This window comes from Muscardinus avellanarius (genome assembly GCF_963383645.1).
Source record: "Muscardinus avellanarius genome assembly, chromosome: 1".
In the NCBI taxonomy this organism is placed as follows: Eukaryota; Metazoa; Chordata; class Mammalia; order Rodentia; family Gliridae; genus Muscardinus; species Muscardinus avellanarius.
In genome coordinates, this window is record NC_137786.1 from 125,576,747 (window position 1) to 125,720,581 (window position 143,835).

Sequence of the window (143,835 nt, forward strand, 5' to 3'; positions counted from 1 at the left end):
GTCACCGACTCACCAAATCACGAGAAGAAAAATTCTTCTTGTTTATTTCCCAGGTGAGGTAGAAGAGAAGCAACTCAGCCTCTGGACATCTTTCCCCAGGCAAGGCGAGCAGGTGGGCAGGTGCCCAGGAGGCCACGATAACCCCTCAGTTGTCGTTCTCTCACGTTGCCCCCTACCTACCTGGCTTTGTGACTTTGGGCAAGTCACTTGACTTTTCTAACCTCAGTGCTCCCTTTTAAAAGGAATAAAAGCCAGGTGTGGTGGTGTGCGCTGCAACCCCAATCCTTGGGAGGTTGAGATGGGAGAAGTGCAGGTTCAAGGCCAGCCTCAGCAACTTAGCAAGGCCTTTAGCAACTTAGCAAAACTCTATTTAAAAGAAAAAAAAAAAAAAAGAACAGGGCTGGGAGTGTAGTTCAGAGGTAGAATGTTCCTAGGTTCATTCCCCAGTTCAGTCCCCACCAACAAATAAAGTAGGACTAATAATAAGTACCTTATAGAGTTGTGAGAAGGACTAATACTAAACTGGATGATATAGTTCCTCGTAAAGGAACTGTGGTGTGTTGTGGATTCTGCGTGTCCTCTACTAAACATACACATTTATGTACCCTGTATCCAACAAGTATTTATTGGTCACCTAATATACACAAAATATATATATGGGAGGCTAGAAGGAGATACGGGTTTGAGGTTCTGTTTAGGATTATATGCTCCAGTGGGTAGACAGACTGTACACAGAAGATCGCAATTTGGTGGGATAAGTGCTAAGATAACCGTGCTCAGGATGCTCCAAGCTGCTAAAAGCATCGTGGGGCTGCCATGCACGGGATGGGGTAGGTTGCAGAGAGGCTGATTAGAAGCTACAACTGAGCCAAGGTGTGACAGTGGAAACGGAGAGAAGGGAAACAGCTCGCTGCAGCTGGGGTGAGGACAGAATCAGAGTTGTCAGGTGGCACCAAGATGCACAGACCTTTTCCTTCTTCTGGAGAAGGCTACCTCAGAGCCCAAGTCCATTTGGAGCCTGGCTGAGAGATTGGCGGGGCTGGCTGCTGTGGAAAGAAATGGCAGGGAAAAGTGGGAGGGGAGGGCAGCAGAGAGGGGTGGGGACAGGCAGGGCTCTGCAAGTTTTCAGTGTTGAAATCTTCTGCTGGGGTTGAAGGGTTCCCCAAGAAAGAAAATCCTGCTGAGCAAGTTAAGAGACTGCTTTAAAGCTGGGGTCTGGTTTGGACTGAGCTAAAAGGCACGTCGATGCCCAGTCACTATTCTCTCCCCTTAGCCTGTTTCTTCAGACAGAAAATTCATGTCTGGACAAATCTGGTCCGGTCTTTTGATGGCTCTTGGCATTCCCATTTGTCCATCATTCCCCCAGTTTACGAACACACATCGAGCCTAATGCGAGGCCAGAGATGGAAGCAAAGTGGAGAATACTGAGTCCTTGCCCTCTGGAAACTCGGAGCCTCATGGAAGGACATGTGGAGAAACAAATGGTAATAATTCAGACATACAGCTTGTAGTTCATGGCTACGAAGGGTGGACTTTACCTCCAAGGTATGGCCCCAGGTACTGTGGGAGCAGGAAGGAGGGAATGGCCAACTCTACATGGGAAGGGAGGCCTTGAGGGAAATCTTAATGAGTAGACGTTTACCCTGTAAAATCTAAATGCATAATTACTACCATCATTATCAGTCTTTAATGAAGATAGTCACTATTTACTAAAGGCTAGTCCATGTCACTGCAGAGCCCTTTACTGCCTGCTGCATGCTATAATATCATACACCACTAAGAAACATCCTGTGAGTTAGGAATTATTGTTTCCATTTTACAGAAATAGGGAAGCTGTTGCTGTAAGACTTATAGAGGTCACACAAGAAAGGAGAAGCAGAGCTGGCACTGGAACCCAAGCTTGACTGATACCACTTCCCCACACTGTCTCTCCAACATTCACCTAACAGTGGTGCAGGAAGCCCATGAAACCACCCATGGTTCAGTCCAAAGCCCTCACTACAGGGACACGTTGAAATACAGAGAATTGCAATGCCGTCGGCAATGAATAATAACTAAACGGGCAAACTCTCAACTCGACTGATTCAGCATTGATCTGAGTTAATATTTCCTAGTAATGGCTCCTCTCCATGAGACAAGACTGCCATTCTGGGTGATCTACGTGGGTACAGTACTAACCTAGATACGTAAGGGAGGAATAAGAGAAGTAAAGACACGGGCCTAAAAATTTATGGTGTCATTGAGGAGATGTAGTTTAACACAAAGAGCAGAAGATTATACAATAGAGTAAGATTAAGGGCGAGTCACAGGGGGTGGAGGTGAGAGGCAGCTGGTTCAGCTGCAGAGAGGCAGGTCGTGAGCTGGCTGGGGGAGCTGGGTGCAGAAGAGGAGCCCAAGGCCCTTCAGAAGGGGGACAGAGAGCTCACGTGTGACATGTTCTTGGTGTTGGGATGGTGGTAGATTGGCTGAGCTGGAGAAAATATTGAGATTCAAATGTTAGCAGGGAATTAGGTAAGAGAGGAAGGTCCAGGCTGATTATGAAGAAATGGAGGTCAGGAGATTTGTATTTTTATCTTCCTAGGCTCTGGCAAGCCATTGCAGACTACTGCAGAGAAACCATGTGAGTTTGTTTGCTTCTAAGGAGCATCTCCTCCCGGGGACTGGGGTCTGGCCTCCTGGAGGTTAGCCCGTTGCTCTCATGATGTTCTCGATTCTTCCTGGGATGGCAGTGGAGCTGAAGAGCTGATCAAGAGATGTCATGCTGTCTGGCCCATCTTCTTGTTTACAGATGACAATGAGGAAGGCCATTGACAGGGATGATGATGGAATGCAATTGGGACTGGCTGGTGGGGGATTCTGCTGAGGTCATGGAGCTCGCGGTGGCAGAGCTGGCCTTGACTTTGCTTCCTGTCCCCAGCAAGGGATGCAAGGAGGTTAAAGATAGTTACAGATGCCCACCATTGGGGAAAGCCTGCAGGGTCCTTCTAAGAAAACCACACCACCCAGTGCTGCACTTACAAACCAAGAGGCCCGAGGGCGGTCACCAGAGTGAGGATGGGCCAATCAGGACAAAGACCTGGGTGCTTTTTTCCCCTGGGATTGGAGGGGATAGGTATTGGGTACTAGGGATGGAACCCAAGGGCATTCTACCTCTGAGCTACGCCCCAAGCCCTTTTAAAAATTTTAATCTTTGTGTGTGTGTGTGTGTGTGTGTGTGTGTGTGTGTGTGTGTATGTGTGTGTGTGGGGGGGTACTGGGGTTCCTGGAAGCCCTTCTACCTCCAGGCTACACTCCCAGACCTATTTTGTACATTTTTATTTTTGGAAACAGGGTCTCTTAAGCCAGTGGGGCTGGCTTCAAACCAGGGCGATCCTCCTGTCTCCGCCTCCCAGGCACAGGGATTACAAGCGTGCACCACCACACCCGGCAAAATTTTAATCATTTTAAAACAGGATCTTGCTAAGTTGAAGTCTCGCTAAGTTGCTGAGGCTGACCTCAAACCTGTGATCTTCTTGTCTCAGCCTCCGAAATAGCATGTGCCTCCGTACCTGGTTGAAGCTCAGTCTTTCCAGCTATCTTACTCAGCTCCAAAACTTACTCTAAGAGCAAGTTGGCAAAATAGGCAAAGGAGTTCTCTGGGGGAAGCTGCCCATCCCCATGTGGACAGGCAGGGAGCGTCTTGCTGGGCTCCAGCCCAGTCTCCTGCATGCTGCCTCTTAGCCTTTCAGAGGAGAGGCTTTTTGTATGATGATGGACAGAATGGTGATGGGATCTTCCCCCCATCCATCTAACAGAGGTGCAACCAGGGCCCCTGTTCCTGGGCAAGGCAGGCTGGCTCCCGCAGCAGCAGCGGAGTTAGGCAGGATGGCTGCCGCCCACCGGCAGTGACTGTCTTTCATTCTACTTGCTGCTTTCTGACATGTGAGTTGCCCTCCTTATGCTCAGAGGAATTGCTGGCAGTGACAGAAAGGAGATTACAGGCGGTATTTCTGCCTTGAAGCGTTCTCCAGGCTGTAAGAAGACAAGTGGAACCAGCCAGTTGTCAGTTCTGGGAAAGGAGAAATCTTTGCGTGTTGTAGCCCCAAAGCAGCACCCGGCGCACGCCTGCGCCGCCTCCCATTGTCCTTCCTCTGGCTAATGTGTGTTTTATTACACCCTGAGCGGGAAGCGGGTTGGCTCCTCTGCCCCGTCACTAGTGTGATTCCTCAGAGGAGTCCAGGCTCATCCATACTGCCCGAGGCCAGCGGTCAGGTGATAAAGAGGAGAAGGTGTGGTGAGCAGGGCAACAGCGGGGAGCTTCCCTACCCCAGACCACAGAGGGCAGGAGAGAGCCGGAGGCTGAAGGACTTGGGGAGCAGGCAGCACTTCCTCAGTTCCCCAGCCTGGCCCCTGCCCTGGCCCCTGCCCTGCCCCCTGCCTGCCCCCTGCCTGCCACTCCAGGCTTTGGCACAGGAGGGGATGGTGAGGCCGACAGCCAGAAGGAGCATAATATGTGCATTGCAGTTGACAATGGTTTCCTTTCCATTCACCTTCCCACTTGATTGTGAGTACCTGGTAGACATGGAGAGAGAAAGAGAGAATTATATGTTTGTGTGTATGCAATATCTTTGGATGTTCCAGGCCCCGGTACCTAGTAGATTTTTTTTTTTTTTTTTGCTTTGTTTTGTTTTGAAACAGTTGCCAAGGGCCTCCCTAAATAGCTGAGGCTGGCCTTGAACCTGTGATCCTCCTGTTTCAGCTTTTCAAGTACTGGGATTGCAGGCATGCACCACCATGCCCAGCTACCTGGTAGATTTTCTTAATACATGGGAGTTAGCTAAGCTATTTCTATTTCCTAGGAAAAAGGAAGAGGGAAGAGTAAAAAGCTACCCAAACAGTCTCTCTTTTGCCATACTGGCCTCCGACACCTAGAAACCAGGTGGGGAGGCTGACGTTGGCAGAGCTTCTAGAATGGCCACCCCGCCACTCAGGCCACACTACCTCTGCCTTCTCCTTGGGGAGCCCAGCACTGATTTAGTTAGCAGCTACAACTGCAAACATTCTTTTTAGACTGGTGAGAAATGCAAGAACCAAGAGAAAGGGGGAAATGGGAGAAACAAAATCTCTAGACTTAGAAGATGTGCCGCCTTGCTGGCCGTCTTCCTGGGCAAGCCCTGTGCCTCACTTTCCTAAGCCCCGTCATCGACTTCTCTGAGATGGGCTCATATGCCTGGCAAGGAAGAAGGCATGTCACATAGGCAGCGGATAGGACATAAGTGGGTGTGACTTTCCTTCAAGTAATTTGTAAAAATTCTAAAATAACACACCTTTGGACTTGGCAAGTCACATCTAAAAGCTTACCCTAGAAAAATGATCAAGTCTGGAGCCGAAGTCAGCTGTGAGAATGGTCATTATTGGTTTATAATAGCAAAAATTGGAAATAATTAAAGCAACACATGATAAACAAACATTTGGCTGGGTAATTATAGTATGTCCAAAAATGCAGTGTTTGCAGCCATTAGAATTACAATATATATTTTCCTTACATGAAGAGTATTAATGATATGTTGTTGAATATAAAAGACTGGTTAGTGAATGGTATGCATAGTGTGGCACTATTTTTATTTTATTTTATTTTTCTGTACTGGGAATGGAACCTAGGGACATTCTACCTCTGAGCTACACCCCCAGCCCTATTTTTATTCTTTATTTTGAAACAGGGTCTTACTGAGTTGCAGAAGGCCTAAGTAGTTGAGGTTGTCCACGAACTATGATCCTCTAGTCTCAGCCTCACAAATGCTGGGTTTACTATTAAAAACAGTACTGGCTTGGTGCTATTATTAAAAAAGAAGGGCCAGGAGTGGTGGTGCATGCTGGTAATATTAGCATTTGGCAAACAGAGACAGGAGGATCGTGGTTCTCAGACAGCTTCAGCTACTTAGAAACCCTTCGCAACTCAGTGAGACTCTGTTTCAAAAATAGACTAAAATATAGGGCTGAAGGGCAGCTCAGAGGTACAGTGCCCCTGGGTTCCATTCCTGGTACTATTAAAAAAAAAAAAAAAAAGAAGCATTTTTACTCCAAATAGTAATTGTGGTCATCTTCATATTGTAGGATTAACTAAACTTTTCCCCTCTTCTTTATCAAGTGTCTACAATAAGTATGTGTTATTTTGTAAGGGTGATAAAATTATTATTATTATTAATTATTATTATTATTTATTATTGTTATTATTAGCTGGACATGGTGGCACATGCCTATAATCCCAGAATTTGGGAGGCTAAAATAGGAGGATCATAAATTCAAGACCGGCCTTAGCAACTTATTGAGAACCGCTACAACTTAGTAAGACCCTCCTTCAAATAAAATATGAAGCCAGGCATGGTGACACATGCTTGTAATCCCAGCATTACAAAAGAGAAGCTGAGACAGGAGGATCGTGGTTCTTGGACAGCCTCAGCTACTTAGTGAGGCCCTTTGCAACTCAGTGAGACCCTGTTTCAAAATGAAGAATAAAAAATAGGACTGGGGGTGTAACTCAGAGGTAGAATGCCCCTGGTTCCATTTCCCAGTACTAAAAAGAGAGAGAGGAGAGAGAGAGAGAGAGAGAGAGAGAGAGAGAGAGAGAGAGAGAGAGAGGAAGGTAGGTAACAGGGTTGGGGTTGTATCTCTTAGGTAAAATGACCCTGGGTTTAATTCCTAGTACTATACACACACACACACACACACACACACACACACGCACGCACGCACGCACGCACGCACGCACGCACACACACGTACAGCGGGAAAGCCGTGTCGCTTGGGCAGATGTCTCGTTTTCATTTCCCCACTGCAGCCCGGGCTAGAGCTTTGCTCCTCCTGTTGTCGCGTCACTAGTTAATTACATTCTTTACTGAGGTGCAAATGTGTTTTTACAGGGAGACTAAGATGGTGTTAACTAGGAAGGAACTGTTAATGTTGAAGATGTATTTACCCTGGTGCAGGGCTGGGGCTCCGGGCTGGAGATGCTGCCCAGAGCATTCCACTCCTATGACCCTGCCCTCGAGCTCCAAGCAAGACCCCCACCCCCAACCCTAAGTCAAATTAGCAACTGGTCTATGAGGAGAAGTTGATGGAACTTTTGGACAAGTGTTCTGCTAGACTTGTGACGGGCTGACTATCCTACCTCCATGTGCAGACAACTTGGTTTGTTTCAAATATCGAGAAACAAAATTAAATCACTTTAACCAATGTAGTCGCTCAGCCAAAGCCACCTTTAGGCTGCAGGTGGTCCTCCACCGTGTCTGGTTCATTCCAGTCCAGACTTTTCCTCTCTGCTGCCCTCAGGCACCCTCCCCATCCACCACCCAACCCATCAGCATCCCTCCAGACCCCCAGCCAAAGCCTGCCATCTATCATGTAGATCCACAGCTCGTCTGCAGGCCCGAAAGAGCTGCCCCTTACTCTGGGTTCCACTAGAGTCTCAGAAAGCGCTGTCGGCTCTTCTCAGGGCTGCCCACAGCACTAGGGCGAGAGCAGCAGGAACACCCGGGGCCAGATTGACAGCAGTAGGGCCCTGACAACTGTGACAAGGTTTGGGTCCCAAAATTGCTGGCAAGGTGGTGCTCAGCAATCAGGCTAAGAAGGAGTCGGATGGCAAACATGGTAGGGACGTCTATGACTTCTGGAATAGGACTTTCCCTGAGGAGGAGAGAGGAGCGAGCAGAGCCCTGGCCCCGTTTTCTGATGCCCCTGCTGAAAGCTGCTCTGTTTCCCCTCCTTCCTCGCAGGTGCCCTGGCTCAGGCTGACAGGAAGCATTTCTGGCCCCGCTGGAAGTGAGAGGAGAGGAGCCCAGTGAAGACCACCCCAGAGGCCACGGGGTCACCCAACAGTAAGAAATGCTTTTCTGTTCTCAAAAGCCCCAGGTGAACTTTTTTTCCTCCCGAAAGCCTCTAGGACCAGCCAGTCACCCGAGCTGACACCTGGCATGGACAGCCTTAGACAGCAAAGTGCCGCATTCTTTTTGTTCCGTCTTTGTGCCACCCCCTTAGATTCTTGAGGACGAGGGCCAGGCCTCCTCCCTGTGCACTCCGCTCTTCCGCGTGTTCCACAGTGAGTCACTAGTACAGGTGGGTGAGGGATCGTTATGTCCATACCGTGATCACATCCGTCCAGCTCTGGAGCAAGCATTGCCACCTGAGAATCACGTGGGCACATTAGTAAAAAAAATGCAGTTCTTGGGCCCCACAGCCAATGACTTCCATGAATCAGAGTGAAGATCCAGGGATCTGTACCCCAAGAAACACTGTGGAAACCACACCCCAAGCGTTTCTGACGAACCTGGAGAAACAGGTCTTTAGAATGTATTGAGCATTTTGAATGGAGACTCTCACCCAGTCCTCTCATGAGAGAGGCTGTTTTGTTGGTGGTGGTGGTTTTGGTTTTTTTTAGTCTCCTTCAGTAATTTCACGATCTCACAGACCTTATATGAGTGTATAGGCAGAGATTTAGAAACCCAGTTATCCAAAAACAACCTTTTTTTCCCCTTCCGGATCTGTTGTGGGGAGATTGGGCCCCAACTCCAAAGGACCCAGCTCAAGATTTTCTAAGCATCCCTGAGGTCGTAGGGCCACCACAACCTCATGGTTCATCAGCCTGCCTCCTAGAGGCAGTACTCATTGCCAGATTCCTCACAAATGCCGGTCTTTTGTGAGGAATCTGGTGAGCGAGAGCAAGAGAGACAGCTAGACACCAGCTTCCTAAGCAGGTGGTTAGCAAAGCCACGGATGTTCACAGAGGACCACAGCGGTGACCGTCCTGCTTCCTGTTGGAGATCCGTGCGTTTTAGGTGTACTGAGGGGGTCATCGTGCTCGGGCTCATGGCAGTTCTAGAGGGAAGGCCGTCTCCAGGAACTGACTGCACTACATGTCAGCTGGGCTCTCCCATTTGGGGAAAAGTTGGCAATCTTTCAATGTTTGGCATCTGAGTTCACAGTAATATTGTATGGAGTTGATTGTACACAGTGTCTGGGACCAGGGCTTGGGGAAGATGGAGGGCAAGAGAAAAAAGAAGGCCACACGACTGTTATGTGCCTGGTGAACCAGCACAGTGGTAACATTGCCAAGTCCAGTGGCTTTCTTTGGGACCAAAATGGGACCAAGGCTCTTCCTACGGAATCACTCTTTTCTCAGGCCCGAGGACTCAGGTTGCAGGGTCCAAATAGGCCAGCTCGTGCCTGGAGCCCCTAGCCATCATCTACGTGGGAAAATAAGGAGAAGAAGTGGGTGGACTGACTGCCAATCCTTGCCATGACTGTGGCTTTCTGGAGAATGGAGGCCCCCATGGCTGAGATGGAAGCAAAATCAGATATTACCCCTGACCACCCCAACACCCCCACACATCCACTGACCCCTGCACTCTCTTTCCAAGTGAGGGACAGTATGGCTTGTCCCGGAGACTAGACACAGTTGACACTATTGCTTGGAGGGGTGCAACCGACAAGGACGATTTTTGCAGCTAATGCTGGAAGTGTGGCAATCAGAGGAGCCGCCAGCTGTCTCACTTAAATTCTTAGCTCTCTCGCTCGCTTTTTTTAAAATCGTTTTGCTTACATAATCCACCCCCTTTTTTATTTTCTAATTCTCTCCTTGCAAAGCTGGCACCAGAGGGGAAGGGCTGGGGTGGAGGGGGTAGCAATTACACATCGGTTCGGGGAGCATTTACATTTTGCAATTACAATTTAAAAATAAGTCTCGTTAATGATCTCCACGTGTGAACGACAAACCTTAAGTGCCATACATACTCTCCTGGGCCTGCCTGCCTCCTAGACGCTCAGTGGAGGCTGAAGTTCCCCGGGAGGAACAGGAAGAGGCCGGGGCCAGCTCAACTGTGAGAGGCGGCCAGGGCTATTAATGTGCCTTTGAGGCTGGCAAGAGGGCAGAGATGTGGCTGAGGATGTGGAAACCAAGATCCTGCACCCCAACTTCTCTACTCCTGTCTGCCCTTGTGAGGCGGAGGACTAGAGAACTGTGTCTCTGTGTCCTCAGGGGGTGCCATCGGTGCTCAGAGCTGCGGAGAAAGGGAGCCCCAACTGCTAATCTTCTCCCCCAGGCAGGAATTTTCAGAGTCCCATTGGGCAAACGTGAATCCTGGTTCCCAAAGGCTGGTCAAGGTACCTGGATATTTACAGAATGCGTGAAGGAGCCTGGTTTCTAACTCAGGGTTGAGAGAGTGAACTGTATGTGTCGTATCCCCATTTGGCAAAGGGACTTCTCTTCGGATCAATGAGTTAGCACATGTTTATGGAGCCCTCTGATTCCTGCGTGAGCGAGGCCTCTGAATCTGGACCAAGCTGCCCGAGATCTCAGCTCTGCCCCGCTGCGTTGCTGGCTCCAGGGCTTGGCAAGGGACTGCCACAGAACAACTATAGTTATAACTGTCTTTATAGAAGTGGGATAATCACAGCTTCTTCATAGTTCCGTGGTGACAATGACCTTGCGCAATGTTTGGTGCATCAGAAATGCCCAGATGAGGCCCTCCCAGCATCCCCAAGGTGCTTCCTCTTGTGTGTGTTAAAAGCCAGCTGCCTTGGACACTAAGGATACTAAGTATATACTATACTTATTACATACTTATTATATACTATATAATAAATATGTACATTAAGATTATAAAGATTCATATTGTTATATAACTGTGCTTACCTCTGCATTCTAATTAGAAGCTAAGTAGAAGATGGAAATATATAGTAAGGTGTGGTGGGGCACAACTGTAATCCCAATACTTGTGAGGCTAAGACAGAAGAATCATAGTTCTCAGCAATTTAGGGAGGTGCTCAGGAACCTAGCAAGATCCTTTTCAAAACAAAAAATTTAAAAATGAACTTGGGGTATAGCTTAGAGATAGAATGTCTTCTGGGTTCAAACTTCAGTAACAACAACAAGATAGAAATATATTTAAAAACATTAAACCCACTTTGATGGAGAAATGTTATTCTATCATATAACCAAATAGTGAGGAGGGAGACAGATCCCTGCCTTCACAACCTGGCTGTTATCATAGAACTTTCCAAGCACTGTGATGTAAACACACCTCACCTTCCCTCTGGATGTTCCTGTCTATTGAGTCACATGAAGCTGCTGCTATTTCTTGTGTCTACGCTATCCTTGTCCTTGCATTTCTTTGTTTTTCTGGAAAACCACCTCACCTCTAGTTACTTTTTGTAATAATGAGTAGGAAATGAACTGAGCTCTTGCATGTCCAATACTGACTTTGTTTTGGTGGGTAATCTGTGTCAGAATCCTGGGACTGAATCAATCTCTCTCTCCCTCCTCCTCCTCCTCCTCCTCCTCCTCCTCCTCCTCCTCCTCCTCCTCCAATTAGGGATTGAATCCAGGCCTCTTCACTGGGCTGCACCCCCCAGCCTTGCTTCCCTATCTCATTTCCCATCTTGTTATGAGGATCCATGGAAACTTTCATTTTTCTCTCGAGAGTTGTGAAATCTCGCCACTATGTTCTGGGTCTGTAGGTTCACTTTCTTTTCTTAGTTCATTTTATTTCTCTTGCTCAGCCTTTATGATCTTAAATCTGAGGTCACCTGTCTGGTTTCAGCGCAGGGAAATTTTGGTTTTGATTCTTTTTGTGTGTGTGTGGTACTAGGGATTGAAGCCAGGGGTGCTTAACTACTGAGCTTCATCCCCAGCCCTCTTAATTTTTATTTTGAGACAAGTCTCGTTGAGTTCCTGAGGCTGGCCTCAGCCTCCCAGTAGCTGGGATTGCAGGCCGGAGCCATTGTGCCCCGGCTTCTCTCTTCTTGAACTTCTTTATTCATTTCCTCGGTCTTCCCTGTTTTCTCCTTCTGTGACTCCTACAGCCCAGCTCTGTGTGTGGCATACAGTACGCGATTACTGAGCTTCCCACTTGGGACCTGGATTCTAGTGAGGACCCAGGCTCCAGCTCGCTGCCTGAACTTGGGTAGGGTTCCTCATTTGTCTAAGGGAGCGGCCATACCTCCTCTAGTCAGGACTATTCCAGCTCTGCTGGCCTCTGACAATCACCGTAGAGCCTTGTGTCCCTACTGTTCTTACACAAGGAAGGAAAAGTGGGGACACACGAAGTCAGTTTCTGGGGAGCGAGGAGCAATCTGCAGTGGTGATGAGCTATGTGACTGCCGGCCTCCCACTGTGCACCTTCCAGAATCTTCCATCTCTCCAGCCTCCATGTCTTCTTCCTTGGTCTCCGCTCCCCTGACCTCTTCATCTCCCCCTGCCCCCCCAACCTCTGACTCCCCACACTTCTCAGCCCACAAACATACAGCTCCTGTTGGGAAAAACCCCACAAATTTCTCACCAAGTGAGATCCTGTTCTCCCTTTTATGAGCTCCTGAACAAAGAGATAACACTGACTGCTCTTCCAACTCAGGGCCCTGACTGGAGACAGCCGGGCCCTGGAAAGAGAAGGAAGCACACAGGGTCCTACAGGCAGCAGGGATCTGCCTGAGTGCTGGGAAGCGTGTGCCCTGGGTGGGGGGCGTCATCTCCCACCAAGCTCCCCTTGCCTGGAGCAACCTACTCCCGAGGGAACCTCTAATCTGGAAGTCAAGATTCTTCATCCCTTTTCCCTGGGCAGCTTGACCCCTGGAAGATTCAGAGTAACTCATGCTCAGATCCCAGGAGAGGCGGTTGTGTGCTGAGACATAGCATCCTGGTTAGCATTCTTGAGGGGCACTACACGAATTTTTTTTCTCTTCTTCTCCCACTTGCTGGCTCTTGCCCTGGTATGACAGGTGGGATCAATCTTATAGGAGAAAGAAGGGGGGGGGAGGCAGAGGTACAGTCTTGAACTTCAGGTCCACAAAGACCGTGCTAAAAACAGGCCTCTTTCTGCTCCACAGAAACCACAGTGATAGGAAATGAGTTGTCATTGCAGAAGGTGGGATAAAGATTCCAGACAAGTTATACTTCTCAGACGAGTTGCCAGTGTTCAAAGATTCTGCTACTAACATGAAACACTCCTCCTTTGTGTCTGAGTGCAGCTGAAAGGGCCAGCACGTGACGAAAGGTTTCCTTAGTAGAAGCCAGAATACTGCAGACCCTTTCCCAAGGCTGGGGGCTGAGGGATGGGGGCTGGTGGGAGCCAACCAAGGAGCCAGCGGAGGCTGAGCAGCTCTGGTGCTCCGTCCTTCAGCCTCATTACTGCCTGCTTTGGAGACTGTGAGTAATAACCCATGGCTGACCTGCAAAGCTCTCCATTGGCCTCTTACGCAGCTTGCAGCCTGGAATCTCACTGGGCTGAGAGAGGAAAGGTGTGCGGGAAGAGGCTCCAGCTAGAACTCAAGAAAACATGGCAAGGAGGGGACAAGTCAGAAGAATGGAGTGCCCCGACTTGAACAAGCTAATATTGCTCAACTGGCCAGGCTTTCCAAACAGAGAGCCAGGTGCCTCTTCACCTATGAGTCATGGGCAGATTTCATTCTAGAACAGGGACTTCTTTGCAGCTGTGGGTGGTCCCTGGAAAGCCAGGGGTGGAGTGGAGAAAGAAGGCTAACTGGAGACAGTTACAGAGAGCAGGCTGGCTGTACATGCCTCCCCACCCCACTCGGCCAGGGCCCCTGCAGGGCACCCGTGTTTGGGCTGTCCAGGAGACAGTGGCGATTGCCTGTCAGTGTGAGTCAAAGCCCTGGCCCTGAGCGGCTGGATGCAAGGTCAGGGACAGGCAGTCTGGTTTTTAGATTTATGGGATACCATCCCAGAATTCCCTTTCCAGATATCTAAAACAAGTGATCAGGCTCCCAATTACACACCACTTTGTGTGTGTGTGTGTGTGTGTGTGTGTGTGTGTGTGTGTGTATGTGTACTGCAGATTGAACCCAGGGGCATTTTACCTCCAAGCTCTACCCCAATCCTTTTTATTTTTTATATTAAAGCAAGGTCTTGCTAAATTGCTTAGGCTAGGCTTGAACCTGAAGCCCTCCTGTCCCAGTCTCCCAAGTACTGGGATTACAGGCACATACCACATGCCTTTGAAAAGCATTCTTCAACCAGACATCTCTGCCATTTCACGTTTATTCTTTAATTTTGTCCCTTTCTTCCTAATTGAACACACAGTCCAGTGCGTCTGAGATGGAGGCTCAAGATGCGCTGTGTTCAGCACACTCAATGCTTCTCGTCTTTGTCTTGGTTGTATATGTGTACAAGACCCCGACTTCTTATCGCTGGTATCAGCACTTTCATTTTCCCGTCATTTTTTTATAAAATAATAAGAGCAGAATGCAATAAAATATTTACATAAATTGGACCCACACCGCTGTGCTAGAATGACAGGGCAAAGAGAAATGGAAGCATTTCCATCATGAGGAGGCTCAGATACGTGTGCGTCAGCCACGTTCAAAAGCCACGTGTGACATGCAGAAGACACTTCGCGGTGGCCACATCACGTAATTCTTGGAAATCTGGGCCATGCGAAAGTCACGGGACCCTTGAGTTAAACGGCCACGTCAGAGTCAGCAGCTTGTTTTCATCACTGGCCTCACTGTCTGTGCTTCTCTAGGATTAGGGATCTCATTCCTCCTCTACTGTTTCCTTCCTTTACCTCCAAACCTCTAGATTCTGGGATCAGAGCGTGCCTAACATTTGGAAACCCGCTCGACCTCTCAAAGCCTCGGTTTTCTCATCCACGAACGAGAACGTTCGTAAGTTCAATTTTGTGTGGTTGTTGTCGTAGTTAGATTTTTTTATTTGGTTGCCATGACCAAAATGCCTGACAAGAACAGCTTAGAGGAGGAAAGATTAGTTTGGCTCATGGTTTCAGAGGTTCAGTCTATGGCCAGTGAGGTACAAACCTCACAGCAGCAGAGCATGGCGGAGGAAAGCTGTGCAGGACAGTCAGATGCAGAGAGAACAAACAAGCAAGAAAGAGACCAGGGACCTATATAGACCCAAGGCCATGCACCCAGTCGCCTGCCTCCTCCAGCCATCCCCAACCTCTGAACCTTGCTGTGTCACCAACACGTGAGTTTTTCTGGGAGACATTCCATATCTAAACCGTAATAGTTGTTGATAAAAGTGAACAAGGTCACCCATATCGGCTTAGTGTAATGCCTGGTGCAAGGCAAGGACTCCTTAAGTGGCAGTTGATATTAATTCTATATTATTTTCTCACTCCCATCAAAATTCGTTCCAGGCAAAGGGACTAACATAGTCAGTCATTCCCACTGAGGTCTACATGGCTGCTGGGATGTAAAGGGTTATCCTCTCCAGATTTGTTTGTTTTACATGTTAACAGGAAGCAAAAGGAATTGAATTCAAACTGTGCACGTTTATATTCAGGGTACATTGGGGGAGACCTCGAGAAGACATGTTTATTGCATAAGCTTTTTCCTCCATAGAAGGGGAATGCCGGGCAGGGCTGGGAGTTTAGGGGTCACTGGGAGAAATGAGACGTGTAGCTGAGACGATTTATATCACATAGAAAAGTGCACAGCGACCGATCCCGCTTTGGTGCCCTGCATCGCCTGTTGAGAGCTCTAGGTGACAGAATGCTCCTTAAGTGGAAGGTGAAGGAGGCCTTTGTGGAAAGGTACGACATGAGCAAAGTTTTGTTGGGGGAAATGGAATGGTCGTGTAGTGCAGATCATCTTACTTGGAGATAAGAACCACAGCAGAATGAGACAGTGACGATAACAGAAGGCATATCTGCCCAGCGGGGTATGAGTGTCGGGGTCCCTGGGACGGACCCACTGCCCCACACCACTTCCTCCCACATCACTTTGTCATCCCTCCCTCCCTGGGGGCTGATTTTCTCTCATTTTCTTTATGAGTTCCATCTGGGCTATCACAAAGGCCCCAGGGAAGGGCACCCACTGGCTGGGGACAAGTGGATTTTTAGTGATACCCTGAACCCAGTCCAAAAACTGCTTGCTTCCACACCCCTGACTCTTGATCTTTATATATATATATATATATATTTTTTTTTTTTTCCTGAAGGCAGATTTTAAAAATTGGGACCAAGCTTGGTACTTGGGAGGTTAAGACAAGAGGATCCTGGGTTCAAGGTTAGCCTTAGCAAACTATTGAGTCCCTCAGGAATTTAGCAATATCCTGCTTCAAAATAAAAAATAAAAAGAGCTGGGGGGTGTCACTCTGAGGTAGAACACCTCTGGGTTCAATCCCCAGTACCAAGTAAATAATAATGATAAATCAAATTTAAAACAAATAAAAAGGGCACCCCTAGGTTCAATCCCAGTACTATAAATAAAAAGAATAAAAATTGGGATGAGGTGTGGTCCAGCCAGAGGCTATGGTTCAGTCCTCAGAGAGGAAAGGGGCCTGGCTGACCTTCTTAGGATCCTCTGGTTCCCGGAGAATCTGAGATGGTCCCAGCAGGTGGACTATGAAGCTGGGTTTCAAGGTCCCTTGCTTCTGTGGACCCCGCTGCTCCAGCCCCTCCCTGTGGCACCTTCATGGCTCCCTCTTTCGAGCTCTCAGGGAATATGCTGCACCCTTCACACCTGCCAGAGAAGAGAGACATGAAGGCAGGCAGCTGGGGCAGCAGACGCCTGGCTCCTTTCACCCCAGGTCCCAAGTGTCTGAGCTACTGTCTCCACAGAGTTGTGGGCCTCTGGGGCAGGCCTGGGTTGTTTTCTCTGGTTGGTTCCTGAGCAGCGGCTGCTGTCAGCTCTCAACAAATAATAATAAACCTGGGAATCGGGCTGTCAAGGGGGACTTCAGTCTCTAGGTTCATTTTTAGATTTGTTTCTCTCCGTGTGTGTGTGTGTGTGTGTGTGTGTGTGTGTGTGTGTGTGTGTGTGTGTGTGTGTAGACAAGAAGGCACATGATGGTGTCTCAGGGGCCAAGCTGGGGCTCCCAGGTGCCCTTGCAATCCAACCTCACTGCTACCCATGGAAGGCCGGGAGGGCTCTCCCCAGTCCCTGATCACTGGAGCTGCCTGGATGTTTAAAAGAAAAGGAAAACAACTGAATCTAAGGCCTCCAGCGCTCTCCTCTTTCTGCATCTCCCACTCATGTTTGGATAGATGTGAAGAGGGCTGGAGATAAAAAGGAAGGCAGGATCCCCTCTCTAGGTTGCCTGAGTGATGGGCAACAGGCCCAAGGGAGGCCTTCTCCCAGGGCAGCAGCTGGGGCCCCCATCCTCTGTTCTGGGGGAAGGTCTCCTGGAAGAGAGAAATACTGGAAGTTGATCATCAGCAAAAGTAGAACCCAAGTTTGGGTGAGCATGAAAGTGCAGGTGCTAATCACACCTCCTGGGATAGAGAAGCACCTACCTTTCAACAGATAGAACCCACTGGAGGTCATTGCTGTCATCCCCCTACCTTTGGCCAGGAGCTCATGCAAACAGCCTCTCTCTGTGGGAAGAATGCAAGTGCCTGCTTCCCCTAGAGCCAACACGCATATATATATTTTTTCCTTTCTGTTTTTTTTTTGTTTTATTTTGTTTAAAGGAACCAAAGGGGGAAAAATTGCCAAGTTGTAAAGTGCTTAAAGAAGAGATAAGAATCTTCATCAAAATGCTAAAAGCTGGAGGGGGAGAGTAATGTGAAAACTCTTGCCTGCTATTTATGGGATTGATTCTCAGATCAAGAAGAAGCAAGCAGTTGGATGAAAGGAATTATTGTTAAGCTCCTCGGTAGGAAGATCTAATGGACAATTGCAGCTATCAGGGGGAATTAAATTGCTGTTTCAGTTTGTAAAATATATCAGCTGCTTTTTGGAGCCAGCAGAGGTGTGACAGCTAGGCAGGGAGAGAGGCGGGACTCTGCCACTCTCTGTCCTGGTGTGGGGGAGGAGCGCTCAGGCCCCTGGCCCATGCCATCATGACACAGAGAATAGCCGCATTGGAGGAGTCATGGAGGAGAGGAGGGAGCCCCCCAATTCTGGGCCTGATGCACTGGGTCCTCTGTGAGTCAGAGCTGAGTGTCAGTCAGCAACAGGGCCAGGTGGTGGGGTGCCTTTCTGGGAAATCTGGCCAGGCTGGAGTCCAAGGAATACAAGTTCTGTCCTTGGAGACATGAGGGCTAAGAACAGTGATGGGGTGGTCACAGCCCCGCCCACAGCCAGAGCCAGTGGCCTGTTCCCAACACTGTTTAGATGAATCCTCTGCTTTAGTGATGACTGAGCCTCTGCCCTACCCCCAATACACACTAAACTGTGCACACAGAAGAATCCAGAGTTGATAAGCACGCCACACATGCCCCAGAACTGGTTTCTGAAGCAAGCCTAGGGTCATCTCTAGGCTGGGTCATAAATAAGTGTGTATAAATGACCTGTTTGCTCAGCCACATGGAAATGTTATTCCAGATTTAAAAAAATAAATAGGAAAATAACTTTTTTTGTGTGTGTGGTACTGGGGGTGGAAACCAGGGGCTTTTTCTACCTCCGGGCTATACTCCCAGCCCTATTTTTTATACTTTATTTGGAAACAGGGTCTCACTATGTTCCCAAGAGCCTCACTCAGTAGCTGAGGCTGGCTTCGAACCTGTGCAATCCTCCTGTCTCAGCCTCCCAAGCGCTGGGATTACAAGCGTGAGCCACCATGCCTGGCAGGAAAATGGCTTTAATGTAAAGAAAGAAGAGGAAGTAGGGGCCCTGGAAGTGGGACATGGGCCACTCCTTGGATTGGGGGACAGGAAAGGGTTTGTATCACCCCTTCCAAAGCCCATTTGCTCCACGCGACAGTTGAGGGATGATGGAGGAGAGAGGGAGGAATGTTTCCACATCTCCTCAGGGAGTCGTGACTAAAGCTCATGCTGGCATCTTCTCTGTCCCCACCAGCTTTATGAATACTGGGGAGTGACCTGGTGCTACCACTCAAGTAGGCATCTCAGAGAAATACAGAAAATGACGGTACAGAGAGTTTGTTTGTTTGTTTGTTGTGGTAGTGGGGGTGGAACTCTGGGGCATTCTATCTCTGAGCTACACCCTCAGCCCTATTTTTTATTATTTATTTTGAAACAGGGTCTCACTGAGTTGCAAAGGACCTCACTAAGTAGTAGTTGAGGCCGACCGTGAACTCAGATCCTCCTATCTCAGCCTCCCAAATGCTGGGGTCACAAACGTGCGCCACATGCCCTGCTGGCACCTAGAGCTCTGGGTGGCCTGAGGGTGTACTGGTCCTGGTCATCCCTGCTGCTCTGGAGCTGGCTTCTGTTTAGTGTTCCAAGCTGGAGCCCGAGGGGTACCAGGGAAGTGGGCTTCCTGATCGCGACATTCTGCAAGGACTTGGGCCCTTGGGCTCGGTGCAGCGTTTCTTGGGACCTAGGTATTTGTGGGGTGCCAGCTTGTTTTTGACCTCTTAGGGTACAGTGAACCCAGAAAGAGACCTGAGTGCAAATCCTGCTCATTTACTTATCCACTCATCTTTCTTTTAGTAAGGGAGATACACAGGGAGGCTCCCAGGCCCCACTTTGAGCCTGGCCTGGCCAGACTGAAGGACTGCGATTTGTCCCCCAAAACCCTGAAATCAAAGAACGTGGTAGGAAGCGGCACCTGCCAGGGCCAGCGTTTGTGTCACCTGAATCTTCAGGCCCTTGAGCGCCTTGTCCCCACAGTACTAGGACAGCATGTGGGGAGCCATAGGTATGGCAGGTTCTCGGTGTGCCTGCCCTCCTTCCCGTCATTCCTAATGTCAAGGGCTCTTCACTTCTTTAGCCTTTTGAAATGTTTCAACCAGAAAAGCTGATTTGGGTATAAAATATAAAATCTCTGCTTGCTTGCTTGCTTGAGATTACACACACACACACACACACACACACACACACACACACACATTTTTCTTTTAAACTGGGAATTGAACCTAGGGGCATTCTGCTTTTGAACTATACCTCCGGCCCTTTTTAATTTTTATTTTGAAACAAGATCTTGCTAGGCTGCTGAGTCTTGCTAGGTTGCTGAGGCTGGCCTCAAACTTGTGATCCTCCTATCTCAGCTTTCCAAGTACTGGGGTTACAGGCATGTGCCATCACACTCTGCTTCCATTCAGAGCTTCCCAGCTGGCCAGTGCACCTTCTCTCCACTTCATTCTCCCTCCCCAATGGCGTATTCTTGGTCCCTTACTGACCCAGTTCTGGGTGTTAACTCCATGCACCCAGCCTTGGGGACCATGGGGGTTTTTGTATTCACTCAGCTTTCAGCCTGTGATTTCTGGCCTTTACAGGGTTTTGCAAAGAGATATGTGTGTGTGTGTGTGTGTGTGTGTGTGTGTGTGTGTGTTCGTGCATGCACCCACACACCCGTGTTTCTTTAGATAAATCCACAGAGTCACATGAAATCAGTGACAGGTTGACACCGTTATTTCAAGATTCATCGCTCCGAGTTGCCAGCAGAGGAGACCTAGCCAACTCCTTCCCACCACCAACACTTTTTTTTCCAGGCATAATTTATAGCACTGGGGTGAATTTGTTTCCAAAAGATGAATATCACACTATCAGCAACAGCTGCCTCTCATTTTTATTTGTTTTTAAATTTGACTCAAAGTCCAATTCTCCATACACATCCGAAGCTGTAAATCCTAAGGCGACTGATTACATGATTTAGTAAACAGGTTATATTATATAATGCAATTAAAGAGGGGCCCTGCGACGCCACCTACAGGCTGCTTCGGGGAAGTGAGCTGGGCCGGAGACGGTCATCTGGGACAAGGCTTGCCACTGAAGCAAAAGAAAGGGAACCAGGCCAGGGATGAGGCGGCCCTGGAAGGAGAAGTCAAGCCAGCCAGGTTACTAATGCAGCTTTTTGGCCCCTCCCGCTGAGTTCACTGTGTTATTTCAAACTCCTCCTGCAAATCTGTCTAGACGTCAGAATCTGGGCCTGGGCAGCTGTGCAGGGGGGGAGAGGCTTGGGGACAGGGGTGGAGGGGTAAGCTGGGGGCCTCTGGGCTGGGGGGGGATGGAGGAACCCCTCTCCCCCACTTTCAGTTGAGAGGGAGCTGGCTGTCCCTGGGAATGAAGCTACAGCCCAACTGTTTGCATTCGATTCAACAAGCATCTGTGGGTTGCTAACTGTGGGCAGAGACTTTCCGAATATTGGGGAAATCTTTTGGACTCTGCAGTCCAAAGAGGAAAGGGACTGTCCAAGCCACAGATAAGTGGCAGATTCCACTGGCTGTGGAATCCAGACAGTGGGACCCTAAACCCAGATTCTGATCCTGGGAACAGAGCTGAGGGTGACCCTGTGAATCCTCTTGTGCACCTGAGCTTTTAGAGGGGGAAATGGGGACCCAGACAAGGGGTGGGACTTCCTCAGCCTCTACTTGCACCATGCAAAGGAAAACCATGAAATATTGTGCATGTGCATGTGTGCGTGTGTGCGTGTGCGTGCGTGCGTGCGTGCGTGTGTGTGTGTGTGTGTGTGTGTGTGTGTGTGTGCTGGAGGGCAGAGAAGTGATCCTCGGGGATCTCAGGAGCACTGCTTAGCTGCTATGACTGAGAAAGAGGAAGGGAGGGAGGGAGGAAGGGAAAGTAGGGAGTGTGCTTAGTAGCCCTGTGCCCTGAACATCACTTAAGCAATTCCTGCGTCTCCAGAAAGTTTTTTTTTTTTTTAATAAGTGTGGGTAACATCACAGAAAATCAGTCCCTGGAATGCACAGGGGACTCACTTCCCAGGGGATAAGAAAGAAATGAGACCGGAAAGCAGCCTATGGGGGGAAGGGAGCTCAGCTGTGGGCTCTCAGAGTCTGAGAGAGTGGAACGTCCCCTCTCCTTGTTGTGGGACACAGGCCCCCTCTCCAGTTTGGAATCATTGGGTGGAACAGTTTTCTCTGGCCCCTTCCTCACCTCTCCTACTCCAGCACTAGATACAGTTTAGGCCCAGCTGGGGTCAGGGGCCAGCTGGCCAGACAGTTCCTAATTAGACTTTGTTTCTCATCCTTAAGGCCCTGAGCCCCCAACTCCTGGCTCTCTCGGCCCAATTACTGCCCGCAGCATTAACCCCTTGGTGCCCCAGGCCGTTAATGGAATGTTAATTGGTCTAATGGGTTTCATGTCAACAAGTCCTAATGAGCTCCTTCTAATGAGCTTGGCATTTTTTTTCCTAAGCCTATTTGTCAACACACTGGAGTTTGGGTTCCAGTGCCCAGCCATGTAGAGCTGGAGCTGAAGACACTTCCCAGTGTCCTTGGGCTGAAGTCCTGTTTCTTAAAGGGGTGTCCTTTCATGCCCCCCACGATTCCCCTGATTCCTGGGCTCTGTAGAATGGTATTTTCACTCCTTTTAATGATGTTGTCTGTGACATAAATAATTTCTTTTTGGGTATCACTGTGGGGCTGAGTGCTGCATCAGGTTTCTTCCCCTTCCTAGCTGTAGAACAAAGATTTTCAGAATTAAAAAAAAACAAAACAAAAAACAAGACTCAACATGAGCCTAGCCCAGATTTCTCCATGGTAAATATTCCTGTGTGCCCTGCATTTGCAGTCTTGGCTTTGCTCCCTTGAATGCCCTGGTGTCTGGTAACAGAAGCGCTAGGGCCTCTGGACTGGGAGGGCAGCCACTCATTGGCCCTGACCAAAGCTCAGGGCCCTGGGCTGCCTTCACTGGAACCCAGGCTCTGGTCCCTCCGCACTCCCAAAGAAAGCCCACAAAAGGAAGGTTTCCCCCAAAGGCATACTCTGAACCCCCAGCTCAGGCCGGCATCTGAGTCAAGGCCCTGACTCCTCTCCAGGCAGATGCACAGGGGCTCCTCAGGAGCACCTGGTGAGAGAGATGGGCATGTCCATGTGGGTGGCAGGCGTGAGGATACAGGGGGCTTCCGGAGCTGGGCAGCTGAGCTCCTCAGTGTCAAGTTGTGGGAGCTTCTCTGCCTGAGTGAGCAGAGAAACTTAAGCCCCTGTTGAAAAGGCCTCCTGTTCTCCTGTAGAAGCAGCCCCCAAAGGGCAATGGGGCAGTGGCCTAGTGGCCTGTGGTGACTGGGGGGAGGGCAGAGGCCATCTGTGCCCTCTGAAGATTGTTCCTGTGTCCGCCGCTCTGGCCCCTGCACCACAGTCCAGCAGGCTCAGGACTCCAAGAACTCAGCTTTGTGGGTGGTTGTTTCTGGGAGCAGACTGCTCTTAAAGTCCTTCCTTGCCCCCTATGGGGAAGCCCTAATAAGTCTAGAGACAGCACCTCTAAACCTGCCTCCATTCACTGGACAGCAAACAAAAGGGTGTGCATTAAAGACGCCTCTGTTTCGCCCAAAGCCTCCACACGGCGTTGCTTTTGCTTTGCCTTCACTAAGAATTTCTCTTTTATGGAACAAAGTCACCAAACGACCCAAACCCAGGGTTAAAGGGAACCAGTTGGCCCAGCAAGAGAAAGAAAAGAAAAAAAAAAAAAAACCTTCCACCAGCCCTGACTCTGCCCCCAGGCTCCCTCTTCTGGACGCTGCTGGCACTGCAGCCTTGCCACCTTCCCCGCTTCCCAGTTAAGGCGCATCTAGGATTGGTGCTCCTGGGAAGGAACCCCGCCATTCTGATCCTTAAGCCCCATCCAAAGTTGCCTTATCTGCCAGAGTTCCAGGAGAGTGTGCCTACATGCTCCTGAAATATTATTTCCCCATTTTCTTAGGATTCAAAAGATTGCAATTTCATGCCCGTTTTAATATCTCAAAAATCTTAATTCTGGAAGTTCTTTCCAGTGTCTCAAAGAATTTGTATCTGTGCTGGGGGTGTAGCTCAGTGGTAGATCACTTTCCCAGCATGCACGAAGCCCTGTATTCCATCCCCAGTGAAAGAGAGGGAGAGAGGATCTAACTCTAGTCTTTTGCCCCCCCTTGTCTGACCACACAAAGACCCAGACATGAAAACAGACAGTGATAACTTCCCTGCTGATAGAAAAGCCAGGGTCTCAGTGTGAAGTGTGTGTGTGTGTGTGTGTGTGTGTGTGTGTGAGAGAGAGAGAGAGAGAGAGAGAGAGAGAGAGAGAGAGAGAGAGAGAGATCAGACCCGCAAGCCTTTGTCACAAGGATAAGGAGTCAGGCAGTCAGGCGGGGTGGGGAGAGGTACAGGTCCTGATGCCAGCAGCATCACCCCTTACCTTTATCTTTCCTGCTAGATTATCACCTCCCTCCACCAGCCCTGTTCCCTGGAGAGAAGACCTGGCCTCATTCCCCATCCTGATTCACCCCCCAGCTCAGCTCCCTGTGCAGAGCTGATACTTGATAAACATCTGCTGAATGAAACATGAGGCCCTGCTGCTTTGCGTGTGTGTACTTAAGGTCAAAGCCTACCTGGTACTGCAGAGACTCGGGTCAGGCCAGGGTAGATCTTTCCTCCCCTTCTTGAAAAAGAACCAAAGGAACAAAACACACACACACACACACACACACACACACACACACACACACTGAGCCCTGGCAACCTGCCCCTTTAACTAATGGCAGCTCTAAAACACCATCAGCTATGCACATTTGGGAAGATCCGGGGCAAGGGTGGTTCAGATTGACTGGGTACAAGCCGCTGAGTGCCCTTGTGGAGGGTGAGGGAGATCTGAGCAGGGCTTACAAAGGCTTCCAGTACCCTCTACCCAGGATTCTCAGGAATCCCTCACATGCCCCAGGGTGAGCAGCCCTGTGCCAGCAACTAGCCTGTGGCTTCTGGCTCTAAGTATTTCAGGGCATCCACTGTAGCTCAGCAGCTCTCTGGGCATTCTGTTTCCTCGGGTAGCACTGCCAGGCTGTCTCCACTTACTTGATGTTCTAAATCAAGAGGAAATTTTGAGGCCCTGGGGGGCAGCTCACTTACTAGTGATAGAGGTGGGGGTGGGTGCAGGAGAACACACATACACACACATGTACACACACACACACCATTCCTACAAGAGGTCAGCCAACCACTTGGCCCCACATGACCATGACTCTATATTGAACCAAGGCTAAAGGAAATAAGTCACTGCATGTCCCTAAAACAACATCTAGAGGGACTGACGTTCCTTGGCCTCTTTCCCCTCCCCAGGTCCTCCAGGTGGCCACCCTTGAGCTGAGTCTGAGGAAGGGCCAGCATCACGTGTCCCTTGCCATGAGTTGGGGGAGATGGTGAATGCACTTGAGAGGGGGAACTGGTTTTTGGGGACCCCGGGGTGAGGAAGTTGGGGGCCTGAGGGCTTCCTGCCCCTGTGTGTGCTGCTGGTTACTCTGTCCTTATTTTGAGTTTTTGCAGGGCTGGGGATGGAACCCAGGTCCTCACGCATGCTGAACAAGTGCTCTATCCTGGAGCTATGCTCCCAGCCCTGGTGTTTGCTTCAGAATGCACAAAGTACCCTTGTCCTTCAAGTGGGGCTGAGGCTCTGGATGGGAAGGAAAGTATGTGCATGACTTCAGATCCTTCTGGGCTGCCACCAACCAAACTACCCTCCACTGCCCCACACCCAGCCCCCATGAGCACCCGGCCAGAGCTGATGCTGAACAAAGCAGCGCTGCGGGGTACAGGTTGTTTTACATATGATTTGAATATTGTTTCTTTCAAGTCAAAATAGCTCAGCAAGCCCCTCCCAATTGCAAGGCCTCCCCCCTCAGCTCTCATTTGTTCCCCTGAAGGACCTCCAGTCTTTGCTGGATCCCATCAGTTCAGGTGGCCCAGCCTGAGAGAATCGTGGGGCTGGTTGGTCCCTGGGACCTTCCCCGGGCTCGGCGGTATTAACAGTGTGGCCCCGTCTCTCCTGCCCACAGATCTTCCATGTGAATCAATCCCATGATGCAACATGCCTCCCCAGCCCCAGCTCTGACAATGATGGCCACGCAGAATGTCCCTCCCCCACCCTACCAGGACAGTCCACAGGTGAGTGTGTCAGGGAAGGGGGGTGGCCTGGGGCCCCCATGCGGGGCTGGGATATTACAGGGCTGGCGATCAGGGCCAGCTTTATCCTGAGGATACTGGGGTACCACCAGGTCCACAGTGACAAAACACCAGGTTCTTAGACCCTACTCGGGTAATTCATCATCAGCATCAGAACCCGTTCATAGACATGTTCCCCACCCCACCCTACAGACATCAGACAAGTACAGCCAAACCCCAATCCATACTCAAGATCCAGGTAGCAGGTGTAAACAGAGTCTGCCTTTAAGTGTTGGCAACTTCCTACTTTAAGGTTCCTCCAAACCAGATGTCCCTGTTCATGGTCACCTGAACCCCCTTTCTTTCATTTCTCTGCTGCCTATTGAATGAATCTCTGCTCCCATAGGGACTCTCTGCTGGGCTCCCACCTGGAAAGTCAGGGATTCCTTCTCTGTGCCCTCCAACTTCTTTCCCCTGGTCCCCAACTTCCGCCCCTCAGCTCAGTCCCCCAAGTTCTTTGGATTCTCCCTCCCCATTTGCAAGTCTTATAGCGGGCATGGGCACGTCCTTGGAACTGTCTTCTTAGTCATTCTTTGGTCTTCTCTGCTCTGAGGAGTTTGGAAGCCAGGCCTGGCTGTTGTGGGTCTGACCCCTGCAGCCTCTGAAAGCTCTCACCCCCTGCGGGTACCTTCCACCTGCCCCTGGATCTTGGAGAGGCCCTACTCTCTGACCTCTGCTCTCCTGTTCTCTCTACCCTGGTCTCTCGAGTCAATATTAATCTGGCAATTATCTATGGAGCATCTGTCCTGTGGGATACACCCACTAAATGTCCGTGCATTTTACCCTTGTGAAGAGTGTGCCTACTGTGTGCCAGGCTCCGTTCTCTAGCCAGCAGCCTTTGACCTTCCTTCCCCATAACCCTCACTCATTAGCATTTCAAAGACATCCCTGTAAACCAGGAGAGATCTGTGCAGCCTGAAAATTGGATCAAGATGCAGAGACTTACTTTCCGTCCTCTGCCCTGATGCTCCCAGCTTGGTGTGAGCATGGGGCAGCTGTGCAGTACACCTTGTCAGCCCCTGCAGAATTACCAGATGCAATGAGGCCATTTTGAAGGATATCCTATATGTACACCACCTCTGACTCCCCTCTTCCTGAAAATACAAACACCCTCACCCTTCACCCACCGTGGAATACATGGCCTTGCATACCCAGCCTTACTCCACACAGCAACCTCATGCTCCTGCCTGGCCCTCCCCACTGGAATCACATGCTTGGCGACCCCTCTGCCTGAATGGCTGCAGAGGTGGGCTTGGCATTGACAACAGCTCCTCTCTGTTCAAATGCTTCCAGGCATCCAGCACCGTCAGGGTCCTCCCCTATGGAGTCCCAGATCCCAGAGGGAGCCTCAACCGGTGAAGAGGAAAAGGTGACAAAGAGCCGGTCATGGAGGTGCACACCTGTAATCTCCATACTTGAGAGGCTGAGACAGGAGCATCACAGGCCTAAGGACAGCCTCAGCAAGTAGTGAGAATCTCATCAAACTAAAAAGACCCTGTTTCAAAATAAAAATTTAAATACAGAGCTAGGGGTATAGCTTGGTGGTAGAATGCCCCTGAGTTCAATTCCCAGGACCATAAAAAATGAGTAAATAAAAATTTTAAGGGCTGAGGGTGTAGCTCAGAGGTAGAATGCCCCTGGGTTTAATCCCCAGAAGAAGGAAAGAGAGAAAGAAAAAAAGAAAGAAAAAAAAGAACCCAGTTTTCCTCCATAGATAATAGACCATTCCATATCTCTCAGCCAATATTGGAGACCCCCCTGGCCTTTTAAGAGGGAGGAGCTTGGGCGCCATTTCTTTTGCAACTAGATACTGCTTTCTAAAGTCTACAATGGGCCTGCAGAACCAAGAGGGGGCCCCTTCCTGTATTTAGCAGGTGGTGGGTGCAAAGCCCACCCCTCCTGTCCCCAAGGCTCAGGCTAGACTAGGGCAGGGCCAAGAGGTCAGAGGGCACTAGAGTGGCACAGCTGGAGGCTGCTGCTCTGGCCCCTCCTTGCTCTGCTTGCCTGGGCAGCTGGGAGAAGTTGGGGCTGGGTGGGATTAGCAGGAAAGCTGCAGCAAGGATCATGTTGTTCAAGAATGCTGATCCAGGAGCCTAATTTAATTCACTTCATACAGCTGGATGAATAAGTCCCAGCTGCTTAGGAAGGGGGTGGAGGTGGGGCTGTAGCCCTAAGACTCTCAGACCCACAGAAGCCAGGTGCAGGGCGGCCCCCTTGGCCTGAAACGACCTTCCTCTGTGTGGAAAAGCCAGGATGTCACCCTTAAGAACACTCACACTTAGAGCACAGGGATAATTTGCCCTGGGGAACATAGCCCCAGAGACCCAGAAATGAAGTGTCTTTCAGGAAGTTCAGAAGCCATGGGGAGGTGACCAGACCAAGGTCTTGGGATCTTCATGGACTGGCTAAGCCACTTGGCTATGGTTAAATTGGCATTGGCCTTTCCTGAGCTGAGCTGGTCCCCAAGAAAATGTATCAGGATGGGGTGCTAAGGGAGAGGATTAGTAAGCGGGAAGGAGGGGTTGAGGTCCCCAGAACAAAAAGGAAAGGCTGTTTTCTCCAGAATACTGGCTTTTGAGGCCAACTTGGCTCTGGGGAACCCTCTCCCCATTCATGGGGCTAGGAGTGGCTAGGAGAGGTGAGATCTCCCTCCTCCCTCCTATGCTTGGCCACTGGGTTTTTTGTTTGTTTGTTTTGTTTGTTTGTTGGTACAGGGAATTGAACCCAGGGTATTCTACTTCCAAGCATTATCCCCAACCCCTTTTTAAAAATTTGAAATAGGTTCTCAGTAAGTGGTTGAGGCTGTTCTCGAACCTATGATCCTGCTATCTCAGTGTGTCAAGTACTGGGATTACAGGTGTGTACACCGCTCCCAGTTTGGGCTACTGGTGTTTGAGGCAGGGAATTTGCGCTGCTCTGACTGCCCTATTCTCTCAGCTTTCAAGGGCTGACCCCTGCTCCTCAGGGAAGACTCCGCTCCATTTCCCTCGTAATGTCATTAACCTAAAGAACCAGCTGCTCTCTGACACTCGATGTCTTCAGAAAAGTGGGGCCTGATAGGAACACGGTTGGGTACACGGGGGAATCGTGCCCTAGACGCATCGTGCCCTAGACGGGCTTTCAGGGAGGGAGACAGGGAGACCCACCCCCTTCTCATTCCTTCGCGTCTAATCCTTCTGGTCTGGCCCTACGGGACTTGTTTCCTGGAGGCTCGCATAGCTCTCCATATCACCTCTTCAGAAAAGCAGGATTTTTCCACAGGCAAGAAATGGACAGTCTCTGATATGAAGTCCCCAAAATGGAAAAGGAAGTGAGAAGCTGAACCCTTCCTCTGAGACCCGTGCAATCGTTTTAATAATGTTCCCGTTGTGCTAAGGGCTAGCAATACCGAGCATAATCTATTCAAATGCACAGGAGAATGTCACTTTGGAAAATTAGGAATCTGCATTAAAAAATTCCCAAGCCCCGGACCTTCTTTATAATAAATTAGAATTTTTTTTTCTGAGGCAAATTCTTAACTTGGCAATTTCATTTTTGAAGTTTGGGGAATAAAGTTATTAAAAATGAGGGAGATTTTTTTCTTCCCATTTTAGTAGAAAAGCATTAATGGTCATGGTCCCAGGTTATGTGGGCATCAGCCAAGTGGCTTCATGGCTAAGTGGCTTCTCGACCCCCAGTTCAGTTTCTGGCCATCCGGGGAGAGTGTGATTACATCACTCTGTGTTTATTCTGTATTGAAGACTGACTATACCATTAGAAAGGCAACCGCCTAGTGGAACCCTTCCTGTGGACTACTTCCTTCTTCTGGTGGCTTTCTGAAATTCTGTTAGGGTAGAAGCGCCCTCTACTGTTTAACTACAGTACCTCAACTCCAGCATGTTGTAGTTGAGTCCCTGATCCAGACCCTCGCTTTATGTCCTGAAAAGGTAGGATTGAGTCATTGGAGACTATGGAACTCTATAAGGATTGCTTAAGGGAAACATCACCTCCAGAGTGACCAGGACCTGAGCTAGGTGTGTAGTCCCTCAGTTCAATGTCCTGTGCTAATTCCTCGCCTCTCCCTTTCTGGTTCGCAACTCTGTCTGGCTGTCACCATCACCTGGGCTTTCTAGTGTGACTCTAATGCAACTCTCAAAGTTGCTGCTCTCCTTGTACATGTATAGAGTCCCAGCAAGTGGCCCTCCAGCCTCCCTCCTACAATTTCCTTGTTAACAAGCATTTCCCACTCCTTTTAGGCTTATGCTCTTCATTCCCATACTCTATCTCTCCACCCCCGAGAAATGCCTTAGAATCCTTCTGTTTTCTTTAACACTGTGTACACAGTGTCAAGCAAAACTCTCTCCTCTATTGCTCCACCAGCAAGTCCAGGAAACTACTGGGATTTAGCAAAGACAACAGCTTCTCTACCGTCATCTTACCTGCGCAAAACACACCATGACTAACAGCATCTCTTCCCACTCCTCAAACATAGACATATACCTGCCATTCCACAAATATCTTTGCCTTTGGCTGATAAGCAAGACACATATTTTATCTGCTCTCTTGCTGCAGGTTTTCAATGTTTAGTGTTCTTCTGTCTGCATGTCCCCAGAAAGTCAGATGCATTGAGCATTTGCCTAGAAATCAGAAATCCGAGTAGGTCCTCATTTGCCCCACTAGGCACAGCCCGTAGAGATGTAGGCTCTCAGTGGATAGTGGAGATTTAGGAACAAATTTGGTGAGTAGCTAGGTCCTTCCAAGTCACAGAAGTAGTATGACTTGACAAGGCTGATGTTGAAAGGGCGTTGGCAGTTCACTAAGAATGACCCTCATTATAGACCAGAGAGAGCAAGACAGGCAAAGTCAAAACTCAAACTGAGGACCAACATGAGAAGCTCAGTTTAGAAGGAAGTCAAGCGTTCTCCTGAGACCCTTTGACAAAAGCTGCATTCCCCAGCCTTCTCTATCCTTCAGCAACCAGGGTGAGGATGGCATCCAAAGCCCCAGCAGACTGCCCTTGCAGACCCAGGGTCAAAAGATACTATTGCACCTACCCTGCAAGGAGAAAGTTAAGTCTGGGGACAGTCAGGGTTGGGAGTGAGGGTGTAGACCAGTCTCTCCTGCCTGCCCTAGCCTTGCTCCTGCCCTGGGCAGAGCCAGGGGTGCAGCCATCCTGGGGAAGCTGGATGGACTTTGATCAGTCATTAGGATCCCCATGCTCATTTCATTAACTGGAGGCAGAAGGGGGTGGCTGGGGCCCCTGGCTGTGAATGGCCTCCATCCAGGCCATGCAGCTGTGATGGGCAGGAGGTTCAGATGTTTTCACACTCGTTTACATTCCTCTCATCTCTTTAAGGCCTGGAGCCCCCTGCCTTGCAGGGCCCTCTGCTCAGCTGCCTGTGAAACGCATTTGCTTTGCAGCAATAGAGTTAATTCAGCTGCTTTGAAAGTTCCCCTAAGCCTTTTCTGTAGCTGTGACTGACAGCTCCCTGTGCCCCTGGGGGCAACACCCCAGGGACCATCTGGAGGACCCATCTTCCCTTGCTTTGACTCATCAAAACACTCTTCTCTTTCTTTTCTATTTTCTGCTGGGCCTTTCTTCCCTTTGTGCACAGTGACCTCTCTCCCTGCCTGCTCTGGCCACCCATGTCTTTAAACTGGTCGGATCCCCTGACTCCAGCTCACTCCAGATCTGGATTCTTCATTGTGCAAAAGGCAAAGTCAACCTCCAGGTCCAGCCATGGGGCCTTTCTTCCCTCATTAGGAGATGGAGGACTGGTCCCATGACTTTGAAGCTTGTGAAAAACACACACACACACACACACACACACACACACACACACACACAGAGAGAGAGAGAGAGAGAGAGAGAAGAAAGAGAGAGAGAGAGAGAGAAGAAAGAGAGAGAGAGAGAAGAAAGAGAGAGAGAGAGAAGAAAGAGAGAGAGAAATGGCCCAGATTTGAACTTTCATGAACTTTTAACTACCTTCATTCTGATAGCGACCATAAACACAGAGCTCATATAGTCTATATTCTCATCTCCAAGCAGGACAAGTGCCCCAAACAGCTACCAAAATAGTTAATGGCCCAAGGATACAAAGCCTAAAATAAATCAGGGAACAGGTGATCCAAGTCAGCGGCTGGGCCGAGGCACACTTTGCATGCCTGGCCTCCCCTCCCCGTGCCATCTTTGAGAGGCTCTGGTGTCCTGGTGGCTTAGCAGGAGGGGCTGGGTAAGTTAGCGCCCCGGGATGTCTGCTGCCCCTGGATTTGGTGGGATGTCTGCTGCCCCTGGCTTTGGTGGTCGGGAGGGGAAGAGCAGAGTGAATCAACACTGCAGAAGTTCAGGAATCCTAGGCCTGGTCCCTGCCCAGCTGCTGCTGAGTTATTAAAACTTAGGCAAGAAATTTCAGGACTATATCTGCCATTCGCTCATCTACGCAGCACATACCAAGTGCTTCCTGTGGGTCTTGCAGACCTTGTGCTGTGTGCTAGTGATGCAAAATCAGAGTTCCAGCCCTAATAGGGCGGCACCGCACTGGGGAGATGGGGTGACTTCTGCTCCCTCCGCCTCACAGCATGATGGAGAGTGAGGGATGAAAGGGGAGTGGTGTTTCTCAGCCACTGAGCGCCCACAGCCTGGGCTGACTTTTCACTCTTTTTCCTGCATATCTCCAGCATCCCAGATCAGATTGAACTTTACTTTTTCTTATGAGCACAATTAGTGCATTGAATATGTTTGGATTGAAGCTGGGTATGGTGGCCCATGCCTGTGATCCCAGTACTTGGGAGGCTGAGACAAGAAGGATTGTAGGTCCCAGGCCAGGGGTCAGAAACTTAGCAAGATCCTGTTTCAAAATAAAATAAAAAGGGCTGGGGGTGTAGTTCAGAGCTAGAATGCACTGGGTTTAATCCACAGTACCTAAATAAGCAAATAAGTAAATAAAGGGCCTATTGGGCTGGTTTGGGATACAAGCGAGGGGCCCTCCGGAGATGGGCGAGAAGAGTGTTGAGCAGTCAGTTCCCGGGAACCTGCCCAAGGCTGGGAAGCAGGAGTCAGCGCCAGGCTCGCAGTGTGCCTCCGATTAGTTTTGTGTCAGTGATACCCTGGGACATGTGGTTACATCAGGGAATGTTTGACTCGTCTCCTTTTGTAAACCACTTCCTAAAAACCCTTCTACAACTGACCAGTTAATAGAGATCCACACTGTACACCACTAAGTGACTCTGTGGCCTGGCCTACCGAGCTGATCCTGAGTCCTGCTGGAGGGGACCTAGGCCTGCTGTCCCCGGAGCTGGCCCCAACTCTACTGTGGACCTTCCTCTCCCTAGGATGACTGGGTCAGGGATATTTTGAGGGTCCTTCTTTGGCCTGTCCCCTCCTCGAGCCCTTTAACTCCTCGTTCACTCATTCCCTCACTGGGTGCACCCTTCATTCATTTAACAAACACATTGAAGCCAGGTACAGGAGCTAGGAAATGCATTCACACCTGGAGACAGACAAATAAAAGGCCTTGAAGTATCAGAGGTCGGGGTTAGTCACAGACACAGATGAAGCAGAGGCTGAGGCTACTGGGTGTGGTGGAAAACTGGGAATGGCTTCATGGGAGAGTGGGGTTCCTGCTGGTTGGGAGGGGGCAAGAAGATGCTTTCTGCAGAGGCGGCCTAGATGTGAGCCATCGGGCATGTTCAGGAAGCCTGGCACAGTAGGGTCTGACAGGTGTGGGGGGAGGGAGGGGTGCTGTATCCCTTGCTGGCGCTCTGAGCAGGCCCGGGTCTGGAGCACCCTGGGTGCTGTTACCCACCCCCAACAGTGGCCATGTCCTCTGCTACCTCCCCTCCCCCTGTTTGGACTGAAACTAATGTTTACCAAGTGGCTCCAAGTCCTGACCTCCTCCCAGGTCCTTGGACTGTGTCCTGGAGCACAGAAACTGATCCTCTGCTGGTTTGCCCTGGTCTTAGTGGGAGTGCCAGCTGTTGGCCAGAGCCCCACCGCCCCCTAGAGGGCCAGGCCTTTGCAGCACCTCTGGGCTTCTGTGGAGTGGGCACTGGGCATCTGTCAGGCAGGGGGCTCTGAAGAGGGGATGTCCTTTTTGAAGGAGAGTCTCTGCTGAGAAGACACAAACTTAGGCTGTCCAGAGTTTGTGGGAAGGTGCCTGAGAAAGGTGCACAACTGTAGTAGTCACAAAAGCTAGACTGTATTGGGGGAGGGGTATGTGTAGGGGTCTTGAGGTGGGTGCGGGGTCTTGAGGGCTGGGTCCAATGGAGGTGTAGTTGGGATTCAGGGGGGAAAAGCTGGCAAAGAAAGTATTTAAAGTGATGAACAGCTCCGGGGTAGAGTACTCCTTAGTACACATGAGGCCTTGGCATTCAATCCCCAACAATGCATTAAAAAAAAAAAAAAAAAAGCCAGGGCAGTGTCCTCCTGTATGGTCTCATGGTCACCCAAGGAAGAGAGATTAGTAGCTCGGAGGCTCGGAGGACCTGCGTTGCATGCCCAAGGTGACAGCTGGTAATGGGTAACGTCTGTTTCCATGACCCCCACTCCTGCCCGAAGCCCACACCCACCCGGCTTCCCCAGGCGTTACTAGCGTGGGTTCCTTCTGCAGAGGCAGAGGCATGCTCCCCTCAGCAGGACCCCGGGGTGGCCCACACAGGAGAACCAAAGCTGCCCGCTCTCAGGGTGTGGATTTTATCAACAGTGCTGCCACTCACTGAGTAGCTAACATTAGCCACTTTGCCATACGCTATTTAATTCTAACCATGCCTACCTCAGATATAATTATTCCCATTATATAGATGAGAAGTCAGGATCAGGAAGGATACTCTGTTTCAGATACTGGGGCTTCAACAATAAACAGACAAGAGCCCCTGGGGGCCCTGAGGTCCTCCAGGCTCCAGAAGAGGGAAGTAAACGGACTGCAGGGAGCGGTTCCAGGAGGCAGGGAGGAAGGGCTTGTCCCTGGAGCTGCTCTGCCATACACAGGGTGGGAGGCAGGAAGCCAGGCTCCTTCCCCAGGGGAAGCCCCTAGACATCTGAGGCTGCCCAGTAGTCAGCAGCCAGGGCAGAAATCAAACTACTTTTAAGTCAAAATATCCAACATCGAAGTGGTTGTTTTTTAAGAAGGGAACTATTTCTCTAAACCCATTACTCCATCCAGAATGAGAAAACAAGCCAGGTGTGGTGGCACACACCTGTAATCTCAGTACTTGGGAGGCTGAGACAGCAAAATAACAGGTTTGAAGCCAGCCTCAGCAATTTAGCGAAACCCGGTTTCAAAATAAAAAGGGTTGACGACTGTGGCTCAGATTGGTTCAATCCCCAATACAAACAAAACTCCTTACTTTTTTCATATTTTATTATTTTTATATATATCATATGGTATATATACATATTTTTTCCATATTTTATTTTATTTTAAGTGGAACATATTGAAAATGGTGTACATTTCTATTGTGCTTCGTGCCATCTCCCCCCCCATTCCCTTTGCCCCCCCCCCTTACTTTAAAAATCTCTCTCTTTGCACTCCCCCATACAAACTACCTCCCTCAGGTGCTAGATAGACTTTGATGTCTTCATTCTGAGCCACCTGTGGAATTCAAAATACAAAATAGAGGCCGGCAGGACGCAGCAGATGACCCCAGGCAGACGCCCCTGTGGCCAGCTCTCTTCTTGGGCTCTTGGTGTCTAGGTTCCTGGATGGTCTCTGGGGAAAGTCAACACAGGTGTGAGTCACCTTCAATTTACAAACCCTCCGCGTCTTCCTACTTGGGTTCCACACTGACAAATACTAGCATAATCCTTGGGGAAACTGAACACACTTGAGCTGTGTGTGAGAGGTTTTTTGGGGCTGGCAGCAAGGACAGGGTGAACTAAATGCAGACTCACGAGCGTGTGCTAGGAAGGGATGTTTCATTCTGATCCTAGCCTCCCTTCTCCTTCTGCCTCTTTTTTCATAGGGGAGGGAAGAATGTATATTTCCATTCTCCTCTAGAAAGAAAAGTCATCAAATGCATTGGTTTATTAGTCGGGAAGCCCTGTGTTCTCCCTCCAACTTTGCAGGCGCTGACCATGGTTCCACGCCGTTCCGCCGCCTCTATGGGCCTCTGTTTTCTCTTCTGTAAAATGAGGATGCTGTTGACCTACTGAGCAGGGTTGTTAAGAATGAAAGCCTCTCGTGATGTTGTAGTAGCCGGTTTGAATCTAATTGGATGGAGAATGATGCTTAACAGAAAAGGGTGTGGTGAATAGGTCATTCGAGTGTCAGGGAGGCAACAGAGGGAGGCAGGTAGGGGCTCTCCCCTGCCCCTTAAGTCCACCCAGGGGTGTCTTCCCCTTGTCCGCAGGGAAAGACCAAGTTTTCAGAGCAGCTGGGTCTCTCAGCAGCCCCTCCCCTTGTGTTGCATTCCTGCTCCTATTTCTTGCAGCCTCTGACTCCTCCCCTTCCTTTATAAGATGGGGGGACAGGGACCTTCACCTCAAGGTGTCACAAACCAAGCAGCTGGGAAAGAGTCTTATAGCTCCAGGCTTCAGGCAGGACTGGTTCCAGTTAGATGACAGAGAGAAGCCCAGTGGTTATAGCATCCAAGGAAAGGAAGCAGCAGAGTTGTGAAACATTCCTCCTGCATTTTGCAGATTAGGAAACCCAAGAGGTGGAGGAACTTGCACATAGCTAAGAGGTGGCAGAGGAGCCTCAGCTTCTGGCCCAGCACCCAGCTCTGTCTGCTCTTAACTTCTCCTTCTGGAAAAGGAACAGTCCTGCATGTCTGTACTGATGCTGTACCCCACCCTGTCCCCAGTGAGCCACCAAGGCAGGTCTCCGGGGTGCTCTGAGTTCCCCTCACAGTATGCTCTGAGCCTGGAGTGGCCGGGCGTGGGACCGGCCAGGAACGGACCAGTGGCCTTGTGGACTGTGTAAAGCTAGCTTCTTCCCAGGTCAGACGGAGAAGGTGGAAGAAAGTTATTTGGAGAGAGCCCCTGAAGTCAGTGCTGTGCTAAAACAATTAGCGACTACTCTCCGGAAGTGAGATGGACAGGCCCTGGTTTGCGCCGTTTGCCCGTTTCCTTGGTATAAACGTTCCCTCCATGGCCAGTTCCAAAACACCCATGTAATGTCAACTGGCCTGCAGAATTCCTGAACCTTTTATGAACTGGCTTTCCCAGGCCAGGACAAGGCCGCTCTAGCAGCCGCCTAACAGGCCCGGTCCTTCCTGCTCCACTCAGAGTATTTGCACTACTCCCCTTCTGGAGACTGTGCCACCCCAAAACTTGCCTCAAGTGGCCCCCAATCCCTGCAGGGCCCCCAAACCTCCTGGACAGTTGCAGGTCCTGGTCCTTTGTACCCCAGTTCATGGGAAATGGAAGTCTCTGGCTAGAAAAAGAGAGTCTTATTTGGAGCTAAACATTCATCCTCCAAACCTGAAGGAAATGCAGACTTTGCTGAATTGGCCGCCATGAGCTACATAAATTTGAGTCATCCTCCCCCTCAGACCAGCTCTGTTCTTTTCTTCCCACCTTCCCCCCAAGTAACAGCCTCTGGCTGGGGCCCCTGGGGATGTGTGCAGGTGGCTGCCTTTGATTTATGTCTTTATTCCACGTGTTCCTCTTTCCCCCAGCGCCTTCCCCTCCTTTCCCCAAAGTCTTGTGGGGAAGGGGCAGGTGAGAGGCCAGGAAGAGCCTCCCTCAGCACTATCTGCTTTAGAAGCTCATCTTGATGGAAGCCCCGATGGATTCCTTCAAGGACACCAGGAGGTTCATTTAGTAGACGCAGCAGAGCACGCCAGTCCACATTTTACCCTCAAATGAGCTGTGCATACGTCACTGTCCTTTGCCTTATGAAAAGAGTACATTCCAGATATCTCATGTTTAATAGTAAAAACTTTCCCTCCATCTCTGAAGCTTGCTCCTTCCTTCCTTCCTTCCTTCCTTCCTTCCTTCCTTCCTTCCTTCCTTGGGATTGAACGCAGGGACATTCTACTAAGCTACACACTCAGCTCTTTTTACTTTTTTTAAATTTTGAAACAGTCTTGCTAAGTTGCTGAGATTGGCCTCAAACCTGTGATCCTCCTGTCTCAGCCTGCCAAGTACTGGGTTCAGGCACGTACCACTGCACCCAGATTCTATGAAGTATTTTGGAGTTTCCAAAGCCCTTTTACTATAAGCTACCACCCGAGCCTCCAGCCAGCCCTGTGTTAGGATTGGTGAGAGTTAAGGTGTCCTCATTTCTTCCAAGGCTGTCAGTGTTGGAGGAGACTTCAAGTGTCACCTAACCTGGCCACTGTGCTAAAGCTCCTATCCCCTCTATGGGGACACCTCCTGGAGCAGTCCATCCCAGCCTCGAAGAGTTAGGGGCTTGGACAGCTGTCCTGTAGCTTTCTCCTTACTATCAATTTAATGCAGATCGTAGTTTGTAGGCCCTTTGGAATATACAAAATAGAATCAAATGCATTGGTTTATTAGTTGATCTAATTCAATTTCCTCATTCAGGTGGGGCTCTTTTGTCTACTCATTTTCTATTCCCCAAGTCATATATATATATCACAAATTCCTTCAAATATTCCTCATATTGTGTATTTCTATTCCCCAAGTCTTATATATATACATTACAAATTCCTTCAAATATTCCTTATATCATGTACTACAGAGTCCCTTTAGTATTCTGGTCAACACTCCTTCAATATACTTATTTTATTTTATTTTATTTTTTGTACTAGAGATTGAACCTAGGGGAAGTCTACCTCCAACCTACACCCCAGCCCTTGTTATTTGGAAACAAGGTCTTGCTAGATTGCTGAGGCTAACCTTGAACCTGTGATCCTCTTGTCTCAGCTTCTCAAGTACTGGGATTTACAAATAGGCTTGGTTCATATATACTTCTTTAATCAGAATAGGGCAGAGCCAGATATTTTCTCATTCTATGATCTATGCTTCTGTTAATGCATCCTTAGACAACATTAGTTTAATGTTTTGAATTTTTATGGGGGCCAGACACATTCCATCATTGTACTTTGACTATATTGACCTGTAACTAAAACTGCTGCTAAGTCATGTCTCCCTTGTTCTGCACTTACATTTTAGATTTTTTGGCTCAAATGTTAGACGTGTTCAATCTTAACTTATTAGGTAAAATTAATCTTATTAGCTTTAGCCTGTTGTCAAAATCTATAATGATCCTTTGGGTCCTAGTTTCATGCCATCTATAAGTTTACTAAACATTTCTTCAGACATCCTCTAAATTGCTGATTTAAAAAATGTTGAAAAGCCGGGCGTGGCGGCGCACGCTTGTAATCCCCGCACTTGGGAGGCGGAGACAGGAGGATCGCACAGGTTCGAAGCCATCCGCACTGGTTTAAGAGACCCTGTTTCCAAATAAAAATATAAAAAAAAGGCCTGGGAGTGTAGCCCGGAGGTAGAAGGGCTTCCAGGAACCTCAGTACCACCAATAAATAAATAAATAAATTAATTAATTAATTAATAAAAAATGTTGAAAAAGAGGACTAAGGAGGACTTGTGTGATACTTTCTTAGAAACCTCCTCCAATCTGAGCTCTGTCCTTTAATTGTCATCTCTTGGGTGTCTGCCAACCCTTACAGTTGTTTATGGGTCACAGCTCTCCCGTGTTTTCCTCAAGGACATCATAGGGGATACCTTGCTGGGGTCAATTACACCATATTTTTCTCTCTGCCAGATTTGTAATCATGCCAAATCTATAACTCTGGCTCAGTGATTTCAGGGACTCACTTTGTGACCCCAGTGTCCAGCACAGTACTAGGTAAATGGCAGGGACTTGAGAAGTGATGGCCAGTTGCAAGCGGGGCCTGGTGGCACACACCTGCAATCCCAATACTTGGGAGAGGCTGAGTCAGGAGGATCATAGGTCAAGAACGGCCACAGCAATTTATGAGGCTCTCAGCAACCTAGTGACACCCTGTTTCCAAATAAATAAAATAGAGCTGGGCGTGTAGCTCAGATATAGAATGCCCCTGAGTTCAATCCCTAGCATAAGAGAAAAAGAAAAAGAAAGAAAGAAAGAAAGAAAGAAAGAAAGAAAGAAAGAAAGGAAGAAAGAAAGAAAGAAATTAAGTTGTAGTATTGAATGAATGAATGAATTAATTAATGTGGCCCAGGCCAATGTGAAGGTTATCAGGACTCCATTTTTTCTGAACTTAAATTCTTTCTCTATTTTTGAAAACAGGTACATTTGCTTCTGTCTTCCTTCTTAAAGCACCTCTTCAATACTCACGAATCTTGAAAGGTCACCAATTTTCTTACTGATGAGAAAATAGAAGTTTAGGAAAGTTAAGGTATTTGCCCAAGGTCAAAGTCTAGCAGAGGGAGACAGTAGGCAAGCAGCCGTCTGCTAGCTGCCAGGAACCACGAGGCTATGCTGAGTTTGGGGGTCCAAACCCAGTCCCACAGCTCAGCCAACAGTAACAGGGATATTTCTTCCTCAAAAACATGATACAGTTAACAAATACTGGCTTTTCTTTTATATTCTCAACCTCATTCACCATCTTTCATGAATTCATTGATTCAACAAATATTTATAGAATACCTACTAGTGCCAGACTATTCTGGAACACAACTGTTGTTTTAAGCCCTCCTGAAGCTTAAGTTTTAGGTGGGAGTGGGGAGAAAATAAATTAGCGGATAGACATACCGTATATGGTAATGATACGGGCTACGCAGAAAAAGAAAGCCAGGGGCAGAGGGGCTGGATTTTACCTCAAGGGGCGATGTCTGAGCAGGGATATAAAGGAAGATAAGAAAACATGCACATTTGCATGAATGTATGCGCCAGCAAGAACGTGCTTATATTCAGAGATGCTAGTATTTATTTAATTTATTTATTTATTTATTTATTTATTTATTTTATTTATTGGTACTGAGGATTGAACTCAGGGGAATTCTACCTCTGAGCTATACTCCCAACCTATTTTAAGTTTGTTTGTTTTATTATTTTGAAAGAGGGTCTCGCTACATTGCTGAGGGCCTTGCTAAATTGCTGAGGTTGGCCTTGAACCTGCAATCCTTCGGTCTTGGTACAAAGATTACAGGTGTGTGCTATCACACCCAGCAAAGATAAAATACTTTTTTTTTTAATTCAGAAAGCAGGGACCTAGATCCTATGATGAACTTTCCGTCTATAAAATATCTGATTCCTTCAAAAAATTGTTCATTCATTTCCTTATCCACTCATTTTATCAGCAAATCTATGTATCAAGCATCAGTCGCTTCTATTAAGCACGCCCAGTTGGGTGCTGAGGGTGAAGGAACAAAGATCAGGAGGCCTCGCAGCAGGATGAAGACCCGACACAGGAGACTCATGAGTATGTTTAGGTCAACAACAGTGTGGTAAGGGTGATCACGGTGCCAGGGACAGTTGATGTGTAAGAACGAGTGAACTGTGTCACCATTCACACTTCTAGGGATCATTTTTTTTTTTTTTGGTGGTACTGGGGTTCCTGGAAGCCCTTCTACTTCTGGACTACACTCCCAGACCTATTTTATACTTTTTTATTTGGAAACAGGGTCTCTTAAGCCAGCGCGGCTGACTTTGAACCTGCGCAATCCTCCTGTCTCCGCCTCCCAAGCACGGGGATTACGGGGATTACAAGCGTGCGCCACCACGCCCGGCTTCTAGGGATCATTTGACAAGAGGAAATCTAATGTAAATTTTGTAATGATGGCTTTCAAAAATTTAAAGCTACTGAACCATTTCTTTAAACTAAAGCTTAGAAAGTGCAATAGATAATATTAAAAGGAATTGCTCTGGTTGGCACAAAATTGGAGGCCTCAGGACACCTTCAAAAACCTATAACAGAGTATGAAAGCCACTTCTCTAAATATATATTGTGGCCAAGAACAAAAATCTTTCCGCTTCTCCAAGTGGCGAGGAAAACCAAATTTGGAGAGTTACTCTGTCATCAATAAAAATTGTTAAAAGAGGTACCTCTAGACTTACGTTAACAGAAATAAATAAACCTCTGCCCAAAGAGAACTGAGCCAGCTACTTTTTCTTGCTATTCAAAGTCATCAACCAAATTTATTATCATCCAAGAGACTCATTAATAGATAGATAGATAGATAGATAATACAAATAGATAATATAGTACAAATATATATATGTAGTGACTGTTGGACTCAGGGACACTTTACCACCAAGCTACATCCCTAGCCCTTTTTATTTTTTATTTTGAGGCAGGGTCTTGTTAAGGTGGCCAGGCCAGCCTCAAACTTGTGATCCTCCTCCCTCAGCCTCTCAAGTACTGAGATTATAGGCATGGCAGATGTCAGTATACCTGGCTTGTAAGTAAAATGGTCCATTTTTGTTTTGCTTTGTTTGTTTTGTTTTGTTTTGTTTACTTCTGGGCAAAAGTCATTTCATTTGCATTAAGAACTATCTCTTTCAAAGACAGTAGAGTAGACATCACCTGGTGTAGGATGGCCCCAAATTGTTTTCTAGAACATTCTCAGCTGAAGAAAGACTCACACACATACAAATGGATGCTTGACACACTTGCATAGCTCTCTGGCCCACATCCCCTTTTATAGGTACCCTGAAGGCCAGGGAAGACCTCATACTCCTGCTTGGAAACCTACTGAACTAACTTGCCACCTCCCTTTCTCCTCTGCAGATGACGGCAACCGCCCAGCCACCCTCCAAGGCTCAGGCTGTCCATATCTCTGCACCCTCAGCTGCCGCCAGCACACCTGTGCCCAGTGCCCCTATTGACCCCCAGGCTCAGCTGGAGGCTGACAAGCGAGCTGTGTACAGGTAGGAGACACTCCACCCGCTCTCAGAAGCCCCCAGGAATATCAGGCTCTGCTCAGCTGTGAGCGATGGCTGCAGGCCATAGAGTGGGTTTTCCAGCAGTAATGACCAGCCTCCCTCTCTCTACTCAGTCCAGAAATCCCCCAGCTGGATGCTGGAGGTACCTAGTGAGGTTATGAGACCTGGGAGAATAGTGGACATCGCTTGGTAAAGGATGTAGGATCTCCAGAGGACCCCTTCCCATCTCAACTAGGGCCCCATGAGCTTTGGAAACCCTCAGCAGGTCAGCAGGCCATTGCCTCAGGACTTTCTCTCCTTGCCCTGCCCCACTGTTACCTTCCCAACCAAGCATCTGGTTGCACCATCCAGGACTTGGTAGCACACATGTGTGCAGGTCACAGTGGGAGCTTGTCAAAATTCATGGTCCCGGGCTTCATGCACAGAGACCTTGGTGAGACCTTGTTTCAAAATAAAAATAAATAAAAAGGGCTGGAGGTGTAGCTCAGAAGTTAAACCCCTCTGGGTTCAATGCCTAAGTACTGCATAAGTATTTCACGTGAATCTGATACTGCGGATCCCTGGACCACTCTTTGATTCATGGTAGTCTTTATGTTTTAGCAATAGATATTATGTGTGACATCTACGTCCTGGAACCCTTCCCTAAGATGGGGAGCTCGCTGAGAGCTTTCTTCATTCTGGGCTGAGTCCTTAATGTTGTAGAGGGGTGGGTGAAGTGTAGGGAGATGCCTGACTGTCTTGATAAACTGTAGCTCTTGTGTGTGTGTGAGATTGGGAAATAAGATAGGGTCACCTGTGAACAGGCCTGAATGAGGTTCCAGCAGGGATTTTAGTCAACTTTTACTTATGAGAGCCCACACTTCTGAGATGCCCACATCTGTGCTCAGTATTAGGTCTGACCCTGGCTCGTACTTGTATGAGCTCATACATGCCCAAACATCATCAGCAAGCCCAGCTCACCCTGGCTGGGTGGGCACTGCAGCCAGTAACCAGAGAAATGATGCACCCAACACAAATGAAAGGGAAGACAAATAAACTGAGATGGAAGATTAGGTTCCTTTCTTACTCCTCCTCCAACCCCCAAATGACAATGCCTTTATGGTAATGGTGGTAATTAGTGCTGTTATTATCATTATCATTGGAATTATTTTTTCTTACTCACATGAGCTGAATGCCTCTAATGCTAATGACTGGGAGTCAGGAATAGTGGTCTGGTCCATGAATCCTGGTACCAGGGGCCTTTCTAGATCCTGTGGGAGGATCACAGTACCAGTTCTCCGCCCTGTGCAAAGCTCAGGCCAGGCCCACCCAGCTATTCAGATGTCCAGAACTCTGCCTTGGACTTCAAGGAATTCCAGGATCAGGTCACAATGATTGTCGGGGATACTTTCAGGGAAGGCAAACCAGCCCCCCACACTCGGCGTAGGATGTGCCCACTTATCCTCTCTCTGCTTTCTCCTTCACACTCTTTTACTGAACCCTTACTTATTAATATTGTAGGTACTGTGCTAGACTCCAGGGGCAGAGGGCCAGATAGGAAGGTCAGTGCATGGACTTTTCCCCGCCCCTCATCTCTCCAGAAGCCAGTAGAGATACAGATAAGAACCCAGTGCTGTGTGGTCAGAGGGACTGGGTCGACTTTGTGTTTGAGTGTGATCTCACAGGTTAAGAGAACCACCAGGTGGAGAATTGAAGTAGGAAAGACCCTCCAGACAGAGGAGAACCTGGTGTGTTCCAGAAACAGCCAGTGGCCAGAGCAGCTGGGTGTGGAAGATGAGGCTATATGGCCACCTCTAAGTTACCTGTTGGGGTAACTTTGGACTGGTGCTTTTATGAGTAACCTAAGGAAGAGAGTGAAGTGGTCTTTGAAAGCTTTCCAGTGATCTGACAGCTTATCATACATATGCTTATCAGACTTTGTTTAGATGGTTGCTTCTCAGCATATGGTCCGTGGACCAGCAGCAGCGCATCAAATGGGAGCTAGTTAGAAATTCGGAATCACAGGGCCCACTCAAGCCTCAGGATTCGTGATCTGCACTTTCACAAGGTCTCAGGTGATTCCTGTGCGTGCTAAAGACTGATCCTGAGCATCTTTTCAGAATCCTAGAGGCAGGACCCAAGCATAGATTATGGTCTAAAGAGACCCTCTGATTAGCAGTGTAACAAAAAGTTTGTAGAACCCCAGGCTCCTTGAATCCTACCTCCACTCAGTACTAGTCTCTCTGAACTTTAGTTTCATGATAGAACCAAAGCAACAGATTTGGTGAGGATTAATGAGACAGCCCATGTAAACACCTGGCACCACATCTGGCACAAAGCAGATGGTTTCCAGTGAGATCCATGGGCTTCAAAGTCCCAAGATCCCAGGCTCATACTCCACCCAGGCCAAGCTGCAGGAGAGGTGGGTGGCTGCCTCCTGGGAGCTGTCTACCATAATGTCATTTGAAGTATAGCCCAGACCTTCCTTTAACCAACTTACCCTCATTCCTGAGCCTCCCCTTCTGGGACCAGGGGGTGGGGCAGGGAGAGGGGAGGCTGTCCACTCTCCATAGACCTTAGTGTTTGCCCAGTCTTTCTGCAGTCATCTGACCCTATAGAGGGATTCCCAGGCTACCATTAGTGTCCTCTCCTCAGGGCTGACGGCCCCACATCATCACCTGGCTCCCCAGCCCTCTAGTCCTGCCTGCCTCCTGGCCCAGCACCTCGGGGGAAGTCTCTCAAACCACACCTCTCCCATTAATACCAGCTGCCCTCTCTGCAGCCATTGCCTGGATGACTGGCCTCCTGTAGGGTCGGGCAATTTTAATTAGATTTGCCTGCCTGGGGCAGACTGGTTGTTCCAAAGCACATCAGGGAGTCCCATTTCATGTCAATAAATGTAACAAGACCCTTTGCATTCACATTAATGCCTCGACACTGACTTTTGGTAGCCCCTGCCACGCCCCTCCCAGAACACAGATGAAAGGTGGTGGATGCCTGGCCCTCCCTGGCCCCTGGGAGGCCAGGGGCAGTGTGACAAAGGGAGCCTGCCAGTGCCCCCGGTTTTATTTGTGTTAATGAAATGTATTGGTTCCTCTCTGAAGGGGGTGGGCAGAGCTTGTCTTTAATTGGATCATACCAGAGCATCATCTGGACTAATCAGCAAAGCAACCAGGAGCTCCCGCTCAGATTAATGATTGCAGTCTAATCCGAGCAGATCCCATGATTGGATGCACTTCCCGGGTAATTGTGTTTGTGGCCCAGGAGCAATGAGGAGGGGGCAGAGGAGGGAGGTCAGTGGAGTACGGGACTTAGGTTTGGACCCAACTCAGTTCTCTCCTTCCCCAACCCCCCCCCCCCCCCCGTCTCAACTGTGATGTTTTCTCCCAAAGAGGTTCAAACTTAACTTGGATCACAACACCCCACCTGCCCGTGTGGCTGGATGGTGGCCAGGTGTCAGGTGCTGTCTGAGACCTGGGGATTACTTGCTGGCTGCAGCAGAGGCAGGGCTGGGCTGAGAGGGTGAGGTTAATCCAGCTTCCCTTTCCCTCCTCCCCTCCATTCTCCTTCACTCCCCTTTGAAGTGAGTGGGTTCCCATGGAAACCGTGATGTCCTGGGGAGCAGAAGAGTGGCAGGGAGCTGGGCTGGCCAGGTGCGAGTGAGGGGAGGAGGGCTGCATCTCAAGACTGCTCTGCTAGGGTATCAGGCTCTCTCCCCACAGAGAAAACCTCTCTGAGAGCCAGGAGGTGGCCCACTCGGCAGCACTGGAGAAGTCACCTATTATTGATAAGGAGATGCTGGGCTGTGCTAGAGAACCTGGTGAGACCCTCAGAAACTCAGCGAGGCTCTGCTTCAAAATAATAATAATTTTTTAAAAAGGCTGGGCATGGTGGTGTGTGCCTGTAATCTCAGTACTTGGGAGACAGAGACAGGAGGATTGCAGGTTCCAGGCCAGCTTTAGCAACCTAGTGAAATCCTCTGCAATAGTGAGACCCTGTTTCAATAAAATAAATAAAACAACTGGGGGTATAGCTCAGAGGTAGATTCCCTGGGTTCAATCCCCAGTACAAGGAAAAAATAAAAAGCAAATGCTGGAGAATGGAGCTGTGGATCAGGTAGAGGGGGTGAGGTACTTCTATGCCCTGTATTGCTCCCAGTTGAAATATGTTAACATTCGAGTTAACATTATTTCTGTTCCTTTGCTCGGCTGTTAACTCCATGAGGACAGGGTCCATGTCCCTCGTTCACTGTTGTGTCCCCAGCGCCTCACACAAAATCTTGGATTCAGCAGCTTAGATGAAGTAGGCGCTTAAGGGCTTGTGGGTGGATTCATTGAATAGGTCAAGCAGCACCCCCTAAGTAGTCTGTGGTTCTAGGTCGATGTGCTAGCAAATGGCTCTAGAGGATAAAGTGAGGGGGAGCCCCAATTGGTAGCATTTTCTGTGGTATAAGCACCCTTGCTATGGGCCTTGCCAAACTGCCAACATGTGCTGCTGAACGGAGCTGGGAAGAGATGCATATATTTGGTTCTGGCGAACCTCAAAGTACAGACCTAGACAGAGAGCCCAGGCACAGTCTCTTTATAAACAGGCAAGTCCATCCTCTACACGGATTCCTTGGAATGGTGTTACTGCTGCCTTTGCCAGTGATCCCGCATTCCTGGTCCTCTTTTTCCTCTCTGGTCTAACCCTGGGTTTTTAATTTGAAATGTTCTTTCTTAATGAATCAATACTTAGAGGAGTGTCTGGCATGGAGTATTTGTTTTTCCGGTACTGGGGATGGAACCCAGGGGCATTCTACCTTCGAGCTATACCCCCAGCCCTATTTTTTATTCTTTAAAAACAGGGTCTCACTGAGTTGCAAAGGGTCTCAGTAAGTAGCTGAGACTATGATGGTCCATTTTCTCTTTCAGAGAGCCTCCTAGCACCATCTCTTTCCCACTTTCGCTCCCTGCATCTCCATCTTTTGCTTCTAAGCTTTTCCTAGCTTATCAGTAAATGAACTCCCTCGCAGTTCCAGAAACTCTGCTCTAAACCCCTCTTCTGCCTCTACTTGGTGTTTGAGCTCTCAGAGGCTCGACTTCCCTGTAGCTTGTCTAGAGGTTCAGATGGGTCTCATCTCCCCTAAACCACATGTGTGGAGCTCCCACTCAGGTGAGCCCTACTGAAGACAGCTCATGCCCAAGCCCAGCTCTAGCTCATCAATGTACCATGCGTTTCTAAAGCCCTCTTTGTATTGCTCTTCCAGACCTGGCTCCTCCCAAACCGTACCTCTGTGGGGAAGGGACAGAACAGGGCAGCAGGTATCAAACCATCTTAAAGGTCACTGAAGCCCCGGGCTTGACCTGTTAGTCCTTTAGCTGAAGGTACAAATACAGCCAAACAACTGTGTTGGGGGCAGTGGGAAACAGAACCGAGTGTTCTAGAAATAGGCATCATGATAACCAACATCGTCACCCTGGGCTAGTTAATCTCTCAGAACCTCTGTTTTCTCAACCGTCAAGAAGAAAACAGTAATTGTGGGAATAGGGTCGCATAAGGCAAGAGAAGGCCCGGAGCACAGAGCAGCGTGTGTCAGGTGCACCGGGAGTGTTTGAAGCAGAGGGGCCAGTGTGGCTCATCAGCCTGCTCCAGATGTGGAGAGCATGGTGCACTTGGGAGGTGGGATTCGGAGCACAGCTTTTGGGCTCAGTTCCCTGGTTCACACTGGCTCTACCAATGGACATTAAACCTGCCTATGCCCGTGTCTCGATGTCCTCACCTGTTATTTAAAATAAAAAGACCAAAAATAATCCTATCTCTTCACGAGGATCGGCATGAGGATGAAACAAGGTAGTGTGGTTGGTAAAGCACCTGGTGGGCACTGCATAGGTGTCTCATGCTGTTGGGTGTCGGGGAACTGAAGCACCCAGGGCTGGGCGAGGCTGGGAGGTGACAGAGGTGCAGCAGTGATGAGGAAGGGGTCCCAGTCGTGTGGTCACGCTGCAGTCCCCCTGGGCATTTGTTGAGTCTCTGGTGTACAGAACATTAGGCTAAGATCTGAGAGGAATTACAAATAAAGAAGAACAGATCCAGGAAGTGGGGGGAGATAGACATAGAAAGTCGCTGTAATGTAAGCTCAGGGCATAGTGAGGGCTCAGAGGTATTTATAGAATCGACTGTGACGTCTCCTTCCATAGTACAGCATGGAAGAATTGCATAGGTAGGTTCACCCAGGGTAGGTGAACCCCAAGAGATGACGGCCGTGCTGCCCTTCCTGGTAGAGGCTCAGGAAGAAGACACCAGGTTCAGGGCTGGATGGGGGGTTGGGTCCTATTGGACTGTGCTGCTCAGCGGCTGCCTGGTCAAGACTCTGGGAACTAGCACTCCCTAATGAAGTGACTCTGAGGGAACTCATCCACCCTCTGACCAGAGACTGTTCTGGCTCTAGCAGGGCGACCCTGGGGCTTGACCCCCTGCCCGTGTTGGCATCCTGGTCGCTCATGCCTGGAATGTGTGGCCTGAAAATGGTGTGAGAGAAGAGTAGCCATTCTGAGCAAAGAAGTTGGGACCACGTGCTCTGGGCCAGGGCATCTGCAGTGCAAACTGCCAAGGCAGACTTTCCAGGCTGTGTTTTGGCCAGGCTTCATGGCCTGGGGGCTCCGGCAGACACTCCCAGCTTTCAAAGCAGTTGGATTCACTGACATCAGAGCTAACATCTCAACAATTGGCTGTAGTCAAGAGGGTGAGCCTGCTGGAGCCAGTATCCAGAAAGTGAAACTGTGTGTTCAAGTTTCCCCGAGACCAAGGAAAGCCTGTGGTCCCCTGCCTTTGCTGTCAGTATCTCAAGGTCCCCAACCCAGCCCCAGCCCCTACACATGCATTTGACAGGCCCAGAGGCCACAGCTGCTTTGCTTGGGGAGCAGGCGTGATCAGAGGTGGGGTTCTTGCTCCTTGACAGCTCAAGGATCTGGCCTACATAGAGCTGATTAGTCTAGAGACCTGCCAGAATGAGGCTCACTGTAAGAAATCCAAGAGTCGGGAAGCCCAATGGCTTCATCCTGGCATATGTGTGCTAGGATTGCATGAGAGCCACTGCCAACAGCTGACAGTGCCGGGCACACAGAAGCTCTCAGCAGATAGCCACATCTACGAAGCAGTTTTTGTGATAAGCAGTACTCTGGATCTGTCCCCTGATAGCCAGCAACTGGGCATCGCTTGAGGGTACATGGGGTGGGCAGAGCAGGAGGAAAATGGCAAGCTGGAGCTTTGAGGACTTGGCCAATGGCTTCTACCCAGGGCCGGGCTAGGCAAGCATGTCTTTTTTTTTTTTTTTTTTTTTTTTTTTTTTTTTTTTGTGGTGCTGGGGATGGAAACCAGAAGCATTGTACCTCTGAGCTACACCCCCAGCCCTTTTTTACTTTTTGAAACAGGCTCTCACTGTTTGTTTCCAATGTTGAGGTCTTTAAATGCAATGAGCACATAGAAGAGTCCTTTAACTTGACCAAATGCCACCAAATGTGGTTGGCTGTGTCTTTAGTCCTTGCTGGTGACCAGGTGCGATGGGTACAGCGCTCCTCCTCACCCCAGCCCTTTTCCAGAAAGGCATTTTATTTTCTTTGTTGACTGGCTGAATATCTGGTGACTTAGACAAAAACTCTAACCCTCTCCTACCACGTGCCTGATTTCAGGAGAAGCCATCTCTTTACTGTCTGTTATTTCTCCTTATGAAGGAGCTGGGCATGAGCTCCTTATGAGGTCTCCTGTTAGGCTCTTTGTATTTCTGCCCTTGTGAACCAAGCCTCAAGATTTCATCTTGTTGAGATTTCACATTAATTTTTTTTAATGTGCCCAGAGGGATGTGTGTGTGTGTGCGCATGCATGCAACATACATGTGAATGAAAGAGGCCGGTACAGAGCAGACGGTGACCTGCCTGCGCCCCACACTTGCCAGGAATGGACGTGTCCACCCACCTGGGGGAGGAGAACTGGGTTGGCGCCCAGGCACCCTAACAGATGCAGTTCCAATTTAGCAACAAGAAGAAGTCCTCTCCAAGGCAACCCAGGCGAACATACCGCCCACTGGGCAGGACTAAAAATACACCCGCGTGGCTCCAACGTCACACCTGAAGTAAAAATACACCCAACCAGGGGCCGCTGGCTCCTTCTCCCCACCCCACTCCGATCGCTCCATCTGGTGCCTTTGAGGGGAGATGGAGAGGGCGAGGCAGGCACCTCCCTTCACACTCTCCCCTCCCTCCAAGACCTTGCCACCCCTCCCCACACAGACACCCCAGCAGAGCCCCAAAGGACACAGGCCCCTTTGTACCAACTGTGGCTAGAAGCTACCAGATGGCAGAACTGATTCAGGTCCCCCAGTACAGATAAAGTCTACGCCTGATATAACTTTTAGGATTGCGTCTCCCCACCTTCCTTCCCACAGCCGTTGCCGAGTGCATTCATTCAGCCGTTCCCATTCACTGATCTGCGGGATCTTCTGCGTGGTTCCTCTGCTGTGTGCCGCACACTGTGCCAACCCCTGGGAATTCAGCAAGAGCTAAGAGGAGGTCATGGGCTGTGGTTGCTCACCAGGAAGTGAGGACGACAGATCTGTGCACAAACGCCTGTGGTTAGTAGGGTGTGACCAGCGGCATGGCGAAATGAGATTAAAATCCTACTGGGAGCGCTTCTTTGGTTAAAACAAAGTGAAGTTCTGAGTTCCGAAAAATGCCGAGATGTTTCTCTCCCTTCACTTTCTGGGCCTGTGTTTCAGCTGGCACACAGGCTCATTTTCCAGCCAGTGAGTCAGTGGATGCTGGAAGATATATTTGTCAGAGTGGATGGTATCAATGTCGCTCTGAATAAAGAAGGTGACCACAGGCCAGGCGTGGTGGCCCACGCCTGTAATCTCTGTACTTGGGGGGCTGCAGGTTCGAAGCCAGCCTTAGCAGCTTAGTGAGACCCTGTTTCCAAATTAAAAAATAAGAATAGGAGGCCGGGCGTGGTGGCGCACGCTTGTAATCCCCGCGCTTGGGAGGCTGAGACAGGAGGATCCCGCAGGTTTGAAGCCAGCCTCAGCTGGCTTAAGAGACCCTGTTTCCAAATAAAATATAAAATAGGTCTGGGAGTGTAGCCCGGAGATAGAAGGTCCCTGGGTTCCACCCCCAGTACAAAAAACAAAAACAAAACAAAACAAAAAAAGAATAGGGCTGGAGGTTTAGCTGAGGTAGAATGCTCCTAGGCTCAATCCTTAACACCAAAAAGGAGAAAGTGTCCATACACCATTCCAGTGGACTAGAACAAACATTAGTCACCTACTAAATGCCAAGTGCACTCCACATTTCTTCATTCAATCTTTATAGGAGCCAGCCAGGAAGGTGCATCCCTGTTTAAAAAATAGGAAACAGAAGTGGGCATGGTCACATATGCCTATAATCCCAGATCTGAGGAGGCTGAGACAGGAGGTTGGAAGCCAGCCTCAGCAACTTAAAAATAAAAAGGAGATCTGGCTCAAAGGTAGAACCCCCCTCCCCAGTTCAAAAAAAAAAAATAATAATACCAGTGTGGTGGTGCATGCTTATAATTACAGTACTTGGGATACTGAAACAGGAGTATCACAGGTTTATGATCCTCCACAATTTAATGAGACCCTGTTTCAAAATGAAGAATAAAAAATCAGGCTGGTGGTGTAGCTTGGAGGTAGAATGCCCCTGGATTCATTCCTCAGTGCCACAAAAAGGGGGGGGGGACTCAGAGACATTCAGTAACCTGCCCCAGATCACACAGCTGCTATCTGTGTCCAAGTGCTTAGTTCACACTGCCCTGCTTCCCACCCCACACTGTGAGAGAAGGCAGGAGAGAAGCATCATTTCCTGTAATGCAGGGAGGGGCAGCACTTTCTTTTGCTTGAGCGACCCATCCTGAAACCTGTGTGGAAATGGTATCTGGAGCTGGAGTCTGGAAGCTCACTGACATGGAGGGATGCAGGAGCAGTCCTGGGGTGGGGCACCTGGGGCTTGGGTGCGGGGCAGGACCACATAGGCCACGGGTGAGCACAAGAAGCATAGGTAGTCAAGACAGTGAAGGGGAGGATTGCAGACTCGGGACCTCCAGCTGTCCCTCCAACCCCACCTCTCCACTGAGTCCATCTGTCCAGGAGAAATACTGAAAGATGTCTGGGGCCACTCAGGCAACACCAGAGAGCCTGTCTCTGGAGTGTGGGCTCCACATTTCTCTGGAATTCTCCTTGAGCCTTTTGACAGTGGAAGGATGCCTGGGAAAGAGCTGGGAGCCGGCCTGGAAAGCTGTTTCTAAGATGTTGTCTCTAATTCTGATCCAAATGGTCTCTGATCTGGGGCTCTAGAAATAGAGTCTATGCTGGGCATGGTGGTGTCCGGTGCATGCCTGTAATCCCAGTACTTGAGAGGCTAAGACAGGAGGAATGTAGGTTGGAGGCCAGCCTTATCAACTCAGCAACTTCGCAAGACCCTGTTTCAAAATAAAAAATAAAATAGGGCTAGGGTATAGGTCAAAGGTAGAATAGTTCTGGGTTCAATCCCCAGTACAAGGAGATACATACAGAGAGAGAGAGAGAGAGAGAGAGAGAGAGAGAGAGAGAGAGAGAGAGAGACAGAGACAGAGACAGAGACAGAGACAGAGACACAGGCAAGGAAAGAAGTCTAAATGGCAGTCCCTGGGAAGTTTCTGGGAAGACAGGCCTTTGGCAGTTTGATGGCCATTGTGTCCCTGGAGACTAAGTGATAGCTGGAGCGTCAGTCTCCTCCCGCCTCACCCTCACCAGCCGACAGTCTAATGTCCTCCAGAACAGACTGAGCCTGCCCAGGTCCCCAGTCCTGCTGGGTCAGCACTGAACATCGTGGACCAGGAATCTGGATCTCCTACCATATGCTCTACCCTCTAGGTCATCATCCTCACCCCAGCCAGGAAAGACTGGAGGCTCTGAACCCCTGTCCCCACTGGAAGGATGGCAGAGGGGATGGGGTGATTCTGGGGCTCCCTCTGCCCTCACTCCAGCAGGCTGAGTTTAGGCCATGAGGGAAGGTGCAGGGAGACCCGGGGGCTCCAAGGGCAGTCACAGGGAGAGGAGGTGGGCAGCCCAGGCAGGTGGCCACACACTTGGCTGGACCCATAATTGAGGTCTGTAGTACTACCAAGGTCACAGGGAAGGGATGGTAGAGAGTCTGAGAAGGAACAGAAAGGCATGACCATGAATCACAAGGTTTATCACCCAGAGAGAGCACGCAACACTAATGTCCCCCTGCCTGGGACAATCCTCGCGCCCCCTCCCCAGTCTTTGTGGTTTGCCTCTGGCCGGGCGTTTATTCCCTCTTTTTTCTCTTGGGTTTTTTTTTTTTTTTTTTTTTTTTTTTTTTTTTTTTTAATCTTAGTCTCTCTAAAGCGCTATATTTTTTCATCTGTTCTCACTTTTTTTTTTCTGTCTCTGCTTCTCTGTTTCTACTTCTTCCCTAAGCAGAAAAAAATGTTTAAAATTCAAAACAAAACAAAATACAACACAGCACAGCCAGGTTGTCCAAAGAGGAAAGAAGGGAAATGGAAAAACCCAACCGTCTTTTCTTGAGTCCCTTTGAGAAAAAGAATGTGTGTGGTAGCCACATAGAAAAACTTCAAGTTAGATAGGAGTATAAAGATTACCAGGAAACTGTGGTCTCCATCTCAGAAGATCTTTGAAAACCGTAGGGAAACTCATCAGGCCAATTTACAATAACAGTATCTGTCTAGGCCGGGGCAGTAGCATGGCCTGTGATCCCAGCTACTTAGAGGCTAAGGCAGGAGTATAGCAAGTTTGAAACCAGCCTCGGCGACTTTGTGAGACCTCCATCTCAAAATAAAAAGGGTCAGGGATATAGCAAAGTGCCCATGGGTTTAATCCCCAGTATTTCAAAAGAAAAAAAATAATATTTGAGGTGAGGAGGAATAAGATGGGCATTATTGAATCTCACCTGCAGAGGATGCTCTTTGAATCATTCCCCTAAGGAAGTTCTCTATCTTGAGTGTTTTGATTGCGGGGGTCCCAGCCTCTCTGTTGCGGAGAGAGAGGGTGGTGGTAGTCTCTGGGAAGGGCTTCCATCAACACCCTGACCCATCTCTAATTTGCTTTTCGGTGGGGGGGGGCTCCCCATTATACCCCAACCCCAAACTGGGCATTCCAGGCCAGCAAATTTGGATGATGTAGAAAACACGAAAGCAGAAATGTCAGAAGTAATTAAACCAAACGATGGCTTAAACCCCTGTAGAAATCAACACATCCGGTTTAATCACCTTCTTAAGCTAGCACAAGGCTGCAATTCTGTGGAGAGGCCTTCTTTATTTCTTTGGATCGTTAACAGGAACTGCATATCTTGAGCTTGATTTTAGTTCAGATGCTCCTGGGGAGAGGTGATGATGGTGGGGGTGAGGGGGGCCTCAGAAAAGAAAAAAGAAATAATAAAATATTATTTGAGATCATCTCTTCTTCCTGTCTACCCCGGCGGAGCCTGGTCTCTCCCTCCCTCCTGCCTCCGTCCGCGCTCCCAGCACCCGGGCGGAGACACAGTGCTGAATGTGCTAAATTAGGCCATTAGAGAAATTCATTTCTCTTTATTAGTCTGTGTCAAATCCTTTTTATTAGTGGCTGGAAACGACCTCTCTTCTGCAGTAAAATGTCATGCCAGTTCACTCCTTTTATTTGTTCTGCACTGACGAGGCTCAAACTCTCACTGAATTAGTGCAGTGAGATTTATTTCCTCCAAATTTTGAACGGCTTAAGAGAGATTGGGGTGGAGGGGGCGGTCACCCGGGAGGCGGCCTGGGGGGAGCCAAGCGGGGAGGGATCGAGGAGGGAGAAGGTGAGCTCTCACGGAGGTCAAATGTCCTCCGCTCTTTGGAAATAAAGTCTAATGACCATCTCTCATATCTTGTTCATCGGCTTCTGGGCACTGGGGACTGAGCTTCCAAATTCCTGCTTCTAGGCCCTGCAGGATGTTGATCCACAGTGGAAGAGACCTGGAGAGCCAGAAAAAAAAACTCCTTAAAAACCATGTCTGATGCCAGGCATGGTGGCGCATGCTTGTAATCCCAGCATTTTGGAAGGCTGAGACTGGAGGACCGCAGTTCGAGGACAGCCTCAGCTACTTAGTGAGGCCCTTTGCAACTCAGTGAGACCCTGTTTCAAAAATTAAAAAAAGACTAAAAAATAGGGCTGGGGGTGTTGCTCAGAGTTACAATGCCCCTGAATTCCATCCCCAGTACCACAAAATAAAAATAAATAAATAAATAAATAAATAAATAAATAAATAAATATTCTAGAGCTGGAGCTCAGTAGAAGAGCGCTTGCCTGGCAGTTGTGAGGCCCTGGGTCCTGTCCCCAGCACCATGAAAAAAAAAAAAAAAAATTCTGGTTGGGAAAATGGAGGCTCCAGAAGGCCAAGGTCCCACATCAAAGGGGCAATGCTTTTCCCTAATCCATTCTTGTCCAGGTGGCTTCAGGGCCAGCTTTCACAGATCCTGCCCTAGTCAGGATGGCCCCTAAACCAGACTGCAGCCAAGGCAGCTGGAAAAAGGTTCCTGACAACTTCATCTCTGTCTTAAGGGGGGATGTTGCAGGGTAGCTTAAAAAATGTAGGTCAACCCTTAGGTAGAGACAGCCCGGGCATCTGGAGAAGGGGCAGATGACTCTTTCATAACTGGGCTAGGACTGTCCTAGAGAAGCCCATGGCCACTGCTGCAGCCACAAAACCCAGCAGAGCCACTGGGGCACCATATCTCTTGGCGTGGCGCACTGCTTCAGCCATCCCAGTGTGCAGGGTGGCAGATAAGCGGGCAGCAGCCTGGGTACACTGAGTGGGTCATGCAGGAGGACAGAGTATGAGAACTACAGGCAGTTCCCGGCCCTGGTAGGGTTCATGAAGAAAGCTGTGGGTAAGCTCAGACACCATCTGAGCTCATGAGGTGAGCATGCTCCTGGGAGAGCAGGGTGTGAGAAGAGAAGACTGGGGAGCTGGCAGCACTGCTCACCATCCTGCCTTTCCAACTGCCCAATGCTCGGGTGGGGAGGGCTGGAGAGAGGTGTCTAGGCCAGCCTCCACCTCTGCTCCACCCTGCACTCTAGGGACTTTTAGCTAACTTGGGGGAAGACAGTTGGCATATTCTCTTCTGAGAGATAGCAGAAACCATAGAAAATACCACCAAGGGGCTGGGTCCATAGCTCAGTGGCAGAGTGCTTGCCTCCTAGCTTGTATGAGGCCTGGGTTCCATCCCCTGCATTGTAAAAAACAAAGCAACACACACACACACACACACACACACACACACACACACACACACTACAGAAATGCCCTCCATGCACATGCATATATCCAGCCTGGGAAGATCTGATGCCTACAAGTGGAAGCGGTTTATAAACAGACCCATCTTGGCTCTTCATAGAAGGTGTACATTGTTCCCAGCGTGTGTGGCAATGCCTCCCACCCCACCCCACAAAGACCAGCACCGGCTGAGTCCTGCAATCTTTCAACCTCATCTCCTCCACAGCCCTCCTGCCTACCTGGCTTCAGAGCATGCTGGGCTCATTCCTGTCTCAGGTGCTTTGCTCTTCCTCCTGCCCATGTCCCCTCTCCCTCAACTCTTTGCATGAATGTCCCTGATCTTCAAGGCTTAACTTAAATGCCACCTCCTCAGAGAGGCCCTCCCTGACCTGCTCCTCCCTGCAGAGGGGAGGCTGGAAGCAGAGATGCCCTCCTCTCCTCGCCCCTGGTGCTCTGAGCTGGGGGTCTTGGTCACAGCAGATCACACCTGCCCATCCCACACGCCACTCATGCTGGGTACACAGAACATATCTGTGTAGTACATATCTGTGTACTACATATCTGGGTACATATCTGTGTAGATATGACGCAATGACAACACACAGAGCAAATGCACATGCTGTACTCACGGCACACAGAATCTGTTCTTCAGATGCATACATGCCACCCTGCATGTATACATACCGCGCAAACGCAGCACCGTGGGCATACAGGGAAATGCGCACTACCCGTGCCCTTGCTCTGTTGACATCTGCATTCAACACCGGAGAACACATGTGCATATGTGCATGCTTATGCATGTTCATAAAACACACACACACACACACACACACACACACACGGTCATCTCTCCCCTCCAAAGCTGCCCACCAGCCAGTGCAAAAGGAACATGCGGTGACCGAGGCTGCTGCAGGTTGGGGTGGGGGCTGCACCCCCCCCCCACCTGGCACGGTGCTGCGGATTATTAGTTCCTGGTAATTTAGTGCCCTTGTACAGAGTCGATTTGTGCCTTTCATTCCTAATTGATCTAGTGGCTGTTTAAATGGCAGCAGGCATCTGTTGAGAGTAGGAAGGTTCATAAGGCGCAATAATTCATAACGCCGTCTGGAATTTGCCTTTCATGGCCCTCAGCTAAACCACTGCAGGGCTCTGCTTAAATTACAGCCACTGAGGCTTTCTTTGGTATTCCACTCAGGGCCAGGAGAATCTTGCATTAAACTGGGATCAGGTTAGATTAGACTATAATATGCTGCAGTATTAGTGGCTGCAAATGAAGACTTCTACTGGAGTTTAACCCCTTCACCTGAGGTCCTTTGTCTTCAGCCGGATGGCTAAACTCGCCCATTGTTTTTCCCTGCCGGCCAGCTTTCCACCGGGGCTCAATAGATCTTCTGGTAATTTGGGGCTACAGATGAGCCACCCTTAAACATTGACCCTCTTTCCTGCAGACTGTACACCCAAGCCGCAGCTGTGAGGCCCAGGAGTTTATACGTCAGCTCCCAAAACAAGATCAGAGAGACAGTGTCTGGGGCAGGTTCTGCCAAGCCCAGCTGCTCTTGTGAAGTGGGGACTTGCCTCCTTTCTTTCTTTCTTTTTTTTTTTTGGTGGTACTGGGGTTCCTGGAAGCCCTTTCACTTCTGGGCTACACTCCCAGACCTATTTTATATTTTTATTTGGAAACAGGTTCTCTTAAGCCAGCAAGGCTGGCTCCGAACCAGCGTGATCCTCCTGTCTCCACCTCCCAAGCGCGGGGATTACAAGCATGTGCCACCACGCACGCCTGGTGACTTGCCTCCTTTCATTCCCCAGCATCCTGAGCCCGAGTAGAAAGATATATATGGTATGGGTGTATGTATGGATGTATATGGTCAGTGGGGTAAACACTGTCTTTTTTTTTTTTTTGCCCAGAATTTTTTTTTAATATATTTATTTTTTTATTTTATTTTTTTCCATTTTATTTTATTTTAATTGGTTCATTGTAGTCATATATCAATCACATTGGAGTACAAGACTTGAGAGGACATACAAGCACACATCATCCAATTAGCCCTCATCCAGCCCCCATCCCATTCTCTCCCCCTCCCTCGATCCCATGCTTGTTTGGTGATTAACTTTGACACATTTGTTTATGTACCTCCTGCGTTTTAAAGAGGCTCCATCCTCCCCTATTCCATACCCTCTGATTGATCACCTTAGTTGCTTCACAATAGGGGCCTTTCTATAGTTCGACCTCTTCCTGTTGCCCCTTTCCTCCTAGTTATTGCTGATTAGGGGAAGCATCTGATTTTTATTTTCTGTGATATTTCTCTGTGCATGCCGTGTTGCAAGTACCGATTCCACTCTTGATGGCCCCAGTAGTTTTGCCCAGAATTTTAGAATTCTAGAATAGGACAGGCACCTTGGCATCTTCCAACCCACTTAAAAATGCCGTAAATACTATGTAGGCTGTATGTTCAGTTCTCAGAGTGTCCAGTCACAGTGTGCCCGAAGAGAAAAGCATTGTCTGTTTTCTTTCATGGGACTCACTGTGTTCTCCAGTATGGTAACTACTGGCTGCATGTGGCTGTTTAACTTTAAATTAATTAAAATAAAAAAAAATTAAGATGACTTGTCTTAGTTGCAGTATTCATATTTCAAGGGTTCGTTGACCTCACGTGGTAGTGGTGACCATGTTGGACTCTGCTGATTGCAGAAAGTTTCATCACTCCAGAAAGGCCAATTGGACAGTACTGGCTAGAGCATTCCCTCTTCCTCTCCCAGCAATCAGAGCGTCATCAAAAAATAAGGCGCTAGATATAGTGGACCCAGGAACCTGCAGAGGCAGACCAGAGAGGGATGTGCAGATGCTTTTATTTAGAGCTGCAGGGGAAGAGACTGGGGCTCTTGAGAGTCCAGGGTCAGCAACTCAGACACGTGCAGGCATGCACACTGCTGACATCAATGTGATGGGCACTTATGCATGCAAAGTAAGTGTGCATACATATGACATATGTACTCAACAGATACTTATGGAAAACCCACATACCTCTGCTAGATTCTGGACCTCCAGAGGTGAATAAGGTGGGCCTAACCCCAGCTCACAGTCGAGGAAGGCGGATGATAGAAACAATTTATGGATTATCTACATAGGAATGGAGGCGGGAGGGGGAGTAAGGGAAGCTTCCAGACACTGGTGATCTCTAAGCTAACGCCCATAGAGCACTTTAGGTAAACACTTCAGCTCGTATGTATACATCATTGAAACACATGCAGGTGTGCACGAACACACACACACACACACACACACACTGTATTCATTGACTTGTTCCTTCAGTCACCAAATACCTATTAAGTGCCTGCTATGAGGTACATTTCAAGATCTAGGGATGCAGCAATTATTAACACGGGGACAGTCTTGGAGGAAAACAGTGAACAAATAATGACGCAAATAATCATTTAATTAGAGTCAGGCTAAGGGTGCGCTGTTGGGAAAGTGCAGGGAGATGACACACATGTAATCGGCGTGTCTGACCTAAACCTAATCTCCCAACAGACACTGGACAGGTGGAGAAACCTGCCAACCTTGTGTGGATGAGTGTTTGGGCTCATGCACATTCCCTGCAAACACATTGGCTGCCCTCATCTGCTCTGGACAATGTGTGTGTGTGTGTGTGTGTGTGTGTGTGTGTGTGTCTGTGTGTGTGTGTGTGTGTGTGTGTGCTTCTATGATGTATATATGTGAGTTATATATGCTACCTGAAGTGGCACTATGGGTCTTAGCATGGACATCACCTACCACTAATGTTCACGTCCAGGACTTCTCTGGACACTTCCTACATTTCTTTTCTGGCCTGACTATGAACCAGAAATGAACACCTACTGCTTCGAAGGGTTGTAACTTCTCACCTCTCTCCAAATATCCATACAGCTTATCTCATCAAAAAGAAAAGGTAGGAGTCCTCTGAGGTCCACTGGGAGACTGAACCTTCATGCCAGGGCATGAAATGCTGCCACCGAGGTTGACGCTGGGGACTGGGGGGAAACCATGGGAGAAGTGATGGCATGTGGGAAAGGGAGCCTGGTGGCTTCTGAGCCCAGCCAGCTGCACGGTCTCTGTATGTGCGCATGTGTGAGCTGTTGATGTCCCCGCAGGCACCCTCTTTTCCCGCTCCTGACGCTGCTGTTTGAGAAATGTGAACAGGCCACCCAGGGCTCTGAGTGCATCACCTCGGCCAGCTTTGATGTAGACATCGAGAACTTTGTCCACCAGCAGGAGCAGGAGCACAAACCCTTCTTCAGCGATGACCCAGAACTGGACAATCTGGTAAAGACCCTCTACCTCACACCTTGGTTAGAGCCTTCCTCCCCTGCCATCCCCCTGAAATGCCCTAGAAACATTCCTCTCGTTAATTCATGCAGCAAATTATTCCAAGTGCCTAACCCCGGGTGGGCACCGGGTGCCCCATCATTCTAGCAGTTGAGAACCATTTTTAAGTTCCCAAACCAAAAGTTCCAGACTCAGGCTTTGTTGTCAAAGTCCCTCCTGTCTCTGTCCATGGTGGCACCTGCCTCTTCTGACCCACCATTTTGCAGTACAGGTCGGGGAGAAGAGAGTGGGACAGTTAGAGTGTCTAAGGTAGCTGCTCCAGGGCCTGGAGTCCTGGCACACCAGCAAATCTTTCTGGGGCTGCCCAAAGAGGAGCTGATGGCTGGCGTGCTGCTGTGTGGAAATGAGGGTCTCAAGAATGTTCAAGCATGTCAAGAGAGAGAAAATCCAGGGACACACTCATATTGAAAAGACCAGCAGAGGTCCTGCCCACTTAGGGGACACAGCAGATCAGGCCCCCAACATATATCATCATTACAGATTACAAAATTGACATGGCTGGGCCATGCCAGGATGTCACAAATCAGTAAGTTCAGTGGGGATATGTGAATCTACATTTTATATTTCCTGGGTAACTGTGATCATCAGTTAGATTTGGTGACCCCTGAGCCGATGGCATCTGAAATTCTCCTCTAGCCCTGGGAATTCTGCTGCAAGAGGACATTAGAAAGCTGCTCTGTGCGTTCATCACTCTAAATAGTCCTCCTGGAATTATTAACCACAGTCCCTGATTTTTCTGTGGGTGGATTGCCCAGATTATGCATGGTGAATTTGGAAACTCTGCAGAACTCTCCCGCACACATTGATTGATGGTAGTGCTGACCTCTTGTACCTGGAGTTTAGCTTATACTTGTTCCCAAAAGGAGAACAGAGCCAGAAAAGAAAATATGGTTCCAAAAAGGAATGAAGACAATTATTATACACATGTGCACGCGCGCGCGTGCACACGCACACACACACACACACACACACACACACACACACACACATGAGGCATGGCATATCTGCAGGATGGACGGAAATGATTTTGAGACTCTTCTGTGCTGTGGATTATCCACAACATTGTTTCTCTTGAGAGTTGAATGTGGTACTTTATGGAGTCTAGAAGAGCTACCAAGAGATCTGACCTGGAAATTTGTGAAGTGCTGTGATGGGGCCACCATCATTTAGAGCCTTGGCCAGAAGGTAAGCGCTGCTTCACTGTCTGGAGTGTTAGTGGTGGTACTGAGAACCCCAGCCTGCCTCAGCTCAGCCCTGGCCTTCCCTCTCCCCTGTTGCGGACTGAGCAGCTGTACTTCCCAAGGAGCTGGGCCACTGTCTCCAGGGTACCCTGGGGAAGCTTTCTCTGTGCAGGCTCTCCAGTTTCTCTGCTGATCAGCTGTCCTGGCCCTGCCCTGCTCTTTGGCTAATTAGAATCAGACCGCAGTTGAGAAGTAGATCTGCAGCACACAGACCCAGGCAGCCACTTCTGCAGGAGCTGGAATGAACATGGGGCCCAGGGCCCACTCTCCTACTTGACACAAAAACAAAATGAGGCCTTAGCCAGTAAGTAAATACCTAAAATCGTACTTAGAAATGTGAAGGAATCTACACTTTCTTACAAGGTAGGCGTCCTGGGGAAATAATGTCACATGCCTCTCCCAACCCTACCTGTTAGGTGAGTGATGGAAGATCCACTGAAGGCGACCACCCCCCCATTCCAGCACAGCCTGGGAAACAAAAATTCAACCAGCTCCTGGCCCCGCCTTGGCCATCACTGTTCAAGCTTCTCAGGATTCTGTTTGCTCAAAGAATCAAATTTCTTGACTCAACCCAACAAAACTGGGCGGAGTGTCTGCTGTGTGCCTGGCCTAGGAGCTGGGGCCATGGATGCTGGAGAAGCTGCCCTAGTAGCCCCAGACCCCTGGTAGTCCCTGGGCCTCAGTCTCAGGTGACTGGACTTAGAATGGCCCAGCTGGTGGAGTGATTTTTGGGTGGCCCATCTACTCAAGTGGACCTGATTGGCCTAAACAAGTTATACACAGTCAGTTCGTAAGTAGTTTGTTGGTTGATTGATTGATTATATAAATGGAGAGATTTGAAATAACATATAGAGGCAAAAGACCTGAGCCTAGTGTCACTGTTTACTATTTGTGTGCTTTTGATCTTGAAGCTCAGTTTCCTCATCTGTAGAGTAATACACCCATCTCACATGATTACAATAAAAAAAAATTAATGGGATAGCTTGTGGAATTAGTCTCTAAAAATGCCTAGCATCCACAGGATTGATCTCGAATGTAGTATCACTCTGTCAAGGAGTTCCAGCTCCCAAACTTCACCTCTAGCACCAAAGACACTATGTAGCTATTACCCTGAAACTTTGGAGGGGGAGTAAAATTGTGCCCTTTACCACTCCTGTTTCTGGTCCTATGTCAGGCAGGGAGATGAAGAGGCCAAGCACAGGAACCATCATTAGAACAAGAATCATGTCGCCAACCCAGCCGAGATGCACATAATTAGAAATTAGAAAAAGGTCAGATCGCGTTATTACCAGCTCAATCAGCTGCCGAGTGCCACAGCCAGTTAATTTGGCATCTGTATTTTTTACAACCCCGCACACGTAGCCCAACGGACTGTAACTCTTTATCCGGACAGATATACTGCGCAGCCGAGCAGGGACATAAAATGAGGGACCCCAAGCAAATGAGCTGAGATAATTGAGAGATTTATTTTTTATATATATGTGTGTCAGGGTGGCTTTCTTTGCCCTTGAATACTGACATTCATGGATGGGATTGTCAGGAAGGCACTTGGATCCCCCAAAATTCGGAAGGTCCCCTCCCCTCCCTTCAGCCTCCACCCTAGTACCTTGCTCCAGGCCGGGCCCTGCCCAGCTCTCTCCCAAGTCTGGGACTCCATGCCCTTTGCAGCTGGCCCTCCCCTCCCCCATGCACACTGCCGCCTGCAGTCTCCCAGAGTGCTCCTGCAGACAAATCCCCATGGGAACAGCTTGAGTTGGCTGCTCTTAGAGCTGCCTCAGAGATCAGAGAGAGGCCCCCAGTGATCAGGTTCTAAGGGAGCCGCCCTCATCTGGGAGTCGGCTGTCCCACAGCTCCCCACTGGACAGAACACAGATGCACAAGAAATTAGGGGGAAAAACCCAATCTAGGGAGAAAGATGTAAACTCACCCATTTTATAGCTAGGGACCTTGACATGTAGAAAAGTGACCTCTCAAGACAGAATGCGGGCCACTAATTCCAGATTCTGAGCTACTTCCCCTGTCACTCCATCTCTCCTCCCTGGTGTCAAGGAAGCCCCCACTTACGAATAAGAGAGGGCCATCAAGCCAAGCATGGTGGTGTAATCCCAGTACTGGGAGGCTGAGATGAGAAAATCATGGGCTCAAAGCCAGCCTCAGCAACTTAGTGAGACCCTGTTTCAAAAAAAAAAAAAAGTAGGGCTGAGGGTGTAGCGCAGAGATAGAATGCTCCTGGGTTCAATCCTCAGTAGCAAGGGAAAAATAAAAAATAAAATAAATAAATAAAATCTCTTCCCCTGTTTCCTGCACTTGACCCTCTCTATCTTCCCATTTTTATACCATGCAAGCAGCTTTTCACCCTCTCAGTGCCTAATCTGGATCGGTGGTAAACTCCCTGGGAGAAGTGGGCTCTAATTCCTACAGCCCCGCGGCTCTCCAGACCAGTTTCATACCTGGACCTAGATCCCCTCCTTGGGTCCAGAAGCCTCTGACTGGCAGTTGGTAAAGTTTGTAAAATTTGCAAGTTCCCCCAACCCCTTTGAAAGGTAAAAGCTTTTTGTTTTATAAAATCTGATTTACGGGCCCCCAGTGCAGGGCCAAAGTTTTATATATTATGCAAGATTTCAAACTAAGGCTGTAAAATGTACGGTTTCAGTTTCATGCATGGAATTTTTTTATGTGTAAATTTTTTAACATTTATGGGGCACGTTTTAATGAGACTCTGGAGTGGCTCGAGGGACAGATTAGGGCTGCCTGACCGCAAAGCCAGCTCAAAATGAGGCCCCCCAGACCCCTGGGCCCACTCTGAAGAGGCAGGGCCAGAGGCCGTGGCTGAGAATAAGGGGACACATGAAGAATCCAGCCCAGAGCTGCCCACAGAGACCTGAGGCGTCCCCATTCCACAGTTAGTCACCTCAGCCTTCAATCCAGGCTCTCTGCCTAGATAGGAGCAGAAAATCCCTCAGATACCAGGAGAGGGAAAGGAAATCAGAATAATCAGCGCTGGTGATAATTAAATCTGTGAAGCACTTAACAGATGCCAGGTACCATGCTGAACATTTTATACCTACAATCTTATTTAATCTCCTTTCCAAACCCACAAGGCATGTATTCATAGTATCCCCATTTTTTAGCTGCCCAGCATACTCAAGGCCCTGGGTTTGATTCTCAGCACCACAAAATATACATATAACCCCCATTTTAAAAGGAGGAATCACTAATAGAAGATCAGACACTAGACTGGTATCACACTAAACCTTTTCACTGTCGGATGGCTAATGTTTTCCTATGTGCTTCTAAAAGCCAGGTCTTGCTTAATTATTTTCCTGTCCCATCTCATTTAATCATCAGCATAACTCTGAGGGAGTCACTTTTTATTTTACTTTATTTTGTCCTGCTCTACCATTGAACCTCTTCCAAGACAGTCACAACTATCATCCTATTGTACAGATGAGTAAAGTAAAGTTCAGAGATTCAGTAAGTCACTCAAGGTCTCACAATAGTAGAAGACTTAAGATACTCAGCCTCCAAAGCCCATTGTCCTTGAGTACCCTACCTGGCTACTGAATTCTTCCAGTAGCTCTGTGAGGTAGTTGTTATCATCCCTATTCAACAGGGGAAGAAATCAAGGATGAAGGGCCCTGGGGCCAATAAGTTATACAGGTGGGACTTGGACCAAGTGTGTCTAACTCAGGAAGCCCAACTTAGGTCCTCTGGGCCCTCTTTGCCTCTCCATATTCGGAGGACATCAAAACAGGAGTGCCAGGTTCTAATTGCAGTGATTTGATTCACCGCGAGCATCGCTATCAGTCTCCATGAGCTGTTCATCCAGTCCCCACTCATCTGACAGTTCTCCAGTCCCTAGTATTCAGTATCCACTTTTCTTCCACAGTCCTTTTTTTTAGTCCTAGTGACCCCACACTTCCAACTGGTCCAGCCAAGCTGACCCGATCTGGAAAGATTCCCAATTAGCCTTGCGTTTTGGCTGCCCCAGTGGCCTGCAGGAAATGTCAGGGTATATTAAGGAATGTGTGTTTACAAACTTCTTCTTCTGTGAGGGAAATAGTTCCAGCTTCCCAACTTGCAGAAGAAGGAGATTGGGTAAAAGGAATCGGCCCCCAGGGCAAGGGGACCTCTGTTATGATTCCTGCTGGAAACAGAGCAGATTCCTAAACTCTGAGCCTCCAAGTCCTCATCTCTGGAGGAGTGATAAATAATATTGCCTGTATGTACCCCTGTAGAGATGCGATCAAATGATGTAACGGAGAGAAAATCGTTTTGTAAATTGTGAAATGCAATGTATACAGCTGTTTTGAAAGGCAAGGAATTATGATTATCAAGTGAAGAGGCCAGATCCCACAAGAGAGGCAACTATTTGGAAGGGATCTTAAAGGTGGAGAGAGGCCACATTGGCAGGAGGAATTGGCATTTATTGAAGGCCAACCACATGCCTAGAACATATGTAGACATGATCTTCTTTCATTTTCACAACGACTTTAAAGTGTTGGTAGTATTATCCTCCTAAGTTGTACAGATGATATTTAAACCACTTGTTCAAAATGTCCAGGCAGCAAATAATAAATTCAAGACAGCACAAAATGTGACTTCAGAGAAAATAACAAGTCCTAGTCTTATATACTTTCCTGGTGCTATGGTACTTCTGTACAGTAGGATAAGATTAAAATTTGGGGTTTTACCTTTGCTTTTTTGAAGGGGACTTCTTAGAAGATGAAGCCTGCATCTTTATGAGAGAGAGAGGAGGGGGGATCGCAGAACCTGGGAAAGGAGTTAAGAACACATCACATTTGGTGATGGTACTAAATTGTCACTGTTATTGCTCTAGAAGAGTTGAAGTAACTTTTTACTTAATGACTTTTTACTTAAATAACTTAGCCATTTAGAAACTTGTATAATAAATCAACACTTCATTCTGACTTAGAGGTAAAAATCCAAAACTTAAACACATAGGATAGAGATTGCATTACTAAACACAAGTATAGATGGACAAAAATTAAAAAAAAAACCCTGGGAATTGTTTTTCACTAGCTTAATATTAAATATCATAGAAAAGCCAATTGTATATGAGATTTAAAAATATATACACTTTTTTTTTTTTTGGTGGTACTGGGGTTCCTGGAAACCCTTCTATCTCCGGGCTACACTCCCAGACCTATTCTATATTTTATTTGGAAACAGGGTCTCTTAAGCCAGTGGGCTGGCTTCGAATCTGCACGATCCTCCTGTCTTTGCCTCCCAAGCGAGGGGATTACAAGCATGGGCCATCACGCCCGTCTCACTTACTTTCTTATGGTTTGTAAAGTAGGGTGTGTGTGTGTGCACGCACGCATGTGCGTGCTACTAGGGATTGAACCCAGGAGCATTCTACCTCTGAGATATACCCCAGCCCTATTTTATTTTTATTTTGAAAGAGTCTTGTAGATTAATGAAAGTCTCACTCCTTCCTGAGGCTGTCCTTGAACCCTTAATCCTCCTATCTCAGCCTCCCAAGTACTGGGATTATAGGCACGTGTCACCACTCTTACATTATTATCTGTTAGTCCTTATAAAATCTTGCCAGTTAAGCCGGGCGTGGTGGTGTATGCCTGTCTTCCCAGTACTTGGGAGGCTGAGACAGAAAGATCTCTGGTTCAAGGCCAGCCTCAGCTATTTAGTGAGGTTCTCTGCAACTCAGTGAGACCCTGTTTCCAAATAAAGAATAAAAAATGGAGCAGAGGGTGTAATTCAGAGGCAGAATGCCCCTGGGTTCAACCCCTAGCACCACACACACACACACACACACAAAAAAAAAATCTTGCCAGTTAGAAATTATTATCTCCAGTTTGCTTGCAAATGAAGAGACCGTGGCTCAGAGAAGTCACAGAATTTGTCCATCGGCACCAGAGGGGCTGGCCTTGAACTCAGTGTGACGGTGAACCTTATAGGCCTTCTGCTACTCCGGCAGCTCCCTGACCAGTGGCACAGCACAGCACTGCCCGTCTTTCTAATATTGAAGAGGTCCTACATATTCATTCCCTTGGAGTACCATTATGATTTACTCTACCTTCTTAAATTTTTAAACCAATTCTATTAGTGCATGAAAAAGTAATCCTTCTGTTGTGCATTATCAGACCCAAAGGTGGGTCCATTTTGGCCACTGTGCACCAGATCTGGCTTAAGCACTGCACATATATTCTATTTGAGAAAGCTATTCTGGGGAGATTTTACTTTTTATTTTATCTAACTTATCTATGCTTTCTTTTTTTCTTTCTTTCTTTCTTTTTTTTTTTTTTTGCAGGTCTGGGGGTGGAACCCAGGGGCATTTGACCTCCGAGCTACACCCTCTGCCCTATTTTTTATTCTTTATTTTGAAACCAGGTCTCACTGAGTTGCAGAGGGCCTCACTAAGTAGCTGAGGCTGTCCACGAACCGTGATCCTCTGGTCTCAGCCTCCCGAATGCTGGGATTACAAGCGTGCACCACCACGTCCGGCTTATGTTTTCTATTTTTAATAATACGTATTGTTGGGTCTGTATTTAAAATAAATTAATAGAAGTGTATACTTTTCTATATGTGTGAATATATATGTACATGTGTGTATATGTGTTTGTATATATACAGATTACGGCACAAGAGGATTTATAAAAAATATTGATTAAAAATATAAAATAGAACTAGGCATGATGATGCATGCCTGTATTCCCAACTATTCCGGAGGCTGATGCAGGAGACTCACAAGTTCAAGGTCAGCCCGGGCAACTAGTGAAACCCTTTCTCAAAATAAGATAAAGGCTCAGTTGTAGTGTGCCCCTAGGTTCAATCCAAAACAACAATAAAAACAAACCAAAAAAACCCCACATAATCATCTGGTAAATTAAAAAGAAAGAGAGGGAGGAAAAAAGTTTAAGGAATTGGGATTATTTTTGTCTGGAGAAGAGAAAACTAATTGAACAACTTATTGCAGTCAGATGACTGATCCAGTGTGTAGCGTACAGTACGACTCAGTATCTGTTGAAGATATAAGGGTACGTGAAGGGAAGTTGTGTCACTGGAGGTACTGGACGCTCTTGCTGCCTACAGAAGCCTGAAGAAGGCTGTTGCATTAAGCCTGGAAAGATATTGGCAGAATGTGAGCAAGAGCTTTTTTCAGCAGACTAAGGGAACGCAGAGGTGGTCTAAGGCCAAAAGAGAAAACGAGCCTGAGTCCTGTGCGCTTAGACTGTCCCTGCACTTGCAGGCTGATCCAGATCATTTTGTAGGACCAGTCAACTGAGGGCAGAAGTCCTGGTAAAAACAGGTGGGATCCAACAACCTGGGCTTCTCCCTTCCCACGCAGCCACTGGAGGTGAGGTGCCTGGATCATTGGCATGAGACTTGGGGAATCAGAATAGCGAAAGAGGGAACATGACCACGGAAGGTTCTGCAATCTCTAATCTTTATGTCCCCAAAGCTATTCAGTAGTTCTTCCTGTCACTGAGTCTCTCTCCCCATACACATACCCTTAACTCCCTGTCCACCCTTTACGCTGCCATTTTCTCTAGGCACTAAATCTTGAAAGTCAATATTGAGGGTGGAGAAACTCAAGCTCAGGGAGGAGGTCATGTGGGTTCATGTCACCTACCGGTTGTGTAACTTTAAACAAGAAAGACTTTATCTGAACAACTTCTTCTCCTCTTCCTTCTCCTCCTCCTCCTCCTCCTCCTCCTCCTCCTCCTCCTCCTCCTCCTCCCCCTCCCCCTCCCCCTCCCCCTCCCCCTCCCCCTCCCCCTCCCCCTCCCCCTCCCCCTCCTCCTCCTCCTCCTCCTCCTCCTCCTCCTCCTTCTTCTTCTTCTTCTTCTTCTTCTTCTTCTTCTTCTTCTTCTTCTTCTTCTTCTTCTTCTTCTTCTTCTTCTTCTCTGTTGATGGAACCCAGGGGCATCCTACCTCCAAGCTATACCCCCAGCCCTATTTTTTATTCTTTATTTTGAAACAGGGTCTCACTGAGTTGCAAAGGGCCTCACTAAGTAGCTGAGGCTGTGGACCGCGATCCTCCTGTCTCAGCCTCCCAAATGCTGGGATTACAAGCGTGCGCCACCATGCCTGGCTTGGACTTTTTTTCCCCCTCATATATACAATGTGGGCAATAAAGGTACCTACCTACAGAGGTGGTTCTCTGCAATAAATAAGGCATGGAACAGGCTTAGCACAACACAGTACCTGAGACATGGTAAGAATAAGAAATGTTTGGGTATCATTAGCAATCAATCAAGGATCTATTAAGTATCTTCTGCTGGGCTAACTTTTTTTTTCTTTTTTCTCTTTTTTTTTTTGTCCCAGAGCCTCACACATGCTAAGCAAGTGCTTTACCACTGAGCTATATCTCTAGCCCAACACACTAATCTTTCTGAGAGGCATAACCCAATATCTTCATGGCCAAAGTTAGGTAAAAAAATTAGGCCTGATAAATTTTATTTTAATTTTGAGTCACTAAATTGCTCAGCTTGCCAAGTACTGGGATTGCAGGCATACACCACCGTGTGTGGCTAAGAGCAAAGCTTTACTGAATTCCTAGCTTCACTCTGTGCCCAAAGGATCCACACTAAAGTCACCATTCTTCTCTATGCCTAGGACCAGTCAGCCTCCACCAGTCTCAGCCCCATAGAGGTGACACTCCGTAGGATGAGAGTTTGTGACTGAACCCTGCATAAAGCCACACAATTATTGGCTTCTGATTTTGAGTGACATTCTAATTAGTACTCCAAAAGCTTTTGATTAGTTGAGCTCAATCCACAAGCCCAGGCCAGGGAACTGAGCTCCCAACTTGAAATGCCAATGGGCTTAGAGAAGGGGGAGACTCTGGCCTCCGGTCACACCACTCCACAGCCAAAACTTCCAGGAGAGATTTTCTTTCTTGTGTCTTTCCTTCTTCTATTCTTTGAATTCTTCCCTAGGCATCAAAATGGTAGCCAAAAGCTGCTCGGAGGGTGGGACTAAATACAGACTCCCACATGGATGGTTTGTGTCAGTACAACAGGGTATGGAAAGGCAATAAGCACACCCTACCTTTTTATACTTTTTATTGTGAAATAATTGTAAATTCACAAGCAGTTGTAAAAATGAGTACAGATATCCTTATTCTATTATTGCGTAACCATAGCAGGAACAGTCCACCGAACTTACTCGGATTCCACCAGTGTTACTTCAAGCAGTCATGCATGGAGGTGTACAGGTGTGTGTCTAGTTCTACACAATTTTATCACACATTTAGACTCATGTCAGACTATCATTGTCAACACTATTCTAGTTCATCTTTGTCTCCTCCACTCCACCCCATCAACCACTACTCTGTTTTCTGTCTTTGATTTTGTCATTACAAGAGTGTTATATAGATGGCAGCATATAGTATCTAATATATATATATATATATATATATATATATATATAATTTTTTTTGGTGGTACCGGGTATCCTGGAAGCCCTTCTACCTCTGGGCTACACCCCCAGACCTATTTTTACATTTTTATTTGGAAACAGGGTCTCCTAAGCCAGCGCGCTCGGCTGGCTTCAAACCTGCGTGATCCTCCTGTCTCTGCCTCCCAAGCGCGGGGATTACAAGCGTGCGCCACCACGCCCAGCTTAGTATCTAATATTTTGAGATAGGTTTTATCTCTCAGCAGAATTTTCTTGTAATATATCCAAGTCGTTGAGCGTATCAGTAGTTCATTCTTTTTATTGCTGAGTTGTACTGCATGATACAGAAGGACCACAGGTACTTTTTCCATTCACTTATTGACTGTGTTTGGGTTGTTTCCAGTTTGGGGCTATTAGAAATAAAGCGGAGCCGGGCGTGGTGGCACATACCTGTAAGCCCGGCACTTGGGAGGCAGAGACAGGAGGATGACAGATTCAAGGCCAGCCTCAGCAATTTAGCAAAACCCTGTTTCAAAATTAAAAAATGAAAAATGATTTTGGAGTATGGCTCAGAGCTATAATGTCCCTGCTTCCCTCCCTAATACTCCTCCCCAGAAAAACAAGAAATAAAGTTGTTTTGAACACTCATGTACAGGTGTTTATGTGAACGTAATTTTATTTCTTTGGGATAAATGCCCAAGAGTATAATCGCTGCGTCATATAGTAAAGTACATGTTTAGTTTGTAAGAAATTGTCATCCTGTTTTTTAGAGTGACTGTACCATTTCACATCCTCAACAGCACTATATGGATATCTCGTTTCTTCACCAGCATTTGGTGTTATAACTACTTTTTTATTTTAACCACATTGATAGGTGTGCAGTGATATCTCATTGTGTGTGGGCTTGTGTGTGTGTGTGTGTGTGTGTGCTCATGCGCACGGTTGGGGATTGAACACAGGAACATTATAACACTGAGCTACACCTCAGCCCTATTTTATTTTTATTTTAAAACAGGATCGCACTAGGTTGATGAGAATCTCACTACTTGCTGAGGCTGTCCTCGAACCTGCAATCTTCCTGTGTCTCGGCCTCCCAAAGTACTGGAATTCCAAGCAAGAGCCTCCACTGCCAGGCTTCATTGTGATTTTAACTTGTATCTCCCTAATGACTAATGACATTGAACCTCCTACAAATCCTCCTCAGTGAAATGTCTGATCACATCTTTTGGTCGCGTTCTAATTGGGTTGTTTGCATTTTACTGTAGAGTTTTGAGCATTCTTTATATATTCTAGATACAAGTCCTCTGTTAGATAACTGGCTCACATTCTCTTGCAGTCTGTAAAGACTTTTTTTCCTCTTCGCAGGCTCTTGTGAAAAGCATTTAATTTTGGCCAGGTTTAGTTCATCATTTTCTATTTCTGGATTAAGCTTTTGGTGTCAGGTTCAAGACTTCTTTGCTTAACCCTAGATCCTGAAGATTTGCTTTAGGTTTTTTGTTTTTTTTTTTTTCTAAAAGTGTTATCCATAATAGTCTTACATTTAAGTCTTTGATCTACTTTGAGTTAATTTTAATATGAGATGGGAGATTTAAGTCAATGTTTGATATTTTTCTTCTTTGTTTATGGATGTCCAATTGTTCCAGCACCACTGGAATAACCTCGGTTGAAAGGCAATTTGCATTATTCATCATGAGCCATAAGAATTTCTATAGCTTTTTTCCTGTCCCTTCTGGGAATTTATCCTAAGGAAATAAAGCAGAAACAGAAAAATAAAAAGCTATAAGCTTAAAAATGTTAACCATAAAATTTTTATACAATTGAAAAATTAGAAATAATCTAAGTGCCCAACAATGGAAGACAATTTAAGTATGGAACACATATAGAATAATATGCAATAATTTAGAAGTATATATACATGCCTGGCATTGTGTCACATGTCTGCAATCCCAGGACTTGGGAGGCTGAGACAGAAGGATCACAGTTTTGTAGTCAGCCTCAGCAGCTTAGGGAAGCCCTCAGCAACTTAATGAGACCCTATTTTAAAATGAAGATTAAAAAGGTCTGAGCTATAGCTCAGAAGTAAAATGCCCCTGGGTTCCATCCCCAGTGTGTGTGTGTGTGTGTGTGTGTGTGTGTGTGTGTGTGTGTGTACACTCAATAATTTCTACTCATTCAACAAATATTTATTCCATATCCATACATGTTGGTATACATGTTGTTAATGAACATAATATGGTGATCAGATTAGACACCATAAAGCTCACAGTCTAGAAGAGAGGATAAAGAATACAGTTCTGATCCTTAGAAAAATAGATTTGGTGAACTAAGGAAAATAAAAAACAGGAAACAAAAGTATATGTACAAGATCATTACAAATATATGCATGTGGGAAAAGCCAAAAATCATTCTTTAGGGTGATTGGGTCAAAACAGGTTTTCATTTTTTGTTGGTTTTTGTTTTTAATTTTGACCTTCCGTTTTTCATAGCTTCCGTAGTACTTACTGTTCATGGTAATAACAGTAAAGAGCAAAGCTTCCATTGCAGATCAGCCTTTTGCCATGGTGAGATTAGGAGTGTCCACATGAAACCGCAGCAGGCACACGTACAACAGTCCAGAGGGCACGGAAAGCAGTGAGGGAGCCAGGCTGGATTACTCAGTCAGTCAGTGAGTATCAGAGGAGTGGACGCAGAGGAACCCGTGCCATGTGATGCACTCGAAACATGACTGTAAGAATAGACAGAGCCTGACTTCTTGGGCACTGGCAAGAAAGTCTCATCTCCATCTTCCTTTTGCTTGTTCAGTAGTTCACACTTTCCAGTGGACCGTGATGTACATTCCCTCATCCGATCCCCTCGATGAACCCATCAAGTTGTTAGGGAGGGTATAATTACCCCATTTGTTAGACACTCAGGCGCTGAGAGCTTAAACAATTCACCCAAGGTCACCCGGATAATATATGGCAGGCCTGGAGCTTGGACCTGGCCCTCCAACTCTAAGGCCAGGGCAGTTCACAGGACTATGACTGCCTCAAGAACAGCTGTGAAAACCAGGACCTCAAAAGCAAGTGGGCCATCAGCGGAGCCAGCTTGACGATTGAAATCATGTGGACCACAAGCAGGAGCCCGTGGCATGGGATGACTCCTCTCCTCCGGGCTGGGGCCTGGCCATGGCGGGACTGTGGTACAGACACCTGGGCTGACCTCTCCTCCCTCTCCCCAGATGGTGAAGGCAATCCAGGTCCTGAGGATCCACCTGCTGGAGCTGGAGAAAGTCAATGAACTCTGCAAGGACTTTTGCAACCGTTATATCACCTGCCTCAAAACCAAGATGCACAGCGACAACCTGCTCAGGAATGACCTCGGGGGTCCCTATTCCCCCAACCAGCCCTCCATAAACCTTCACTCACAGGTAATGCGCAGGGCTGGGCCCTATCTCCTAAGCCAGATGTGTAGGAAGGTCTGAAAGTTCCCTAGCGATTAGGAAAAGGGACTCAACTCATTGGATCCTTTCACCTGTGCCCCCTGGGGTCCCTTGTTCTTTTATCCACGGGGCAGCATGGTTTCTTCTCTATGTAGACCCCACCTGCCGGGGTGTCTATACCCCTACCAAACCGCCAGATCTGAGAGAGGCAATGTCCAAAATAATGTCCTGGCTTTCCTACCTGAGATTTCCCAAGAAATGGATGAGCCTCAGTGTTCAGAAGACAGGACGCTTGCCCAGAGGATGAGCCAGGGATGAGCTCAGACCTCCTGGCCCACAGGCTTCTCCAAAGAGCTGGACTGGTGAGCTTTCTGTATCTGTAGAATGGGGTCTTTGGGGAAAGTATCCTTCCCCACACCCTGGATCAAGACAGCTTCCACGGGACTGCTTCTCCACCCCAGGAGACTTATGGTCTTCCATTCCCCTCCTGGGCTCTGATCATTAGACAACCAGGCATGAGGATATAGGTAAACTCTACGAATGAATGGCAAGAGATGCTGCTGCAAAGGATGCCCAAGAAAGGTTGAGCCACTTTTGTTGCTAGGCCTATAAGGACCTCCGGGTTGCTGTTGAGGGGTGGGGGAGAAAGAGGCTGACCTCCAGGAGGCCAGCCACACCTTATACACGGTGACAACAAGCACTGATGGGACACTCAGTGTCACATCAAACCCACCCCGGTGGGATCTCGGTGGGGCTTGATAGTGAGTACCGCACAGGACATAGGGCAAGAAGTTTATTTCTTCATCCTATTGCCTGAGATCACCAAATTACTTTATTACAGATCTAAAAACAGCAGCCCCGGCTTCTGCTCGCTAATATTCTCTTGAAATAGACTCATTCCTTCAGAGTCTTATTGTACTTTCCCTTATGATCAAAATTAGCAAGAAACTTGCATAAAAGAGGACAATAATTGCTCAACGAGCATCTCGTTTGTAATTTATTAGTTTCTATTATTGTGGGTTACCATGGTGACGCCGCACAGCCCCGGTGACGGGAGAGATGTAAGATAGGAGCCGAGGAGGCTGTGAGGCCTCACCAAATGGAGATGCACATTTTTATCAGTAATTTTCATGAAAATAATAAGTGAGGAGTTAATGAGATGGAAAGCCATCCTGTGGCTATTGTGAATTTTTTTTAAGTGTTGATCTAATTAGAATGCATCGGTCAGGAAAAGTAATGAGGATTTAGTGCCTCACAGAGATGTGAGGATCATATCAGAAAATTAGCACAAGTCTTTGGAAATAATCAGGTCCTTGGAGAGGCGCTGGTTTTCCCCTCCTGGGCCTTCCGACTCTACCTTGAGCTCTGGAGTCGGGGGTGTACCAAGGTAGTGGGGGAAGGAAGGAGGGGCAGAGGGCTTAGCAGCCGCAGCGGCCACTCGGGGCTGGGGGTCTGAGGCTGGCAAGCAAGGATGCGGGAGGCAGGGTCACTGGAGGAGTGGGGTCTACAGAGCAGGGGACGCAGGCTCAGGATGATCAAGGTCTCAGAGATGCCATCTTCGGAAATCAGCCCTCCCGGGGGGACTCCAGCAGTCGGTGCCTCTGAGCTTCCAGGAAGGAGGGAAGAACTTTGATTCCCATCACTAGGGGCATCAGATCCCTGCCTGAAGGTGAGGCTGGCTCTGGATAGCTCCTGCAGAAAGGCCTCTGATCTTTAGGGGAAGAGGAACTCAGACAATCTGGTAAAAACAAAGGCTCTCTGTGAGACGTTTCTGCTTGGTCTTACTCAAACCTGCCCTTTCATCTCCTCTGGCTGCCGCTGCCTTCTCCGCAGGAGGCTGACCCCTCCTCCAGTCTCCCCTGGCGGTCCTTTCCTCCACTCTACATCCGCACACCTCTCCCTAAAGCCCCAGCCACCAGAGCTTTCCATCTGCCCACCTGACCGCCAAGACCCTCCTGGGCCCACAAACTGCTGAAGGTGCTGTGAGCACTCTTCCATGCTGGCCTGTGCAGGGAACACTTGACACATCTCTGTAGGTTTAAACCAGCCCCTTCCCCCGGGAAACACGGCTGCCCCCGTGGAGGCTCCCGGACCCCCGGAACGGACTTCTCCTCTCCTCTCACTGCTGGAACTCACCAGCCATTGACTGAGAAAATACAAATGTGGCTTTTGAGGCAGACATTTGTTTCATGTTCCTTTCCTAGAAAACATGCTTTCCCCCCTTTTTTCTGAGACAGTATTTGATATATTTGAAATCAACAAGTCACATTATAACAGATCTAAAGACAAGTGGCCCAGGCTGCTTCTTGGCAACATTCTCTTAAAGACAGACTCATTCCTTCTGAGTCGCATTGTACTCTTCCTTATGGTCCCCGCTGTACACAAGGTGTTATGCACGATCCGTTTCCAGTAGGTATTTTGTTGAGAGAAATGATGTAATGGGGGGAGCAAGAGGAAGCCAAAGGAGGGAGAAAGAAGTAAGAAGAAATGAGAGAAAGACAAATATAGAGGGTCAGCATTCAGGAGGGAGGCAGGGTCAGGCTGAAGACAAGAAAGAGCAATGAAGAACCAGGCATGGTGGCCACACCTGTAATTCTAGAACTTCAGGGGCTGAGAGAGGAGGATAGCAGGTTCAAGGCCAGCCTCTACAGTTTAGTGAGACCCTGTTTCAAAATTAAAAAAAATAAAAATAAAAGGGAGGGTGTGTGGCTCAGAGATTTAACACCCATGGATTCAATCCCCAGGACCCCTTCCCAATCAAAAGAAAGCAATGAATAGAAAGAGACAGGGAGAGACAGAGATCCCAGCAAAGGGAGATGATGCTGAGACCTACCGAGGCAGAAAGAGATGGAAGGAGGTGTGTTAGCTAGAGTGGAAGGAAGAAGTGGAGGGGTGATGGAAATGAGTCCAGTGCAGAGGGAGAAGGTGAGGGTGCTGTCCCCATCCGGGTCCTGCTTGTTAGGACTGTTCCAGGAAGGAGACCCTTTGCCACTGAGGACAGACCAGAGACTTGCAGTGCAGGAGGCAGGTCTCAGAAGCGGGTGTGGGAGAGAGAGAGATAGAGGTGTTAGGGCGTGTGTGTGGTGTGTGTACGTGTATGTGGGGGGGGGCACAAATTCACCATGCTCCGACCTTAATCCCCCAGCCTGAAATAGCTTCCCGGAGCGCCAGCCTGGCCTAAGAAGGGGGGTCTCCCCTCTGGAACATGATCCTCAGGATGAGCGCCCTGGCTGCCGCCAGCTTTGTTGCAAACTGCTGGCTCATGGCTTTCCCTGTGATTGGCTCCTGCCAATCATCAGCTCTGTGTGGCAAAGTGGGAGGCAGTTTTGGTTTCCAACTGGAAGCCGCACTCCCAGATGTCATGTCGTCTCCCCCAGCTCGCTCTGTGGGAGTGGAGTAGGTGGAAGTAGAGGAGACGCCTCTACCAAGCAGGAGAGCTAATGGAGTTTCAGGGACTTAGCCCGCTTTCAGCACAGCTAAGTCTCCCCACCTCCCTGGGAAGCTGTCCTGTCCGGCCTGCACTCAACCATACTCAGGCTTCTCGCCGTACACCAAAGAACCTATGGCCAGGCGTGGGCTCTCCTGTCCTCCCTACAGGGCACAAACCAAACCATCCCACAAGGGAGGACCTAACTCCTGCCTCGCTTGGTCAAGTACTAATTTGTCCCGCAATCCACCCCTCTTTCTCAGTGGAGATTTAGACCCAGCTCTATTGCAGGGAAACCAGATTGCACCCCAATCTCATTTGACTGCCAAGCACTGAGTCCTCCTTCTGTATACATCATGCTAGGTCTTGTGAGAACACAAGCAAATGGTCCTGGGAAGCTCTCAGTTTTGGGGACAGAGTGCAATGAACTGTGTTGGGAGGTCATGATAAATCATGTTGGCCATAGAAGGTTCAGGACCCAGGGTACTGAGAAAGGGCAGGAAAGGAGCTCCTGGAGAGATGGGGAAAGGGATGTGGGAAGGGGCTCTGGACTGAGCAGACTACATGTGTAGGACAGGTTGCCCCATAGAGAACCCAGGCCTGACATTTGGCCTTCACGCCTTCATGGCTGGATCTCCTTCTGCCCAGAGGCAGGATGGACAAGCCCCAGGATGGGTTATACGGGCCAGTAGGACAATTTTGCCTACTGTTATGGGAGAGGCTACAGATTCACTGGCCTCTCAGGAGGGCTTCCTGGAAGAAGAGGTCTTTCAGGCTGGCTAGGAAAGTTAAGAGGCCACTGGTGTGTCTAAAGGCGAGTGTGGCCAGTGAAGCAAGAAGCCCAGGAGAAGAGCACGGCATTTGGGATCCCTGGAGAGAAGGGCAGAGTGCAGGGTGGGGCTGGCGCTCGTCATTCACGCATCATCCACCCATTCGAGTACCCAGGAAGCCCGCCCAGTTGCCTGGACCTCAACGTACACTGAGAGTTCTTGCAGCCCAGTTTGCCAGGGGGCTGCATTTTGGGGCTGATTGTGGTGGCCACCTGCTCGAGATTCTAAAGGAAGTGGAAACTGTTGGCAATGGATCAGGGCTGGAGACACATTCGGGGACAAATTAATTGAATAGCCATCTCTTGTGGTGCTCAAGGAAGAACTTGGCAGAGAAAGGGGAGAACATCAACATTGATTGAGCCCCCCTCAATGCAGTCTCAAACACAGCATGTATTATGAGGCACTTTATGTATAATATTTATTCCTTGCAACAAGCTGTCAAGGCGCACATTATTTTCTCCATCTTACACTCAAAGAAAGAGAAATAAAGGCCCTGGCCAAAGGTCACAAACCTAGTAAGTGGTCAAGTCTGGAGTGGATCATTCTAAAGCCCACATTCTTCTTACAATATGGTGATTTTTTTTTTTTTTTTTTTTTTTTTTTTTTTTTTTTTTTTTTTGTGGCACAAAGGAGAGCAGGGGTCCTGGGTCTTGAGTTCTGATCTTAGGTGGTGAGGGATGACCCTGCCTGACTATAGCTCAGGGATCAGGAGATAGAGATGAAAGAAACAAGGGTTAGGAAACAAGAATTAGCAACAGATTGGAAGTGGGAAGGAGAGTGACACAGTGGACACCATTCCCCAAACCAAGTTGGCAAGAGGTTGAGTACTTGGGAGGCTGAGACAGGAGGATCACAGGTTCAGGGCCAGCCTCAGTAATCTAGCAAGGCCCTCAGCAATTTAGGAGACCCTGTTTCAAAATAAGAATTAAGCCAGGTGTGGTGGTACACACTTATAATCCCAGCATTCAGGATCCTGGTTCATGGACAGCCTCAGCTACTTAGTGAGGCCCTTTGCAACTCAGTGAAACCCTGTTTCAAAAACAAAGAATAAAAAATAGGGCTGGAGGTGTAGCTCAGAGGTACAATGCCCTGGGTCCATCCCTGGTATCGAGGGGAAAAAAAAAAGAAAAAAAAAGAAAGAAAAGAAATAAGAAATAATAGTAGAAAAAAATAGGGCTGGGTGTTTAGAAATAGAATGCCCCTGGGTTCAATTCCTAGTACTGCAAATATGTACATACATACTTACATACGTACATAGAAGATGGGTTCATGCTGCCCAGCTCGTTCTGGTTGCAGACATGAAAGCTTCCCTTCTGCCAACATCTAGCCCCCAGCTCTCCAGCCAGGGGTCCAGGAGACACAGAGGCAGAGGCAGAGGCTGCCCTTCCCGCCAGGCCAGTGAAACCTGAGAGTTTCTCTCCTTCCGAGAAGGAATGTTCCTTAAGAGCAGCAGCTGCTGCTTGTCCCCACAGGCTGCTGCCTCTCCCTTGAGACTAAAACCCCACGGGAGTGGGAAAGGGACAGGATTAGGTGGCTTGTTGTGTGTGCTTGGCTTCCTTGGGTTTGCAAACCAAGCTTTTTCTAGAACAGAGGGACTCTACCAGGAAGAGTATTTGGGGACAGAGGCAACCATTCACACACACACACACACACACACACACTCATGCGCGCGCATGCACACACACACACACACGTACACACACCCTTCTCACACCACAACCCAGTGACGCCTCAGGTTCACCAGGCATCTACCGTGCATGCAACACTGTGCTGGGCGGATCTCGGGGAGTCAAAGAAAGACCCCACTGTCCCTCAAAAAACCTGTAACAAACTAGGATAAGAGAAAAAGAGCCATTTTGCTGGGCATGGTGGCACACGCCTGTAATCTCAGTACTTGAGGGGCTTCAAGGCTAGCCTCAGCAACTTAGTGAGGCCCTTAGCAACCTAGCAAGACTGGCTCAAAATAAAACAACAACAACAAAAAAATTTAAAGGGCTGAGGATATAGCTCAGGAGTAGAATGTCTTGGGTTCAATCCATAGTACAACAAAATAAAATAATAAAATAAAAATAATAAAATATGGTATGGCTAGGAGGTAGAACACTCCTGGTTTCAGTCCCCAATTAAAAAAAAAAAAAAAAAAAAAAAAAAAAAACCAACCACAAACGACCACTCTGCTATTTGTCCATTATGTAAGGCAGACAGGAAGAGTCAAGAGGATGGCCAGTGTCCATGCTCTGGGGAGGTGGGGACAAACTCTTAAGCGGAAGTGGGCCACTCTGAACCCTGCTCCCTCTCCCCAGTTCAGGCCAGTTAACCTCAAAGCGGTCTTCCTGGGAGGCTGTAATGACTGCGGATCGGCAGAGACCCCTAGTGGTCAGAGTGAGAATGGCAGATGGCTGAGCCCATCAGCACTGCCCACCCCATCCCCTTTGCTTGCCATGTGCACCAAGGAGTTCCTGGTGGGACAGACAAAGAGTCTTTGGGCTGGATAACCAGCTCGTACTCCCTGGTTCCCGGACAATCCCAGCAGGGATGTGAGGCTCGGCATGCTGGAAAACGTCACTAAAACTGTACCAAATGTGCTCTCACTTGTTTATGGGTGGTAAGAAGCCTGGAAGGAAGCGGCTTTACTTGGATCCAGACACAGAGATATCCACCTGGGTATGGAGTCTGCCAAGCCCCGAGGGAAGCTGTGGAGAAGATAATAGTACTGTGTGCTTAGCCAACAGATTCTTCCCCAGGGCTTCTGCTGCTGCCATGGTAGCCTCTTCCTGAGAAAGGACCTGTAGGCTGTTCCCAGAGTTAGAGCTGCCTTGCTGCCGTTCTACCAAGCTAGAGACCAAGGCTTGACTGAAATCGCAGCAGAATGCCATCTTTGAGTTAGTCTGAAACAGGGGGTCACGCCGGGAATTCCGGGGCTTAACACCTTGCTAGGCAGGGAGGCCAGGTTGAAGGGGGCATGTGACGAGACCCGATCCTCTCTGGCTGGGGCGCAACCTCAGCTGAACTTCTTCTGTTGTTAAGTGAAGAACCCAAGTAGCTCTACCCAAGTAGCTCTAGGACTTCTACAACAGGTTTTAAATCCCTGCTGAGCCCCTTCCTGTCTTTGACTGACCTCAGCCAAAGAAAGTAGAAAAGCAAATGATTGGATGGCTAAATGTGCCAGGTACTGTGTTTGCAGAGGAGCCCATCCAGCTGATGCTAAAGCCCAGTTTCTCTCTCTCTCTGAGCATCTGCCCTGCAAGCAGAGCCAGAGGACCTACACTTGAAGCTCAGATGTTTGACCCTGGGAAGTCATTTCCATTCTTTGGGCTTTAATTACTCTTCAGGCAAATGAAATAATCTCTCTCTTGCTAACCCCACAAAGTAGTGTTAAGATTAAAGTGAAGCCACATGGCAAAAGAATGCCCTCTAATTGCCCTCTAATATCCGGTGTGTATAGTAGGTAGGTAATTTCCAGATCCTTGTGGTCCTTGGGGCCAACCAAGGGAGAGTGTGTGTGTGTGTACCTGTGTAAAGACTGAACCCAGGGGCATTCTACCTCAGAGCTACTTCTCCAGCCTTACTTACTTATTTAATTAATTTATTTATTTATTATTTTGAAACAGGATCTCACTAGGTTGCTGAAAGTCTCACTGACTTGATGAAGCTGTCCTTTAACCTGTGATCTCCTATCTCAGCCTTCCAAGAACTGGGATTATAGGCATGCACTACCATATCCAGCTCTGAGGGAGGTTTTTAAAAATATAGATTGCAGCCATGCATGGTGGCACATACCTGCAATTCCAGGACTTGGGAGGCTGAAACAAGAGGATCATAGGTTTGAAGCCAGCCTCAGCAAATTAATTAGACTCTGACTCAAAATATAATAATAGAAAAGGGCTGGGGGTGTAGCTTAGAGGTAGAATGCCCCTGGGATCAATCCCCAGTATCTCCAAAACATACAAATTGCTGGAGGTCTGATTTAGTGGCCCTGAGAATTCATTGTTTTTTTGTTTTGTTTTGTTTTGTTTTAAAACCCTGCTCAAGTTCTCAGAGGTAAAGGGAGTACCATTTCTCTAGACTTCAGGCAAAGTAGGATTTTGCTGCTTCTTTCGCATCGCAGCTAAGATGTGGCCAGCCCCAGCCCTGCCTGTGGTCTCTACCCCCGAAGTTCCCATCCCATGCTTTGCTCATATCATTTGCTACTTCCTGGCACCTTCCAACCAAAGACCCGGAGAAGGAAAAGAAGGGTGGGAGAGAGAAGGATTTAATCCGGTATATAAATTGCTTTAAGTTACCCCAAATCGGGTGAATGGGCATGGGAGCTATCCAAGCCACAGGGTAGAGAACCAGCCAGAGTTTGAGTGAGCAGAAGAAGTATTCAGGTGTGATCTCAGCCTTCTGCTTTTGGCTGGAAAACAGTGTATGTTGGTTGAATCCCAAAGGACACATCTTGTATTTGTATTACCGACTTTGCTCGTATTTTCCTAACCTTGCTGGATACTGCTGGGGTGAAGAAAGTCTGGGACAACTCTTTTATGTTTGAAATTCTCAAGTATGTCCTACCAAAAGAGGAGCATCATAGCATGGATGATCTCACATAAAATCACTGAGCAGCCATTTCCATTGGCTTTAGAGTGGATGGCGTGGGGATCCCCCTCCTCTATTAAATTTATCTTGTAAGCTTGTTCCAGCTTCAAATAACATCAGGAATACAATCTTTGAGGATAGCTGGCTGGGATGATGGGATGAGGGAACTTAACCTTGGAGCAAACTTGTAACTGAAGTGAGGCTTTGAAGGGTCCTGAATGTCAGCTCTGCGGACTGAATTCAGGGGCATTCTACCTCCGAGCCACAGCCCCAACTCAGTTTTATTTATTTATTTATTTATTTATTTATTTATTTATTTAGAAATAGGGTCTTTCTGAGTCTCTGAGGGTCTCACTAAGTTGCTGAGGCTGGCTACAAACCAGAGATCCTCCTGTCTCAGCCTTCCAAGCACAGGGACTGCAGGTGGCCACATATTTTATAAATAAGGAGACAAAGCCTCCGGAAGGTCATGCCATGATTCTTAAATTCATCTGTCCTCTGAAACACATGCTGCTTCTGGGCTTCTGGGTTTGGGGTTCTTAACTGTTCCCCTTGCCCTCCGCGATTAGGACTCAAGGAGCCCCAGCTAGCCCAGAACCCACCATAAGGCAGGTGTCCACAAGGCAGGTGTCCAGTATCTATGGCCGACAGAGAGCTATGTTCTTGTCTTGTTGCTGCAAACCCACTGTGTGACCTTGGGCAAGTCACTGGGACTCTCAATCTCAGTTTCCTACTTGTACCTAAGAGAGGCACAGCTTGGGCTGCAGTGTCTGGGCTTCTGTGGGTCAATTTTAGACTCCAGCTGCATGAACCAAGAGTTCTGGCTCAGAGAAGGAGCCTCACTGGCTGCAAAGCTCTCACAGGGCCCCAGAAGGGGGAGGCCAAGGCAAGAGCTGCCCTCTCCCTTCCCCAAGGTCACAGCAGCAGGGCAGAGTCAAGAATAGAAGCAAGACCTCCTCCTGCCCCACCCACCCGAGCCAGTGCAGGAGGAGCCGACCCAGAGGCCCGGGTGGCAGGTGGGGAGGAGGGAGGGCTCAACTCCAGTTCTTCTGGTCCTGGGTATTTATAGGCATTATTCCTCTAGTTCTGAGCCAGGGACAGTCCAGGAGGGCAAAAAAAGGCAGCTTGGGAGGAGCTGCCAAGGGGGTTTCATCAGCCAAATCAAGTGAGATGCACAAGTCAGCACCGACTTGTGCTTCCTAAGAGGCTCTGCCATTCCCAGGTCACCACCGCTGCTGCCAGTTCTGGTCTGGAAGGAGACCTGCTGTTGCTGCGCCCTGGGGCTGTGACACTTTCCCTTTGTCTGTTGCTGGAAGTCAGCAGTTCAAACACAGGTGTCTCCTCACTTAAATTCTAGACTTTCCCTGGAGACTGACAACCCAAGCTGCTTCCAGTTCTAAATGCTAGGAAGTGAAGGCCGTCTTCCCCTCTTCTTGTTTACTTGACTGTTTACCTGTCTCTGCATCTTTGCCTTATGATGCCAGCATTTGAGCTCTGGAGTGTCCGCCCAAATGGCCACTGGCCCGTTACTTGGTTCTAGCCCTGAAGGCTTTGACCTCTCACACATTGAGTTCCTTTTATACACACTCTCCAGACACAATCCCCTTGCATAGGTCTTCTGAAAGCAAAGGCCCCTTACATCAGAGGCTTGCCGCCACGCCTCCTTCCACATCAGGAACTCTCCACATCAAGACCAAAGACTTTCTGTCCTGACTGTTAAATGGAAATGATGAAGGAGCAGGGTGCCAGAAAAACTTGGCTACTTAGCCACCTTGTACCGCAGGAGCAAACCAAAAAAACTGTCTACAGGTGGACGCTGTGGGGCAAGGGACACTTCTTGCAACGGGATTCTATGTGGGGAGTCTGAGGAAGATAAATAATCCATGGCATGCTGAAATGCTGGAGTTGAGGCTCATATAAGATACCTTTAGAGCTTGGTGTGGTGGCACATGCCTGCAATTTCAGTACTTGGGAGGCTGAGATAGGAGGATCACAGGTTCAAAGCCAGCCTCAGCAACTTAGTGAGGCCCTCTGCAACTTAGCAAGACCCTGCTTTCAAATAAAAAATAAAATGGGGCTGAGGGTATAGCTCAGAGGTTGAACACCCTGGGTTCGATCCCCAGAACCACACACACACAAGAAAACAAAAAACTTAGGAGGGTTACATAGAGTCTAGTACAGCTTTATTTATTTATTTATTTATTTATTTATTTATTTAGGTATTGGGCTTAGAAACCAGGGCTCTTCTACCTCTAAGCTAAACCTCCAGCCCTCTTTATTTTTTTATTTCTAAACAGTTTCACTAAGTTGCTAAGGGTCTTGCTAAGTTGCTGGGGCTGGCTTCTAACCTTCGATCCTCCTGTTTTAGCTTCCCAAGTACTGGGATTACAGGCATATGCCACAGTGCCCAGATTTTATTTGCTTGTTTGAGTGTTTGTGGTATTGGGGATTGAACCCAGGGGCATACTACTGATGACCTATACCCTCAGCCTTATTTTTTTTAAAACAGAGACACATTAAATTGCAGAGGGTCTTGCTAAGTTACTGAGGCTGGCTTTAAACCTGTGATCTTCGTGTCTCAGCTTCCCAAGTACTGAGATTACAAGCATATGCCACTATACCTGGCTTGTTTGTTTATTTATTTATATAAGAAATATTTTAGAATCATGTGCCAGGTGTTAAAGCATACAAAGGTAAAACATTGGAGAGCTGGGAGTATAGTTCAGTGGTAGAGAGCTTGCCTAGCAAGCACAAGGCCCTGAGTTTGATCCCTAGCCCTACAAAAATAAATAAAATAAAACATTGGAGGTTGCCGGGCATAGTGGCGCATGCCTGTATTCCCAGCATTCGGGAGGCAGAGACCTGGAGGATCATTGTTCGCGGACAGCCTCAGCTACTTAGTGAGGCTCTCTGCAACTCAGTGAGACCTGGTTTCAAATTAAAGAATAAAAAATAGGGCAGGGGGTGTAGCTCAGAGGTCAAACGCCTCTGGGTTCCATCCCCAGACCCGCCAAAAAAAAAAAAAAAAAAACTACAAAAAACCCCCACAAAACATTGGAGGTTGTTTTGTGACTGGTGTGGTATAAATAAACGCGGTGCTAAAGGTATGTGAAGAAGGCACTGGGGGGAAGGGAGGGCCAGGAAATATATGTGGGGCAGTTGAGTTTGAGAGATAAGTAGAGGTTGGGCAGGTAAAGTGGGTTCTCAGCCATAGGTACCCGGCAGACTCATCTGGGGAGGTTTAAGCCTCCAAAGCCCGGGGCACAGCTCCACCCAGTAAATAGGAATCTCCTGACTTGGCTCCCAGCATCCGTCATTAATGGAGATTCCAAACTGAGGCCAGGGTGGGCCCCACTGGTTGAGGGGACAATTGGTGGCTCAGGCTGGCAGAGAATTGATTGTTCAATGATGACCTTCCTTGGCTTTGGGTTTATTTACTTTTCTAATGTTCATCCTTCTTTTTACATTTTTTTTATTAGCGCATCGTATTCATCCATGTTGATGGGGTAAAAGATGGTAGAGGCATACATGCACACATCACTCATTTAGCCCTTTTTATTCATTCTTTCTGGGAAAGATTTGGGTCTGGGGAGGAGCAAGAAGTGGGGAAGAAGAAAGGAAGGAGGGGGAGAGGAGACGGGGATTTGGGGACTGGAGCATGTAAGCTGTCAGGGACAGTGTCACAATGCACCACCCCTCCCTTGCTGCCAGGACCTCCTGCAGAATTCCCCCAGTTCCATGTCTGGAGTCTCCAGTAACCCCCAGGGGATTGTGGTCCCAGCCTCAGCACTCCAGCAGGGCAACATCGCCATGACGACCGTCAACTCACAAGTCGTGTCAGGTTGGTGCAGGAAATGGGTACTGGGGATTGTGGGGAGCACCCCGGGAGAAGAGAGGGCAGCCCCTAAGGAATTCCAGAATCAGGGGGTGCACTGTGCCAAGGAAGGGTTCCCAGCTCAGTTTCTTGACGAAAATGATCTGCAAATTGTTGACACCAACACCTGGTTGTGATGGGTTGGAACAAATTTGGGTAAAATTCTCACATATACCACCCCCAAGTCTAAATAAGATTATCATTCATCCTCCCAAACACTGGCCACAGAGGCTCTACTGCTACCTTGGGATGCCACCCCAGCCCACTCACTTCTCCCCTACAAGTAGAAGAGAGAACTGCCCCAGGGCTGCTGATCAGAGGGTCCTCACATATGAGTGCAAGTGAACTGGGGGCCCGGCTTGCCCTCTCTCCTCCCAGCCCCATGGCAGGGGGCCCCAAAACTGGCTGTCTCCTCAGGTGGAGCCTTATACCAACCGGTTACCATGGTAACCTCCCAGGGTCAGGTCGTCACCCAAGCAATTCCCCAGGGAGCCATCCAGATACAGAACACACAGGTGAGTGTGTAGGCGTGGGTGGGGTGTGAGGGAGGGGCCCCCACGATTGCTCGCTCTCTGCTAGGCACTTTGTACGAGTAGCTCATTTCACCCTATTTCTCTAAAAGGTATCATTACCCCTGCTTTGCAGATAAGAAGCTGGGTCTGGGAAAGGTTTTAATCAGCATCTGGGATCTTGCTGCCTCCTGAGTTTACATCAAAGGACCCTGCACTTCTCTTCCTGTCTCCAGACAGAGCTACTCGGTACCTCGGTAGTAGAGAGTGCAGATCTGTAGAAAGATCTGAAGTCAGAGGCTGAGGTCTGACATAAGCTCTGTGATCTTGGATAAGTCCTCTAACCTCCCCAAGCCTCAGAGTTCTTATTGATAAAGGGGGATTAGCATCAACTGCACACAGCCCAGCCAACCCACAGGGCCATTGCGGGGATTAACCCGGGTGATGGATAGTGCTTGGCAAGCTGTAAAGCACTGCAGAAATGCAAATAACCATGAGATGGTTTATGGCGAATTCGTGTCTTCAATTCTGTCTGCATGACCTCGTTTCCTCCATCCCCTCTCACACCCCTCCACTCCCCCCTCCCCTTCACCTCCTCTTTTTCCTCCTCCCCTTGCCCCAAGCCTCATCTCTGTTCTCTGAGGCGCTGGTGTGGGGCGGGGGAGAAGGGAAGGTGATGTCCCCAGGGCCCCAGGAATGAGTTGGGAAAGGGGGTTGGCAGCGAGAGCCTGCCGTCTCTATGGCAACAGGTCCCTAGCTGCTGGCCTCACAGGCTGCTGATGCTGATTTTTTCTCCACGTGCCCTGAAGGTTAACCTTGACCTCACCTCCCTCCTGGACAATGAGGATAAGAAGTCCAAGAACAAACGAGGAGTCTTGCCCAAGCACGCCACCAATATAATGCGTTCTTGGCTCTTCCAACATCTCATGGTGAGTGTGTGTGTGTGTGTGTGTGTGTGTGTGTGTGTGTGTGTGTACATGCACATGCACACCTGGGAGCCACAGCAGGGTGTGTGGAGCCACTGATCCTGATGTCAGACCTGCAGAGGGTGTGGCCTCGGAGACAGAGCTCTCTTAGAGATGGCACCTGGAGGCCAGCTCAAGGGAGGCATCAGTGGGACCTAAAGTTGGGAGCCTTTCTAGCACTTGCTGTTGCCATGTCAAAAAAAAAAAAAAAAAAAAAGAAGAAGAAGAAGAAGAAGAAGAAGAAGAGAAAGAGAAAACGAAAGAAAAGGTGAAAGCAGCAGAGGTGATGGAGACGAGCACTTTGAAGAGAGTCCACCCTGGGCAAGTGCCCAGGTGCAGGGGAGGGATTGTGGGCACTAGACCAGGGCCCTCCCCTGAGGAAGAGCATGCCACTCGGCCACCAGGACTCTAGTGCCCGTTCTGCTGGGGGAGCAGAGTGCATGCCCATCTCCCCGTGGGGTGGAGCAACTGCATGAGGCACAGCACAGGCACTGAGGTGGGAGAGCGGCTCTGCAGGGCAGCCGGGGTCATGTCACCGCTCGGCTCTGTGCCACAGAACAGCCGCTGCCATAAGCCCGGGTCGCCGCTTTTGTGAAATGGCACTGCCTCGGGCTTAATCACCGTGTCTACAAAGAGTCTGCTGTGTGCACATAACATGGCGGGAGTCAGGTGCGTCTGTGCGTGGTGTCTGTTGCAAAAGGCAAGCCTTTGGTAAATCATTTGGAAGGACTTCAAAAGTCCAATCCCCAGTAGCACTTTGGAGGGCTGTAGCATTGAAGAAAGGCCAATGCCATGGTGTGTGTGTGTGTGTGTGTGTGTGTGTGCGTGCGTGTGTGTCCTGGGCTGGAGAGGCACATTCTGGGACTGCAGGCATTTTCCTGGCAGTCATATCAGCACTCATAAGTATACACACACATACGGGACAGATGCGAAGACTGGGGACACATTGGCCTGTAAACTGTGGGAAGAACTAGGGCTGAGGGGAGATCTTTCTTCAGAGAAAAGAGAAATCAAATGGATCATGGGAATGAAGGGCTCAGTCAAGAAGAGTCCCTAAGACCACAGCACTCTGACAGGGCTCAGACTTCAGTGGCAGGAGGAGACTGTGGACTTAGGGATCGTGCCTCAGAGGCACTGGGCCCGCGCACCCCAGAGCATGGGAAGAGTCGCTCCAGACAATAGACATGGGGCCAGATCTCTGCATCTCCCCACCCTGCTCTTGGGACGTGGTGATGAGCAGGCTCATTTTGAAATCCCTGTCTAGTTTGGAGGCCTGAGTTGTCAATTTAGAAGGCTGATGTAAAGGAGGGGCTGGAGGCTGAGGGTTAAGGAGGGGAGAAGAGGGTGGAGAGAGCTCCAGACCTGAGCCTAGGCAAGGAGGCCAGGAGCCAGGGCCAGCGCTGCCCAGAGCACATGGGGTGGTGCCCCGTGTTTCTGTCTGTTCTGGTTCCATATGTCAGAACGCCAACACGGCCGGGCCTGGTGGCGCACGCTTGTAATCCCAGCATTCGGGAGGCTGAGACCAGAGGATCATGATTCGCGGACAGCCTCAGCTACTCAGTGAGGCCCTCCACAACTTAGTGAGACCCTGTTTCAAAATAAAGAATAAAAAATATGGCAGGGGGTGTAGCTCGGAGGTAGAATGCCCCCGGGTTCCATCCCCAGACCCGCGAAAACAAACAAATAAACAAAAAACAGAATGCCAACGTGTTCAGGTAGACTTGGTGGCCCCATGAGCTCACCACGGGGAAGGGGGTTCCTAGGGAAAGCCTGTCATCTGTGCACTGGACTGTCTGTCATAACCAAGACCAGGGCAGCAGAAGCTACTCCCATCCCTAGTGGGCCAGAACCAGGCTCCGCCCACTGTAGCGTGGAAGGCGTCACTACGGGCAGTGGGAGTGGTAGAAAACTCATGGGTTTTTGAGGCACCCAAACCTGGACTCAAATCTCGGCGTCACCTCTTGATCTGTAACCTGGCCAAGCTCACCTCTTGTGAAAATCATGATGAAGCTACGAAATCGTTATAAAGACCCTGACACCTGAGGTGCTCAATAGATGCACATTACGGTTCCTCCTTCACCTCCTACCCACATGCTTATATTTATTTATTTATTTTTTGGTACTCAGGATTAAACCCAGGGGCATTCTACTTCCAAACTATGCCCCCCCAAATCCTTTTATCTTCTGTTTTGAAAGTGTCTCACTAAGTTGGGGAGAACCTTGCTAAGTGCTGGGGCTGGCCTTGAATCTGTGATCCTCCTGTCTCAGCCTCCCAAGTGCTGAGATGACAAGTGTGTGCCACTCTACTCAGCGACCCTGTGCATTTTTGAAGACTAATATGAACCCACCTCGTTGCCTCGCACTCCCCGTGTGCAGCTTACTCCTGAGACTGAACGGCCGCCCTCTCAGCCCTTTGTGGCTGTGTCTCACTTCTCGCCTGGGACAGCTCCTGTCCTGTCCTCTGTTCCTGAGCCTCCTTTCATGGCTTAAGCTCTTCTTTCCACTCCCTGGTCATTTCCAGCTGGATTTGGGAAGATAGAAGGAGGGAGAAGTGGAGAAGAGAGAGGAGGGACCTGAGCACCAAGCAGAAAAGAAGAAAGGCTCCAGCCTGGCTTTGAAAAGAGACCGAGGTCAGGTAGAGGGCTTGCCAGAAAGCTTGAGTGTGAGCCTTTTCCCACCCACTCTATTCTCCTCCCTAGCCTGGAAGTGCGCGCAGCTGCAGGTGCCAGAGGGAAAGCACCTGCCATTGGCAACGTTCTTCTGCAACTGATGCCTTCATTGAGGCGGCATCAGGAGATGAGAAGGAAGTGGCCGTGGGCCTCCAAAGTCAGGACGCAGGACTGCTGGGCTGAGTAGGAGGGGTCCTGGCTACTCTAGGAAACAATCATCACAGCTGTCCCCTGTAGACACAGCCACCCCCTGCAGACCACAGCCGTCCCCTGACCACCTCCTGCAGACCACAGCCTGGTTATCTATGCACATATAGACACAGGTGTACCTCTAGCTTCAGGATGCAGGCTGAAAAAATAAGATAATATTTATTGCTCATGGTTGTAAAAAATAAATAAGAGAATATCCATAAAGAGACAAATCCAGCACACAGTCAGTACTTAAGAAATCGTTTCCTTAGAACTTTTTAGAACAGTGGACCAAGAGGATGTTTTTTGAGGCTGAGGCCCAACATTTGTGAAAATTAGTTTTCATAAATGGCTGATGTGTCATCTTGATCTGTAATACCAGTTTTTTTTTTTTTTTCAATACTGGGGATGGAACCCAGGGAATTCTACCTCTGAGCTACACCTGCAGCCCTATTTTTTATTCTTTATTTTTTTTGAAACAGGGTCTCACTAAGCAGAGGACCTCATTAAGTAGCTGAGGCTGGCTGCGAACCCGCCATCCACCTGTCTCAGCCTCCCAAGTACTGGATTACAAGCGTGCACCACCACACCCGGCTTGTAATATGGATTTGACCATCATCTAATCCTGAGAGCCCACTGGCTCACACAGAAATTTACCCAGTGTATGTATGTGTGTCAGGTCTATGTGCTAGCCAGGTTTGATGGCACCATACACCTGCAATCCCAGAGGATCACAGGTTTGAGACCAGCCTCAGCAACCTAGAAGGGTTTTAGCAACTTAGTGAGACCTGTTCCAAAATAAAAAAATAAAAGAGCTGGAGATATAGCTCAGAGATTGAATGCCCCTGAATTAAACCTCCAGTACGTACCAATAATAATAATCATCATTTTAAGGTAAAATAAAATAAGAACATTGACATTTGGGAGATAATTAGGCTACAGGATCTTTCTGAAATTTTTATTGTATATTCCAATCTTTTTTTTTCTTCATCTTTTTTCTGGTATGGGGAATTGAACCCAGAGGCATTCTACTTCCGAGCTACACTCCAGCCCCCTTTCTCAATTCTTTATGCTTTTGAAATAGGGTTTCAATAAATCGCAGAGGGCCTCACTAAGTAGCTGAGGCTGGCAGTGAAACTGCTACTGTCCTCCTGTCTCAGCCTCCTAAGTACTGGGATTCAAATGTGCACCACCACACCAGCTTCTTCTCTTATATCTTCTCACCTGATCCTGACCAGCATTCTGTAAGCAAATCTGAGTCTCAAGAGTTTCCCGATTTTTCTACTTGGTGTCCTTAGCAAAAGTAACCTTCTTTCTGCACTCCTAGTTCATTGGTCTACAAGCGAGTTCAGAAAATTACAGAATTGCAGTGCCTTGCATAACTGGCATACACACATCTGGATTCCGGCACTGATGGCTTTCTGATAAGTGGATGATTTGGCCGCACACATTCTACAAAGCAGTCTGTTTATCTCAAGGACCGCAGTTGTTATGGTTGACAGAAGAAATGGAGAACATTACATCATCTGCAACCTTGGCCACGATGTTGATCTTGAGCATTTCTTTAATGAATCCTGGCTGTTTCCATGGCCTTCTTTCCTGCGGGCCAAAGCTAGGATTCGTGGTTCCCTTTGTCCTGTGTCCAAGGCTTGTGTCATTTTTGCTCCCCTGTGGCCTTGGCAGTACGGGCTTGTGTTCAGGTGACCGGGCGCTGTTGGGGTGAGGGTGAGATCCCAGAGCCTTTTTGCTGTCAAGCTGCAGTAAGATTGGGGCTGGGAGGGGGGGGTGTCAGCCATTAGCGGCTGGCTGCTGTGTCCCTCAAGAATCCAGTGACATTTTCTTGCTAGTGCATTTTGGCTGAAAGAGGCTAAACTGCTGGAAGCAATCCTTCTTTAGCAAACCCGTGTGGGGCAGGAGCCTTGACAGAAACAGAGGATCCTCCCGGTGGAGGAGGGGGAGCTGCTGTTCCTCCTTCCCAGCTCCGCCCCAGCATGCCTGGCTCCCAAGCCCTGTGTCACCCTGTCCCGCCAGGTGATTCTGCTCATTCCATCCCCAATCATGACAGACCTCCATGCCGCCACCACCCCAGCACACGAGCAGTTTGCAGACTATTCTGTGTGCCAGGAAGTCTTGGAGGAGAATCAGGCCCCTACAGCCTCTCCTGCGTGGGTTGCCGCAGAGTGCCAGCATCTATGCTTGGTGCTGTAGCGCACCGTCTCATTTAACCCACTCTAGCACCCTAGGAGATAGATATGGCTGCTGTCCTCAGTTACCACTGAGGCTGGTCTCAAACTAGCAATCCTCCCATCTCGGCCTCCCAAGTACTGAAATTACAGGCCTGTGCCATTGCACACAGCAAAACTGGGACTCAGAGAGGGAAAAATGTTTCACAAGATCACACAAGGAATAGGATTACAAGAAATCTGAACCCAGAAGTGTGTAACCTGGTGCTTGACATCCCACCCACTTGACTCTACTACCTCCACACTGACCCAAGAAACCATGGACATGTTTAGCTCCCATGCAGAGTCTAGGGACAGGAAAGGGAAAAATCTGATCTGGGCGTGGTGGCGCACGCTTATAATCCCAGTCCCTGGGAGACTGAGACAGGAGGATCGCAGGTTCGCGGCCAGACTCAGCTACTTAGTGTGGCCTTCTGCAACTTAGTGAGATCCTGTTTCAAAATAAAGAATAAAAAAATAGGGCTGGTGTGTAACTCAGTGATTAAACACCCCTGGGTTCAACCATCAGCACCACACTAAAAGGAAAAGGGAATCCAACTCTCAGCAGCCTAGAAAAGGTGTAGGATTTCTATATGCCCAGGCCAGACCTCACAGTGACACTGGCCTCTGACCTCTGGCTGCCCCACAAGCCACCTGTCACATCCATCAGCAGGCCCAGCTGTCTTTGAGCACTGGTCCCCTGTACCCCTCTCTACCCAGCCTCACAGACCCCAGGGCTTGCTGAAGGGCCCCAAAAGAACTCTGCTGTGGTCGAAATGCTGAGAGCACAAAAAGCCCCAACAGCCTTCTCTGATGATTTTTTGAACTGGGACATAATTCACATTCCTTAAGATTTACCCTTTTAAAATGTACACTTTCGCCGGGCGTGGTGGCACACACTTGTAATTGCAGCATTCGGGAGGCTGAGACCGTAGGGTTGCGGTTCGCAGACAGCCTCAGCTACTTAGTGAGGCCCTCCGCAACTTAGTGAGACCCTGTTTCAAACATACAGAGTAAAAAAATAGGGCAGAGGGTGTAGCTCGGAGGTCAAATGCCCCTGGGTTCCATCCCCAAACCCACACACACACAAAAATGTACACTTTGGTGGATTTCATTTATTTACAATGCCATGCAATCCTTACCACCATGTAATTTCCATACCCGTTAGCCAGCACCTGTGCCCCTGGCAACCTGGAATCTACTCTCTGTCTCTAGGGCCTATTCCAAACATCTCACATGCGTGGAATCAGGTAACGTGGCATCCTGGTCTACTTGCTTCTTTCACCGAGCATGATGTTTCCAAGGATCGTTTGTGCTGCAGCCTGTGCCAGTACTTTGTTCCATTTTGGGGTTGAGTAATATTCCATCCTGTGGATATACCACATTTGTTTCTCTCTTCTCCAGTTGATGAGCATTTGGTTACTCCCACCTTTTGGCTTCTGTGTAACACTGCTGTGAATATTCATGCACTCCGCGTGATTTCCGAGCCTGTCATTATCTTACAGACACTTCCCCACACCTAGCACCTCACACGGGGTTCCTAGCCAAGGAGGGTGTGTCCAGGTGGAACCAGCCTGTGACCGTGCACCTTGATCACCCTACAAACACCCTCTGCATGCCTTGTCACTTCCCTGTGCAGGATTAAGTCCTGGGAATTATACTGATATCCTTTTCTGGGGCACACTGACAGGAGCTACTGCCCACCTGACTTACAGACGGTGATGATCCCTACAAACTAAAAGAATGTGGTCTACGGAAAGGACATGGCATCTGGCATCAGTCACCACCCTTCTGCCTCACTGAGGACCTGGACTGAGTTGCTTGGCCTTCCTCCTCCTGGGTCTGCTCTACTGTGAAATGGGATCACAACAGCCCAGTTGATAGGGTTGTCATGAGGATGAAATAAGATCACAGTGTGAAGTACTTTGCCCTGGCACGGGCACAGGTACCACTCCCAATGCCTCTGTTCCACCCTGGGAGCCTTCATGCAGTGCTCTGTCTTGGAAAATGTGGAGAGAAACATTGAAACTGTTAAGGAATTTGTGGAGGGGAGTAAGAACCCTTAACAAAGCAAGGAAAATGGCATAGGGGGATGACTCTGTTCCTGTTTGCTACTTTTTCCTTTAATTTGTGCACAGTGCCTGCAATCCTGCCGATCGGATGCATTTTCTGTCAATCCCTGCAAAAATCCCTCATGCCGTGCAGAGTACACAGGGCCACCGTTCACTCACAGTTCAGCGTGAATTGGTTCAAAGCTGGCTTCTCTACTGCCACTTAGCTAAGATGAGTTTCACATGAAGAACACCAGTACTCGCTGGGCAGTGCTTTTTAGTGGTTGGGAGGAGGCAAGGCAGAATGGAGAATCTTCTGGCAGTTGTTCTAAACCTCTCAAGGCCCCTGCTTTTTGAGACTTTGATGAAAGCCTTATCATGTCATGGACACAGGTTCATGGGATTTGACTTTGAAGCCCTAAGTCAAAGGGCCTTGGGGCTTGTGAGAAGAGGTGCTCAGTCCAAAAAGTAGAGGCTGACAGTGCAGCCACAGTTGTCAGAGATAGCCAGGTCTAGTTCCCTCCTGGAAGCAGAGGAAGATCTCTTGCTTGTCCCTCCTGAATCCTATGGTTCCCTCTTCACTTGAATACAGACTTTTGACCAAATTGGCCTTGAGATGAGCCAGGAAAACTACCTATTCTTAAAATAGTTCGTTACTAATCCAGGTGTGGTGGCACCTGCTTGTAATCCCAGCATTTAGGAGGCTAAGACAGGAGGAACGTGGTTCGAGGACAGCCTCAGCTACTTAGTGTAATCCTTTGCAACTCAGTGAGACTCTGTTTCAAAATAAAGAATAAAAAATAGGGCTGGGGGTATAGCTCAGAGGTAGAATGCCCCTGGGTTCCATCCCCAGTACTGCAAAAAATAAATAAATAAAAATAGTTTATTTCTATTGGAAAACATAGTCTAAGTTCCAAATAACAAATCTATTCACTAACACCTAAGTTTCAGGTATAAGGCATGATTTTAGCAGTTAAAGGGATAATCATTTAACTAGGGGAATGATTATACACATAAATTTATAAGCTAGGCTAGGGATAGATCAGTGGTAGAGCACTTGCTTGGCATGCACAAGGCTCTGAGTTCCATCTTCAACACTGGGGAAAAATAAATTTAAAGCCAGGCATTACTGGGTATGGTGATGCACACCTATAATTCCAGCACCTGGGAGACTGAAACAGGAGGATTACAGGTTCAAGGCCGACCTTAGCAACTTAGCAAGTCCCTCAGCAACTTAGTGATACCCTGTTTTAAAATAAAAAATAAAAAAGGATGAGAGTAGCTCAGAGGTAGAATGCCCCTGGGTAGGTCAATTCCTAGTACCACCAAAAAACAAACAAACAAACAAAAACAAACAAACAAACAAAAAACCAGGCATGATGGTACACTAGTCCCAGCTACTTGGGAGGCTGAAACAGGAAGATTTTTAGCCCAGAGGTTCAATGCCAGTCTCGGCAACACAGTGAAAGTGTCTTAAAAAAAAAAAAAAAAACAAAACTTTACACACAAACCAAGGAGATCAACCCATGATGGAATTGAGTGCTGCCAAACAAAAGCAGACACTCACGGGGCTTGAGAATGGAGGGTGGGTACAGGCAAGAGGTTGGTCACCTGTGCTGTCAAATTCATCGGAATAGTGCGTTCAGGACCAAGTATCAGGTTGCAAAACGTCCTTCGACACTCATGTCCAGAATTGAGCAGCCAGGATGGAGAAAAATCTGTTCTGGTGAGCAGCAGGAAGCACATTCTCAATGAAAAGAGGGATGTTTGTCCTGCAGAAAAGGGAGGCAGACGCTGCTGTTCATCAGAGGCAGCGTGGCACAGCACAAACACCGGGACTTTGGATATAGACTCATACCGAAATGGGTCCCAGCTCCATTTTTTACTTGCTCTGTGACTCAAATAGGTCAAACAATTTCTCTAATGCCGATTTCCTCCTCCTAACATGAAGAGAGAATTACCTACCTATGGCGAAGATGATCAACAGTGTCTAAAGCCTGAGAGGCGGACCTCTGTAGAGGCCATGGAGCACCATTTTCAACCTCTCTCAGCTCAGTTTTCTCTTGTGTGAAATGGAATAACAATGCCTAGTTTTTTGGCGTCTTGAAAATTCGATGAGAACACATGTCAAGTGCTTCAGCAGAGTAGTACTCTACGCAGTGTATGTGTCCAAAGTTAGCTCCAAACCCTGGCATCCCCTAAGGGGTGGAAGCCATTGTTCTTGGGTGAAGGTGGTCCTGCAGACCTCTGTATGGCCTCCGAGGATTCTCCAATTGGATTGAATAGGGAGGAAGATTTGAGTTCAACAGAAAGAGCTTCCCAACCATCAGAGTAAGGGGCTGCTGCTAAGTGAGGGTGGCACTGCAGAGCTGAGCTCCCCGCCTTCTGAGGACACCTATGGACAGGGATCCTGAGCTCATTAGCTGCTTGCAGCCAGAGACCCCCAGGAGACTATCACTGCCCCAGGCCCTACGCAGGGATGGGGGGGGCGCTGTCCTGCACACCTCTACCTTATTTGGGGAATGCTGTTTGAAGGGCTCCTGTCCTACAGGACAGGCTGGCTTCAGGGAACTTTGAGGCTGATTTTCTGTTGCTGTGACCAAACTATCTGCTATAAACAACAATGGAGGAGGAAAGATTTCTCTGGGCTCATGGTTTCAGAGGCACAGTCCATAGTCGGCCAACTTCAAGGTGGACCTCATGGAAGCACAGCATGTGTCAGAGGAAAGCAGCTTATCTCAGAGCCCCAGGAGAGCAGAGAGAGCAACAGGGACAGAGACAGTCCCCAAGGCCACAGCCCAGCAACCTGCCTCTACAGGTCACCACCCAGTAAATCAGTAAAGCAGTGGATCATCCCATGATCAGACTAGAACCCAGGCACAATTACCTCACCTCTGAGCACTGTCACCATGAGTACCTGCTTTCAAGATATGAGCCCTTGGACACCACTCCAATCCTAAACCACAACAAGGCTCTCTTGATGCTAAGGTAACAGGATTTAGTGGAAGGTTTTGCCATCTGGGCTGGGCCTTAAGGGTAGCTCGATTTTAAGACTGGATAGGAAGAGAAGTGGAGGGGTCATCTTGGATGACAGCTAGCTCCCAAATGAGCATCAAGGCCACTGTGATCCTGACTGACACTACCCCCGCCGTGTGTTCTGAGTATGAATTCCCCGTCACCCCTTATTCTCACCCTTGGAGCCTGGTGGTTTGCATGGCAGGGCAGGTGCTGCGTGGCCCCTTGTCACGGCCGGTCAGGTTTCCCAATGAGGGTGCTCAGGCATCTACACCACAGGCACTCTGGGGGGCTAGTGCCGAGCCAGCTGGGGTCCTGCCTGCAAGCTTCTCCCAGTGCCAGAGAGTCATTAGGCCTCCAATTCCTGCCTGCAGCACAAGACCGCTGAAGGAGATAGGCAGAAGCTACCTCCCGGCTCCCCAGGGAGGACGGCAGCGTTGGAGGCAGCATCCCGGGATGTGTGCCACATTGGCAGTGAAGGAAGGTGGGAGCCCCGAGACTGGGCTTGGTGGATAGCAGGCAAGTGGGCCACAGGGTTGGGTGGGTGCGCCAAGAGGGAAGGGAGTGTGAGGCCCCAGGACACCCACAGCATCTGCAGTGCTAAGAGATTCTGCCTGAAAATGCCGTGGGACATTTGCAATCTCATAACCTCACCCAAGGAGCCTGAGACCCAGATTAGAAGAAGAGGCACGCAGAACGTACACAATGGGCCCCAGAGCAGCCCCAGCAGGCAGGAGGCAGAGCTTCCCGGGGAAAAGGAGCCGAGACAGGTGCACAGGTCTGGAAGGCTCCACCGGCCCAGGAAACAACCTGCAGCTGTTTCAGAGAAGGAGCCATGCACATCCAGCCAGATATTTATTCATTTATTTGTTATTTGTTTTTAACGCTCGTAGAGTGTGCCAGGCACCTGTTCTAAGTACTTTTCAAATACTGTTAACGTGTGCAATTCCTGTAACAAACTTGAGGTGGTACAATGATTGCCCTGTGTTAGAGAATAGGAAACTTGCCCGATGTCTTGAGCTTCTGAGAGGCAGGACCAGGGTTCAAACCCAGGCCATCTGGCTGTGGAGTCCACGTCCTCGCCTACCTCTCACAGTGCTATCTTCATGACCCCTCTAGAGACACAGTCTGTACACTTTGGTGGGCTCTTACATATCTCCCTCACATCCCACAAACATGCATTCGAGCCAGGCATGGCAGCGCATGCCTGGAATCCCAGTTCATGAAAGGCTGGGATAGGAGGATCACAGGTTTGAGGCCAGCCTCAGCAATTTAACAAGATGCTGTTTCAAAATAAAAAGTAAAAAGGGCCAGGGTATAGCATAAAGTTCAAGACCCAGTCCCAGAAAAATCAAAATAATTTTAAAAACAACAAAAATACATTTATATGCATTCGACAATCAATTCCAGGATAGCAACCTGCTTCTAGGTAGTATTCCTGGGGAGTCCAAACCACTGATGCCCCATCCCCCTACACACCTACAGGCATGCACAAAGAGAAAGGTGAGAAAAGAAAAGGTGAGAAGTACCATTTATTCCCAAGCCGCCATGTTTGTTCATCCAACGGATAAGCATTGGAGGCCAGGCACAGTGGTGCACACCTGTAATCCCAGTACGTGGGAGGCTGAGATAAAAGAATCACAGGTTTGAGGCCAGCCCCACCAACTTAGACCCTCAGCAACTTAGTGAGATCCTGTTTCAAAATAAAAATAAATATGTGGGAATGTAGCTCAGAGGTGAAATGGCCCTGGGTTTAATCCCCACAACCAAGGGGGGAAAAGGCACTGAACACTCCCAAGGGCCAGGAATTCTCAAAACTGATGTGGAAGAGTGAGAAGAGGCATGCCCTTTTTTCTCAAAGCCCTGTGGCTCATCTTTTTGGGTGACAAATAGCTGAACAGATCACTCTAGTAGTATGACAGACAGTACGTGCTCAGAGCTCACAGAAGGGGCATCTGATGAGCCTGGCTTCTGCAGGGGTTGGAGGAAAGTTAAGAAGGGCCAATTTTGCTTCAGGGTGAAAAATGGATTAAAATAGATACCAGAGGGAAAGAGGATCATTTTCAAGATTGTGGAGTGAAGAATGGAGGGAAGTAGATTTTCACAATAGAAAAGTCTGCAACAATGAAAACGAGTAACTACAGTCACGCAGAACAACCCTAGATAAATGATTCCATTAATATAGGTTCAAACTCCAGTCAAAACTAAGCCATTGTGTTGAAGGATGTAACTTAAGTGGCAAAGCTATAAAGTAAGAAAGTAATTCTCATAAAAATGAGGTTTTCTTGAGGATGGAGATAGATGGGGAAGTGATGGAGGGACAGAAGGAGGTTCTTGGAGTGTGTTTGTATCCTCTCTTTGGACAGGGTTGGTGCGGTAACATGGGTGCTTGCTTTGTGAAAGTACATGATGCTCGACATTTTAATCCTTTGTACTCTTCCAGTAGTGCACAATTTCACGGGGGGGCGGGCAAGGGTAAAAATAAGAGAGAAAATGAAAGGTTGTGAGGTCTGAGCAAAGGCAGTCATAGGAGGAGAAATTCCACAGGTGACTAAGTATGGTTCCCTGTATTCTAAGAGGCTCACTCTTCTCATCTTAAGCATCTGGACAATCAGGGTCCATCCTCTATCAGCAGCACCCTGGAGATGGTGGGTGTGGCCATTTGAGGGCCAGGGCCCTGCAGGCTGCCTCCCTCTGGAGGGTGTCATGCACAGGCAGCCACAGCTATGAGGAGTGAGAGGAGAGGGTGCTGGCAGGAACCCAGGAGAAGGCTCCCTGCTCTGAGTCAGACTCCAAGCCCCACTCCAGCAGCAACACAGGCCCAGTGACACCCACAGGCAGATGCTCCCTGTGTACCTATCCCTTGCTCATCTGGCCAGCCTCATCATGGTAAGATGTGCATAAAGGAGGAGATGGAAGGATGATGACAGGATGTGTTTTGATTTTAAAAAAAAAAAAAAAAAAGGTGGCCGGGGACCTAGAACCCAGCGCTGGCTGAGCTTCCTTCTGGCCAGCACCTGGGCTGAAGCCCCTCTTCACACTGAAGGCTGCTCTCTGAGGCCTCTGAGCCCAGGGGACACTCAAGACTTTGTAGCTGTGGAGCTACAAAGGGGAGGTGTTGGAGAGGGCTGGGAAAGAATTTAGGCTAGATTTCAGAGGAACTTCCAGATGCCACAAACCATCCAGTTCATGTAAATACGTCTGTGGAGCCCTTGAATATTCAGTTAGATGATGTCTGGGAGGTTTTGGTCCACGGCACCAAATGTATCAATGGAACACGTGTTACTTCCTTTAGTCATCCCCCGAGTCCAAGAGATGCATACGGTTTTGCTATTTCCATGTTAAGCTGAGAAAACTAAGAATAGAACACATAAAACAGATATCTGAGGTCTCCCAGCTGCCAAGGGCTGGGCAGGACTGGACCCCGTCACCAAAGTCTCTTTCCTGCCAGTAGCATGGCCCAGCATAGGAGTCTTAAGGCTGGCCCTGAGAAGGCTCTGGAATTTTCTTTTCTCTTCTATTCTCCTTTCTCAAAGAAAAATTGTCCAGTTCTAGAGAGCTATTGCCTGGGCCCTTCCCGCCTACCTCCAGGGAAATCAGGTCCTCCAAATAATGATCAGAGAGTGGCGGCCATGGCTTGATGGCAGTGGGGTTTCATTTCAGCCTCCTCCCATCCTTGGCCTCATGCCTTTCCAATTGTGCTAAAAGTAGCACCAGCCTGGTCGCACTGTACCCGGGGCCAGGACTATTTTGACTCTGTCTGCAGGAATCATGCGGTCTGAGGCGGGTGTGCGAGCTGGATGGCTCCCATAAACACATTGGCGCAGAGCCAGGAATGTTCTGGCGGACACACCTGTTCCCAGAGCTGGACTGAATGCTGCAACTCACCACAGCCTCCACCTCGTACCTCCTGAGCTGCTGGTTCCAGGAGGGAGAGGGGGCGGGGGGGACTGGTACCGGGAATGGGAAGGGCTTACATCCTTATCCTTGAGAACAGCCAGCTGGATTTTGGCGGCTCGGCCTCTCATGGGTCTCCATCAGACAGAAGCATGTCACTTTCTGTGCCATATCCACGCAGTTGGAGGCCTGCACCAGCCTCCTTAGATTCAGCAAACATCTGTCTTGCAAGGAGGCTGGCGACTTCTCCTCTTGAGAGAATTTACCAGTGAAAGAGAATTGCATTAACCAGGTCCACTGAGAGCCCTGGTGCGAAGTTCCTGCCTAGACCACCTTTCAAGTCTGATTCAGGCCCCACCTGTCTGAGAAGCCTCCCTGGACCAGTCAAACCTCCCCTTCTCCTAATACCCAACAGGTTTTTAGCATGATGCCCTCAGCCTTCCCCCCTCCTTAGGTCTAAGCTGTGGATGCTTCTCACTTGCACAACCAGGGTGCAGCAGATTGCTAGGTGGATGATCCAGCTCGGTCTGCTGGACGACCTGGCTCTGCTCAGGAGACAAGTCTCTGTCTCCTTTCTGCGCTCTTTTGTTCACCTGTTCATGAGCCATTGTTGAACAGGACCGCTTTGCTGTCACTTCACTGGATGCAGAAGAGACGACAATATCTAATGAGACAGGTCCCCACCTGAGCGCAGCTCATGGCCCCTGGGGAGACAGTGTCACCATACAGTGAATTCCAGGCATTTTTTTTTCAGAGGCAGCGGTGACTTGCTTCGCCTTGGGAAGCTGAGAAAGGCCTCCCTGGGGATTTGACCAGTGACAGTGTTTCACCAAAGCCCCAAATGGAGAGCATGTCACCGTGGGGGGATGGAGGGCATACACGCGCACGAAGGCCAGTGCATTGGATTTTTGTCACATTGCTGGCACTTGTACCCACAGGTTTCTCATTCATAAATTCAACCAACTGTGGATTGAAAAATATTTTAAAAAAAAAAGAAAATTGTGTCTGTACTGAGCATGTACATTTGTCACTATTTCCTAAACAATGTGGCATAACAACTATTTAGGTAGCATTTCCATTGTGTGAGGTATTAGAAGGAATCGAGATGGTGTGGGCATACAGGAGGATGTGTGAATGCTTTGCCAATATGTTAGGGATCTGTGCATCCACGGATTTTGGTATCCATGGGGTCCTGGAAACAGTCATCTGCAGATAATGAGGGAGGACTTTTATTCACAGATCTGTCGGCCATGGGCAGGGAGGATGCTGGCTCCTTCCCCTGAGTGAGGTCAGACCCCATAGAGCCAGTGGGTAGGACAGGAACACCACTGTCCCCAGGTGTCAGAACTCCCAGAGTCCTCTCCTCTACCCAGCAATCTCTCCCTCTGGCCTCCATCTGCTCCTTCCCAATTAGCTTGAAATCGGCTCCCTTAACACTGGTGTGCTTTCCTTCTTGTTAGAATCTTAATATTGTATGAATCACAAGTCCCTGCTGCTCTGGTGTGGCGGTCAGGGTCAAAGGTGTGAATTAAAACAACTCATGGTCCCGATCCCTTCAACTGCTCCACTCGGGGGCTGCGGAGGCCAGCTGAAGAGGTTGCTTCTTTTTGTCACTGGTAATGAGAGTACTTCCAAGGCTGTTGATCTCAAACACTTTCCTGAGAGAGCTTGAAACACCTTGCCCATGTCGCCCCAGAATAATAATATGAAGAGCTGCCTTTTACTGAGCGCTTTACAAGGATAATGTCACTTAACCTTTCAAGTGACTTGGTAACATAGGGTTCCCTAACATGCCTGAGATCTCACAGCTGACCATGATGGAGCAAGACTGTGAGTCCCAGTCCCAGGGACTTTAAGAAGCACAAGCGATAGTTTTTTATTACCACCACAGTCAAAAGGAATGGTCCAGTCTGAGAATGCTGGGTGGCTTGGTCCTCTGTTCCAAAGCTCCCAGGTCTCCCTAGCTTCCAGGACCAAGCTCTACCCATTCTGGATGCTCACAATGCCTGCTGGCCGCTCGGCACTGTGCTGACGCCTGGGGAAGACACAAAGACCAGAGACACATCATCTGTGGTGTCCCATGCTGTGGGCTCAGGACCCTCTTCCTAGATTCCCATATTTATTTATTTATTTATTTATTTATTTATTTATTTATTTATTTTGAAGTACTGGGGATTGAACTCAGGGGCATTTTACCTCCGAGCTATACCCCCAGCCTATTTTTTAAATTCTTTATTTTGAAACAGGGTCTCACTAAGTTGTGGAGGGTCTCACTAAGTACCTGATGCTGGCCGCGAACCCAGATCCTCCTGTCTCAGCCTCTCAAGTACTGGGATTACAAGCGTGCGCCACCACGCCCAGCTTTTCCCATTCTTTGATGTGGCCCAGCCAGTCTTCCTTACTGCACTGGCCACCACATATTTCCCCTTCACCCAAGCTTCCTCAGTGCTTATGGCCCAAACCCCAGCATCTGTTGCTTTGTTCTTGCATTCCTTCACTCAACAGCTATTTGGATGTTGAAGGCCCTGGGGACACAGTAATATGTCCGCATTGCAGCTGGGCATGGCGGCACATTCCTGTAATCCCACTACTTGGGAGGCTGAGACAAGGGATTACAGGTTGGAGGCCAGCAGCATGTGGTAACTTAGTGAGACCCTGTTTGAAAATTTAAAAAATAAAAAATAAGGCTTGAGTATAGCTCAGAGATAGAACACCCCTGGGTTTAATATTCAGTACAGGAAGGAAGGAAGGAAGGAAGGAAATATCTTGTACCCTCATGGAGTTCAGTCTACAAGATGAAGCAAGCATGTAACTAATGCATGGACTATAGAGTACCGAGACCACAGAAGACACCTGTATCACTCAACCCATCCCCAAAGACACTGACCTAGTCTTATAAAGTGGCATCATGAACAATATCAGGCTGAAATCAGGAGAACTGAGCTGGGCTACCATTTGAGTGGTATCAAGAAAGTCAATCTCTTTCTTCCTCTGTAAAGTGGGAAAACAATATGTAACTTGCCAATCAACCAAGTATCAATGAAGGTCTTCGGTGAAATGAAGTGTTTGGCAGGCTTAGAGTCCTGTACTGATAACATCAGTGTTATGCTTATCTTCTCTCTCCTAAGAATGCCTCGCACGAGTCTGGACACGTAGTAGATAGTAAATTTAGTTAAATTTAACTGATAGATAGAATTGGCTCATTCACCGAGCTTACCACCTTTGGTGGGCCTTGGGGATCATTGCAAATCCCATTACTGAGAGTACCTGCCTGTCTGATGGATCAGGTGAGAAAGCTAGGAAAGTGCCTTGGAAGCTATCAGCTGACTCCTGGACCCCATCGTGGGGCTGGGCTGAGGGCTGGAGGCCAGAGTATAGAGCCTTTGCCTCCATCTAAGTCCTAGGCCTATTGCCTTTGAGGAACAAACATTATACTTAGCTCAGTTTGGGTTCCCAAGCCACTAGGGCTGCCTATCCCAGAGTTTTGTCCATGATTTAAGCATGGTCTCTTAGGGGGTCCAGCCACCAGTGCCCACCCCTCATGACTCTTCACCTCTTATTTCAGCACCCCTACCCCACGGAGGACGAGAAGAGGCAGATCGCAGCCCAGACAAACCTCACCCTCCTGCAAGTAAACAACTGGTGAGTTCAAGTCTTCTGCTCAAAGGCTTTCAGCCCCGGGGGTCACCTGCTTGGCTGGGGAACACACCACAGGGAAGAGAGATGGATTGCCCAGGCCTGCCTCAGTCTCAGCATGCTGCCAGTCCACTCTTTCTCCCATTTGGGCGGGAAGCAGACATCTAGAATCAATGGACACCCTTGGCTTCATCTGCAGCTTCTCAGCGCCCTCTGCTGGAAACTGTGTGGACGCATTCCTGGAAGCTCAACACCACCTGGGCACCTGAGCCCCACCTGCAGGGTAGAGACTCAGAAATGCTTGCAGCTACTGCAGGAGGTACAGCCAGTTGTCAACTGGTCTACCTCACCTCTGTGTGGATTGTAACAAAAACAGTCTGCAGAGTTTGGAGTGGGAAGGAGGAAGGAGAGCCACCATTCTCACCTGTCAGGGATCTCTTTCTCCTATTTGTGTCTAGCTGAGCTGTCAGAGGTCAGAGATCCAGGTCTGGATGGATGGGGTGGGCCCTAGATTTGGGCCCTTGAGCTTTCTGGGGAGAAGCCAAAAGTTAATGCCCTTGGTTCTGACTCTTTCCTTCTCTGTTCAATTCTGGTGGATCTTGAGGGGGGTCATTTCAGATGCCTCCTCTTGCATTCTTCCCATAAGTCCCGGGAGAGTCCATGAACTCCCCGGAACCCAAAGCTTCTCTCTGCTGGGCCTTTCCACCCAGGGGATGGAAACTCGTCTGTCCTGTGTAATGGAGTCTGGGAGCTGCTCAGTCTCCTCTGCCCCACCCCCAACACCACCCAGGTAGTGACTGATCAGCTCTCTACCATTAACCCGGGCAGGTTCATCAATGCCAGGAGGCGCATCCTGCAGCCCATGCTGGATGCCAGCAACCCAGACCCCGCCCCCAAAGCCAAGAAGATCAAGTCTCAGCACCGGCCTACCCAAAGATTCTGGCCCAACTCGATCGCTGCGGGGGTGCTACAACAGCAGGGCGGTGCCCCAGGAACGAACCCCGATGGTAAGAGCTGGGGCCACAGGTACTCTGGATGGGGCCGGTGGGGGCTCCTGGAAAGCAAAGATTCAAGGATGTCACTGCTCATCACGACGACCATCCTTTCCTGATCCCCATCAAAGCCTTAAAGAAGGAATGCTCACCGGGTGTGGTGGCACATGCTGTAATCCCAATACTTGAGACAGGAGTATTGCAGGTTTGAGGCCTGCCTCAGCAGCTTAGCAAGACCCTCGGAGGTAGAAAGTCCCTGGGTTCAATCCCCAGTACTCCTCAAGGATGATGTTCTTGCGCACATTTTAACAAGCTCAAAGCAATCTCACAAAGATGAGTGGGGGCGGTGGTCACCCTAGTCAGTGACTGCTCAGCAGAGGCCCCTCCTCCCTCCCACACAACCCCAAGTTTCTCAGCAGCCAGTGTCTGCACAGATCCTCAAGGCCAAGGCCGTCTATAAATACCGAGGCAGGCAGCTGGCATGCGAACAGAGGCCAGGAGGAGCTCTGTGCTCCCGGCTTCTCTGTCACACCCTCCGTGTACACTCTCCTAATGCCAGTCGCCTAGCACACCATGAATAATTCAATCAGCTCACGTTTTGTAGCTTGGCTTGTGAAGACAGCTCCGTGTGGGCAGTGAGGTGGAAGCGTGTACATGTTCATGTATATGATTATATGGGCCACTCACCTACGAGGCACTGCAGAAATAAACTGACTGGGGGACTAGACCATTCTGGGAGAGATCCTTGGTTCTGTCATTGCTGACCGTGTCCCCTTGAACTAACGACTTAACCATCTGGGACTCAGTTTTCTCCTCTCTAGAGGAGGGACAATAATACCTGCCTTACAGAACTGTCAAGAAGGAAGCCAAAGTGCTTAACCCAGTCACGCAGAAGATGCTGAGTAAATGGCCACAAGGGGAGTTTCAGCTTGAGGCAGGGCAGGGAGTAGCTGAAGTGGATGGATGGGAGGCTTCAGAGCAGGTCATTCAGAGTGTAGGGTCAGGTCCCTTGGGCACCAGGAGCTCACAAGGCATGATGGAGAGCATCTGTCATCCCACCTACTTGGAGGCTGAGATAGGAGAATCGCAGGTTTCAGGCCAGCCTGTGTCACTTAGCAAGACCCCATCTCAAAAAGAAAAAAAAAAAGAAAAGAAAAAGAAAAAAGTCGGGAGTGGTGGCGCACGCTTGTAATCCCCGCGCTTGGGAGGCAGAGACAGGAGGATCGCGCAGGTTCGAAGCCAGCCACGCATGCTGGCTCAGGAGACCCTGTTTCCAAATTAAAATGTAAAAATAGGTCTGGGAGTGTAGCCCGGAAGTAGAAGGGCTTCCACGAACCCCAGTTCCACCAATAAATAAATAAATAAATAAATAAATAAATAAATAAATAAATAAAAAGGGCTAGGGGTGTAGCTTGGTGGTAGAACAGTTGCCTAGCATACCCCCTCCGAAAAGAAAAAGAAAGAAAGAAAAAAGAAAAGAAACACAGAGTTCAGCACCCCCATGAGCCCGTCCACTCAACATGTCCAGTGTGAGGTTGCTGGGCCAGCCAGCAGCCTCTGCGGAGCCATGACTCTTGCCCTCTCTCACACAGGTTCCATCAACCTGGACAACTTGCAGTCCCTGTCCTCAGACAATGCCACAATGGCCATGCAGCAGGCCATGATGGCTGCACACGATGACTCATTGGATGGGACGGAAGAAGAGGATGAGGATGAGATGGAAGAGGAGGAGGAGGAGGAGGAAGAACTGGAGGAAGAGGCCGACGAGCTGCAGACGACGAATGTCAGCGACTTGGGCTTGGAACACAGTGACTCCCTGGAGTAGCCAGGCAGCCCAGAGGCGCTGGTCACCCAGCAGAGAGGAGTGGTGTCGGGGGCTTCAGGGTGGGAAACTGGGCCCTGGCTTCCCCACATCAGTAGCTTGAAGAGATGCAGAGGAGATACCGTGCTCCTTCCCAACTTCCAAGCTTCCGTGAGCACCAGGCGCCCTTCCCTAAGACTGCAGAAAACTCCATTTTGCAGGGCCAGTCAAGCGACTGGATGGAAAGACAGGAGAGAGACCTGGACTCAGCAAATCCCTGAGGGCAGATGGCCCCATCGGCCCCCACGGAGGGACTTGAGCTGTTTACAAGCCCTGTGCTTATGGCAGATGGATGCTGTTTGCAGAGTGGGCCTTTTCCAGGGGATAGACTTGGGAGGGAAGGGAGAGACAAAGGGTGTCTGGGGTCTACACCCAGAAATCTCAACTGCTTTGAGAGACATGCAAGGGCAGGGGAGCCCAGCAGCATACCCGGTGGCCAGAGGTGTGGGAGGGCCTGAGGCAGCACAACCTGCGGGCCAGAGTGGGACCTGGCCTCCGCAGGGCTCCACCTCATCCCTCCAGGGCTCTTTATCTGGGCACTGAAAGCGTGGACTTGGGAGGGGGAAGGGACTCAGCAGAACCTCCTTCTCGCTCTCTCCTGGAAACAGATTGACAGCTAGTGGGCTCGCCCCGTAGTTAAGAGCAGTATCCAGGAGCCAAGGAGGTGGCAGAACCTGGACTGGGTGTCGTATTGAGGTGACTTCGAAGACCACAGCTGCCCCCACCTCCTGCAACAACAGAACCTAGGCGTCTCCACCTTCAGATGGAGCTCTCAGACATTCCAGCCCCTCCACAGACCTACAGAGAGGGTGGAATGGAGCCAGGTGGCTTAGAATCTTCCCCCTTGCGGGTCCCCAAGGCTGTCCCTCTGCTCCCAGGCTGACACCATTAGTCTCCAGCCTCCCTTCTTTGTTCTATCCTTCAGAGAAGGCAGAAGAAATATTGGAAAGAAGCATCAGCCCAGCGGGAAGCCAGGGCTTGGAGAAGGTGCTACATCCTCTTCCCATCAATATTCAAAATGGCAGCCAGGGAGAGTGACACCCAAGAGCCCACACTGGTGCCTAACCCCACCCGCCCGCTGCTCTGCACACTGCCCAGTAGGCAGCGCTGGAGGAACTGGGGCTCCTGGGAGGAGGAGGCTTCCCAGTGTCTGCCCTAACACACACCCTCCCAGCCCAACTTCCAGGCCCCCACGATCGGCACCCCTCCTCCTGTTCCCTCCCACCCATGGCTGTGAATGATGGACCGATCACACGTGTGTTTCCCATTGGATTTAATTTAATGGACGTGCAGTTTCATTTGTAAATTGTGCATTAGCCATCTCCTTCAGTGGCAGGATGTGAGTGGCTACCAGCTCAACTGGAGGGGACCCCCAGGGCCCTCTGGGGCTTCCCCTCCCCTACCTGGTCGGGGCGGAGCAAATGGATAGTCGCTTTCCTGAGGTCTCCCTGAAATGAATGTATTTCTCTCCCAAAAGAGCTGATATTTAATGTTTTAATAGGGATTTTTGAGAAACAAATAACCTTATTTATAATCTGGGTGATCCAATCATTTTTTACTCCCTTTTGATGCCATAGGTCTAGAAGAAAAGTCTAGCTTTTTTGGCGTGAGACTTTTGCAACGTGCAGTGGGATAAAATACGTTTCCCCTTCTGGTTCATTTTTGTTACACACACACACACACACACACACACACACACACACACACCCTCTCCCACTTACCGTGTGGCAAGCATAGCACCCGCACAGGCACACGGCACACACGTGCCCCCATTTTCTCCTCCAGCTCCCTCACCTGCCTAATGTTATGCAACCTCCTTCTGATGTATCCACCAAGCCAGTACTGAATGTGGCCGAGAAGTTTTCAGTAAATCTTATTACCTACCGTAATGCTGGTTCGCAATTCTCTCTTTCTGTGCCTGTCCTAACGGTCCCTTGGTCCTTTAGTGGAACTCTGGACCAGACAGAATTTGGAGGTCTCAGGACTCACCCCACTGAACTGAAAAGGGCACAAAAAAGTCGCAGTAGAGGGATTTCTGGGTGACCTGGGTTAACTCGTGTGGGGAGAAAGGTGGCCAAATCTGGCACACTTAAAACTTACCTGTGTGTCCAGCTCTCAGACAAAGAGATCAGCGAAAGAAGACAGAAGGAAGCTCTATACTGCCCTCTCCTGGCAGTTTCACCAGTACTGCAGTGCAGCACTCTGAATTTGGGCCTTCCCTTTGCAATTCTCTAGGTTTCTCTCTGCGTCCCTCAAAGGCCTTTGTATTCACCATCTCCACTTTAGGCCTGAGGATTTTTTTTATCCAAGATGGTGCCACCATAGCTCCATACCTCCCTTCATATGCCCACTGTTCTCCTATATCACAGGTAAAAGTTCCCAGGGACCAGGAAGGAGAGCTGTCTGGACCGCAGCTTTGACCCTGGAGCTGTGCCAGGGAGTCGGCCCTGGAATCCCAGTCATCCCTGTATTCACTGGGGCAAGAGGTTCAGGGGCAGCTTATCTCTCCATATAGGCGGGAGGCAGGCTTCCTTGTCAGTCTCAGACTAGCGTTTTCCTTAACCTGGACATGTTCTGCTGAGATGTCTATAGCATCTACTTAGAAGCAGGAGGACAGCTCCTTGTTCATATTCACAGTAGCTGCAGAGTGGGTACATACCTGTGGGTTCCCAGAGCCAGGCCAAGGATGGGGGAGGGGGACTCCCAAGCAGCTCTGGGAGGTTCCCTGGGTCACTGTTCTCACACAGCACAGCTGCACCACCAACAACTTCCCCCGCTTCCCCCTCTGGCACCCAGAGAGTTCTGCCAACTCAGCAGAGACCCCCCACCACCAGCAACAGATCAAGATCAGCAAGAAAATAATGCATAGTACCAAACCCTCCAGGGATCTAGAAGACTGTAGTCTGCTACCAAGAAAAAAAATTCTAAGGCCAAATTAACCTGTTATTAGCTCCATATTATATTTTTCTACTGGAGTTTCATAATGCACATTAGTATACTTAAAGGCTCTGTAAAGACCTGCAAGAAAGAACCCCGTTGGCTGGGCATTGTGGTGCACACTTATTAATCCCAGTGCTTGGGAGACTGAGACAGAAGGATCACAGGTTCACAGCCAGCCTCAGCAACTTAGTGAGGCCCTCCACAATTTAGTGAGACCCTGTTTCAAAATAAAGAATGAAAGCCAGGCACAGTGCCCCATGCTTGTAATCCCAAAATTTTGGAGGCTGAGACAGGAGGGTCGTAGTTTGAGGACAGCCTCAGCTACTTAGTGAGGCCCTTTGCAACTCAGTGAGACCCTGTTTCAAAATAAAGAATAAAAAATAGGGTTGGGGGTGTAGCTTGGAGGTAGAATGCCCCTGGGTTCCATCCCCAGACCCGCAATAAAGAAGAAAGAAAAGAAAAGAAAAGAAAAAGAAAGAAAGAAGAAAGAAAGAAAGAAAGAAAGAAAGAAAGAAAGAAAGAAAGAAAGAAAGAAAATAGGGGCAGGGTGTAGCTTGGAGGTAGAATGCTCCTGGTTCCATCCCTAATCCTGCAAAAAATAAAATAAAATAAAATAAAAACTGTTGAACTTTACTTCTACTGTTCGCCAGAAAAAAGGATTAGGCAAAACACACTTTAAGGAATACAATTTGGGGGGGGTGCTATGGAAGAAGGTCAGAACTGAGTGTTCATGACATCTGTGTAATGGTTAGGACCATAATCCCTTCCTAGGACCCTGACTTAGCTTTATCAACCAGAGTTGCAATCAAGAGATTCCAGGTCAAGAGTGAATGAAGTTCAGGTGAAATTCAATTGGCAGATGTGATGGTTGTTTTAACCGTATATTGTTTTTAAAAACTACATACCGACCTCTGAAGCTTGGAAGATTGCACATTAAAAACATCATTTTCCTGGTTCTGCCTGAGAAAAATCAGGCAATCAGGCCACTTGTATGGCTGCAGTTAGGTGTGATTAGATAGTTGCTATGCCCTTGGGTCCTCTCTCCAGGTTACAACACTGGGTTTTCTGTATTCAGTTGGCTGGTTGGTTAGTTATTCTCTCCTCCTCCTCCCCTCGCCACTCTAAGTGGTTGTTTGTAAGAAGAAAAATATGTGTGTGTGTGTGTGTGTGTGTGTGTGTGTGTGTGTGTGTGTGTACTGAGGATTGACCTCAGAGGCATTCTACCTTCGAGCTATACCCCTTGCTCTTCCTTTTTTTTTTTTTTTTTTTGGTGGTACTGGGGTTCCTGGAAGCCCTTCTACCTCTGGGCTACATTCCCAGACCTATTATATATATATTTTTTGGAAACAAGGTCTCTTAAACCAGCGAGACTGGCTTCGAACCTGCGTGATCCTTCTGTCTCCACCTCCCAAGCGCAGACAAGTGTGCGCCACCACGCCCAGCCAGCGAGGCTAGATTTGAACTTGTGCAACCCTCGATCCTCTTGTCTCTGCCTCCCAAGCACGGGGATTATAAGCCTGTGCCACCACACCCGGCTTTTTTTTTTTTTTCTGATCTCTCTTTTTTTTTGCTGTTGTTGCAGTACTGGGGATGGAACCCAGGGGCATTCTACTTCCAAGCTACACCCCCAGCCATATTTTTTATTATTTATTTTGAAACAGGGCCTCACTGAGTAACTGAGGCTGGCTGCAAACTGTGATTTTCCTGTCCCAGCCTCCCAAATGCTGGGATTAAAAGCATGCGTCACCATGCCTGGCTTAGCTCAAGAAAGAAAAGAAAAGAGAAAAGAAAAGAAAGAGAGAGAAAGAGAGGAAGAAAGAAAAGAAAGAAGAGAGAAAGGAAGAAATAAATAAATAAATAAATAAATAAATAAATAAAGAGATGATATTGAACCTGCAATTCTCCTGTCTCAACCTCACCAGTCCTGGGGCTACAGATGGTACATCGCCACAGCTGGCTGAAATCCATCACACCTGGCTGAAAAAATTTCTCTATACCCATTACTCCAGCAATGAGAGACCAAAAGGAGCTGAGTGTGGTGGCACCTGCCTGTAATCCCAATACTTCAGAGGCTGAGACAGAAGGATCACAGGTTCAAAGCCAACTTGGACAATTTAGTAACACCCTCAGCAACTTATCAAGACCCTGTTTAAAAAATAAAATAGGCTAGACACGGGTGCCACATGTTTGTATTCTCAATACTTAAGAGACGGACAAGAGGATGCATTTTTTTTTTTTTTTTTGGCAGGTCTGGGGATGGAACCCAGGGGCATTTGACCTCCGAGCTACACCCCCTGCCCAATTTTTTATTCTTTATTTTGAAACCGGGTCTCACTGAGTTGCGGAGGGCCTAAGTAGCTGAGGCTGTCCGCGAACCGAGATCCTCAGGTCTCAGCCTCCCGAATGCTGGGATTACAAGCGTGCGCTACCACGCCCAGCTTGCATTTTTTTGAGGATAGCCTCAGCAAATAGTGAGACTCATGTTGGTAAGAAGACCCTATTTCAAAATAAAAATAAAATAGGGTTAGGGGTGTAGCTCAGAAGTAGAATACCCCTGGGCTCAACACTCCGTACCAAAAAGGAAAAGGAAAAAAAGCTATTCCGAGAGAACTCTGATTCTAAAACAACATACTGGAAAAAATTATGTATTTATGAAAACGAAGATATTCCTACTTTTCGTTACTATGTGTGTTTCAAGTCTAAATACTTTTGCTCATATGTTACCTACCTACTTGGTCTCTAGAATCATTCATGATCCTTGGGGCATAAAAATCACCAGGGTTGCTATTTATGTATGCAGACTAGCTCCCATCACCAGTGGTTCCCCAAGAACATTGCTCATAATATACATATATATGTGTATATATTATTCTTATTATATATATTTGCTAATTGTATATGTTCAATATATGCCCGCTCTCTCTCTATATATATATATAATACATAAGACTGTATATTATATATATGTAATCTTTCAGCCAGGCCCGATGGTATACACCTACAATCTCAGTACATGGGGGACTGAGACAGGAGGATTGCAGGTTCATGGCCAGCCTCAACAACTTGGCAAGACCCTTAGCGACTTAGCAAGAAGACCCTGTTAAAAAAAAAAAAAAAAACAGAAATGGCCAGAGGTATAGCTCAGAGATAGAATACTCTTGTGTTCAGTCCTTCTCTGTTCCCTGCCAAAAAAAAAAAAAAAGTAGGTTTCAGTTGCCTTTTAAAGTTGCTTGCTTATAGCTGCTCCTTCTAACTTCCTTTTTCCTTTTACGCCACAACCCCCAAGCCGGTTATTCATTCAGTAAGTTTTCATAGGTGCCTATTATGTGCCCGGCATCAACCTGGAGTCAAAGGCTAACCGAGCTTGGCAGGGCACCACAGACCAAGGCTGGAGTGCTGAGGATGGGCAGAGAGAATATTGATCACAACATACTCTGCATTTCTATTTCAGCGTCTTATTTTTATCCTACAAATGAGGCAGGTTTTATTATACCACTTTCAAGTGTATCTTATACTTTTCTATTTCTCAGCCTTTCTCTGGGCCAATCTCATTTAGCCCCTTTGCAAATTAAATGCATCTCATTAAATCGAACCCATTTAGGACAATGCCCTTCAGGTGTGTGCATCTTGGTACATCTTTCATTTTAAGACAAGTGTTTGATTTATTTTTCCTCTCATTACACTCTTTAAAATTATGTGCATCTCATTACATGCAGCGCACCGAGACGACTTATTTCAGGTGTCGACATTACACCCAGTCTTATCAGGCAAGAATATGATTTCTCTTTTCATTTCATTACAAGCCTTACAATTTATGTACATCTCATTACAATCAGCCATTTAAGACAATTCCCTCTCGTTGTGTGTATCTCATTATACCTTTTCATTTACTGATTTTTTTCCATGTTATTATTCAGGGAACTCACTTCAGGTGTATATATCTCACATTCACCTGTTATTTCAAGTGAATTTCTGGGTGGTTGTTTGTGCCACTGCAAAATTTTTTATTATACCCAATTCATTTAAGGCCAGATCTGCCCAAGGCTCCTTTGCACAGCAAGGACTTGGGTCCCTTGGATTTGGTCAAGACTCTGCCAGTAACAAACAGCCTTACTCACCGGGATCATGGAAGCCAACTTTTCCTCCCTTGCACACTGAGGGGATTCAAGGAGACAGATGCTCTCCAAATCCCCCCTTGGCATCTCCCATGAAACTCTCATCCTCTGGTCACTGGTTCAGCAGGTTCCAGCTCCTCTCCTTGTTGGGGGAGGCTGAGATTGACACCACTACCCAGCTCCCAACAGCCAGCGGGCCTCCTGCTTCTTACTGCCTTTTATTTATTTTTCCCTATGGTGCTGGGGATCTGACCCAGGGCCTCCTGCATGGAGGCAAGGGCTCTAGCTCTGAGCTAGATCCCCAGCCCATGCTGCCCTTCTGGATGGTGCTGGGTATCCACACAGAACCAGCTTTTGGAAGGAGGAGGTGAAGTATCTTTGCTCTCTTAAGATGGAATCTCTGCAGCCACTCCAGGCCTTTGTCTCCCTGCAAGCCCCATCCCAAGGGCTCTCAGCTGGGGTGGACTTTGAATGACTGAGCAGGCTTTTGGGAATTAGAAGTGCCCAGTTTCCATTCTCAACCTACTAAACAGAAATCTTTCAGGGCTGGGACCAGGTATATACATTTTAAAAAGCACCTCAGAGAGTCTTTTTCATTTATTGGAGGGGGGGATTTACTGGAGATTATTAACTCAGGGGCATTCTACCTCCAAGAGACACCCCCAGCCCTTTTTATTTTTTATTTTGAAACAGGGTCTCAGTTGCTGAGGGCCTCGCTAAGTTACTGAGGCTAGCCTCCAACCTGCAATCCTCATGTCTCACCCTCCCAAGTACTGAGATTACAAGTGTGTGTCATTGTACCTGGTATATCCCAGAGACCCTGGACCCATATTTTACCTTAGCTCTATTTCACTAACGGACCTGCAAAGGTGTCTGCCTGAGCTGGAAATGTCCTATGTTCTCGGTATTGTCCCTGCCAGTTATGTTTGCATCTTAACAAGAATACAAGCCTAGAGCTAAAACAAACAAACAAACAAACAAAAAACAAAAACAAGAAACCATTTCTCCATCCTGGATAGGACACTGTAGGTCAAGAAACCCAACTCACTCAGAGCATGTAGGAATCCTGGCCCCAGCTACCACCAGCTGTCATCTCTCTTTACCCCACACTGCCTTCCAGGGACAAGAAGCCCTTGTCACTCAGCCAAACCACCCCTCCAACTTCTAACCAAGGTCTGCTCTGCCTGCTGGCGAGAGAGGGTATAAGTAGAAACCTGGAGACTGCTGCTTGTGGTCTCTGAGGCTCCTGTGGTGTGTGGGAGCAACCCCGCAGGAAATCTGCTGATTTCTCAAATCTCTTGAATTAATCTTCATGTTCTCACCAGTCCTGCCTGCTCATAAAGCCCAAGCTGCTTCCCTCAGTGATCTGCATGTGTCCTCCTCTCTCAGCCCGTCTGTCTCCTCACTAGTGAAGGCAGAATCTACTCTTTTTTTTTTTTTTTTTTGCAGTACTGGGAATTGAACTTAAGGACATTCTACCTCCGAGCTACAACCCCAGCCCTATTTTTTATTCTTTATTTTGAAATAAGGTCTCAGTGAGTTGCAAAGGGCCTCACTAAGTAGCTGAGGCTGTCTGTGAACTGCGATCCTCCTGACTCAGCCTCTCCGATGCTGGGATTACAATTGTGCATCACCACGCCTGGCTTTAGAATCTATTCTATAAGATAAAAAATAAATTTGATTTAGCCGGGCATGGTGGCGCGTCCCGATACTTGGACTGAATCAGAAGGCTCACAGTTTTAAGGCCAGCCCTAGAAACTAAGTGAGACCTTTAGCAACTTTAGCAAAACCTTGTCTCAAAAATAAATACGGTCAGGCGTGGTGGCGCACACTTGTAATCCCAGCATTCGGGAGGCTGAAACAGGAAGATTGCAATCCGTGGACAGCCTCAGCTACTTAGTGAAGCCCTTTGCAACTCAGTGAGACCCTGTTTCAAAATAAAGGATAAGCCGGGCGTGGTGGCGCACGCTTGTAATCCCCGTGCTTGGGAGGTGGAGACAGGAGGATCGCGCAGGTTTGAAGCCAGCTGCGCTGGCTTAAGAGACCCTGTTTCCAAATTAAAAAGTATGAAAGTAGGTCTGGGAGTGTAGCCCGGAGGTAGAAGGGTTTCCAGGAACCCCAGTGCCACCAAAAAAAAAAAAAAAAAAAGAATAAAAAAATAGGGCTGGGAGTGAAGCTTGGAGGTAGAATGCCCCTGGCTTCCGGCTTCCAACCCCAGTACCGGGAAAAAAAAATAAATAAATATAAATAACAAACTAGGCATGGTGGTACACACCTGTAATCCCAGCACTTAGGAGGATAAGATAGGAGGATCACAGGTTCAAGGCCAGCCCCCATAATAGCAAGAGCCTGTCTTAAAAATAAAAAAGATGTGGGGGAGGTAGTTTGGAGGTAGATACCCCTGGCTTCAGCCTCCAGTACCAAATAAATTTGATTTTACACCATCCCTCCTCCACCAACCCCCTGGAGTGAACCTGCCAAGAAGTCAAAATAGGACCGGGCTTCTACTCTCTGCCCTGTCTTCCTATCCAGGAATCCCGGAGGCCACTGGATCTAGAATCAGTGGCTCTAGGGCTCCCTGAGCCACCACTAACTAGGACAGAGAGAAGGTAAAAGGCTGCGGTTAGGAGAAGAGGCTGTGTCTGTGTTGCTTTGGTTTTGTTTCCAGGGCTTTTCTGTCTCCTTGATCGTCCCCTGTGGCGAGAGAGAACGCTGGGTCCAGCGCTTTCTCTACCTTCCTCAAAGTTTATGCATAAAAATAAATCACACTTTACCGAGCACTTAGCATGTATGTTAGACCCTACAGATTCCTCAGAACAACCCTGGAAGAATTACTAGGTGTGTTATTATTAATATTAGAAGTCCCATTTTTCAAATGAGGAAACTGAAGCTAAGTAAAATTAAATAATTTCTCTCAAAATTTATTGAGTTTAGGCTGGGAGTGTAGCTTAGTAATAGAGTGTGTGCTCAGCATATGTAAGGCCCAGGGTTCAATCTCTAGTACTACCAAGAAAAAAAAATCATCTGTCTTAATGTGTAATACAGCTCGCATTTGAACCAAAATGAGACTCCTTTTTTTTTTTTTTTCTTAATTGGTACTGGGAATTGAACCCAGGGACAGTTTACCTCTGAGCTATACCCTAGCCCTATTTTTTATTATTATTATTTTGGAACAGGGTCTCACTAAGTTGCAGATGGCCTCTCACTAAGTTGCTGAGGCTGGCTGCAAACCTATGATCCTCCTGTCTTAGCCTCCCAAGTACTGGGATTACAGGCATGCACCACCACATCTAGCAACATACATATATACATACATATATGTATATATACACATACACATATACATACATATATACATACACACATATACATATATACATACACACATATACACACATACATACATGCACACATATATACATACATATATACATACACACACATATATACATATACATATACATATACATATACATATATATATATATATATGGAAACAGGGTCTTGCTAAGCTGCGGGGCTCACTAAATTGCTAGGATTGACCTCAAACTTGTGATCCTCCCATGTCAGCCTCCCCAATACTGGGATTATATGCATGTACCACGGTGTCGGCTAGCAATGCTCTATTCTGTGTATGTGGTGGTGGGGAGGGGGATATTGGGAACTGAACCCAGGGACGTTCTACCTGTGAGCTGGATCTCAGCAGAACATGGTGGCATGCGCCTGCATGCTCAGTACTTGGGAGGTTGAGACAGGTGGTTTGCAGTTTGAGGCCAGCCTCAGCAACTTAGTGAGACTCTGTTTCAAAATAAAAGAGGCTGGCCCACTGCTTTATTCCAGACAGGAGTTTTCCCTTCCAAGACCATTTCCTTACTCCTCCTGTGACAGAGCTTCTTGGAAAGTGCTCGGAGGACTTAGGAAATTGCTCTGAGCACTTTCCAAGGAGCTTCCCTAACAGAGAGAATGCCCAGTGTGGGGAGCAGGCTGAGGTGGGTCCCACATCCTTGAATCTGTTTTATGGGGAAACTTTATAGGAGAACATGAAGGCAGGTGGGAGAACGCAGACACTCCTGGGATGTCAGGGAAGGAGAGGTCTCTTCCCTCACTGCAGGCTGGCCCAGTGGAGCCAAAGTGTAGGGAGGCACATTAGCTTATAAAAGGGGTGTGGGCTGGCGTGGGGACATACACCTGTGTTCCTATGCTTGAGAGACAGAGACAGGTCTCAAAGCTGGTCTTTCCTTCCCTCCCTCCCTCCCTCCCTCCCTCCCTTCCTTCTCCTTCCTTTTTCTTTCTTCCTTCTCTTTCTTTCTATACCCCAGCCCTATTTCATTATTTTATTATTTTGAAACAGCATCTCACTAAGATGCTGAAGGTCTCGCTAAGTTGCAAGGCTGGCCTTGGACCTGCAGTCCTCCCGTCTCAGCCTCAGAAGTACTGGATTACAGGTTTGCACACCATACCCGGCCAAGCCGTCTCTTTTTCTGACCTGTGCAGATAGGTGATTCCTTACTCTCTTGCAAGGCCGGGTTCCTCGCGCTTTAGGCTGGACGACTGCGAGTTAAGGGCAAAATCAGGTTGGAAGGTGGAGTGACCACAGAGGACAGAGAGCTAACCTCTGGGAGCAACAGTGTCCACAAGAAGGGGCTGTCAACCGAGATGGAGGCCAGGCCTGGGCCCTGGGTCACTGTCAGATGCAGCCACACTGGAGGGGGAAATCAAAATGAGTCTGTTCAAGGAGGAGGGAGGAGGGAGGAGGGAAGGGAGGAGGGAGGAGGGAGGAGGGAGGGAGTAGAAATACACTGGGCTGGAGGGCAGACACCTGGCCCCTCCACTGACTTGCTTCCTTGGTTCCATGATTCATTCTCCTGTTCTCTGGCAGGTTGGAGTGGAAGAGAGCATGAAGTCAAGACACAGGGTGGAGAGAAGAGGCAGAGAAAGAGAAAAGCTAGATGTGCATGTGTCCCTGGGGTTTTCTCAGACAAAGCTATTATCAAAATGCCAACCAGCTCCTGCCTGGCAATTTGCATATTCCACACTGTGCTCATTCAAGCGGGATGAATATGCATGAGGGCTGGAGGCGGGGGCGGGGCTGTGGGCTAAGGTGGCTCATTGTTCTTTTAGAAGAAAGGCATTTAGAAGCCAAAGCACCTTCCAGGTCAGCAAAGCGGCCTGTGCTTCCCCTTCCTAATGAAAGGAGGGGAGCAAACCTCAGGCTCAGACAGAAATCCAAATATTCTCTTATCCTCTCAAGGAAATAAATGATCAGGCGCCATCAAGAAAGGGAGTGTCTCCTTTTCAAGGGTGGAATTTAATTATACCCCTCTCCATGCATACTAATCACAGAGGCTGGCTGGTGAGGAGGTGATGAGTCACCTCTCCTGGCACCCTGGCCTCTCCCCAGTTCTAGTCTCTGCTGCAAGGAAAGCTGGGTCCCCTGGGTGCTCTCTGCTCTTGTCTTCTGATATGGACCAGTGATGCCCTTGATGACCTGGCTGTGGTGGGAGGCCTAGGACACAGCAGGTGCTTGACATGCTCACGGGATGGACTCAGCCAAGTCCACAAGGACTCAGGTTATAACACATCCTAAAGCTCAATATAGGAGCTGGGAAGATGTGGTAGTGACAAGATGAGGCCTGGTTCAACTCCAAGCACCGAAACCAAAACCTCTCTCTCTCTCTCTCTCTCTCTCTCTCTCTCTCTCTCTCTCTCTCTCTCTCTGAAAAAAAATTACCTTATTATTAGGAAAACATAAAGCAAAACAGAGCTGGAAGGGGTAGGAGATAGGGAAAATGTAATCACCAAACAAGCTGCCCAAACACGATGACTTCCTGTTACAGAGGAGTGTGGCTTGCCCTTACCCTCACCATTAACCTTGCTTTTCCTGATTCGAAGACTTGTACATAGCAGGGCTGAGCACAGGGGCCCTGTTTTCCAATCTCTTCCTTTCCTGGGAGTTTGGGTAAGCTTGTGTAGCTCTCAGACTTTCAAGATACAGAAGATAGCATGGAGAAGGGAAAGATGCTATCGCCCTTTCTACCAGAGCCTTCTCCCTGCCTGTGGCGCTGTCCTTAGCCCATCCCTCAATATTTGTTGATACCAAAGAGCCGGGCCCCATGGAACCGGAGCAGCTTAGGCAGCAGTACACTGAGCAGCGAGGCAGTATTGATGAGGAAGTGAGCAGTGTCGTATTTTGTGTAGAAACTGGCCAAGAGGTAAAATATAATAGGAGAGATGCTAAGAAACTTGCAGGAAGAGGCAAACTGGAGCCCGTAGCCATCAGCCCCCCGGGCGTCAGCTGCCCAGCCTTACCTTGGTCAGGGGTCTCCCCTTTACCATCTGTAGGAAGACATACATTGCCAAGTTATGGGTGACGTTGGTTAAGGTCCAGACAACAGGAATGCTGAAGAAGGGAAGCTGCCAGCCTCGGGAGCACATCAGTCTAGGGGCACAGCACTTGTTCCTATGTCTGTTTGTGGGCTCTGTCTCTTTGACCTCTAACTGAGGATAGCTACACTCCAGACATTATGCCAGTGACTATGAAAAGGGCCTATTTAATGGTATTGATTTTTATACTTTTATTTTATACTTTTATTTATATACTTTTATTTTATTTATATTTTATAGTCTCACATCATAATGTAGTTTACAGTGGTAGTGACATGAAGGCACATAGCACCTGGTGGGCTTTCCCCCAGTTCCCTCCCCATTCCTATTTAATTTTAAAAATCCATATGTCCTTCAAAGCTTGGTGACACAAAGCCCTTCCCTTGGGGTTTTCTTTCCCAAGGATCCTATCTGTCTCCCATCCTGAAATAGACATTCAAGGATATAGAAGACGGGGATATTTTATGTAGAAAAGCACCTGTCCCCCATCATCATTTGCTTCAACTTTACATAAATAAAGTCTGGCTTCTGGCTACATGGTAGAATTTTCTTATTAGGACTTGATCAGACTAGGTTTTAGCAAAATCCTTTAATTAATAGGAACACACTTCACTAAAGGTCCTGCTAGCCAAACTGACCTCCAGCTTCCTTGACAGGGCTCAGACCCTGGCCTTCCAATACGCCTGGCTGAATGTGAACATTCTGGACTGGACTCGAGTTTTGCAATCAAGACTGTCTGCACCTAGCCAGGTGTGGGGCCTGTAATCCCAGTAGTTGAGAGGCTGAGACAGGACAATCACAGAGCGGAGGCCAGCTTCAGCAACTTAGTGAGGCCCTGTCTCACAATATAAGTATTTAAATTTAAACATGTAAAAAAGAAGGCTAGGTGTGTAGTTCAGTGGTGGAATGCCCTGGGTTCAACCCCCTGTACCACAAAAAAAGACTGACTGGACCTCAACTTATCAGATTGTCCTCGAGATTCTTCCCAGTTGCCACTGTAGTCCAGAATGATGAGAACAGGGTGGAGCGGGGCAAGAGGCCTGGGTTTACCTACTAATCCCACGGTGCTCTCCTCAGGTTCAGGCTCCAGAACCAGGGCCCCAGCAATTCTGAAAACCTAGAGCAGAGCAAACGTTTTCTAAACTTAGGTGCAGATAGCGGCTGTGGGAAGGTCTTGTTAAGGCAGACTCGGACTCAGCAGTCTGGGGTGTGCCATGGCCTGGGATTGGCTGTGTGTGTGTGTGTGTGTGTGTGTGTGTGTGTGTGTGTGGTACTAGGGATGGAACCCAGGGGCCTTCTACCTCCAGGCTACACTCCCAGACCTATTTTTTATATATTTTTTTTATTTGGAAACAGGGTCTTTTAAGCCAGCTGAGGCTGGCTTTGAACCTGTGCGATCCTCCTGTCTTAGCCTCCCAAGCGCGGGGATTACAAGCATGCGCCACCTCGCCCGGCCTGGGATTGTGCATTTCTAACAACTTAAGTGTGGTCCATGTGCTAGACACCATGCTCTGAGTAGCAAGGATAGAGAGCAGGGCAATGAAAAACTATGGGGGATGTATTTTATATTCCCTTCAAACTCCCCATGAGAGAGAGAGAGAGAGAGAGAGAGAGAGAGAGAGAGAGTCGCCACTCTTCTCCCCTTTCTCTGCTCACCTACACCCAGACTGTCTCTGACACTTGAGGTTTATTTTTAACTATCAGCAGGTTTGATTAGCTTGTCTCTCTGCTTCACACACCCGCTGGCAGGATAAATTGGGGGAAAGGTGTGTCTGACCCAGATCTGACCAATCCAAGGCAAGAGGAAAAGCTCTTCGGGCTTCTCCTTTGCTGAGACTCTGAGGTGTCAAACTTGCATGCTGCCAGTGACCCTCACAGCTTTAGCCTCAGTGCTCACCAGGTGCAGAGTTGAAGGCACCCCTTTTCCTCAAAGGGTTAATATTTATGTCAGTTAGTGACCCGGAGCATTTGCACGGGGACCTCGTGGTCCCTTCCATCTTCTATGGCAGCCAGCCTCTCTGGTGGGAACGCTGCCCTGTGTAGATGCCCGAGTTGTAACTGCAGGTATTGAGGTGCATTGAGGTGTTTTCCCTAGTAGTATAAGTCCCTGTCCCCCCACCCAGGCAAGACTGGCAGTGATAAGAAGCAGGGCAACCCCAAAATGTCTTCTGTTGGCACCTACATTAACCCTGTGGTCTTCTGTAGAGTTCCTGATGTGGTCAATATGGCTTCCCATGTGTGGTGTGTTTGGTTAAAGAAAACACTACATGCCTGAGAGTCAGCAGAAGTCTAATTGGGTAAGAGACCGCAGGCCCATCTGTCTCTGCCATTTCCTGTGCAGCCTTGGGCTGGCGGCTGCCAATCTGTTCCCTCCTCTGGACCATCAGGACAATAATACTAGTGCCCTCTTGCTGCAACCTGAGATGCCATATGGATAAGGCTGGTGGCAGGGATGTAGTGAGTGCCCACGAAGAGTTTTTATTTTAAGAGAGGGGTTGACATCCTGGGAGCCAGAGATGGAAGCCAACGGACTTCAGGTTGTGGTGAAGCAGAGCAAGGTCAAGGCTGGAGGCCACTGGCAATCTATACCAAAGACTGTGAGTAGGAGTCAGGACTGGGGAAAATGTGTGCAGCCATGGGGTGCTGTTCCCAGGGGCCCTGGGAGCAGACAGGGAGCATCACCCTCTCAGTTCAGGAAAGAAGCTACATTCCCCCTCCCCCCAGCCTATAGCAACTCCTGAGCCCTAAGGCTTCTAGGAGCCCAGGCCCCCCAGGAGCCAACGTGCCACCCCACCAGGAGGTGCTGCACCTCCTGGCTCCTCCTTGAGGCTCTTCTGTGTCCCCCCTCAGCTGATTCCCCCTTTGACCAGGTAGTTTCTACAATCCACGGTCCCTTTAACGTAGCCGAGCAGCAAAGACTTACGGGGCTGTGGACAGCTCCCTTCTCTCGGTTACCCTATGCCCAACCCATGGGGCTTCATCCTGGTCCCTGAGCGTGGTGCTGCCTGCCACAGGTCACAACATGTGCGAAGGCAGCTACCCATCCTTTCTGCAAAGGGTTTGGAACCAAGGGCCGACAGACCACACTCCAAAGCACATGAAGAATATTAATTAAATGAAGGTTTATTTCAAAATTAGTCTTAGAGTATAAGCTGTTATTGAGGGCTGGAGCCAGACTACAGAATGAGCCGGGAGGGCACCTGCCTTCTCCGACAAAGGCGGAGAGGAGGCTCCGACATGGCCCTACGCCCTGTCATGCACCCAATGATTACTAGCACTAGAAGCCAACAGCAAAGGACCCCGCGCGGTTGCTCATGTTAATCCAGGTTAAGCTATACACGTTTAAATACACGTCGGAGGTTACGTGGTGCCATGCAGTCCCTGGGATGGAATGACTCCTGCTCAGTGACCTCCTGCAGCCAGGCCGCTCCTGAGGCAAGGTTAGGTAGGGCAGAGCACTGCAATGAGAGAGAGAGAGAGAGGAGGGAGGTGATGCGACATGGTGGTCACAGGAGCTCAGAGCAGGGCACTGCCCCTGAGAAGAACCAGGCAGTAACTGCAGCCCCTCGTCTTCCTGGGGGGGAGGGCAAGAAGAGACATTGGATGGCAGGTGGCTGTTGGTGTCTAGAGTCCATCTGCCTGAGTTCAAATCCTGGATCTGAGCTGAGCTTGGTGGCCCACCCTTGCAATCCCAGTACTTGAGAGGTTGAGACAGGAAAATCACAGGTTTGAGGCCAGCCCCAGCAATTTAAGGCTAAGCTGGGCGTGGTGGCACATACCTGTAATCCTAGTACTTGGAAGGCTGAGATAGGAGGACCACAGGTTCAAGGACAGCTTCAGCAAGTAGTGGGACTCTCATTAGCCTAGTGAGACCCTGTTTCAAAATAAAAATAGGGCTTGCAGTATAGCTCAGAGGTAGAATGCCCCTGGGTTCAATTCCCAGCAACCCTCACTCCAAATCAATCCTGTATCTATACATTACTAACTCTATGATATTAGAGAAATGACTTCACCTCTCCATGTGCATTTTTCCATTTTTACAATAAGATGTACCTGAACCTACCCCACAGGGTTGTGGAGGGGCGTGTAGAATGTGCCCAGTCATATTACCTACTTTTATAAATGCATTGACATTTCCATAGATCATGAAGGGCACAGTCTGGCCTGCAGACCACCAGCCTTACATAACCCATTCCAATAAACCACCTTTGAGAAATTTGCCATTCCTTTAAAATGCGTAAAAGTCAGGAGTTCTTTCTAATGCTTAACCTAAAGTTTTCCTGGTGAAATTTAAGATTAATCTACTTGATTCTTGTAGAAACAGTATAGCGCGTTTTATAAACTATTAATTTGCCAGGTGTGGTAGTGCACACTTTTATTCTCAGTGCTCGGGAGGCTGAGACGGGAGGATCACAGGTTTGAGTACAGCCACAGCAGGTAGTGAGACTCTCACTAACCTAGAAAGACCTTGTTTCAAAATAAAAATAGAATAGGGCTGTGGGTGTAGCTCAGAGGTAGAATGCCCCTGGGTTCAATCCCCAGTGAAAACACACACACACACACACACACACACTGTAAGTTCCACCAATTTTCTGAAAGAATACAGTTTTGTCTGTAAGGAAAGTCAAAGCTAATAAAGTAATGGATCTGGACACTGAGTGATCACCAGTGCCTATTAACATCACAAAGGGAAAAATAACCAGGCAGGATAACATCCCCCATGAAAATGTACAACTCTCAGTAATGTAGGATTCATCAGAAGATCTGAGGCTGAGGCTAATTAAGCCTCTTTCTTTCTATCAGTTTGCAGAAAATAAAGGAGAGGAAAGAACTTGTTCACTTGTGCCTTGGGGGATGAAATTAGGAGAAATCCCGGATGCAGAAATTTTATTGGACAAAAAACTCAGTTTCTCCAATAAATTTCAAGGAGTGAAAGAGAGGAAGGCAAGATAAGCCCGTGTGTATCAAAAGAGACATAGGAGATATGTTATCAAATTGCAGTGTATGACCTCCACTGCTTCCTGATTCAAACAAATAAACTGAAAAATATTTTATGGGAAAGTCAGATAACTCTGAATATCACTGGATCATCAATAATATTAAGAAATACTTGATGTTTTAGTTGTGATAATGGTATGATGGCTATGTTTTTCTAAAAAGTTCTTATATCTTCGAATGTATACTGAAATATTTATAGATGAGAAAATATGGCAGAGATTTTTTTCACATTAATATAGGAGAGTAGAAGTTGGATGGGGGTATAAAGAAATAAGACTGGCAGCTGGGTGTGGTGGCACACACCTGTAGTCCCAGTACTTGGGAAGCTGAAAGAGGAGGATCACAGATTTGAGGTTAGTCTCAGGAACTTAGTGAGACCCTATTTCAAAACAAAAATAAAAATAAAAAGGGCTGGTGTTTAGCTTGGAGGTAGAATGCTGCTGTGTTCAATCCCCAGTACTACAAAAGAAAAAAAAAGGAAGAAAGAAAAGAAGGAAGGAAGAAAGGAAAGAAGGAGTTTTCATAACCAAAGGATAAAAAAGAAGTTATAGGTAGCCGGCATGGTGTCGCGGGTTTGTAATCCCAGTACTTGGGAGGCTAAGGCAGGAGGATCCCAGGTTTGAGCCTGCCTCAGCTACTTATTGAGGCCCTCCACAATTTAGTGAGACCTTGTTTAAAAAGAAAAAATAGGGCCAGGGGTATAGGTGGAAGCATAATCCCCTGGATTTAATTCCCAGTATAGGAAAGAAAAAAAAAAAAAGTAGTTATAGGGACTTGAGCTGTGGTTCTGTGGTAGAGAACTTGCCTAGCATGTGTGAAGCTCTGAGTTCAATCCCCACCACCACAAACAGGTACACACACTCACACACCTTATGAAAGGATGTAACTAACCAAGATTTCATTTTAATTTGATTTCAGATACTTGAAAAAGTATTAAATTGGTGAATTTGTTTGAACCACCCCCTCGTGTTACAACATGAGGCTGTAACTATCTTCTGTGCTTCTATCTTTTTTTTTTTTTTTTTTTTGGGTGGTACTGGGGTTCCTGGAAGCCCTTCTACCTCTGGGCTACACTCCCAGACCTATTTTATATTTTTGAAACAGGGTCTCTTACGCCAGCGCGGCTGGCTTCGAACCTGCGCGATCCTCCTGTTTCCACCTCCCAAACGCGGGGATTACAAGTGTGCGCCACCACGCCCGGCTATCTTTTTAATAAATTTCTTTAAATCTTAAAAAAAGTATAAAATTATATCCTAGACTTCATTTTTCCAAACGAAATACTGCAGAGCCCAAACAGCACAGAGTGTCCGCAGTGAGTCCTCTGTCAGTGCGCCGCCCCGCACGTGAGGTCATCCTGCTGACTCTGGCGAGTCCCCTCCACAGGTCTCCTAGCAACAACCTACTCTGGGGGCCTCACACGTGCCCACTGAGTCTCCTGAGCCCGGCTGTCTGGTCTGGCAGATGCACTGGGAAGCTTCAGAGGGGGCCCACAGCTGGAGGAGCCCCTGAGGACCACCTCTGCTCTTACCTTTTAAAATGTAGTCTGTTAGCAAAGTAGGCACCTTCTCGTTATCCTCCTTCATGGCGAAGAGAACTAAGGAAGGGGAGAGAGAAGCCAAGATACCACCAGTGAGGAACTCCCAGAGAGGGGGCGAGCATGGAGCGCAAGTCTAGAGGGCTCTGTCTAGACTCAGGGCTCCACACGGGGAAGGAGGAGAATACAGGCCGAAAGCCAGGCGATGTGTCCGGGGGGTGCACCTATCAAGGACTTCTTTTCTTGGCTCATGGCATCTACTAAGTATTTTTACTAATGATAAAAATAAACAAAGCATTCATTGATCTAAATATTTTGACAGTTGTCCCATTGCTGAAATCACCAATAAAACTATAATTAAAGACATTCCATCCACATTAACACACATTATTAGAATAATTCTCACCTCTACTTTATTGGCAGCAAATGGAGTTAGCCTCCCAAGTACTGGGATGACAGGCATGTGCCAGCATGGCCAGCTCTGGAGGCTTTCTTTAAAAAGATTTTTTAAATAAAAATTTAAAGACAGCTTTTTCTAGGGTTGATGATGTAGTTTAGTCATGGAGTATGTACAAGGTACTGGGCTCAAATTCCAGCAAATAGAGGAAGAAAGAAGAAAGAAGAAAGAAGAAAGAAAGAAAGAAAGAAAGAAAGAAAGAAAGAAAGAAAGGAGAGAAAGAAAGAAAGAAAGGAGAGAAAGAAAGAAAGAAAGAGAAAGAGAAAGAAAGACAGAAAGAAAAAGAGAGAAAGAAGAAAGAGAGAAAGAGAGAGAAAGAAAGAAGAAAGAAAGAGAAAGAGAGAGAAAGAAAGAGAGAAAGAAGAAAGAAAGAAAGAAAGAAAGAGAGAAAGAAAGAAAGAAGAAAGAAAGAGAGTGGGAGGGAGGGAAGGAGGGGAGGAGGGAGGGAGGGAGGGAGGGAGGAAGGAAGGAAGGAAGGAAAAAAGAAAGGGAGGTGGGAAAGAGAGAAGGAGGGAGGATGGATCTTATTTATAATATGAGAAAAGTGTCCACCAGCTAGGTATGGTGGCATATGTCAAAATTCCAGTACGTGAGAGGCTGAAACAGGAGGACTGCAGGTTTGAGGCCAGCCTTAGCAACTTAGCAAGACCCTGTCTCAAAATGAGAAGTAAAAAAGGTTGAGGGTTTATTTGTTAAATAAATAAAAATAAAAAATTCCTACCAATAGATTCCTTCACGAATAAACTTCCTTAAATATTATGTAGCTAGTCAACATAGTCTTATACAGCATTATATAAAGTGAGAGATCTGTATGTAATTAGACATATGAGTGAAGAAAGAAGTTTGCAGAAGACATATTAACTTTATAATACATAAATGCTAATATTCATAGAAAAAATATAGAAGAACAGTCCATGAAACTGTCAAGGGGTTGTGTCTGAGTGTGAGACCACAGCAGGTAATCTTTCTACGACATGTTTCTATGCTGCCTGGCTTTCCTGGTTGATCGTGTTTTACTCTTATAACCGGAGAGAACAGCGAAGGTGAAGGGGCACTGACGGTCTGGAGGCACCGCGACCTCAGGGGCTCCCAGTCCACTCTGTGTCCCTGCCCGCCCCGCCTAGTTACAAAGCAGGGCAACAAAATTTGAATCCAAAAGTCAGGTGGGGCTGAGGAACAGCCATGGCCTGAGTCAGGGGCCCGGGTCAGGGAAAGAAAGACTGAGCGTGCGGCCCTCCAGCTGATGGCTGTTCCTCTTTCATTTCTTCCATGTTTACACATGTATTCGTTTCAACTTGATTGGATGCTGAGGGTCCTGGATTTTTTCTGTGTTTTTTTTTTTTTTCCCTTGTATTTGTAAACATGCATTCATTTCCTCTTAGTTGCCTGAGAATACTCTACAATCAAGCCCAGGATGACTGAAGGCCAGACCAAGAAGACTGTAGTAAAGCCAGCACGGCGATGTGTGCCTGTGGTCCCAGAACTTGGGAGGCTGAGACAGAAGGATTGCGGGTTCGAGGCCAGTCTCATCCACTTAGCGAAACTCTCGGCAATTTATTGAGACCCTACTTCAAAATAAAAAAGGCTGGAGGTGGAGCTCAGAGGTAGAATGTACCTGGATCCAATTGCTAGCACTATGTGTATATATGGATAAAAGTTTATCTAGCACTATCTATATCTGACACTATATACACACTCACATATATATATATGCATATGTATATATATGTATAATAACTGCACTCATTTAGTATATCTAAGTTGATCTCCAACTCCAGCATTAACATAGATTGACCAGTCACGGACGCTGACCTTTGACCTCTGCCCTTCGTTCAGGGAGTAGGAGAGAGAGAGGGGAGGCGTTGTTCAGGACTGTGCACAATGATTCGCCAGCCAGCACGGCTGCTTTCATAACTGTAAGGAAATTGGTATTTAGAGAAGAGGGTGGTTTTTCTTTTAAAATGAATAAAATATTGGACCTTCACATATCTGCATAACAGAAGACACAGCCATAAAGAAAATGTTAACAAAATGTTAACTGATGTGACTAAAATCATGATACAAAGTTTTATAGCCAATATAATCTCGACTATATAAAAAAGCAAAATACTATGGCTAAAGCATAAATAGTGACCAAAAGAAAGAGACAATGAATTATTTATTTTTTTTTGTTTGCCTTTCCACATTTCCAAAGTATTCTCACGGTGGATACATTCTAGCTATAATTTTGTAAGTGAACTTGAAAAATGTAGCACAGCCTGCTCAGAATAAATACAAGTCTTTTTCTTAATTAAAAGAAAAAGAAAATCTTACACTAAATTTTTAGATGGGCATTTGTAATACATTTCTAGTTCTTCCCTTTTTAAAGACCATGATCAAATTATATATAAAATTATATATATATGTATATATTATATATACATATATATCAACCTTTGTAATTTTTCAAAATTATTTTCCAGATGTTTACCACTGTGAAAGTAAGAATACCTATAAATATGCTTTTTGTTTTATCTTCTTTCTTCCTTTTTTTTTTTTTTTTTTTTTTTTTGGTACTGGGGATAGAATCCAAGGGGATTCTACCTCCAAGCTAACACTCCAGCGCTATTTTGTTAGTTTTTGAAACAGAGTCTCACTAAGTTGCTAAGGCTGGCCTTGAACCTGTGATCCTTCAGTCTCATCCTCCCAAGTAGTACTTCTTAGGCATATTCTACCTACCATACCCAGTTTTTTTTTTTTTTTTCCCAGCATTGGGGATTGGCTCCAGGGTCTTGTACATGCTAGGCAAGTACTCTACCATGGAGCTACTTCCCCATTCTATCAAGGTATTTATCTCTACTCCCTTAGAAAATAAAAATCTTGTGCATATTTATGCAAATGGAGGACTAGAAATGAGTTAGGAACAAGTTAATGTACTTTGAATTTCAAATTCCTGATTCTCAAGGACACAGTGTCTATGGACTTCCATTTGCCACAGTCTCGTGCTTTGATTCTCCACACTGACAAATGAAAACATTTGGTCATCTTCAGTACCGGGACCCAGCAGGCATCTCTCTCCCTCTGCTGAAGGGCAGCTCCCCTGCATTCCCCTGGGGTATCTACCAGCCCTGCACCAGCCTATTCCTCAGCCAGGCTGCAGCCTGGTTGCCAGGAAAAGGGGCTTCTCTCTCGCTGAGCCCGTCAGCATATCTTAGCCTAGGACTTTTCTCTTCCTAACAAAGCAAAGCTGACACTGATTGCTGACACCGTGTGTTCCAGCCCTTTTGGTCCTATACTGTTTGATGTGTGTGTGTGTGTGTGTGTGTGTGTGTGTGTGTGTGTGTGTGTGTATGCATGTACATGAACATATATATTTACATAGATAAAAATATAGCTAAGCCCACACAGCAAGCCCCTGCTTCCAGAGGCAAGGGGGGGCGGGTAGCAGGCAACCTGAAGCTGCAGGAGACAGCAAGCCAGGCAGATGATGCCCCACCCCAATCCCAGCATCTAGGCCTCTACCCTTACAGGAACCAGGGGAAAGGAGAGAGAGCTCTGGCTATTACTGCAGAGCTTTTAATTTTAGGCTGTGCAGGAGGCTGCAATGCAACCATACTGAGCATTCTCTGATGCATGGAAAGCTGCCCTAGGGGAATCCCAGGCCTGAGGCATTGGCAATGCACCTGCAGGTCAGGAAGTGAGGACAGGCTGGGGACAGAGGACTCACTGTTGGTCAGCATCTGCAGGTCTTCCACGGAAGGAGGTGAGGCTTTCTTCTCGTAGGGAATGACTGTGTTCAGATACTGCAAGGCAAACAGGACATTCAGGGCCTGAGATGGCATGGGACGACCTAGGACTGAGTCCCCTGGGGCTGAGATACTGTGGGCACTGCGAGTGGGGTTGAGGTGTGGTGGACAATTTGCATGGGGACCATGTTTTTCTCTAAGACGCATACTCTGGTGGACTTGACACTGTCGACAACCCTCATGGCCGCGAGTGCATCACCTTTTCAGAACTCTAGCCCCCACTTGCCTGGGATGTCTTTATCAAAGACTTATCCTCTATTCACCCCAGAAAAACTTCCTTCTATCCCAACATCTACATTCTTCCTACACTAGAAGCTTTCTAGTTATTTAGGAATCCTAGAGATCTTTGTCTCCTTCAGGCTGAAAGTAGAGAGCACCTCCGGGAGGGGTTTTTTATTATTATTATTCTTTGCAGGGCAATTTGAGAAGGAAATTATTACTCTTTTGTGAAAAATGACAGGCCAGAGGATATCAACCACACCCAGTCTTGAATGTTGGATTTGCTCCCTCTGCTGGAAGTGAGGCACTCCTGCAATAAATTCCAACATCTTTGGCCACCGTCCACCCTCCCACTTCCCTGTGACTATTAACCACCGGGATAGAGACCTGGGCAGGTGGAGGGAGCTGAGGTGGTGACTACTGACTGCTGCTAGTCTTGGCTCTGCCACAGGCAGAGAGGCCCTGAGAAATGCCTCATCACTCTGGCCTCAGTTCTCAATGCCATGAAAGGGAAGGGTTGGGTTAGATGTTCCTAAAGCCTTTCTCCATGCTGCAGCTGCAGAATTCAGTTACAAACATGTTTAAAAGATATGCTGCTCAGGCAGAGGAATTGCAAGTTGGAGAACCGGGCAATTTAGCAATACCCTGTCTCAAAATAAAAATTTTAGCTGGGTGTGGTGGTCCATGCTTGTAATCCCAGCACTTGGGAGGCTGAGACAGGAGGATCGCAAAGGTTCAAAGCCAGCCTCAGCCACTTAGTGAGGCTCTCAGCAACTTAGTGGGACCCTGTTTCCAAATAAAGTATAAAACAGGCCTGGGAGTATAGCCCGGAGGTAGAAAAGCCCCTGGGTTCCACCCCCAACACCACAATAAATAAATAAATAAATAAATAAATAAATAAATAAATAATAAAATCAAGCTGGGGTTATAGCTTGGAAGTAGAATGTCTCTGGGTTCCATTCCTGGGTTTGTTCCACAAAATAAATAAATGTAAAATTTTAAAAGGGCTGAGGGTATAGTTTACTGGTAGAGCACCTCTGGGTTCAGTCCCCAGTACAACAACAACAACAACAACAACAACAACACATACACACATTTCATACAGCACCAAGTCTATTACATTCTGCTCCCTCTGAAGGCAGGGACATCTGAGGACCTAGCAGCAGAGCAGAGCACTTTAGAGGCACTCAGTAAATGAGTTAGAACTCTGCCCCAATGACCAGACATGAAAGCTCCTTCACAGAGTCCATGATTTGGATGTCATTTGAATGTTCCCCAAAAATCCATATGTGTAAAGACTTGGTCCCCAGAGTGGTGTATTGAGAGGTGAACCTTTAAGAGGTGGGGCCTAGTGGGAACTCCTTAGATCCTTAGGGGCATGCCCTCCAAGTGGATTAAGGGATCCTGATTTCTCTCTCTCTCTCTCTCCCTGCCTCTCTCCCTCCTGTCTCCCTTGTCTCCCTTTTTTTCTCTGGCTTGAGACGAGACCGTTGGCTCCTACATACACTCCTGCCACAATGTGCCCCTTCACCAAAGGCCAAACCAATAAAGCCACTGGGACCTCTAAAGCTGTGAGCTAAATAAGCCTTTTCTCTTTATAAAGTTAGTTGCCTCCTGTACTTCATTGTAGTAACACAAAGCTGACTAATACAATAGGCAAGCTACTGACTAAATGGAACCAACAAGGAAACACCAAGTGTGAGCTACAAGCAGAGCCCAGAGCCCAGAGACTGTCTTGGTGATGTTGACTTGGCTGGCAATCCAATGTGATAAGTCAACTAAGCTCTAAGATGGGCTCTATCATGAAGTAGATTCCATTAATGTATTTTGTTCTTTTTTTGTGTGTTTTTTTTTTTTTTTTGGTGGTACTGGGGTTCCTGGAAGCCCTTCTACCTCTGGGCTACACTCCCAGACCCATTTTTGCATTTTTATTTGGAAACAGAGTCTCCTAAGCCAGCATGCACGGCTGGCTTCGAACCTGCGCGATCCTCCTGTCTCTGCCTCCCAAGCGCGGGGATTACAAGCGTGCGCCACCACGCCCGGCTTTTTTTTTTTTTTTTTTTTTTGCGGGCCTGGGAATGGAACCCAGGGGCATTCGACCTCTGAGCTACACCCCCTGCCCTATTTTTTTATTCTTTATTTTGAAACCAGGTCTCACTGAGTTGCAAAGGACTTCACCCAGTAGCTGAGGCTGTCCATGTACCGTGATCCTCTGGTCTCAGCCTCCCGAATTCTGGGATTAGAAGCGTGCACCACCATGCCCGGCTTATTTTGTTCTTAAAATACCCTTATTTCATAGATCTGCAAATAGTGTTTGGTTTTAAGTTTTGTCCAGGTTCTAAAATGTTCCCCCAAAGAACCCCCAATTTACCTTTTAAAGGCACTTTCTGTTCTTTAAGAATGAAAGAAAATGTCAGGACCTCTCTTGCCCAAGTGCTGGGGTAATTCTGGCAGGCTCCCCACCCCACTTTGTCAGGGAGGCTCAGCTGCCAGGGAGGAGGGAGGAGGAGAGAGACCACTCGCACCTGCTTGTCGGTTCCTGAGGAGCCGAAGGTCTGGCGGATGCCGCTCTGCAGGATGTTGGAGATGCCTTCCATGCTGAAGCGCTGTGAGAGAGAGAGACGCTCAAGGAGGGCAAGTGTTTCCTGTTCCCCAGTCGCCGCCCCAGGGACTTCTGTGCCCTTACTCAGGTACCTGGGCCCAGCAGCTGCCATGCTACCCAAGGCAAATGGCCAACATTGACCAGAGAGTAAATGGAAGGGGCTGGCTTCCAGAGGCGGGCCTGAACTTTGTAAGAATAAACAGTCAGTTCACAGACTCTGAAGCCTCTCAGGGCAGCAAGCCCTCTGCATCCCCCACTTCTCTCTTCTTCATCCTCTGTCCTGAGAACTGAAGAATAAGGAAGTGTGGCGAAGGGGAAGGAGGCTGTGAAGATCTCAGAAGGGAATAAACATGCCGCTACCAGGGAGGGCAGGGTGAAAATATCCTGACCTGGGAAGGTTGCTTTGTTTTGTTTTGTTTTGTTTTCCCCAAGTGCATATGCCTGGGCCTAATTCTGTAGACCTGGGACAGAGCCAGGCAAAGGCAATTGGAAGAAGCTCCTCAGAGCAGGGTGCGCTGGCATGCCCCTGAAATCCCTGTACTTGGAAGGCTGAGACAGGAGGATTGCAGGTGCAAGGCCAGCCTCTGCAACTTAGTGAGACCTTATTTAAAAAAGAAAAAATAATAGGTGCAGCTGGGGGTATAGATAGGAGGCAGAATGTTCCTAGGTTCAATCAGAAAAAGAAGGAAGAGGAGAAGGAAGAGGAGGAAGAAGAGGAAGAGGAGGAGAAGCAGGAGGAGGAGGAGAAAAGTAAAAGCCCCTTATTAAGAACATTATTTTAGCTGGGTGTGGTGGCACACACTTAATTTCCAATATTTGGGAAGCTGAAATAGGAGGATCCCAGTTTGAGGACAGCCTCAGCAAGTAGTGAGACTCTCATCAACTTAGTGAGACCTTGTTTCAAAATAAAAAATAAAAGGACTGGGAGTGTAGCTTGGAGGTAGAATGCCCCTGGGTCAATTCTCAGAGGCAAAAAAAAAAAAACAAAAACAAAAACAAAAACAAAAAAACATGGGTTTAGCTGAAAGTGGAGGCACATGCCTGTAATCCCAGTACTTGGGAGGCTGAGACAGGAGGATCACAGATTCCTGGCCACCCTCAAGAACATAGTGAGGCCCTCTGCAACTTGGCAATCCCTTGGAAAATTAGTGAGACCCTGTTTCAAAAAAAGAATAAAATAGGGCTGGAGGTGTATCTTAGAGGTAGCACACCCCTGGGTTCAATCTCCAGCAACACACACACACACACACACACACACACACACACACACACACACAAGGACCACTGGCTTGAGGAATACTGCCAACAGACCAGAAAGGAGTGACATTATGAGCCACTGAAACACCCTACACAGACCTCAAAAGCAGCAGGAGCGAGCTCTGGCCCTGAGCCCCAAGGCTGTCAACGCCCTCACCCGACTCTCCAAGGTCTGGCCTACAGAGATCACAGGCCATTTGTACTCATTTTTAAAAATGAAAAATTTTTTTTGGTGGTACTGGGGGTGGAACCCAGAGGCTTTCTACCTCCGGGGTATACTCCCAGACCTTTTTTTTTTTGTATATTTTATTTGGAAACAGGGTCTCACTAAGTTGCTGAAAGCCTCACTAAGTAGCTGAGGCTGGCTTCGAACCCATGCGATCCTCCTGTCTCAGCCTCCCAAGCACGGGGATTACAAGCGTGTGCCACCACACCCGGCTTAAAAATGAAAAATTTTAAATTTAAAAAAATTTAAATTTTCATTTAAAAATTAAAAAAATTAAACTTTAGATGGGGCCTTTCAGGGTAAAGAGGAGACAGTGGCAACTTCTCCCTCTTCCTGACTCCAGGGTCCACTGCGATCAGTGGCCACTTACTAGGAGTTCACTTAGGGCACGGTGGTCTCCGCCTGTGATCCCAGCACTTGGGAGGCTGATTCAGGAGGATCTCAGGTTTGAAGACAGCCTCAACAACTCAGTGAGACCTTCAGAAATATAGGGAGACCCTGTTTCAAAATAAAAAATAAGATAGGGCTGGGGTGTGGCTCAGAGGTAGAATTAGTACGGGGTGGGGAGGGAAGGGAAGGGAAGGGAAGAGAGGAGAGAGAGAGAGAGAGAGAGAGAGAGAGAGAGAGAGAGAGAGAGAGAGAGAGAGAGTGTGTGTGTAGGGAGAGAGAGAGTGTGTGTCCATCCACTGCAGGGAAAGTTGGGGACCTACGGGCAGGGCTGGGTTGGGCCGGCTGCACCGCCTTCCAGCTGGTGGCTCACGTACCTTGAGTGGCATCTGGTTCCCCTTCTCTATTCGGCTGCTCTGCAGGCTCAGTCCTTTCTCTTTCCGCCTCTTTTTCATCAGTTCCCGTTGCTCCTTCTGCTTGTTCTGAACCTCAATGAGCACAGTGATGAAGGAATTCTTCACCTCCTTCTCAAACTCCAGCTCGTCCCGGCGGGCCAGTTGGTGCACCAGCTCCTCGGAGAAGTCACGGATGGCACCTTCCACTTGGTCCAGCAGCTCGGTCAGCTCGGACCCAGACATGTGCCTCAGGCCTGCAGGGCAAGATGGGCCCACAGGTGACACCTGCAGCCAGGCCTGAAGCTGGGGAAGACGGGCCTGCCCACAGGAGACCTCCTCCAGCTCCACAGGTCCTGAAAGACCTTCAAAGCTGAGGGGCAAGCCAGGCATGGTGGGTGGCACAAGCCTGTTATCCCAGGATTTGGGAGGCTGAGACAGAAATGTGGCAGGCTCAAGGACAGCCTCAGCAACATTGCGGACTCAGCAACCTAGTGAGAATCTGTTTCAAACTAAAAAAAAAAAAAAAAAAAAAAAAAAAAAAAAAAAAAAAAAAAAAGATAGGGGCTGGAGGTGGTAGAACTCTCCTGAGTTAAATCCCCAGTACCAAAAAATAAAACCTGAGGGGCAAGTGGGGGCATGATGGCACATGCTTGCCATCCTAGTACTTAGGAAGCTGAGACAGGAGGATGGCAGGTTTGAGGACAGTCTCAGCAAGTAGTGAGACTCTCATCAACCTAGAAAGATCCTGTTTCAAAATAAAAAGAGCTGGGCATGGTGGCACATGCTTGTAATCCCAGTACTTGGGAGGCTGAGACAGAAGGATAATAGGTTCAAAGCCAGCCTTGACAACTTAGTGAGGCCCTCTGCAACTTAGTGAGATCCTGTTTCCAAATAAATAAAATTGGGCTGGGGGTTTAGTTCAGAGGTAGAATGCTTCTGGTTTCAAACCCCAGTGCCACAATAATTAAATAAATATTTAAAAATAGAGCTGGAGGTATATCTCAGAAGTAGAATGCCCCTGGGTTCAATCCCCAGTTACACACACACACATACACACACACACACACACACACACACACACACTCCCTGGAGGGTGGCTGAGTATGGTGGTACATGCCTGTAATCCCAGTACTTGGGAGGCTGAGACAGGAGTCCAGACTTGAGGCCAGTCACAGGGATTTAGCAAGACCCTATTTCAAAATAAAAAAATATAAGATAGGCATGCTGTAATCCCAGCATTTGGGAGGCTGAGACAGGAGGATCGCGGTTTGCAGACAGCCTCAGCTACTTAGTGAGACCCTTTGCAACTCAGTGAGACCCTGTATCAAAATAAAGAATAAAAATTAGGGCTGGGGGTATAGCTTGGAGTAGATGCCCCTGGGTAAAATCCTCAGTACTGCAATATAAACATACATATAAAGGGCTGGATGTAGCTCAAGGTAAATGTCTCTGGGTTCATTTCGAAGTACCAAGTCTCTCTCCCTCTCTCTCTCTCTGTCTCTCTCTCTCTGTATATATATTATATGTGTGTGTGTGTGTATGTATATAGTTATTATATACATGCATATATGATGTATGTATATGTCTATATACACATACACACATGTATATATAAACATATACATATACATATGTAATTACTATGTGCCAATTACAAATAAATTTATTAGTAAAATAAATAAGTATATTTAGGTTATCTTTAGAGTGTGCCCTGACGAATGCTACTTTTGTTGTCGTGTCTTTACCTAGAGAAGTTTTCCTTTTCCTCTCCTGCTTTGCCTGGTAGCTGCTGACTTGGTTCAACTTTGATTTTGCTCTCAGCCAGCCTCCTCTTCCTGTCTTTTGCCATTTCATTTGGCATCTCGGCTCTTTTCCGGAGCGCTTTGCTGAGCACTTGCATGTTTGGAGCCTTTGTGTGGCTGAGAATGGCTCCACTGGGGCGGCTGTGAAGGCAGCCAGGGGCCAGATCCACTCCTTGGCCGGAGGCTTCCTCCAGCGCCTCCGCCCTGCGCCTCCGCCTCCGCTCCTCAGAGCCACTGGGTCCTGCGGGCGGATGTGACGCTTCAAATCTCGCCTCAGTTTCTTCACTCATCCCCTGTGTTTGCACCTTTGCACCCTGACCACCCCACCTCCTCTATGGTCTGTAAGTCCCCATCATCCCACATGGGGACCTCCTCCCAAGAACAGGGCCCCTCCTGCAACATGAACATCGTCACCCCCACAAACGGATGGATTTTGTACTTTTTTTTTCTTTTTCTTTTTTTTTTTTTTTTTTTTTTTTTTTTTTACCATTTCATGCTTAACCTAGCCCTTTCTTTGCGTAGTTGTGTTCTGTGTCATGGACCTGTGTCACAGAGCTCATGTGATAAGGGGACTGAAGGACCAGAATCAGGCTGCTCCCCAGACCTTATAAGAGCTGTGTTTAAACATTAGAGAAGAGGGCCAGGGCATAGCTCAGTGGTAGAGCAAGCACTCAGCTAGCCGAGGCCCTGGGCTCAACCCCCAGCACCACAAATAAATAAAGAGACTTCTCCTCTTCTCCAGCTCCTGTTCTTTCAGTCTGCTAAATCTTTTTTAATGGCTAAATAAGCCGCCTACCATCCCCACCATTGGGGAAGGTTTCCCCCCAGACCTGGAACCACTGCTTTGAAATGTAATCACAGCGGAAGATAAGACCTAATCTCCCCCTGTTCTGGAAGCAGAGGGGCCTAACTCACCACCTGACTCCAAATTGCAAAACCTACTTATCATAACGGGCTCCATCCACTCAGCCTAGAGTGACATTTCTGTCTGTCCTTGCCTTCCCTTTAGCAGGGTGCCGGGGAGCACATCCCACCCTGGTGATGCTACTCAGTAATAAAACTGATCTTTCTCTCTTACCTTTGTGAGGAGGTTTTTCTGGGTGGCAGAGAGATTTTGTCTTTAACTGTATGACCCCAATACTGGCTTTGGACAAGTCACCTAATTTCTTAAAGACTCAGCTCAATCCTCATAGAAGGCACTCCAAAAATCACAAGCTATTATTATTATTCTGTGTGTGTGTGTGTGTGTGTGTGTGTGTGTGTGTGTGTGTGTGTTTCTGTCTAGTTTTGTGGTGCTAGGGATTGGAACCCAGGGGCCTTCTACCTTTAGGCTGCACTCCCAGACCTATTTTATATTTTATTTGAAAACAGGGTCTCACTAAGTTGCTGAGGCTGGCTTCGAACCTGTGCGATCCTCCTGTCTCAGCCTCCAAAGCGCTGGGGTTACAAGTGTGCGCCACCAGGCCCTGCTACGTTTTGTGTTTTTTTTCATTGTTTTTATGGTAGCTACTTTCCTTGGTTTTGGACAGTGGTTTGGATTTCTCCCACTTAGTTTGCTTTCTGTCTAGCTTTATCATTTGAATTTTGTTCCAGGCCTTTTTATTTGCAAAAGTGCAATCTTCCCTCCTGATAAGGAGTTGAAAAGGTATTGCTCACCCCTTGGATTCTTTGCTCTTTCTGTTCTGCTCCAGGGCAATGATCAGAGGTCCAGATAGCCATATGTGAACAGTACCTGGCATAGCCGGGGCATACCTGTGAGCTCTGTATTTGGGAGGCTGAGACAGGGATGGCAGGTTTGAGACTGGCCTCAGCAACCTAGCAAGACTCTGTTTCAAAATAAGGAATAAAAAGGCCTGGAGGCAGAATGCCCCTGGGTTTGACCCCATCCCCAATACCAAAAAGAAACCAATGCCCGGCACCAAGCAAGACTTCATCCTTGGTAAATCCGGGGCCCTCACCTTCATAGGACCAGTTATTGTTGAAGGTCTGTGTCAAGGCCTGCATCTCCTGCAGCAGGACTGAGTCAGCCTGGGATGAGGTCTCTCCTCCATCTTCTTCTTCCAGGCCCTCCTCCTCTTCCTCCTCTGGGTCTGGGGAGTTTTGCATCATCTCTTCAATCTCCTCAATTACCTGTGGAAGGTATATAAGAGAGTTCAAACTCTGTTTTCAGCTGAAGGCACATTCGACCTTAAATCGGACAGCCTCAGCTACTTAGTGAGGCCCTCTGCAACTCAGTGAGACCCGGTTTCAAAATAAAGAATAAAAAATAGGGCAGGGGGTATAGCTCAGAGGTCAAATGCCCCTGGGTTTCATCCCCAGACCCGCAAAAGAAAAAAAAAAAAAGGAAAAAAAAAGATTTTAGCCAGGCATGGTGGTGCACACTTGTAATCCCCATACTTGGGAGGCTGAGACAAGGAAGATCATAGGTTCACAGCCAGTCTCAGCTACTTAGTGAGCCCCTCTACAACTGAGTAAGACCTTGTTTCAAAATAAAAACTAAGCCGGGCAGGGCATGGTAGCACACGCTTGTAATCCCTGCGCTTGAGAAACTGAGACAAGAGGATTGCGTAGGTTTGAAGCCAGCCTTGCTGGCTTAAGAGGGTTTGAAGCCAGCCTTGCTGGCTTAAGAGACCCTGTTTCCAAATAAAATATTTTTAAAAAATAGGTCTGGGAGTGTAGCCCGGAGGTAGAAGGGTTCCATCCCCAGAACCACCACCAAAAAAAAAAAAAAAAAAAAAAAAAAGACCAAAAACAAAACAAAACAAAACAAAAAACTAAG

General features: G+C 48.1%; 1 protein-coding gene across 6 annotated transcripts; it reads left to right on the forward strand.

Annotated features, from left to right (window-relative positions):
- Positions 1 to 25,633: 25,633 nt before the first annotated feature.
- Positions 25,634 to 109,919, forward strand: PKNOX2 (PBX/knotted 1 homeobox 2; the record flags this gene model as incomplete). Of its 6 annotated transcripts, none has more annotated exons than XM_080714178.1 (10): positions 25,634 to 25,720; positions 42,395 to 42,534; positions 60,963 to 61,134; positions 75,043 to 75,231; positions 87,787 to 87,916; positions 88,367 to 88,464; positions 89,268 to 89,387; positions 107,032 to 107,108; positions 107,931 to 108,109; positions 109,687 to 109,919. In XM_080714178.1, the coding sequence occupies 10 exons, from the start codon at positions 25,634 to 25,636 to the stop codon at positions 109,917 to 109,919; spliced, it is 1,425 nt and encodes a 474-aa protein (XP_080570304.1). The 6 variants fall into 6 exon arrangements, with proteins under 6 accessions (XP_080570304.1, XP_080570305.1, XP_080570307.1 ...); XM_080714179.1 differs by having other exon boundaries at positions 87,799 to 87,916; XM_080714180.1 differs by lacking the exon at positions 42,395 to 42,534 and having other exon boundaries at positions 25,686 to 25,720.
- Between the last annotated feature and the right edge of the window lie 33,916 nt (positions 109,920 to 143,835).